The sequence below is a fragment of the Pollachius pollachius genome, assembly GCF_949987615.1.
Source record: "Pollachius pollachius genome assembly, chromosome: 8".
NCBI classification, from domain to species: domain Eukaryota; kingdom Metazoa; phylum Chordata; class Actinopteri; order Gadiformes; family Gadidae; genus Pollachius; species Pollachius pollachius.
Window position 1 is genome coordinate 17,595,226 of NC_136941.1, and position 144,179 is coordinate 17,739,404.

The 144,179-nt window shown below is 43.3% G+C and overlaps 5 protein-coding genes across 6 annotated transcripts; 2 read left to right on the forward strand and 3 right to left on the reverse strand.

The window, feature by feature from the left end:
• Positions 1 to 6,814: 6,814 nt before the first annotated feature.
• On the forward strand, positions 6,815 to 12,396 carry mfsd4ab (major facilitator superfamily domain containing 4Ab; the record flags this gene model as incomplete). Its single annotated transcript, XM_079740895.1, has 10 exons — positions 6,815 to 7,044; positions 7,193 to 7,391; positions 8,850 to 9,098; positions 9,372 to 9,516; positions 10,115 to 10,230; positions 11,024 to 11,197; positions 11,674 to 11,821; positions 11,905 to 11,975; positions 12,100 to 12,220; positions 12,308 to 12,396. 10 exons carry the CDS (start codon positions 6,815 to 6,817, stop codon positions 12,394 to 12,396), a joined length of 1,542 nt encoding a protein of 513 aa, XP_079597021.1.
• Positions 12,397 to 13,481: 1,085 nt separating this feature from the next.
• On the reverse strand, positions 13,482 to 16,809 carry LOC307079910 (acidic mammalian chitinase-like). Its single transcript, XM_079742426.1, has 10 exons — positions 16,645 to 16,809; positions 16,188 to 16,389; positions 16,007 to 16,063; positions 15,750 to 15,915; positions 15,422 to 15,546; positions 15,109 to 15,232; positions 14,754 to 14,939; positions 14,448 to 14,564; positions 14,045 to 14,186; positions 13,482 to 13,919 (listed from the first exon to the last, which is right to left on the reverse strand). The coding sequence occupies exons 2-10, from the start codon at positions 16,319 to 16,321 to the stop codon at positions 13,573 to 13,575; spliced, it is 1,398 nt and encodes a 465-aa protein (XP_079598552.1). The 5' UTR covers positions 16,322 to 16,389; positions 16,645 to 16,809; the 3' UTR covers positions 13,482 to 13,572.
• Positions 16,810 to 18,629: 1,820 nt separating this feature from the next.
• On the forward strand, positions 18,630 to 22,700 carry LOC307079430 (cell division control protein 42 homolog). Its single transcript, XM_079741771.1, has 6 exons — positions 18,630 to 19,119; positions 19,604 to 19,736; positions 19,848 to 19,920; positions 20,013 to 20,122; positions 20,649 to 20,846; positions 21,652 to 22,700. The coding sequence occupies exons 2-6, from the start codon at positions 19,632 to 19,634 to the stop codon at positions 21,739 to 21,741; spliced, it is 576 nt and encodes a 191-aa protein (XP_079597897.1). The 5' UTR covers positions 18,630 to 19,119; positions 19,604 to 19,631; the 3' UTR covers positions 21,742 to 22,700.
• A 142-nt stretch (positions 22,701 to 22,842) lies between these two features.
• On the reverse strand, positions 22,843 to 35,448 carry LOC307079429 (F-box only protein 6-like). Of its 2 annotated transcripts, none has more exons than XM_079741769.1 (6): positions 35,247 to 35,448; positions 26,204 to 26,468; positions 25,889 to 26,003; positions 25,719 to 25,814; positions 25,231 to 25,390; positions 22,843 to 25,138 (listed from the first exon to the last, which is right to left on the reverse strand). In XM_079741769.1, the coding sequence occupies exons 1-6, from the start codon at positions 35,289 to 35,291 to the stop codon at positions 24,992 to 24,994; spliced, it is 828 nt and encodes a 275-aa protein (XP_079597895.1). In that variant the 5' UTR covers positions 35,292 to 35,448; the 3' UTR covers positions 22,843 to 24,991. The 2 variants fall into 2 exon arrangements, with proteins under 2 accessions (XP_079597895.1, XP_079597896.1); XM_079741770.1 differs by having other exon boundaries at positions 25,231 to 25,366; positions 35,247 to 35,446.
• A 3,992-nt stretch (positions 35,449 to 39,440) lies between these two features.
• On the reverse strand, positions 39,441 to 50,446 carry dnajc11a (DnaJ (Hsp40) homolog, subfamily C, member 11a). The gene is made up of 16 exons (XM_079740826.1): positions 50,356 to 50,446; positions 49,006 to 49,135; positions 48,816 to 48,889; positions 48,468 to 48,569; positions 48,251 to 48,379; positions 48,004 to 48,126; positions 47,400 to 47,473; positions 47,123 to 47,312; positions 46,601 to 46,686; positions 46,246 to 46,362; positions 43,873 to 44,028; positions 43,568 to 43,637; positions 43,127 to 43,184; positions 41,810 to 41,952; positions 40,924 to 41,053; positions 39,441 to 40,286 (listed from the first exon to the last, which is right to left on the reverse strand). Exons 1-16 carry the CDS (start codon positions 50,425 to 50,427, stop codon positions 40,261 to 40,263), a joined length of 1,680 nt encoding a protein of 559 aa, XP_079596952.1. The 5' UTR covers positions 50,428 to 50,446; the 3' UTR covers positions 39,441 to 40,260.
• Positions 50,447 to 144,179: the final 93,733 nt, after the last annotated feature.

Genomic DNA, 144,179 nt, shown 5'->3' on the forward strand with positions numbered 1-144,179 from the left:
GTATCTTCCTCTCATCCTTTCATCTACCTGTTTTCAGTTCATGAAACTCAAGGTGGCTGACCACACTTACAAGTTGTAAACGTGTAAGATTGGTTAAGTGTAATGTATAGTATCCAACAAAAGAGGTCTAAAACATGAAGGTAAAGCATTGTCTCATATAATTAGAAAGGAAGGGTAGGCTACTAGTAATACTATGGGTCCTTAAGTTTTGGATTGAAATTGATTCATTGCAAATCCATGTATGGCTGCATTCTTCTCTCGAAGGCATCACGGTATAGAGTGCATAGCTAATGAGTCAAGTGTACCAACCTCTTGCTGGTATGGATGCGGTATATACAGAGCCTTTGGTTGATAAGCCCCTCTGTAGCTGAGCTCAGGGGAGCACAGCTCGCATGCATGTCTCAGCATAAATTAGCAAGGCCCCCAGTGTCAGACGCTGGCCAGACAAGAAGGTGAATCTCAGCCACCGGGAGGATTAACTCTAATCCCAAACATCCTACATGCTCGCCCTGCTCCGCTGGGAGCCTGTTTGACCAATCGACACTCTGCCAGATGTTTCTGTGCTTCTTAGGATTTTAAATATGTCCATTTTTGGTCTGTTTAAACACTAGTTTGTAGTGTCTCTTTTTTTTTCTTTCTGTCTCTCCCTCTCTCTCTCTCAGTCTCTCTATCTCTGTCTTTCTGTATCTGTGGAACCTAGAAACACAGACAATGTGCCTAGAGATTCTGTGGAGTTGAATCTAATGTGTCCTTTATCAGTTGTAGCAACGCATCAAAAGACTAATATCCCACTATTTGACATGCTTGGTTGGCTGAGGAGATTAAACCGTTGTTAGAAAGGAGCATTCTAGTCAATAATTTGTATCGGACAGTGCTTCGTATTCATGCATTAAACCTCCACCCTAATTAACTACCGGTGGCAGACTAGACAAGCCCAGTCCACCATAAAGCACCGCATACCACACATGAATGCAGCAGAAAAGCCTCTTATCAAAAGACAACAACACAAAAACAACACCAAGAGCTATTTCTGGCCTGTGGGCACCCACATAGTTTAGAAATGACCACAGTGGCATGCAGTAAAGGGCAGCAGGGATCCATAACACCTCATCAGCGTGACACTTACCTCTGATGTCTCCCTCCTGTGTCCCTCACCGGAGAGACTGTGGCAACCCCTCAGCCCGATACTGTATGGAGAGAGAGACAATGGGTAGCAGAGGGGGGAGGAGTTACTACGCTGGACGGAGACAGAGGGACTCAAAAGCAGAATGAAAATAGAAAAGAGAGGGAGAGAGCAAGAGAGAGACTGTGAGAGCAGTGAGAACGAGGGGTACCGAGAGAGTGAAAGCGAGAGACAGCGCGAGAGAGGGCTAGAGAGAGAGGGAGAGAGATAGAGACAGAGTGAGTGAGTAAACAGGGAGATGTGTGGCTCACAAGACTCAAACCCTGAATCTGATAAAACAAGGAGCTTGAAGGCATAACCCTCTTAGATGGAACTTCTGAGGAAACCGGGACCAGAGTCCCTCCTTCACGAGGGAAATGTAAAAAAAAAATAAGCACAGGGGGAAAGAATGGGTCCTGATTTTAAGCAAGTTCTTTTCTTTGGCTTTCTTTGAGCGAGTTCTTAAGAACCCGAGTTGGCCGGGTGCCCGTGTGTCCTGGGTGGAGGGGATAAAAGTGGGGCTGAAACAGGGGGGGTCTCTATTGTGTTTGTTCCCGTCCTTTCAAACCTGGCATTTAGGTTGATCTTTGCAGCTAATCACTCAATATTCCAGTTGAGTCACCACTACTACAAGTTTGTAAATGGGACCGTCTAACGCCAGGCTATTCTAGAGATGTACTTCCCAAAATAGCTACAGAAACCCGCTGCTTTTGGTCGTTGAATGGGGATTTTTAGACAAAAGCGAAACAAGAAAAAAACGTGCACGAATTTAAAACGACGGCGAGGGATGGGAGCGGAGCAGGGCTCCCTGGAGGATGCCGGTATCCTCGGAGAGCCCCCTTTACCCCCCTCTCTGCGTTCTTTGTTTAGCCTCCCCTTATTGCTCCGTCTTTGTGCTGTGAGCAGTGCATCACCACACCGCGAGGAAGACAGGTGCTGCTGCCCCTCTCTGAGCTGCATTCACCCACAGCTACTCTGTCCCTCTCCATCCGCTTCCTCGGCTATACCCCCACCCACCACCCCATCTCCTATTCCTGCCACCCCTTCACTCTCCATCCTTCACCCCCCCCCCCCCCCCCCCCCGCTCCATGGCTGCTGTGTAGTTTAAGTGGTGGATGAGTGGGACTGAGCTACTGCTGTATAATAATGAAGCACCACCGTATACCGAGAGAGAGAGAGAGAGAGAGAGAGAGAGAGGGTTTGTTAAAGATTTAATGAATGGTGTCGAGTCATCCCGATCGGAATGACCAATGAGCTCCGGATTAGGGATGCAGACAGACAGAGAGAGGGAGCGAAAGAGAGAGAGATATAGAGAGAGATAGACAGAGAGTGCAAATGAGAGAGAGGGAAGAGTACGGGAGTGTTACAGAGAGATACAGAGAGTGGGTAATGTGGGAGATCAAGAGAAAGAGAAGGAAAGAGAGGGAATAGGAGTGTTACAGAGAGATACAGAGAGTGGGGAATGAGGGAGATCTAGAGAGAGAGAGCAAGAGAGAGTCTGAGCCGGCCATGTGGGGAGTGTAAAAAAAGGGATTAAAATGGACTGCATCTCGTCTCGCCTGTGTGTGTGTGTGTGTGTGTGTGTGTGTGTGTGTGTGTGTGTGTGTGTATTGTGTGTGTGTGTTGTGTGTGTGTGTGTGTGTGTGTGTGTTCTTGTGCGCTTGTACATTCCCGCCACGGTGTACGCTGCATCAGTGCCTTAAAGAAAAACCTTCGCTGCTTTCAAACGCCCCACACGCAACCCCACCCGAACCCATCACCTACCACCACCACCTCCCCCACCACCTCCCCCAGCCCCTCGCCTCTCATAGACACACAGGCTGCTGGCTTCATTGCTATTCACCAGGTCTCACCAAGACACGCATCATCACTCAGCTCTACCCAGCTGTGTCAGAAGGGGGAAGCAGGGGGTGGGGAATGGAAGATGAAGGAAAAGGAGGGGTATATTATGATAGAAACGAATACATTACCATCTATGTATGTTTATTTGTGTGCGTGTGTGTGTGTGTGTGTGTCTTTGTGTGTGGTCAGACATGTTTATTGACAGCAAACATGGAAATACAATCTGACACTGTGTTTATTATCGTTTCGTGATCCATCGAGATCAGAGCCATATTTCATGGTTCTGAGTTAACTCCACCCTCGCTTGTGTCAAGTTGATGGAGGTCTTGTCCTGCAATAACAGGTGAATTATCGGCGGAGATAGCAGGTACACGCAACCATTTTCTCTGTGAAAAGTAGCACAGTGCCTGTCTGATTTATAGTGCAGTCGTTTCTGAGTATAAGTCTCTCTAGTTTACCATTCTTGTGACATTTATTTGGAGCGATTCCTGGTGAGACCATTCATTAACACGTCTTTAAATCAACATTTAAGTGTCATGATTGTTCCTTGCGATCACGCAAAATGATTCAAAACAAATTGGATACACACTAATCGGTTTCACAGGAGATAGTCCCTTTAATTTTTGTTTTTAACTTTTCAATTGAAAAAATAGATCTACTATGTATTATATAATATATGACATTATTGTGAGATCTCCATCATGGCAATGCTACAGACGTTTGGTGGGCATGGATCTGTGGAAAGTATTCAGTCTCCCAATATGCTATTTAAAAGTTTTGTCCTCGGTTCTGCAACCAAATGTAGTCAGAAAAAGATGAGGATGCAAAGGGCAGTGCTAATATTCACTCGACGGCAAAACATAAGGGACCTCAGCTGGCACGGCTCCTTTCATGGGAAAATTGAATGACAGAACGTATTAACTTCAGAAGGTTCCAGATCTTCCTGGGTGCATCTTTGAGGAAACCTCTGTATAGTCATTTTTATCAAAGTCCTCAAGCGGCCAACTTCTCTGATTTTATTATCCCAGATAAAAGGATTCTGAGATAGGTTCTTGAGGATTGAAGTCTCACACTGTGACGTGATGAAAACCAGGTGTCAAAAGATGTCAGAGGGGTTAAATACGAAAGCCTGGTTATACGAAAAAGAAGTTAACAATTCAAAGGGGACAGTCTGTCTCATCAGATAATGTTCGTTTTTTGTGTTTTTAGTTTTTTTGTGTTAACTGGATAGGAACTGGAAAATAAGGTTAAAAGCATTCAGACTAGTGGCTTATGCATCAGACAGACATGAGGATATTGCAGGTATTGTATCATGTAGCCGCAGGTGATGGGATTCTGATTCACATCAGCGGCCTCTGAAGTTTCAAGGAGACGGAAATCATCATAACGTCATGATAAACGCACCAAAAGACAGACAGTCAGACATATAATCTTTCAGACAGACAGAAGGAGATATATTAAGACAGATAGACATGCAGTCAGAAAGATAGGCTAAGATAGACAGATAGGCGGACAGATAGATAGACAGGGACAGACAGACATACAAGACAGATTTCCGGAACCACTCGATATCCATGCAGTTTTCTGAGTGAAACTAAAGTAAAAACACTGACAATTCTGTCCACCAGAAAACAGAAGAATACAGAGACACATTGAGATTCCTATCACATTGTTGGCTGGCACTGAGTCAGTGTTGTGAATTAGCGTTGGCTAAATGTCAGCCGATAGAGAATAAACAGAGGGAGCGTAGAAAAGAGAGACAAAAGGAAATGCAGCTTTTCCTTCCATACGCCCTATCCCTGTCAGGATCCCAGCAGACCAAATGTTAACACACCTCACAGGAGATTGTGTGTGTGTGTGTATTTGTGTCAGGGTGTGTGTGTGTGTGTTTGTGAGTGAGGTTGTGAATGTGTGAGGATGTGTGGGTGTGGGTGTGTGAGGATGTGTGGGTTAAGTTAATATTGATAAGAAAACGATATTCTGCAAAGTTGCATAATCTACTATTGGATTCGCAACATCAATTTTTTTATAGAAATGAATTGTTACAATGAGTAATTTTTTAGCAGACGCTTTTATCCAAAGGTACTAAGAAGGAAGAGGCAGAGAACAATCAAAGCGTACTTTAATAAAATTGGAGTAACTACAGATATCCTATGTGCTACACAATCAGGTTTCTTCCTTCTGGTGTTAGTGATATATTCAAGTGCCTAATGATGTAGTGTCACAACAAAGTTACTGTTTACTCCTAACTTTTTTGTCACCTTCTTGTTTAATACTTTTTCTATGAATGTTGAACACATCTAGTAAACAACAATATCGGTTGGCGCTGGCGAAAGGAGACATTTAAATTAACATTCATTTCACTGCACACTATAAATGTAGCCTTATTCCTGAGTGCCAGAACGCTTCATGTTTCTTTGATGCATTCAGTTTCCCCCTGAAGAGGCTTCCAGAATTTCCTGATTGAAAAACGAAGAACATACTGCACTGTGGATATTTAGGCAAATTCCTTTTGGTCTTCCGGGATAATGTTGGTCGACAAATAGCTGAAAAAATAAATATAAGTAAAAAAATGAAATAAGTGACTTGATGTTGCTTCATCTCAGGGACAGGAAGTGAATGTTAATGAATGCCTTTTGTACAACCACAAGGTATTCATGTTCTCTGGGTTTAGTTTCCTAACCATATCTCTGGCCTAGCAAGAGCAGATGCTGGCAAATCAGTTACACCGCTAAAGCCACTAGTAGCCAATGCCTTTTGGACAACCGTTTGACTTTACCTGTGGTTCCCTTATAGTGCTCCAAACAAAATACCACATTCACAAGCCAAGTTTATGACAATAAGTTAAGAAAATCTCCCACCAACTTTGGAGATCACATCTCTGACATCTAAAATAATGGAGACATCTGGTATAGAATGAAAAGATGATTTCAATAGAAATAAGTAATTGTTGCGTGAGCACGTCCAAAGTTCATCCCGCCGGAAGTGACCACTTGTCACAAAAGTGACCACTTGTTACACAAGTGGCCGAGTTTTACTCATCCCTACAATGATTAAGGAGGCCAGGTAACATATAATCTGATTCATACTTTAATCAACATTGACACACATGTGTAGTTCCATTTAAATATTCATCCCTTAACAGGGATATCCCTGCTGTTGAAATTGTTATTTCACTTTTATTTAAAGAAACAGTTGCTGCTGGTACAGCCACATAAATATTCAGGGATCAATATAAAGAGGGGAAGAGATTAAGAGTTGTGTCTGTTCATTTGAAACATCTTTCTCTTCATGCCCAATTCTGTAAAGGCATATTTCACATATTTATACAACCATATTGATATTTATCCATATGAAACATCTTTGTCCTCATGCCCAATTCTGTATTGGCCTATTTCACATTTATACAACCATATTTGTATTTGACAAACTATGAGCTTAACATGGTGGCAGCACATACATCTATATTGTCTCAGATAACATTGCACACCACAGATGATCTGTCAAAGCAATCATTGAACAAATTGAAGCAGCTTTATTTTTGTAAGGACTCTTCACCTTACCTATTAACCAGGGAGAGGGAGAGAAAACATCCTTTTCAGTTAAGCAAACCAGAGGGGAGGGAACTCAGACTAAACACTTTAAAAGATATCAAACATGCAAAGCAAACCACTGGTCAGTGTGCAGGCATCCTCTGTAGCTAACAGTGTCGGTGTTGAACACATTAAGTGGGGCAAAGAAGTTATTTTATTTCACCTAGACTTACCGAACAAACTCAAACTCAAATACTGTCAAAATAGTTATAGTAAGATGTTCATAGAGGAGCGGATTCTAACGCTTTTTAAAAGTAATGCCCATCACACTTTGACCTACTGGAGTGTGTTCTTCAGTTTCGGACTATGCATTGCCTTCCTGGGACCCACCATATTGGACCTGCAGTGTCAGACCAAATCCACGCTCAGTGAGATCACCTGGGTGTTCTTTGCCCAGCAATTCTGCCTGCTGGTCGGAAGCTCCATCGCGGGTGTGTTCAAGAAAACGTGAGTAAAGCATGAGCCTGAATGACAGGCCACATGGACCCCGACCATACTGAACCTGTTCACTAACTCGTAGTAGCCAATCCACTCTCCCATTGAGACACAGTGGACAAAAACAACACTTTTTATTGTTTTTTTCGTTTGTCTGAAGGTTGTTCAGTGCCTTGTCAACGCTGTTTGTCTCTGCCGTGGTCATCTCGGTGGTATTTGCCATCATCCCCCTGTGCAACAATGTCCTGCTGCTGGCCATCGCCATGGCCGTGTCTGGCCTGGCCATGGGCCTCATCGACACCATCGCCAACATCCAGCTGGTCACCATCTACCAGAAGGACTCGGCCATGTTCCTGCAGGTGCTGTCCCACACATGGATCATCATGAGCTCCCAACCATGCACCAAACGTTTAGATCGGTGTTATCATTCGTTTTTAACCTTGATTTATCCAGGTCAAGCCTGGTTGAGGTTTAAAGCTATTTTTTGAGAGAGACCGACATGCCGTTCATGTGTTTGTTTAATTTTTACTCTCGTCTTTTTAGTAGTGCTGTCAGTTTAACGCGTTATTAACGGCGTTGACGCAAATCAATTTGAACGGCGTTAATTTATCGCGCGGTTAACGCTCTTTTCTCTTTTTTCTCATGGAAAAACACCTTAAAAGTGTTAGTGTGTCACTCTGCTCGAGCCTGCACGAGAGTTCAATGTTGTCATTAGCTGTTACGTCTTTCTGACCAATCGCAGTTCAATGCCCACCTGGGCTGTACCACTTCTGGAGGGGACCTCAGTTACTCCCCTCTAGACAAAATGGACTTGGTTGCGACGTTGACAGATTGTGAGATTTGCGGCTGTTGAGTGAGTGAAAGGTTGCGGGTGCACAGCTCAGGCTGCCGGACGGCGCTGCAAGGAACTTTTATAAACGCAATCTTGTTATCCCGCAGTAATCAGCCCGACAGCCCCGCACGTTAACGGCCCACCGGGAATTCTCCAGACTCTCCCGATTACCACTCCGCCACCGTGTGTGTGTGTGTGTGTGTGTGTGTGTGTAGGCGTTATTCAATAGCCTGGTAATGTGTATAGGCAGTGGCGGACTCAGTGTTTGAAGGGTAGGGGCGAAAAAATAAAAGGGCCACATTCTTGCTCTAGAGGGCACATCGTCATAATTTATTGTATGAAGGGGCACCAGAGGGCACCCATTAATTTTTTTCACATGTAAAGGGCAGCCATTGAGGCACTTTCTCTCGTATTCACCACTCTTCAGGGCACTTTTTCAACCATGGAGGCCCCCCCCCCTGAGTCCGCCACTGTGTATAGGCATACGTACGGTAGGAATATTCATACTGGTTTAAATAATAAATGTTATAGTATTTCCCATCTTTGCTGAGCAAGAGCTTTGTTCGAAAGTTCAGTGATTGAAACAAATAAAAGCCTGGGTTATTGAAGTTCTACGGTAGGCCTACCACTGTCATGGACCTACCCGATGTCAAGTGGACCGGGGTTGAATTCACTGCGGTTCTCTCTTCTTATATCCATCTTACAAAATATATTTTATTACTGTCCTTCTCTGATCTCACTAAAAGGCTAGCAGCACGAAACCAAGGGATATTTAGAATAGAAAAAAATGTGTAACTCGCGATTAATCGTGAGTTAACTATGACATTAATGAGATGAATCGCGATTAAATATTTGAATCGCTTGACAGCACTAGTTTTTAGATCATTTCTACGTTCTTTGAGTAGAAAAGCGCTTTATTATCATCATCATCATCATCATCATCATCAATAACAACCTCCACTGTTTCCTCCGCCTCCTCCTCCAGGCGCTTCACTTCTTCATCGGTTTCGGGGCCCTGGTGAGCCCCCTGATAGCGGACCCCTTCCTCTCGGAAAGCGGCTGTAGAAACCACACGGACAACGCCACCCAGGTGATGATTCACCACCACAGGAACATGCTGAGGAACAGCCCCATGGCCAGGCACAACATCAACGAGAGCATCGGGGCCCCTGAAGGGCCCGCCGGGGAGGAGTCCATCGTGCACTACGCCTTCTGGATCATGGCCATAATTAATGTGAGACATTGCTCAGTATATGACTGCTGGCATTCATGAAATATGACAGTAGAATATGGTTCTGCTAGGATTGTATTTTGTAGTGTTATTACTTTTCGTAGATACCATAATTTAACGCTGGTAGTGGTCAGTAATAATGATTAACAAATCCCTATTCTTCGGTCACATTTAGAAGAGAAGACATTCAATGATTGGATTTAAGTGTGTTTTGCGTACCTGAACGAACCCTACACAGCTGGCTCAACGGTGACGTTGTGCTAACATACCCCCCAGCTGCCCGTACCCCTGGCCGTCCTGTTCCTGATGTACCGAGAGAGGCTGTTCCCCTGCAGCCCGAGCAGCAGCCCTAGCCTGATGGACAAAGATGAACTGGCCATGGAGAACCAGCAGGGGGACACAGAGACACCGGAGGCTGGAGGTGAGGGGCCCAAATAACTGATTGACTACCGAGAAAGACGATAGTCAATGGATCTCCATGCTGGAGTTAATGGTACAGCAGAAGAGCAGATGTGTCAATGAGTACACAACCACAGGTTTTAATGCCCATGTAACAAGGTCCATTGCTACACGCCACCTAGGCCTGGTGCTCTGTGTGGCCATTCAGGAGATCTCAGGAGTGTGTGTGGTGACGGTTGGTTTAACCTGCGCACACTGATTACTCAATGGGCAACAGGTGTGAAGCCTCACCCAGCCCCATAGTCCAATCAGACTGGGCCAGGTGAGGCTTCTTCAACCAGCCCTCATCCACACACCCAAGGCCAAGAAGACACCTGCTCGCTAAATGTGTGCAAATATTGTGATTGTTGTTATCATAATATTCTTATTCTAGAATTCTTAATCAAGGTATTATTTGTATTCTTCATATTGTTTGCATTATTTTTATGTTGTATTTTTACAGAAGTAGTTATCCTGGTATTTGTATTCATAGCAGTTGTCATATTGTTGTTTTCAGGAAAATGCACCATCCATTTTGTGCATTTGGTTATTTGTTCTATAATGTTTGTGTTCTGTTAAAGGTCACGGCAATATCTTTAGTTGCTGTCAGAATGATAACCTACGTGGGCTGCCCGTATCCTTCTTCATGATTCATATCCTGGGGGGGCTGGTGCTCTTCATGACTGATGGCATTGTGGTGAGTTAATGGCACCAGTAATATTTTAACACTGCAGTGTGCAAAGTTCTGTCTGTGCTGATAGTAAATAGGCACTCCAACAGGCCCTCTCAAATGAACCAAGCTTTCCCCCTCCCTGCCTCCCCCTACTGACGTCCCACCCTCTTATTGATGGAATGACACGTTTAATACCGGCCACAGAATGACCAGGGCTGATAGGATTAATACATGTCATGGCAGACAGCAGGGAGGACGAGAATCTTTAAAACCAACACAATAGGAGTGGATCTTGTTGCCATGTTTGTTTTAGAGGGACTTTGAGTACAACGTCTCAGTGTAGAGCTCGGGGCACTCTTCTAAACCACAACAGTAATAGGCCGCGTGAGTTTAGGTGAAACTAAACCCGTTGGCCAACCCAAGAGGCCATTTCAATTTACTAGGCTGTATAAAACCTGAACCTCCGTACGGTGGGTATTGACGGTTGTTTAGTTTTTAACTTGTGTGGAAGGAGTATCAACAAATGAAGACGTCTCCAAATTGCAGAGCATAAAGTGACTGTAACGTTACACTGTGCTGCTGCTGTGACACAACGCTGCACAAATTTACAGCATCAACAAATTCACAGCAGCAACGACTCCAATGTACCTCTAGCATCCATTAGCAATACCATACGTCATAATATCACAATCATACTAAAATCAAATATACTATGACAGTCATAGAACGGCGACGATGCCATGTTAAATCATTTCCATTCAGACATGAACACTAACAGTAGAGAGGGTTGAACAGGGTTCCCGGCTCTGTGTTGCAGGGGGCCTACGCTGGCTTTGTGTACACGTACGCCGTGGAGCCACCCATGTTGCTGCCCCACAAGACGGCTGGCTACCTGGCCAGCATCTTCTGGGCCGCCATCACCGTGGGCCGCCTGGTGTCCATCCCACTCAACTACCGCTTCAAGCCTGTGAGGCTGCTCCTGGCTAACCTGGTAATGACGCCGCCAATACCGGCCCTCTAGGCTACACGCTGTATCTGTGCCGTCACCACCACCACAACAGAGTCTATAGATGATCCTCCACTACAGCCGTTCCCAAACCCTCTTTAGGGGTCCGTCCCCGGACCTCATTTCTTTAGTTCTGCATCTGTGTTCCCCACATATTGTTTAAACCCTGTGGACATATGATAATACCAATGTCCAAGTGAACATAGCGATGCAAATCATGCCACTCTCGTTTGGTGGACTAGACTAGTCTTAACCATTAGCCTGTCTGTTTGTATGTAATTTAAGCTTTTCAAATAGGATTTTTGAAAAGATTCAGACGTGCTCCGTCAAATATCTACAGTGTGAAGTCCCATGACTGACATATGCATACCAGAAGACCCAACCAATGTTGGTAAAACTCACCTTAGAATTCACCTTAGCTTTGTTTCACCAGACCATTCTCTCTGTGTCTCCGATCCCAGGTGGGCGTCATCGTGACCGTCCTGATGCTGTTAATCGTCAACACCAACAACATCTTCCTGTTCGTTGGGACCGGTTTTTGTGGTCTCTTCCTCAGCAGTATATTCCCTTGCATGCTGGCCTACACTGAAGACATTCTGGACTACCAAGGTGGAGCAAAACTGCAGATTTCCTTTGCATCGTTATTTTAAAGAATGACAATCAAGAACTAAGAGTTGTTCTTCTGCTTTCAGGATGTGCAACAACTGTCCTGGTCACGAGCGCTGGGATGGGAGAGATGGTGATGACGCTGTTGGTTGGCACGGTAATGCTGGAGTATTTACTTTATATTTAATAAAAAAGCAGGTCTATATAGATGGGTATATGCATTGAAAGAGGTAGGCTACGTCAGGTGGTTTGAACGTTTCCATGTACCCTACACCCCACAGATTATGGAGTCGAAGGGCAGCTACAGCTTCCTGCTGATTGGGATGGTCGTGGCCTGCCTGGGCTTCATGGCCTTCATGGGCCTGTTGTTCTTCAATCGAATGCACAGAAACTACCTCACAGGTACGTTCTTCCTCACCGCTCACGCCGAATTTGAAATGTGATAACCCTGTTCAAATACTCAATCCGTTTTCACCCTAAACTCAACAGGAACGGCGAAGAAGAGTGCCATGGTGGAGGTGGCGGCGGGGTTGAACGGAGCCGTCGGCGCAGAGCAGAGGGTGGCGGAGAGCAGCTGAGGACCATTGTGGTGTTCCGGCTGGTCATTTTGGGCCGGAAGAGAAAATTACATATTTGTTCTCAGGATGTCAAAGCACTCCCTGCTCTTTAATGATCCTGTTGCAGCATTAACATTATGTGAAGTATAATGTTTTCGTTTGGAAGGGCATGTCTCTCACTATTGTTTGAATGAATGATCGTTAAGATGTTTGTAAAGAATTACTCACAGGATTGCAAACACCAGTGAAAAAAGAACGTTTCCACAGTTCGCACTATAGCATTTTCATATTTTCTTTTCTTAATGTGAGACGTTTGTGTACAAAGATGTGTTTGCCACATTTTATTTTAATCCACTTTTGTAAGGATTATGTACGACTCGGCGTGTACTGAGTCTTAGCCTAGAAAGTACATGTTTTATGTCTAGAATTGAAATGCCTAGGCTACAGCATTACAGAGTGTGTGCTACTGTGAATACGTTTATAACTTTAAATGTATGGAAACATAACAAACCAACCAAAACTAAGAAAATCCTCAGGGCAGTTTTGGTTCATCCAGAGAGAGCAACGCTTTGGGAAATATATGCAGTTTTTCTCTACTGACCCACCAAAACCCTCTTGAATCTGGTTTGTTTTATGTAAAAAGATGTCAAGCACAAAGATAACAGACTGTTTATGTTTCACAGTCAAGTTTTCCAATTAAACTGAAGTAGTTGTTGCTCCTAACTTTCATTAACAAAGGAACTGAATCCCATTTTATTAACATTACAAGTACACAAATGAGTGCATGTCTTATCTTGCTTTCCTATAAAGGTGCAATGTGTTGTCTTGACCCTGTGGTTGCGGCAGCGAGTTAATATAAACTGACCAAGTAGTTAATGGTCATCTAAAATAAGGTTGTTAATATATATGATGGATAAGTGTACTGTTACTATTGAATTGTATTGTGTACACAAATCCATGATGAAAGACCAAAAATGCAACATATGCAGACTTAGGTTTTTATTTGTTTCCGAACTAACGTGTTCAAGGCGAAAGAGTCAGCGTTTTACAAAGTCATCAAACCGATGCGACAGAAACCTGATTAACTTCAGAATCACACACACACACACACACATCAGAGGCCTAACACCCGTAAGACCATGATCCTCTCTGTCTTGGAACAGCTGTAGCTTGTCAACGTTTGACCGCGGTGTTGCTCTAGGCCCAGTTGCAGCAACTGCAGGAGGTGTCAAAGACCAGCCCATTGGTACAGTGCTGGAAGTATGTCTTGCCCATGCTGCACTGGTAGAACTGGTTCTTGTTGGTTGGGTCTGGGAACATTCCGTTGCTCTTGCCCACGCAGAAGGTGGCGCTCATGCCCTTGGTTCCAGGGTCAGAGCCGCCACCGGAGCTGCTTCCACCACCGGAGCTGCTTCCACCGCCGGAGCTGCTTCCACCGCCGGAGCTGCTTCCACCGCCGGAGCTGCTTCCACCGCCGGAGCTGCTTCCACCGTCACTGGTCACACCTTTGATAGGTGGCAGGGGAGTCGCAGGGGCAGTGCAAGCTGCAGACAGATGCATAGAGACATATTACCATGTAGGCCTTAGCTACAGCCCAATACAAAAGTGGTCATTGCTTTGCATTTTATTTTTGAGCGCATAACCACACACAACCTTTACATGCACTCACAGGCGGACTCCAGGCCGAGGCCCTTCTTCAGCACGTTGATGAGGGGGTATTTCCCCTGGTTGCAGAAGGTTCCAGTGTAGTCGTCCATGTCAATGGTCCAGACCATGGCTCCGGCAAAGTTGTTCTTCTTCACCCAGTCAACCTAAAGACAGCCACAAGTAGGTGATGACCAGTTCTTAGACCAATAATCAAAAACATGGCAGTTATGTCTGCACTTCCATGTTGAAAGATGGAGACTTTGCTTCATTTAACACCTATAATTTAAGGAGAACATCCATAAGGAACGTGAGTGTTCACCTATTAGCTATTGTTCCTGTCAGGAATGGACAACATTAAATCTGCAGCACTTACTTTTCATCAAGAAGACACTGTTTATAATTGGATGGAACAGAGTCCTGCCTACCTTAATCTGGAAGCTCTTCATGTTGTCATAGCCCACCCACTGGTTTCCTTTGTAGGCATAGGGCACATCCTGGACCGCGTTCCACACCTCAGTCCCTCCTTTCAGGAATTCACAGATCTGGAAGATAATGAAAGAAAATGGTCAATTCATACATAATCACTCATCCTCGTGTATTCCTGTTTGAAACACATGGTATGTGAAGTATAGCAAGGAAAACAGACACAAAAACAACTGATTGCAAGTCCGCTGGCATGACAGGGCATCAGGATACGTTACAACACTGTTAAATAATGTGTTCAGCAGTACCTCAAAGTAAGCCAGCTCTCCGGCCTCTTGTGTGTACTTTCCAGGGGTTCCAGCTCCGGCACTTGGGGCCCCAACACCGTGGTTGGCAGGGTTACGCAGGGTAAAGGTGTTGCCATAGGTGGGGAATCCGACCATCAGCTTGTCAGCTGGGGCTCCGTTGTCTTTCCAGTAGTTCATGGCGTAGTCCTGGAACAAAAGCAGGGCGAAAGCTCAGTTAAGGAGCAACGCTTTGCAAAACAGATGTTTTGAGGCCTTCTTTTTATTATATTGTGCATGTTCTGCAGGACAGTTCATCCATCCTGTTGGGTCCATGTTAGGATTCACAGGAGTATTTGGTGAGTCTGTCTTCACTTACGACGTTGAAGTAGATGAATCCACCGTGATCCTCGGGGCCCTTGAACAGGGGACTGACCTCTCCGGTCATGGGGTCCCAGGAGCCATGGAAGTCATAGGTCATGACGTTGATCATATCCAGGGCCCTGCTCAGCAAAGAAGTCATGAGGTTTGAGGCAACTGTTCGACCGCCCGACAAAGAGGAATACAATTTGGAATTGTATCTCCCACCAGAGAAAAGGAGGAGATCAAATGGCGTTTACGGCTGAGTTAAAATCGTGTTTTTTGTTACCGCTATCTATGTATCTTACACCTGTTTAATAAGTTGAACTTACTGGCCGAGAGCGGGGATTTCATAAGCAGTTTCGATGTTGCCCTGGCCGGCAGCCACGGCGGCGGAGAGGAGGAGACGGGCCCTGCTGGTCTTCTTGGCCTCGGCCTCAAAGGCAGCTCTCATCTCCTGTGGGAGGAGGACAGGGGCCGTCAGAGGCCCCACGGCCAAACAGGGGGCCATGCTTTTGTGTTCTTCTCACTGCTTTTACCAACAGGGCATTTTGTTTGATTTGCAGTGTCAAAAAATGCGAGGGTCAAATACAGGCGTTGATCAAATGTGTCCCAAGCGCCTTCGAAACACAGGCGACCTGCAAGAGACGGACGACTCACTTGAAGCAGAACCGAATAGTAGTGCTTGTCCTCTGGGGGGCTTCCTCTGAGGGCTGGGTACTCCCAGTCGATGTCAAGCCCGTCAAACTCATACTTCCTCAGGAACACCACGACAGAGTTGATGAAGGTTTGGCGATTGGTTGGACTGGCCACCATGGCTGAGAAGCTTTTTTTGAAAAGGGTTTGCGTTAGCACAAAAAATATTCTAGTATGGAAATAGTAACTTCAAAGGAATTATGAAGGTCAAACAGCTTTACCCTGCAGATCCGAAGTTCCATCCGCCCACAGACAGAAGAGTCTTCAACTCGCCGTTCCTGGAAGAAGAAAGTGGTTTAAAACCTGATGATTTCCCTTCATAATTTTCATCCATTGAAACAAGAAATTAAATCCCACAGGGTTGGAGGAAGAAACCGCTCAGACTCTGTGGTTCTGACTCACTGGTTCTTCAAGGCGTTGAACTGGCTGTACAGCTCCACGTCGTTCCACTCGTAGGTGGCCAGCATGTTGTTCTTCATCGTGGCAAAGGCGTACAGGAGATGGGTGCACAGGCAGGGGTCAATGTTGGTGGGCATGTAGATGGTGGGGGGGGGTCTGTACTGAGCCCAGTTGGTGAAGTAACATGACAGCTTGAAGGCAGATCCTGTGATAGAAGACCAATTTGCAGTTTCAAACAAATTCCCAAGGTCTCATCAAAGGCTCATCGTAGGTTCATATGCATGAAATACAATATTCAAATTATTATAATTAAAAAAAAATGGAATATCAAATGTAATTTAGGTCGGTCTTAGTCTACTGTTAATTGAGTGATATACTGTATATATATATATATATATATATATATATATATATATATATATATATATATATATATATAAAGGTTACTGAGAGTTCTTACCAAGCTGTGCATTAAACAAGAGGGCCAGAGCTGTGAAAGGAGAAGAATTGTTAATCCAAAGAAAGACAGAAAACTTTAATTTATCACATTCATCATTTATGTAATGACTTTAAAATCTATCAAAAACTCTTGACAGTCTTCTTTATTATACTATAATAAAAAGGAGGCTATGCATTATACAGGGAAATTAACTCACCCGCCACAACCAGTAGTTTACCCATGATTGCCTCGTACTGGTCTGGTCCTGGGAGGCCATGCTTTTATACCCTCAAACTTTACATAAACCTACTCCAATGGTTTGTTTTCAAGAAAGAGTTTATTTGCTAAAGATAAGTTCACTACGGACTATCAAGCAAGTTGCATGCACGGAGCATGTGTGATTAGTTATCACTCTCACACATCTTTATGACTCATGTTGGGAATTTTACTCAAATGAATAGATTGATGGATAGGTTGTGGAATGACTTGATTGATGTGGTTTAAGTTATTACAAGGCATCCATATTCTTATCTTCATGACACTTCCCAATTACATATCGCTGTTTTGTATTGATTAGTCCTGCTCAGAATTAAAATATAATATGACCTTTCAGTATTTTTGTAGTATTGGTACTTCATGTGCGTACTTCATTTGTTGGATTGTTGTGTGCGAAGTGGGCTACAGGATGACCTTGTGAAGGGTGTAACAGCGCTCAAAGGTAGATTAGGGATTGACGTTCGTATGTACACCACAATATTGTTTCCTTCAATTATTTGGTTTTCTACAGACTTAGGTAAGTACAGGTCTGTTTTTATTTTACAATAATACTCCAATTTCTAAACATTTCTCAACAGTGTTTTAATTTAACTATAGTTAACACATGACGTAAGGAAAGCATTCCATTAGATTATATTATATTAATATTAAAATTACACACCATAGGCTACTGGTTAACATCAAATAATCTGAATGTGTAAGACAACTGCTGAGCTTGAAACTAAACTTTAATCAAACATGTTTAGTTGACAGAAACCAAAAGGCAAATTTAAAAGACAAAATAATGCAAACTGCTTTCATTGGATGTGTTAAGATTTGAACATACAGCAGAATTGCAAAAACTTATCTAATCGTTTTGCCCCCAGTGAAATACCACAGTACCTTATCTCTATACATTTATGTAATATTTAATAAAGGGAGGTGGCAATGGAAAACATTGGTCAGGGCCAAGATGCAGCACAGCAGAAAAGGTTAAAGAAGTGATTGTTCTGTTTTCTTCTGCTGTTATAATTCTACTCAGGTATACCTATACCCTCTCTACTCTATATTGTTCAAATGGAACTTGATCGTCCTCCTAAACTAAAATAATATGTTATCTATTCCCTAGTCTCCCTTTTAGAAGGTGGAACTTGTATTTCATTCAGATGGCTTGTGAATATGTTTTAGATCAATAGCTGTCAAAGCTAGGTCCATGTGTCAAAATACAAAAATGTTTCCCAACCAAATGCGGCAAATACAAATTATTTGCCGCAAACAGTGCAAGGTGCAAACCAGTTGTGTTGCAGAATTTAGACTTAACACAAAAACATTACACTCCATAGAGTGAAAGATTGTTCAACCGCATATGGTGTTTTAATGGAGATGTAGGCTATTAGAGTATATTAGCAATTATTTATTAATTTATTAATTATTAGCTGAAAGTTGTTTAGAGACACGTGATGACACTTGAGAACAACATACGTCAGAAAATAAAACAACAAATAAAAAAATAATTTATATGTTATAATGCAATACATGCAAATTATATAAAGTGCATATTGAGCGTGATGTATTTGTTCACACAGCACGGACGGACACAGTGGTAAATGTCGCTATCTTGCGCCACCTAGTGTTAAATACAGAAATCCACTCATACACCCTGGATGCGAAATATCCTTTTGTCAGCCATATCCTGTCCCTGCGATCGATAAGACATGTACGATTGTTTAATGTACATGCATTCTGAACATTACAGCATTTCGTAGGTACCAGAGCTCTTATTTTAATAAAAGTGATACACAAGTAACATGAGCGGAGTGCTAGGCCTTTTTCACTATATTCTCTAGTTATATTTCCCATCCAATCATCTCAAATCCTCGCTTTCTGTTTACTTTCCACTATATCTAAAAGTATATTATTAAAGCCAACACTTCCAGCCTACGTGAACTCAGCGAAACACCACAGCTCTCTCAGCAGCAGCGAGAAAGCTAGGAAGGGAAGTGCAGAGTGGAGAAGGTGACGTCACCATTTGGAAGCTGAGCCCAGTGTTGCCAGATTGGGCAATATTTCCTGCTCAATCTGGCAACACTGCCCGAACGCGCTGCAGCCAGGGTTGCCAAATTTGGTCGGAAATATGGACCAATCTGGCAACACTGACTGAGCCCCTCAGTACTGAACCGAGCTGCTCGTGCCAACGCCCGGCTTTACACGGGGCTTTAACAGAGACACAAACGGACTGTGGTAGGACCATCAAACTATTTACATATGTTCTCTAAAACGTTTACTATTTATTTGTCTGGAAACTGTTCATCGTGTTTGTTGTTGGTGTTGTGAATCGGGAAACCACGTAGATTAACCGAGCTGTTAGCTGACTCAGGCGGGGCTTTACCGCTAGCTAGGAAGCTGACCAAAATGATTGCGACGGCTAGCATGGCTTTGACTCTTCGCTAACTCCCCACAACGATGGCATGAAAATGACTGTAACAACGATGTGGAAAGATAGTGTTGCTTAAAAAATCCGCTTTGCAACATCACAAAGCGATTGAGCCACTGCGTGTGTCAGTGGCTAGCTAGTGTCTCAAACTCGGATATATGTGGGGCCATCCTGTCGAGGCACTTCGTAGTCAAACGTCGTCGTCAATACTGAGTCGTTAGTTTCTATTCATTCATGAACGTGACTTGACACTACTATGACTTGGAGCTGAACTGTCTGCTGTCTTGCCAGGTGTCTGAAATCGAGTCGAACAACAGAGATGCAGACCATCAAGTGTGTTGTTGTTGGGGATGGAGCGGTGGGAAAAACATGCCTATTGATCTCATACACCACCAACAAATTCCCCTCTGAATATGTGCCGACAGTAAGTACAATACATACATATTTATCAGTGGCTGATGCTCATCTTTTTGTGTGCAATGTAATGGCATGCAAAGAAGCATTTGCATCAATGTCCTCCTTTCTTGCACCATAGGTTTTTGACAACTATGCAGTAACTGTTATGATTGGGGGTGAACCGTACACCCTGGGTTTATTTGATACAGCAGGTAACCAAGCCTTCTTTCTTGTTATTGTTATGAACTGAACACAAGGATGGGGATTTTTCCTGCTATGAAACGGCTTGTCATTTTGTTCACAGGTCAGGAGGATTACGACAGGTTAAGGCCTTTAAGCTACCCGCAGACTGATGTCTTCCTAGTTTGTTTCTCGGTTGTTTCACCTTCTTCGTTTGAAAACGTAAAAGAAAAAGTGAGTACATCTTACATACGTTTTTTTAATGCCAAAGACATTTTGTTCTCTTACCATCTCTGCAATAACTACTGGATTTACACTTTATTATGACATTAAGAAATGTTTAAGACTATGTCATAGGTCTAAATGATTATCGTCATCATTTAAGCTATGCAATAAATGTTGGAATGCTACACAATGTATTCACCAAAGGGACATGTCAAATTAAATCCCAGTGCTGATGTGTCGTTAAATCGAATAAAATTGTACCCAGACTTTAATTTAATGGTTATCATTTAACTAAATTGCATAATCATTTTATATGAATGAATCGCCCATGATTTATCAGATATTAAGATGTCTTTGGAAAAAAAATGTATGTAGTCATTGGATTTGAAAACTGTGCCCATCATAGATAACATGTTTGTTAGCTGGTGCATAAAATCTGTCAACATTATTCTAAATAATCATTGGAATGGATAATGATGGCACGGGCTACGATTGAAGGCTCTGATGAACAACGTTTTGCCGTTCTGTTTCACAGTGGGTCCCTGAGATAACTCACCACTGTCCCAAGACTCCCTTCCTGCTGGTGGGCACTCAGATCGACCTGAGGGATGACCCGTCCACCGTGGAGAAGCTCGCCAAGAACAAGCAGAAGCCCATCACCCCGGAGACGGCGGAGAAGCTTGCTCGCGACCTCAAGGCCGTCAAATACGTGGAGTGTTCCGCCCTGACGCAGGTAATACATTGCCCTGATTGGTTGTGCTGTGGGGCCACCATGGCAAGCAAGTGCTGTGATCAAATCAACTCTCCTCTTTCTGACCTTTTTGCTAACTAACCTGACTTCCTCTAACCCTGGTGGTGTCCACTCCCCCTCTCTCTTTCTGCCCCTCCTCTTTATCTCTCTGTAGCGGGGACTGAAGAACGTATTTGATGAGGCTATCCTAGCTGCTTTAGAGCCCCCCGAAACTCAAAGAAAGAGAAAGTGCTGTCTTTTCTGATGTCTTCCGCCCTGAGGTTGCCTCTTGATTGTCTGCTGCTAGTTCATTGTATAACAAATGTGTATTTGCCACAAAAAACAACCCAATGCTCTTTCAACCCCCTTGCCCCCGCTGCCTGTTCCTGTCTTGCTTTGGATCGGCTTATTCTGACTTCTATTCTACTCTAGCTCGTGAAAGGTGCCAATCTTTCCTTTTGCGTTATAAACATAATATGCGGTTATTTTGACATTTCGTTATACTGTAACTGTCCTACTGCTACTGTATTACACACTTAAATACAGTTAAGTGAGTATCATCGAGACCATACATATCGTTTTTGAGTTTCATTTTTTATACCTGTCACTTTTCTTTTTGTACTTCATCTGCCCCTCTCTTTACTAATACTATTTATTTGAGGGGAATTATGTGGAATTTAAATAAAGGAACATTTTGATTGCCCTGTTTCAGGTGTAGTCATATGTTTAATAATAAATAACCATGTTGCCAAACTGTCCATTTGATCAGTAGCAATGTTTTTTGAACTTACGTGTTTTACTTCCACAGAAAGGATTAAAGAATGTGTTTGATGAGGCCATACTGGCCGCTCTGGAACCCCCTGAACCTAAGAAAAGACGTAAATGTATACTAATCTGAAATCTCTCCGGGACTCTTCCACCTCCTAGCTTTTAAACCCAAAATGAAAAATGTTGAAAGAAATTCCAGAGCAAAACCCTCATTCCAATATGTTTATAGGTCGAGTTGTAAGTCCTGATATGTTGGGGACTATATTATTCCATGATTGTTTTTATTTGAAGATTCAATACTGCGTTATATATATGATAGACTTAACAGTTTTGTGATCCAAACACTGGATAGTATTTACTGAGCTTAGTGTGTTCAACATGAGGGCCTACGACATGTTAACCGGTGCACATTCACGGAGACTACACAACAGTGGAGACCCACTGTTATGTAAAAATGTGTTTACTCAAGAGCCATCATTACGCAAATACCACACATACAAAAATGTTTGACACAGTTTGCCTGCAGTGTAGGCTCTTGGCTCCTGTCTCACACCTTATTTATAACCATGTTCTGTATCCTCGTCAGGAAAGGCCCTCACCAGTCTAGTGCTCACTGCCACCATTCAGTTATCAAAATTGTCATTATGTGCGTTACATTATTTTTACATTTATGAAATCCAACATTGTATCACTGTTCCATTGTGAGAAATGATCATACTAGAAATACCATAATTTAAAAGATGGCTCAAACTTAAAACTTACAAGAGTAGCACATATCTTGGTAACATCAGAGCTGATTATATTAACATAGCTAAATGTTGTTAAATATGAACTATTTGAAAGTTTACACATGAATGGAATATAGTTAATGTATTATTTGGCATGGTCATCGATGTCAGAGAGATAGCAGCCCTGATATCCAGTCAAAGGTGGCATCAAATCATGGGAAGTGAAGCTTCAAACGAGTGAACAAAAAATGTTTACTTTGCTGTACATATGACTGTTTGATTTTTATATTGTATCTAAATGACTACTGTAATCTGCTTGTGAACAACTGACCACAATAAAACCAGTATTACTTTAAACCCCCTTATGTGTTTGGTGACTGGTGACTCTGACTCATGCATTTTAAAGCCTTAATAATGACCCTTGTCCAAAATGTAATTAATGTGAGGCCTGATCACTGATGATTAACACCAGTTGTAAGGATCACATTTTGCAGAAAGGAATTGTATTTGTTTAAAATTGTTTATTGTGAACAAAAGTGCAAAGCATAGCAGAAACATACACTAAAAAATTGAAGGTAATCAAATTGGAGTGATTTGTTTTTCTTAAATGGCTCTCGCTATCAACAAGTGTACAGTGTTTATTATGTGATGGATCAATGAAACCAGTTACCTTAGGCCAGTGGTTCTCAAACTATTGCACGCGTACCACCGCTATCAAGTGGTACGCAGAGGAATTAGAAAAAAAATAAATCGTTAGATTAAAAACTATCAAAATACTAGTATGAATGCAGTGAGGAGAGGAAGGAAGATCCTCAACATTGTTGAGAATAAAAAATGTAGATTGCCCAGACTACTGAATTAATTCCCTTAAATATGACTACTTTAATGCCTTTGAATATGTAATGTTTGTTTCCCTCGGTAAAGGGACATTAGCACCCCCTATCGTCTATTGACAATTACTTCAGGGAGGACATTCCTCCCTCAGCCTCCATTGACTCCCATTGATTTCCCCGAAAGTGTTGGCGGCCGGTGAATAACATGGGGTTCACTGGGAAGGAGAGGAGGAAAGTCCTCTGAGTGGGTGTGACTAGCTAAGGGCTCTGGATCCCGGCTACGTCTCTTCATAGCGAATGTCTGCGCTATGAACCAATAAGCAGGAGCCCTGGCTGTGGAGCAGCCTGGAGGAAGGGGTTATCCCCTCAAGTCCAGGCTACGAGAACCAACAAACGTATGCCTTGTTTCCACCGAGTGGTGCGCTACTGTTTGTTACGGTACAGTGTGACTTATATTAGCGTTTCCGTAGCCCGCGGCCGGGCTGCGGAGCCTGCGGCCAGGTTGCCCGCGGCCCAGTCCCTCGATCTTAATTGGCTTAACACCATGACCAACATTCTGAAACATCCATTAACATCCACATTTGCCTCAAACAATGTTAGGCTTACAGCCCATGCAAATAGTTGTTAAATAATGTTCTTGTTGTTCTTTTAATTGTTTGTTACTCTGACCACTCTACTCCTGTTTGATATTGTGGAAAGGATGTTAGTGAATGATTCAGAGCATGATGCATTTTAAATGGCATCACTTTTGGACTTGTGTCTTCATTTCTCTTAAAACAATTGTAGCTGAAAATAAACAGCCAAATTACAACCATTAGCTTCAGTCATTGAGGGCAAAAATAGGCCCAATTCTAGGCCCAGATTTTTAAATTTAGTTTTACAAATCAAGAGTAGGCCTGATTTGACTAATTGGCTTTGCATCCTTTTCGTCTGCCCTTGTAGTCATGCTGCCCACCAGCTTTCAAATTACAATGCTGCCACTGGTGGATTAGTATCAATTCACATAATTATCCCTCCCTGCTATTTTGTAGTTCCCTGAAACAACGTGAGTCCACATACTTATGCCAACATACGCCACTAACAGTGCAAGCAGGTCAATGGCATCCAAGCACGCAGTCCTTCCTCCCTCACTTTAAAAACCACCAGCTGCCACTGTACGAATGGAAATACATTTACCATGAGATCATGTTCTTACTTGCTGTGTGTGTATGTGTATGTGTTTCCGTATCTCTGTTCTAGTGCTATTACTTTGTACAGTTGACAACAGGTAACAATAAATATTATTTTTAAGAATATACGTGCCTCCTGCATGACATGTGCGCAGCTGAATGGCCGCAGGCCTATGTTACTGTATGTTATTATATTTTATAACATCTGTGATAATGGTGGTAGTTGGGGAGACACATATTTTCTGTGGTGGTACGCGGTATAGAAAGTATGAGAACCACTGCCTTAGGAAGTCTTTTTATGGCTATATTCAGAGTATGTTCCATCTGATGTAATACCATCTGAGTGGCAGACTGTATCAAGGAACGACAAATGAAATGGCTTGAGATCGTTGAGTTACAATACAATTGACAAAATGATTTTGTCTGCTCCGACCATAGATAACCAATTTTCTAGAAACATTTTATTTTACTTTGACAAAATATGTATGTAATTTGCAGCAATTAAGTGCGAGTGCAAGTGTTAAACGATAGATAAACACTAATTTGTGTTATACATCTGCGCTGAAAATAGACAATATCCCACAATTTTGCATTTAAAGTGCCGCATGCTTACATATTCAATTACATTTATATTCAATGTTGAATCCTTGTTATCTATCCTCCGGTGGACCAATCTCAACGCAGCTGTCTGTTACTCGAATTCCATACCATCCTTTCCAGTACTGCTTGTCATTTCCACCGTGGACAAATTTAACATATCGCACCCCTTGTCCGTACTTTCTAAAGACATGGGTCATCTGAAACATAAGACGTTATTGTTTAAGAATGTAAATGTTCTAGTTTCACATTTTAGATTATTTTATATATGATTCATTCATTCTGTTAATACCTCGTTCCAATTCTCATCGTTCCACTGCTCAAAGCTAACTATCTTGGGAGCGAAGACGTGAAGAGTTTTCTTCTTTTGGTCTAGTAGCTCCACCCGTATCTCGTACTGGCAAGCGCAGTCGAATCGAGGGGCATACCTCGAACACAATTTTGAAGCACAACTATATTTTTAAATCAAAAACTGAATTGTGAGAAAGTGTAATTGCCAAGTATTTGCATAAAGTGCACGAATACATCTAATGTAATTAATAAAGCTTGGTGAGTATCGTTGTGATTTTTTATCAGTTATTTACATATTATATGACACACACACACCACATTTATTAAGAAAGTCTTTACCTGGTTTTGGGTAAATACGGCATGTTTATTAGTGACTTCAAACTGCTATAAATTGACAATGTCATTATGCAGTTTCCACATTTTGAAGTTACTAATAAACGTACTTACCACAATAATAACTATATCCACTATTAAGTAGATCTTTCTCACCAATCCGATATTCTGATATCTGGCTGGAACTTATCCATGATATGGTGGTTGTACCCCTCCTTCCTCAGGTCAATCAGCTGAGACTTAATACATGGACTGAAGAGAAAAGAGAATATGTTCACAAGATGTGCATTGTGAGCATCTTTTAGGTTTGCAGAATGTTCACTCACCCATAAGAGCTAACAAAGTTTCGTGTTGTTCCCTCGTGTGGGTGGGGACTCCTCACTTCCTCTGTCTCCCACCCATCTCCCTTATTGGACAGAATGTCCCAATCATTGAGGCCCTCTGAGGAAAGTAGAGGATTTAACCATATATATTACAGATGAAAATAGGGGTGGTACGGTAGGTTTTTGGTTCAGTCTACACAAAAAATATGATGTATGATGCTTTAGAAAAGCAAGCGTTACTTAATCAAGTGGCTATAGAACCACCTGAGTGCCTTGATAACAGAAAAGCCTTACGGTTATCAAAGGCAGGAGTCTCACCTTCTGCCTTTGTGTTCTTGAGAAGATTCCGTTTGTCTTTCAACAGGAAGTAGAACATTTTCCAGCCTTTGAACACATCCTGCCCCGCTTCATCGCTGGGCATGAAGCCTTCGCGTCGACACCGCTCCTTCCACAGGAACTCACTGTTGACCAATGCTCTCCATTCACGACAAACTAGCGGACAGACTCGCACCACCTGATGGGCAGGGAGGTTCACGAAGATCTCCTGCAGCAGCTCCGGGGGAAGAGTCGGGCCACCTGCAGACTGACAGCATCGACCGTGAGCCTCATTCACCCAGCAACCATCTTGGCTCAAACCGTTTAGAACCAAAATGCCATCTATGTAAATGAGGGCCATAGAACGGTACATATATCATGATATTAGAAAATGCTCTGGTACTATTCCAGTTCCAGAACCGTAGCACTAAACCCTCAGTAACCACTGAATATATTAATATTTTTGTTATATCTTTTGAATATATTTTATTTTTATTTATGGCCTGATACCCAAAAGCCAGGTGACTGCATTAGTTATGTTAGGTCATTTGGATAAAACATATGATAAATGCTATATGAAAAGCAGTTTACTAAATAAGACATTTATCATGCTGCTAACACAGGCTTCATTCATTTATTTACACATAATAAAGCACAAATATACATTTGTTTTCCATTCCCTGTATTTTTCTTTTCTGAAGGTGTTAGTTTCCTTTGGATCTTTACAGCCCTATTCATACTTCTATAATTATTACTATTATTATAAAATATAATAGTGTGTTTGCCATGTAACCACAATAATGACTGCCTTTGCATTAAGCCATTCAGTGTTGATAAAAAAGGAAAAGAGACAAAAAAAGGGTCACACATGAAAGCAAAATGGAGGATTACCATTGGGGTAAACGGCATGAATAAGCTTAATTGAAGCTAGTCTCACAAATCCGACTTAAGATTCATATCTCAAGAAATCTCACGTTTGAAGACAGATGAGATCGAATCTGGGTACAATCTGGTTGTTTAACGTTCTTTCACTGCATTTGTTTTTTGACCAATCATTTGGCAGCAGGCGTGGATATGTACGTGCATAATTAGTGAACACATACTAGGCCAACAGCAGTCAATTGAAAAGAAGTGTCTGGAAAGGTTAAAAATCAAATACACTAAATACATTTGAACGCTTCAGTCATTTTATTCAGAGTTTCCATCGGTGGAATATCTCCGTAAGGAAATCAGAAACAAGGCCCTGGAAGTTCTGCTATAAGCTAATGGAAGCTAAATGGAACTCTACTCTTGGAGTGTGGTGTGTTGTAAATATACTATATGAATAGCAGGCCATGTATTTAAATTTATAGTAGGGGACTATATATTCTTTTATTATTCAACAACTCAATTAAATAAATATAAAAATTAAATTTAATTGAGTTGCATGCCTCAACTAAAGAGTATACAAATTTATCAAACAATGGTCAAACCAGTAGTTTAATTCATGGTAACAGTTCGTTACATTTGGTCGCGCACCAATGGCTTCATATGCCCTTTCTGTAGAGGGAAGTAGGGGTATTTTAGTAGTTTTTTATGTATTCAAAATATTTTACACAATTTTCCTGTTGTTTTAGGATGTTTCTGGAAATGTTTGCAATACTGATATTAAAATGGATTTTAATCTAAATGTAACTTTCCATAACATTCATGGAACGATACACTTCAAACACTTCCCGCTGCGGAGACCTTCTCGAAAGCTAATAGTTAATTCTTAAAGGATCGAATCACAATGGCAAGAATGGCAACAATTTTGTATGTTTCCTCTCATTTATCCTGTTCCTGTTCTGTTGTAAAAGGCATGGCTTGCAGTGTACCCCAATAGAGTAACTTACAACCCTAGTTATCATCTAAATTGATGTCTCCTTACTTATAAAAAAATAATGCATCAGTGGAATCCCCGTGCCAACGTGGGACACTGATAATAAGAAAGCCATGAATAACTAGAAAATGCATTTCCTGCAGAAAATACGGTGAGTGCTGTAGTACAAAGTGAGGTTGAAAATATTTTTGAATAAAGCCACATAGATTAAGACATAAAGAAACGTTAAATTGCTTAAATCAATTGAAGGGATTTGAACAGAGAAAAAATTAATGGTTGGAAACAAATAAATTGAGAGCTGAATGAAAAACGCAGAGCATTGCAAAAAATGCAAAAATGTAAAAGGAATTGAACTTAAGAATCAGAAATAGCCAAAATTGTATGTGCTCGCCTTATGCTAATATTTCCAGCCTAATGTTATTAAAAGATGTCCAATTGGGCAGGAAAACCGCACAATCTGGCAACGCTGCCTGGATGTCGTAAAAAGTAGTCCCAATTTAGCAAGAAAAACGGCCCAATCTGGCAACACTGCCTGCATGTCCACGAGCTCTAACCTCAGTGTAAATCAATGAGGACAACTGAAAACAAGCCGACATGAAACTTAAACTGTGATTTAAAAAAAATTATAAGGGTAATCGAAATTCTGTTTTCAGATTATTAGAGAAGATACAAGTGTGTTGATTTGTTAAACCTTTGAACAAGCGTTAACGATAAAATATTGACCAAGTAACAAATTCTGAATTAGTAAGTGTCAGAAAATGAGCGGACGGCTCTGCCGTCCTCCCATTGACTTACATTGTAAAAAATAGTATTTTAAAAGTAGAATATCTTAAAAAGCATAAAACATTAAAAAAATCTGAAAAGAAGCACGCGATTCCAAGCATTTTAAAATTGGAATGGAGTCTCTAGATGAAAACTCGAGGAAGGAGATAGGTCCTAAAGTTTGTAGAGAATAATAAAGAAAGAATGAAAGAAAGAATGAATAAAACTTAAAGATCCCATAACATGAAAATTTCACTTTCTGAGGTTTTCTAACAATAATATGAGTTCCCCTAGCCTACCTATGCTCCCCCATAAGCTAGAAATTTCGGTAGGTGTAAAACGAGCACTAGGCATTCTGCTCCGCCTTTGAAAAAACGAAGCTTACCCTTTCTCTGCCTTGCCAGCCCAGAGAATTTAGCCCGCCAATGAGACAATGAGCTACGACCGTGCAAGCGCCACGTGTGTGTGTCTGTGTGTGTGTGTGTGTGATTAAACACACTGTAACGCAAGTGTTGTACACTTCTTTGTTATTTGGATAACCGTTCTGCTGTAGCTGTTATGGCGCATAACACATCAGTTCTTTGACGACTCTGGTATTTCCACAACAAGACAGTAGTTGGGGTTGTATCAGCCATGGTTGAGAAGGAATTGGGGGAAGGGAACTTTGGCTTTGACTCCCTGAAGTATATGAACTGCGACATGGAGGAGAAAGGGATTGTTGCCCGCGATTGTCTCCCGCCGGAGCCCCGCTGCCAGCCGCCCGCTGCCGCGAGGCACCACCACCACGAAGCACCATCGCCTGGCAGCGGGCAGCGGACAGCCAGCAGCGGGCAGCCAGCAGTTCAATCTACTTCAGATTGATGTGGAAGTGGAAGAACCAGAGACGTCGGAGAACCCGACGCAGCCGTTGTGATTCATAATATCGTCTGGAGGCGCACACAGCTTTTGGCCGTGATAATATGTTTTATATGATATAGATATCTACGCATTATATGATATTATTTTGTGTTTTAAGTGTTGTACACTTCTTTGTTATTTGGATAACCTTTCTGCTGTTGGTGTTATGGCGCATAACACGTCGGACTCTCGTCTCTGAGATTTCCACAACGAGGAAAAAACAAATGCAGGTAACGTTCTTAGATGACACAAGAAAATAATGAATGGTTCATGTAAAAATTCTAAAGCTCATTCTCTTGCCATTGTGAGTCGATTCGTTGAGAATTAGCTATTAGCTATCGAGAAGGGCTCCGCAGCGGGAAGCATTCGAGATGTATCGTTGCGTGAATGTTAATGAAAATTACATTTAAATTAAAATACATTTAATATCAGTATTGCAATAATTTCCAGAAACATCCTCAAATAACACGAACATTTTGCAAAATATATGAAACGCCCCCCCCCCCCCCCCCCCCTTACATCAAGGGCATAGGACACCATTGACCCGCGCAATTGAATGGTTTGACCATTGTTTAATCAAGCAATAGTCAAACCCGTAGTTGAGTTCACGGTAGCCTACGGGTCGCGAATTTAAGAATCCTACTATGTGGCCATGTCAATAGCCCGAAAAGACACGACCGACTATTTCTGATTGGTCCGTCACATGTCACCCCTATCTTTGATTCTACTAGTCTATGGATTTGACTGCCGCGCTTTTACTGGCTTGATTTTTTTTTTTCTTTAAAGCCTCTCTGCTCCTCCTGCCCGGCGGCGCTTCCAGCAGCACGCCGGCAGAGCCAGGCCTTTCGCTTCGACGGTGCCAGTGAAGAAGGCATCATAGAAGACTTAACATGGTGGAGGAAAACCCCTAAAAGCGGTCTACTGTCCAGACGCCTAATGGCGTCCGAACGTAGAGCCGCTGCCTCCCACCATCCCCAAACAGCTCGCCGCTCTGTGGGATAGTGGGACATCTGTCTGTGCCTCACTGAGCTGCGGATGTTACGAACATACGACAACATTACGAACTCCGCCTGTCTTCCATGACAGTCTCCAGCCAGACGACGTCGAAAACGCCGTCGTCATCGCCACCGACCTGTTATATCTTTCTTTCCTCACATAAAATGAGATATATATTGTATATATAAATTATGGAAAGTCACACTTGGCACAACCATGTGTGACTTCTGTCGTGTTCTTGAAGAAAGTAGTTCAATCCGGATCGATAACTCACTTTATTTGTTAAAGTATTTCGGTATGGTAACTATGAAGCAAAAGGAGGGAATTGTATTTAACACGCGTGGAGAGAAATACCGCAGAGCTATCTTCCAGCCCCGGGGGGCTTTCCCCGGGGCTCTGAACAGGGCTGCCATATGTCTCTGACCTTATCTGACTCCCGCTCCCTGTTTGAATCAAGTAGGCGTGGCCTATGTGACGTATTGGCTCCGGCTTCCTCACCTGTCTAAAGGTGCTGCCATCTGTGGCTGGAGTAGTTATTACAGCTTATATGTTGGTCCTGCTCCCCTTATGGCTATGTATAGTAATTACAGCTTATATGTTTAATCCTGCTTCCTTGTGGCTATGTGGAGGTAATGCAGCTTATGTGTTCGATCCTGCTTCCTTGTGGCTATGTGGGGGAAGCTTATGTGCTTAAAATACATAACACTTCCCTTCAGCCCAGTGGTTGTAGTGTGGCGTAGTATAGCCCGTGTTCGTCCACCTCCAAGCAGCGATCCCGTGTGCTTCATGAGCAGGCTGTGGACTTGTCGCACGTTGCCGCATGTGCGGCCTCGTGTACCAGTCCCCTAGACCCCGACATTTCCCCCTCTTCTCCCTAAAGCCGGTTCGCTGTAAGGAGAAGGCGGAGTTGCTTGGGGTACGTTCCTTTATTGCCCTGTTGCTTCGGCCTGCCCTGCAGCGGTGTTCTCTGCTTGCAGACAAGTCAGACATGACACAGGTCATGAATGTGCGAGGGGCCAGACAGCTTTAATCATCTGTCTGCTCTACCAGTGGCAAGAGCGACGCTTTTATCGGATAACACGCTGAGGTGGGGACCTCAGCATGGTTTTCCATCACACACACAATGTGTGAAGGCGCCCTCCCTTCAGCCTAGTGGTCGTAGTGTGGTGTAGTATAGCCCGGGTTCATCCGCCTTAATGCGGCAACCCTTGTGCTGGTGCAACCCAGGCGTCAAGGGATGAAACTAACCGTGGGCTCTCATGTTGGCATTCCCGCCGATCCATCTTCTTTTGGAGCAGGTCAAACAGGAGGATATGTCCCTCATTCTGGTGGCCCCGGAGAGCAGTCTAGCTCTGTGGTTTCCATTACTAGCAGCGTCATGGCTGGTCTCAGTCTCAGACCGGTTGTGCTTTCACAAGCGCACGGGACGGGCATTGCATCACCCGCCCTATGTGTCGGTGTTGGCTTTGGATTGGTTGATCCTTCAGGGCTGACTCTGCCAGCAGTGCTTATCAACACTATCCAGAGTGCCTAAGCGCCTTCCTCTTCCGCCCTCTGCGCGGTGAAGTGGAACGCTTTCTCTACGTGGTGTGACAACAACAACGTTGACCCATCTCTTTGTGAGGTGGGCAGTGAGCTTGGTTTCCTACAGTGCTTACTGGAGAAAGGCTTGGCTTTCTCCACTATCAAAGTCCTTGCGGCAGCCGTTTCGGCTGGCCCCGCAGGCTGTGAAGGTAACCGGTTTTTCAGTCACCCACTGGTCAAGTCATTCTTGCACGGTAGACGTGTTAAAAACTGTTTTTATCATGGGCTTGCACCACGGTCGGATCTACCCACCGCGTTGTGTGGGTTATCCAGGGACCCTTTTGAGCCTCTGTCTCAAGCCCCTTTGGATGCTCTGTCTTTTAAAACGGCGCTCTTATTGCCATTGGGTTCTGCCAGCACGCCACACAACAGTTGTTTGTGTGTTACAGCGATGCTGCCAAGAGCCTCAACACTCTGCTCTACACAGGGTGTGGCCGCTTCAACGGCTCTATTCTAGGGCCTTTCGGTGGAAGACTTTTGCGCGGATGCGTCATGGTCCGCCCCCGGCGCTTTTATCCGTATTTACATGCTAGACATATCCAGGGGCTCCACTCTGTGTTTGAGTCGGCGACCCCTTCCAAGGCATGGATAAAGGCTTGTCTCTCAGAGCTGTTACGATTCGTAAGTTGCTCTTTGATTAAGTCTTATCTCTATTGTCACCTAGCGGTGTCGCAGCATTACGCTGGGATTTTTGAATTAATTCATTAATTCAAGTTCATTATGAATACGTTATCCATGTCTCTTTTACGCTTTGCGTTTATTGTTGCGTTGTTGCGCCAATTAAGCTGCTCTTTGTCTCTTTATTTCATGTAGGCTATGCCGTCTGGCGCTGCCTCATGTTGATGCCAGGCTTGGCTAGGCTTGTCTCACGGAGCTGTTACGATTCGCAACATTGCTCCTCGATTAAGCCTCTCTGCTGTCACCCAGTGGTGACCTTTCACCCCTCCCATTACACTGGGAGTGACTAGTTATTCTGGCTTTGGTCACAATTTGTAACCAGCGTCTTAATATCCTGTCCTCTAACAATTTATAATTGATCCGCTACCCCTTTCTCTTATACCCTTTGCGTTCATTGAGAAGGTTTTGTGAGCTTGTGTAGACTTTTAGGGACCCATTTTAACGGTCTGAAACGCAAGTGAGAAGCGCAAAACGCAATTAGCTTTGTGGGCGGTTCTATGGCGATGTTGCTATTTTACCGGCGGATAAATTACTCTTTACCTTTTGTGGAAGAGGGAGGGACGTCGGAGAACCCGACGCAGTCTATTCATAATATTGTAATGACCACGGAAGAGGCAGTGAATGAAGTATTGATTAGACAGAGATTTATTAGATAGGCCTACCTAATAAACCGTTGGAACACACAAGACCGGAAACCATAGCAACGCCGGTAAACAAACCCAGAGAAACCTAATCCCTATGAGAGCTCCCCGCGCTACGGCCATCCTGAGGCGCACAGAGCTTTTGGCCGTGATATTATATATACAATTATATTATATTATACACTATTATATATAGAGCTCCGGCAAACGGCAACAATCACTTCTTCTCCATGCTGCGGTTCACCCCGGACTGCACAGCACTGAGTTGGCCGGTTGATTGTGAATGGCTGTTACGTTACACATGTCACTCAGTGGCCATGCTGTTGAAGGCTAATTGGCTGTCATCACGCGAATGTCGCGTCAAAGTTCAAATATTTCAACTCGAGCGAATTTGTCGCGCCACAAATCCTTGTGAACTCGCCTGTGCAGGGCGAAAGTGTGGCGCGACAAATCAAAACTTGTCGCCGGTTTTCTCTAGCGAATAATTCGCCCGATACGCGTCTCTTTGTATAGGATCTTGTCGCCCCATTGCGTTTGGTGTGAACACACAGTAAAGCGTCCAGTTGAGTTGCATGCAACCCGGCCAATCACAGAGTAGGGCGGGTCTTGGCGTGGCTATAGTAGGACTCATACTGTGAATTAAACTACTGGTTTGACCATTGTTTGATTCATTTGTAAACTCTTCGGTATATAAATCAACAGATTTAATAAAAATATAAAATAATATATAGTCCCCTTCCCCTACTATAAATTCAAATACATGGTCTGCTATTCATATATTCTATTTACAACGCTTACTTTGGTACTCCGCAAGCCATGCCTATTTACAGCAGGAAATGTTAGATTAAACGTACAAACCGTACAAACACGGGTAGTAATCAGCCATAATCATAATCAGTCCTACTAGGGTTGAGCATAAGGTTCGGGAACCAGATACCAGAACCATTTAGTTGAGTTCACCTCTGCACATACGAATGTGCGAACCAGATAGCTCAGAAACCATGACTCATAAAGGTGCTTGCACACCGCCGCGCGGCAACCGCCCTTATAACCGCCTCGCTGCCGGAGGGTTCAGCGCGGCGGTGTGAAGGGCCAGGCGTTTTCAAAAGCGGCTGCTGCTGCTGCTACCGCTGCAGCCGCCGAAAGTTTCAACACGGGGAAAGCTCAGCGGTAGGGCAAAATCTGTGCGCGTTCACGTGGGAGGCAACCGCTTCCTGGTTTTCAGCCGCTTTTGTAACCGCCTCCCCTCTGCCGCCCTTCCCTCATTGAAATGAATGGAGGCGGCGAGTTGCCGCGCGGCGGTGCGAAAGGAGCTTGAGGCGAAATCTGTGCGCGTTCACGTGGGCGGCAACCGCTTCCTGGTTTTCAGCCGCTTTTGCAACCGCCTCCCCTCTGCCGCCCTTCCCTCATTGAAATGAATGGAGGCGGCGAGTTGCCGCGCGGCGGTGTGAAAGCAGCTTAACGTCTACTGGTTTCAACTGGTTTCAAAGGAGTCGTTATGAGTCATGTTAAGTTCAACAACGACCGATGTTCGGTTTCGTTTTCAGTTCTTACCATGCTAACATCAAGTTTGACCGATTCTAATACACATGCCTGGTGGTTCCTCGTCTATAGATAGTGTACTTACATTGGTGGTGCTTTGAGATGAACCCATTGCTGTAGAGTCAGACATCTATCAGGGCCATGGTCAGTCTAACCTCTTGCACGGAAATGTTGACGCTTTGAATGTCTTTCGTTTTCTACCGACTCGGACCTCGGATGTGACGTCACGCCCACCCTTCAATCGTTTAATGTGTCGCTCAAGCCCAAATCACAGCGAGATATACCATCCAATGCGGAAGTGAAAAACATTGCAGTAGCAACGGGTGGCCACTACGAGGTGGTACCAAAAGGGAGCAATTCTATGTTGACTCACATGTTAAACAGGCCGTTTTCACAGTCTTATTAAACCTATTTACAGCCTGGTCCAAAAAAACATTCTAGTCAGTATTGTAGCGACCCTGGGACATTTAAATAGTTTGTGTGTTATGTGTTGCATTGTATTTCGTTGTCCGTTATGCCAGTTGTTCTATGTGCATGCATTGCTATGTTCTTCTTGTCAATCAGTGTGGGGGGCGAATCATCAGGTCAGCTGGGGGAGGGCCTTGGGAGAACATGAGGGTGGGGGCTTGCACGTTGAAGGGACCGGGTTGGGGGTTGCCCGGGTAACCGGTTGTTGTTAGTGTGGGATTTTTGCCGTTGGTTACGGGTTTCAGTGACCTGGTTTTTTATGGAGCCAGTATCCTGCCAATATTCAAACCTGGAAAAAAAAGTTTCAAAGGCTTGCAAGTCTGGGTTTGAAAACTCAACACCTTGTAAAGAAGGTTTTGCAACACTGCAAAAAGAGATTATAGCCTGATTTTTTTTTTAAAACGTCTGCAAACATGATTTTGTGTTCTATTTTATCTTCATCATTTTCACCAACACATTTTCAAAGTTTAAAAAATGTCACCAGCGCATTTACAGAGTTTCAAATCTGGCACTGTTCTAACAGTGTATTTCATTGTTTCCCGGTTTTGAAACCTTGTAAATGGGATTCTGCAAACAGGTGTTCATACATTGAGAAATACGTTTTGAAAGGTTGAATATTTATTTTTAAAAACTTGTAAAGGTGTCAATTTACGCCATCGCAATGGTTCCGTACCCAGCCATGGTTCCAGAAAATGAAAAACAAAATCAACCGCGCAGGCTGCTTGTTATTCTTGTCATCGGCAGAGCACTGTCAATCACGCACAGCCCGGTCAACGGCACATGTGATTGGAATGTACGTCAGCAGAGAGCAACCAATAGGTTTAGAGCCAAATGGTGCCGTCCCCAAGAACGTTTTTTTTCTCCTTTTTGCAGCTCAACGATTTCAGACCTTTGACTGTCAGGAGTTTCAAAACGAATGCGCGACAGAACACTGCCAATAATCACGTGACTCAAAGCTTGCGCCTGTGTGGTCAAATCTCTGAAAAGTCAGTTCTGAAAAAATACATTGCAATGGTGTAAATTTACACCTTTACAAGTTTTTAAAAATAAATATTCAATCTTTCAAAACTTATTTCTCAATGTATGAACACCTGTTTGCAGAATCCCATTTACAAGGTTTCAGAGCCGGGAAACAATGAAATACACTGTTAGAACAGTGCCAGATTTGAAACTCTGCAAATGCGCTGGTGACATTTTATAAACTTTGAAATGTGTTGGTGAAAATGATGAAGAAGATAAAATAGAACACAAAATCATGTTTGCAGATGTTTTAATTTTTTTTTCAGGCTATAATCTCTTTTTTCAGTGTTGCAAAACCTTTTTTACAAGGTGTTGAGTTTTCAAACCCAGACTTACAAGCCTTTGAAACCTTTTTTTTCAGGTTTGAATTATGGCAGGATACTGGCTCCATAGTTTTTGTGATTAAAAAGTTACTTCAAATACTTATGACTGGACATCGTTTTGTCACCGGCGAGGTCATTACAGTATGTTTAGTTCATATCTCCATGACAACACTGAGGGGGGTGAATTTTTTTTTAGGAGGCTAGTTTTTATTTTATTGGAGGTTTAAATGTTTGAATAATTAGGGGCGCGGCCTCTTGAGTGACAGCTAGCCGCTGACTCTCACTCTCTGTACGTCACCTAGAGAGTGAGTGAGAGATCAATTCCCTTTTTTGGTTAAAGGAAATGAAGCGGAGTCCAACTATGATGAGTCAAACTAAGATGGCGACGCGCATAAACCAAGAGAATTGGATGCAGTTGGAATAACTGAGGTCTGCCCGGATGCTACATCCATTTTATATACTATCTATGGTTTCGCTCGGTCGTTGGAGGAAAACATGGACGACACCCGGAAAGCTGTTGTCGCGGTAGCATTGGCAGAGTACCAGGCGCTCCAAAATAAGTAGGCTATAGGCCATAGGCAGAGATACGGACGCAGTAAGGTATTGCAGTAATACGAGTGATTGAAATTGCCATTTAAACCACCAAAGCGGTCCAAGCACAATAACAACAGTTCATACTTCAAGTCACACCGGGCGCAGCCACCTTGAATTCTGTCTCGGAATTTTGCTCGGCCTCCTCTGAGTTCATCCGAGCAAGCAAGTCCGAGGAAAATGGGCGTGTTCATGCATGTCGCTAGGCAACGTCCTCGGACCTCCGAGACGGATGGATAATAAAACGCACCATAATTCCCCTTTGCAAAAATAACAAGGCACTTCCTCATTTCAGAGAAAATCTTGAATGCCGGTAAATGTATGCACTTTGAATTTAGCAGAGACTTTCAAAGTGCTTCATTGACAAACCATAACATCGTCACCCTCTTAAAGTAATGGCCTAAGTCACCCTTTTGCCAAAATGATTTTCTTGCCTAAATCCCCAACATCCTCAGTTGAACAGATCATGTCATGATCTGTTCAACTGAGGATGTTGGGGATTTTACCAGAGGTGGCTAGCATCACAAAGAGCTGATTTAGGCAAGAAAATCATTTTGGCAAAAAGGTGACTTAGGCCATTACTTTAAGAGGGTGACGACATGCAAGATGACAGCAAGCCCGTTGGGAGGAGGTCAGGTGCACCTCGATACTCAACTTGGATGCCGGAGTCGGGGATCGAACTAGCAACCTAGCAGTTTCAAGTCTACACACTACCTCCTGATCTAAGCCGACCGAAATCACATACTATTAGTTTTTCGCTTATTTTCATTCATTAATAAATGTCTTTCAATTCAATTATGCTCCAAGGCTAAATCCTCGCTGATGCCTTCAATCAAAACAACTGCTGAACTTAGCCTAAAACCATGGTTCTGTAACCATTCTTACACCTAAAGTTATATTCACCTTTCTTTTGAAAGAAATCGGTACGGAGTTGTTTTCCCTTAGCTTGCTTTTTTGTGACCCCGATTTCCCTTTCTTGGGTAAAGACATGACTATGGTGCTGCCAATCATCGCTCCAGCATCAGCAGTCACTCAACTCGCGATGAGCCGCGTTACTGTTTTGGGGAATCCTGGCGCAGTTGTGGAATAAACCATTTTTCGCCTTCTGTAAGGGATGACAGTGAGGCTGCACAGATGAGAACAGGATGAAGGTGACTCCACATACATGGTCACAACTCCTCAATAGTAATGTGGGGTTAGAGACCGATGATTGGCAGGGAGGGGGATACAAACAGGATGAAGATGAAACATATTTACTGTCTGATCAACTTACAATAGGTCAGGCAGGGAAGGTGATAAGGGCGGGGCAGAGATGTCATATTAACTGTTTGATAAACTAATGGTGGGGGTCAGAGACAGCCAGGGCTCTGGCAGGGAGGAGAATGTAGTCAGAACAAGGCGAAACCATATAAATTGTAAGGGATGAAAACATTCTTCACAGGTAGGGTTTCCCTAAACTCCCCTGGCTTAGGTAAAATTCGGTACTTACCCTATGACGCACGACTCATTATCATGAGTCTCTCTGGATAAAACATACTTTATGTTAACTACCTGCAGGACAGAAACATTGAACATAATATAGAATTCCTTATTAACTAAAACAGCATTAAGTCCATCTTCTATTTACCAAGTCAAGTGTTTTCATTTTTAGTGTAAAGTAAAAATGTAAGCTTCACGTTTGTATAATTTTTGCAACGTAATTACTTAATCGAAGTTCAGAAATGGTTGAATCAAATTCATAGGGAACAATCTACAAATGAGCTTTTCGAAGCTTGTGGCAGGGCTCACACCTTTTAAAAGATTTAAAATAATCTTTCAGGGGCATCTCAGGACAACAACCGCACAACCCCATTAATAGCAGTTTAATTACACCAACATGTAGTCTCTTGAAAACGAAAAAGGTTTTGAGACCCAATTAGAAACAGCATGTACAGGGAAACACAATATATTTTCATCATTATATTATTTGAGTATGGTTCCTATAATAGCACTAAATTAAATGCGTCATTTTTTTTGTATTTTTATTGGATAACAACACTTTAACTTGAGATATAGGCTAGTGTATTTTAAAACATTTACTTTTCAGGTTTTCCAGGAGGGGAAGCCAATATGGAAATATAATATTCATTACAGAAGACATTAACGCTTTTCCAGAACACCTTGTCAAACCTTTAAAGTATACTGTAATATTAAGATCAGACTTATAGATTCATACAGTGAATGGTAAAGGCATTGTTGTAATCCAACCTCTTCTCATCATAGCAGATTGAATAGCACACATGAAGAGGCCAGTATGACTTGAGTAACCAAGACAACATGAAATTCACTTTTTAATATTATGGCAATATACCGATTTTAATTCATGTCTTCAATCACATAGGCACTGCAGTGTTGTTTACAGTACAGTACAATGCAACCTGACTGTACATCACGAGCCCTACCAGAAATACACAAGTACCGAGCAGCTTATTGATTTTGGTGTCGCCTTCGTATTTCCAGCAGGCCACAACTCCTGTCTGTGGAGTTACACTCAAGGCTGGCTGACTCCTCTCTGTATATTTCGAAGACCAGTTGAACAAAAAGGAAAAACGCACAAACTCTTAAGAAGTTCAATCCATGTTGTATCTTAAAAAAGAAAGAAAAAAGAACCAGAAAAAAGTTGTCTGGTTGAATGATGTCTCTTGTATATTTGAGGTCTTATGTGTCATTGTCGATCCTGTGAGCTGAAATTGAAAATAAATAAAAAAATAAATCACTGTTAATATGAAACACAATTAGGGAGCAGAATACCAATCTTATACTGCTGTATGCAACATCTGAGAGATACAATGAGGGAGGGAGCAGAAAGAGAGCAAGACCTTTGAAGAGGTCCTGATTGGTTTAAAATGACCCAGGAGCAGTCAAATTCTAAATAGTCTCAAATACAGAGGCGAGTGAACCAGAACATACATCCTCACAGAGCATTTCATTCACTAATAGCGGACAGATAGTTAAGTTGTTTCTCACAAATTACGTTCAAATTAAAGCTCTAAAATTGAACGGACAGCTCCTCTAACCAATGTGTTTTCAATTAAGGAAAACATTTCCATCACAAGTTAAGAGATTGCCAATTGATATGTATTAATCTATGCTCAATAATGACACTTAGTAAAGTGAGATTTATTTGGGGGGATTTCACAATACTATGAACTACATTACTGTTCAATACTGAAGTGCATTTCCCTCCGTACTGATAAAACACACAAAGAAACCGAGCGGGGTGAGACGCTGTCAGCTCAGCAGAGCTTCCCCAACCGTTGTGTCAGGGAGTGTCATCATGTCATCAGCTCTCTACCATAGGGGTGCAGTAAAGATGCTTACATTGCTTTGGTATCCTGAGTGGTTCAGTGTCCCCAGACAGGACCTGATGCATGACCCCCCGGAACTGGTAGAGCACCTTCAGGCACTTCTCCTCCCCCACGCAGGCGTCGTAGAAGCCGGGCAGCCCTGACTGGAAAAGGCAACGCAAGGTCAACTGCTATTGGCACAGAGAAGCACCCTTTGACCTAATGTTTACCCGACAACCCAATAAGTACTGGAAGATATTTTAGTTTGGGTAGTTTTTTAGCAACTATTTCTGTGAAAACAGAGAAACATTAGGTAAGAATAATAATAATGGGCGATAATTTCACCTTAACCTCTAATATAACACACTCCTTAACACTAGGAAAATATGAATATTTTTCACCATTTTCGCTCAGCAAAATCCCAAAAGATATGCAATATACATATTGACATATTTCCAAGCTGCAATGTGTATACGAATTATTCTCAAAAAAACATGCAGTGAACATGTTCCAACTTATTGTTCAAACATAAATGCATTCTAGCCAGATAGTTCAGTGCATTGTGTCCATAGATAAATCCCAGAGGAATATGTCTCTCAAATGTTACAATCTATATAAAAATATCTAAATGTGTGAGTTATTGTGTCGGACAGACATCGCCATGTGCTGTGGAGTTATCAACTGCTGGATTCCTTACAGCAACATCATAGATAGATTATGTTACAGATCTCCCAAATGCAAGAAAATCAAACTACCGTATGTCTGCCTGCCCGTCTTTCATAAGCTCTCAAATAGGTTGAGCTGGGTTGTGGGTGTCCGGCCAGCCCTCCCGCGCATGTAGCATAGGTAGTGGTGGGCTGACGTAGTGGCACTCGATACGGTTTATCCCACGTGCGGATGGGTGCTCATGGTGGCCCTACCTTTGTGGCCTCAGTGAGGATGAGCTTTGAGTCTTTCACCAGGCACTGAAGAGGTACGGTCACATCGATGACCTTGGCCCTTTCGTGTTTCTTACTGTTGTCCGTGACAAACTTGCCGTACCATGCGTTGAGAATGATTAGACCTAAAAAAACAAAAAAAATAGATGGGTATTACAAAATATCTGTTGTGTATTACCCAACAGATACGAACAACAAAACGTGTTGAAATTATATACAAAATATAATGAAATCAAGGTATTAATAGGCAAGTCTTGAATGACTATGAGCACAGCATGTAAACTGCATTATCTTTATACATTGAACTAATTTAGTTGTACATTGGGAGGGACATTGATACCAGATGATTAGAATGGACGCGATAGAGCCAGGAATCTTTCACAGAAAAATCCTGACCAACTTTGTTCTTGGACTTGGCAAGGGTTTTAAACGATCTAAGAGTACAACAAGAGTTTCAAAGTTCAGAGGTAAAAGTTGAGGATCAAGCACTTGATTAAGGGCAGGAGAAGCTTCATGTCTACTGTGAACAGAACAGGCAGCCATTGAGATGGGGAGCGATGTGTGAGAACATGAAGTAGTATTCAGCACAAAAACCACTGAGTGGGAATTTGCCTGGTTTGCCGTATTACTTGACGCGTTTAGTTGAGGAGTCATTTACCGAGCTCTTGCAAATGCATCAAAACCTGGAGTGCCAGTGATTGAAATCCTCAAGCAATTTGGACAAAGGCTTATTTTTTTACTCACAATTTGCTTCAATTTAATCAGTATGCAGCGAAGAATGAGAAAACACAATTAATGTCTAATTTGAGTACCTTGGGTACTACTTATTTTCATTAGAATAAGAGTACTACATCATCTCTGAGATGTAGGTGTGTGCTTGTCATTAGCTGCGACTTCACCAACTTGCAGGACATGTCCCTACCTAAGGGTACCTGCGGTGACAACAATTACAGCAGTCACTGAAACCACCGCAGTGTATGACCAGTGGTATGCCAATTACCGCTCATTGTAATAGTGGCGGGCACACTGTGTACTCGTAAAATAAATGAAAAGCCATAATTAGCACTTGCCTTAATAGGGTTACAAAGGTCATCTCTAAGACAGAGAGCCAATGTATGAGAATTATTTGTTTAAAGAGGAACGCATCAAACGGAGCCGTGAAAATACATGTACACATAAATAAATATCTGAATCGTCCGAATAGTTGAATCAAATAATAATGAAATACAAACATGCAATCAAATATGTCGACATAAAAACAAGGCAATACTTTCACAGTCAGGCGTACACAGCCCTTACCCATTCTGGACTCCTCAGCTTCAATAATCCTGCGCACAGACTCCTGCATCAGCAAGACCTTCATAGGAAAGCAATGGAGAGAGATGAATGTGAGACTTCACATGAGACAGAATCTATTGCAATTCTACTACCACCACTGTACTCATTACGCAGGCGCTTTTATCAAGTTGTTTTTAAAAAATGTAATTCATTTACAGGTAAGGGGTAGGCCTCATGCTCAAGGATGCCTACAGGTAGACCACAGACATCAGGAAATCTAACACTGAACCTGTCGGCCACCATTATGGCTGGTCATCTACATCTTGCCAAATATAATACGACTGATGCAGCTTAACAAATGTCATGAGACTGACTAGTATTTGAGATGTTCATGCACACCACACTGCGTCTACATGCTGGGAGCCAAAACGACTGCTATTTGCTGGGCTGTAGTGAACTCACAGAAGACTCTGCTTCTTGCCTCTTCCTGGCGATGTCAGTCGCAGAGCTCTCCCGCTGCTTCTCCAAGTCCCTGTTAAGTAGAGAAACAAAAGAATATCCCTCCTCCTTAGATCACAGCTAGATGTTATGCTGCCCTTGAACCTCTATTAAAACAAAAAAAAATACTTTGCATTTGACAGGCTCAAATTACAGCTAATTCAGTCAACAGCAAGAGATGGCTTTGGTTTGACTGGGTTAATCAGTATTTTTATTGCACTGCAAGAGAGGAGGGGGAAGAGCGAGTGAGAGAGAGAGTGCTGCCTTACTGTTCCTTCTGAGAATGCAGGTAGGGTCTGATCACCAGCCGCTGAATGGCGAGGTAGAAGACTAGTGGTCCGACGGTAGCATAAAACACTGCGCTGGGCAGGAGCTGATCGGTCAGGTGGATTGGGAAGAAATAGGTCTGACTGGCTCTGTTCAGCCTGTGGGAAGAGACACACACAATGCATCAAACACAAAATAAATGCATTGGGAAGATATTCTGATTGGAGAGCGTCCCAACTACTAATTAAAGTTTTTCTAGACTTAACAAATTATTGATCCCATTCCTTGAATTCAGCTAAAATAGCTTGAAGGAAGACTGTAAACTAATGCATAGTCAAAGATGGAAAGAGGTTCAAATTGATCAGCATAACGGCATATTTAACACTCCTTTGATTTAAAGCAAATATATACCAATTTACTGCATTCCAACAATTGCTAATCTTCATTAGACAGAACACAGCAATAACTGCCATCTACAGTAATATCTGACATGAAGAGAGCTCATTGTTAAGTTACATGATCCGTAATGAAGAGAGGTCAGTGTTAAGTTTGATCTAAGGTAATTTCTCACATGAAGAGAGCCTAGTGTTAAATTACATCTACGGTAAATTACGACATGAAGTGAGCTCAGATTTAAGTTCAGACCTGCGAACTCTTCAAAGTAAAAAAGGTGACAGTGTCGGGGGGGGGGGGGGGGGGGGGGTTACCCAGCTACCCTGGGGGGATTTAGCGTGAATATTCATTACGGAGGTTGTAGCACACAATACAATGGAAAGATTTCAAATGACAGACTTGGATGCAAAATGTAGCCCTTTATTATACAGAAATTTGCTGTTGGTGTATTGGCCTAGGACAACACCCTTACCAGATTATTTATCTAAATAGCCCTAAGTTGTTAGAATTTACTAACTTTATGCAAGGTCTACGTTCGTGCAGTACTCGGTGTTGACTCGGTCCTAAAAATACGATATTATTGTAAATTATATCACATCGAAAAAGCGGTAGCTACTGTTAGTTGAATCAAGCAAACAAATAGCTGTTGTTTTTGCTCCAAAAAGCTTGACTTACCTCGAATTTAACACAAGATAGTTCCTTCAAATTAGGGCTGTACGTTATGGACTAAAATGTATATCACGGTATGATTTGAGGCATAGACGGTAACGGTATTATATCAAGGTATGTTAATTTTATCTTCTAATTTCGATATAAATGCCTCTGAAGGGGTAAAATACTGGTAAGGCAGCAAAACTGCATAAAAAAGTTAGTTACTTCCATCTCTGAAAAACACTAATGTTTAATAGTATGGATTTGTTTCTCCACTTGCTTGCGGACCTTGCCGTATAGTTTTGGCATCTCAATTTGGCTGAAGTGTGTGCCGGCAGGTAACGCGTACCTGGGATTGAGTGTTTTGACCATCTCTTTATAGCCCTTTCTATCGATATTTTGAAAGGGAACCATGTCCTTACACAGGTATACAGTGACGGCGTTTGTCATCTAGTGCCATTGCTGGCATTTTGTCGTAAGGACTGGCTTTCAAAATGCCTGCGGAAGCAATGTCTGACTGCAGAGACAGCTTCACGCTACCAGCGTCTGTCTCGTACGGTGTGGAATGAGACTATTACGCAAGCAGGCAGGAGCGCTTCCTGCGCGCCTGCCTGCTTGCGCAATAGCATACTGCCTGAGAAGGCAGTATCGCTGTCAAATCTGTCCCTGGGAAAAGTAACGTGGCGCCGAATTGAAAAAGGAACTATGTTTCGTTAACATATTTTCAGTAATTGCGCTTAACTTTACTTTTTACATGAAAAAGTAGTTAGGTAACTGTATTAACGCGTTACTTACTTTGTTACGCGTTACACACAACACTGTCTACCGGTCACACCGGTGTTACGGTAACGTCAAAATCCATACACACTGGTGTACTTTCTATACCGTTTATACCGTAGGCCTACACCCCTACTTCAAGTTGACGTTAAGAGCTCCCATCAGACTTGCGCGTTAGCCAGGCGTCTCATCCAAAGGCGAGCTTGGTTGACGCTTTGTGCTTCAAGATTCTGAAGCAAGTGCTGAGATTCCGATTGGCCCAGAGAAATGTCAATTATAACAATTATCAAATAATGTTTCATATGAAGGACAGCCTCCCCCCCCCCCCCTTAAAAAAACTGATTCTACGCGATTCACGTGAATGACCCAATTGACCAAGAGAACGGCGAATGTCGCCGAAAAGCGACAAGTTTGCAGGTGTGTAATTTAGATCTATGGTAACTTCTGACAGGAGAGCGCAGTGTTAATTTACATCTGACTTGAATAGGGCTTAGTTTGAAGTTTGATCTTTGGTAAAATCCGACAGGAAGAGAGCTCAGTGCGGTTGTGCTCACTTGATCTTGAGGGAGACACCGTGGGGGACTCCAACGCTGACCGTGGCCCCCAGGACGCTGTGTCGGCTGATCTTCCTCTCCGCACCGTACTCCACCATAGTCCCGAAGAAGCCCGATCTGACCCAAAGAAAAGAAGCTCAACCTCCACGCTCCAAATTTGTCCTCTCAAATCATCTCCAACGTACTCAATGAGAACAAAGAATCAGGATGCTTTCCTGAGACTTTCCCAGGAAAGTGAATGAATGATGACTATTTACATTAATTAGGGTTTAATTAGACCCTTTATGTCACACACAGTATTAAAGATGGATGTCAAGAGTGCATAGAGTAGATGTTTCTTGTTGTGAGAACATACTTTATGGAGCCTTTTATTTTGGTCTGGTCTTCATCCTGGAACTTGTACTGATAGCTCGTCATCACAAAGCAGTGAGGGATGCCAAGCTGTAAAAAATAGGTATAATAAATATTCAAAAGGCAGGAAGGCGGATCTAGTATGATCGATCCTCTTAATTCATTTACATTTAGGGCATTTAGCAGACGCTTTTATCCAAAGCGACTTACAATAAGTGCATTTGTTACAATAAGTACATTTGTCATAAGAAGTGAAACAATATATCGCTGTCGGTACAGTAAAGATGTTCATAGAACCAAGTGCAAGTATTACAATCGCTAGGCTAACCCATTCCCTGTGTAAAGCAATGATAGCAGCTACTGTAGATGCTACACAATTAAGTACCTTGAATAAGTGCAATGTACAAGTGCCAGGACGTACAACATTCAATGGTGGCTGTGCATTGGTTTCTATGCGTTCGACTGAACTGCTGCATGACACAATTAGGTGGTTTAATATAGTAAAGGGTGACATCAAAACACTGACCTGCAAGGCAAAGGTGAAATGGCTGGTTTTGGTGTCTCTGACAATGCTGGTGTTCATGGAGGACTGGGTGCCCCAGCGCCACTGTAGGTAGCCCATGGTGTTCTTGTCCAGATGACGGGCCAGAACAGTGGTTGCCCCGGGTCGCACGCCCCGGGACGAGAACTGAAGGCCACATTGAGCGGTCGCGAAGCTGGCAGAGGGAAGACATGAGCTTTCAAAATGTATGCTTGAGTATAACTTTTAGCTAATTGTCCTCTTCTACTGCTTCTGCACGAACCATCGTGGTGTCAGGTTTCTAAAGAGTTTCATCCCAAGGAGAGGTCCATGGGTGTCTCCAGCGCCAAATTCCAGCTGTGTACACATAAACAATCATTAGACCTTTGAGAAGAATCTATCACTTCATGAATGGTGGAAGAACTTAACTATTCAAATTAATCTCACATTATCTCCCAACAGTTACAAGCATTTCCAGTACAGATGTCATTTGATGTGCATAGTTTCGTGAGGAGCACGGTCCTAGTATCATTTATCATAATACAGCTCCAATGACAGTCATTCGTGTTGAACCTTTGTGGATAAACTTGAAGATGGATAGATCGGATTGCTCCCAACAATCAGGAACGACTTTCACTTAATGAAATGCAATGAATGAATGAAATCAAGGGACAGAGCAGAGGAGAGAGCACCCAAATGAATCTTGCAGAGAAGAGGAATAAAGTAATTAAAGTCATAAAACAAGTGTCAAGTCAGAGTTAACATGTACGTCAGGAATAAAAACTTCAGATGTGAGACAACAGCTAAGCACACAAACTTTGTTACAGACAGAAAGGCTCGCCAATAATGGTGATAAGTCAAGTTGACATTCAAGAGCATGTTCTGACCTCTCCCCAGCCCTTGGCTGAAGTGACTCTTCTCAAGGCCAAGTTAATGTTACCCCCTCCAGTTCCATTTTGTGTTGACAAGGAGCCAGACAAAATAGCAGTGTCTGTTGTTGTAAGAGGTGCCTACAAGAAGAACAAAAAGCCACCAGTTATAAATTGCCTTCTAACAAAGTTGTCTCAGACAACTTCTGGGCTACACATGTTTTCTGTACTAATACAATTTGATCTGTTTGCTACAAACCATTACCTCTATAGATTGTGATATGTGCATTTTGTTGATCTCCACTTGTGGGTAACTTCCGCTGACCACATCCTCATAGTCTTCATCGTATCGGTCAAAGAGGTCTGTGGCATCGATGCCTACACTGATCAATCCCTATATGAACAACAAATCAATTAAAACGTTTTTTTAATGTTAATAATATGCATGGAAGTGATGAACCCGCCTCCTGCCCTCATCCCACCTTTGGATTAGTCCTTTGTTGAAGCCTCCTCTCCTCTCGCTCTTTGTGAAGGCGCTCATACTCCTCGCGGATCTCTACCGGTGTTCTTTTCCTCTCCACAACCTGCACATGTGGAAATGTGTTATTGGAGACCTTCAGAGCTCAGTCACAACCATGACAGACAATGTTCTGGGAGTGTCTGATTGTTGATGATGGTACAAAAGTTTGATGTTGTAACACACAGCTGGTGGACATAATTAATGTTTTGCAGTACAAATCAACCCAATGCCTGCTGTTTCTACATAATATTCTATAATGCGTTTCTCATTCTGCAGTGAGAGGCATCTCTTCCTGAGAATAGATGCTTACCTCCCATCCTTCCACATCCAGTCCTCTCTTTCCATAGATATCGTATATTGCCCGCGCCTGAGGGTCGCTGAGTACTACAGAGTAATACAGATAACCGTCAATTATTTAAAAAGGCAGCAGATTTACAAAGAACAATTGCAGATGCGTTGTTGTTATAGGTGGTAACGGGTTACTCATAAACTTGCCTTACCTTCATAAGCTTGGTGTACAAGGTTAAAGAGCTGTTCGGCTTGTAGTTTCAGCTCAGGGTCCCGGTGCTTGTCTGGGTGGTAAATCATACATAGCCTTCTGTATGCTGCCTTCAGCTCATCCTGTGTTGCCTGAAATCATGACATTTAGCAAATTTACAAATTGGTACATGTAAGAGGTAAATAAGAGGAAGTCCTTAAGAACTCATGGCAATATGAACTAATTATAATACAATTAGAGTGGTTGAGGCAAGAATACAGTCTAAACTCCATGATGGTGAATCTGATTGGGTGTACTACAGTGTGTTACATAGGAGATAATGCTGTCAAAGTAAATAAAGTGAAAACCTTAATGGGAACGGTTCAGGAACATGTTCAGGATTGTGTTAAATGTGTTGCTAACTGATAACTGTGTTGATTACTGAACCGTTTGATTGGAACATGGTGAGGTAAACATAATTGACAGACATAATTCATACATTGACATCCTTCACTGCGCTAGGGAAAATAAAACTCTAGCCCAATATGTTACCCACACTTGGTATTGCACTATGTTACTGAGTGATATTAGCAATTCCATTGAAAACAGTGAGATAGAATGACATTATGTTGGGCCCATCTCTTAAACACTGCTCAACAAAAAAACAAAACTACTCTGGTCACCAGGAGTATCAACATTAGAAGGTAGAAGGTAACAGTAGTTGTAACGCAACAGTTAACTTGGGTTAGTATCGTTACAAGGGCGGCAGGTATGTACAGCATATGTTATGTGACCATGAATCGTAGTATCGTACATGAATCAGTAATAGTAAATTAGACATTATAAATCGTACAGAATACGGCATGGCGTTATGAGTGTCTCGTTTTTACTCAAATAAAGTTAATGAACACCAGGCCCCACTTAGTTAATCATTTCGACTGCAAGGGGAAGCAGTGAGCTGGGGGATGGTGGATGTAATGCCCGCGAAGTGTCTCCTTTCTCTGCTGAACATATGCTCTCGGCATACCCCGAGATTGTCTATACGTGTGAAAGACTGCCGGAAAAAACTGAACTTACAGCAAGAGCTTATAAGAGATACGAATACTTATAAAGCAAACGAAACAAAATAAAAATAGTCTACAATTGAATGTATGCGTCTGCCAAGATAGTATATGACATACAGGGAGAACAGAACACAACTCTGAACTGTCACAGGGAAAAAAAAATCAATGTCGAGGGTCACTTGTTAGCACACGGCTAACGATAGCTCAAACTGGACGCATGTGGAGCAAATTCCGGACGCTTAACTCTCCTAAAAGTTTAACATATGCAAGAACAAACATTTTTTGTAACAGACAATCGCATACTCTACCTCTCTCCTGACGTTTAGCAGCGAATAGTAATCATCATTGTCAATCTCATCATCTTCCAAGGCGGACGCCATGTTTACAACCTGTCATGTCTTCCTCGAATAGTCAGGGTCTGGGGGCTCCCCCTTGTGGTCTGGATGACTACCAACATTTATTTTGATAACAAATTTATAAATAGCTGCGATTATGCTGAAAATGTACATTCAAAGTGTCAAATGCAAGAATGCGTTTACATTAATATGTTCTCTTCAGGAGAAGGCCAATGTCATTGGGACTCTTATGGATCTTAAATGTGTAGAAAGTGGATTTCTTATTTCTTATATATGGTTCAATTATAAAGTCCTGAAAATCACTTTTCCTTGAAAATCACTTGATCGCTAAACTACACAGATTAGACTTTGGCACAGGCCATTGACACGCAACAAATATAACCCAGAATATTACATAGTTGCATTAACGAACAACATTCATACAACGAATACCGTGAATATTTAACATAATCAATTCTACAGTTGTAAATTAAAGTACATTTAACCTATTGCATTACGGCCAACGCATAATCACCGTCTTTGTTATTTTAATGAGCCCCTTCACTCGTTGCGCCTGCGTCATACGGTCCTGCCCTCAGAAGGGGAACTGTTCATTCAGCACCACCAAGTATCCAACACAGCCTCCACACCGCAATGAGCGGGAGCCGACGTCTGCCCTCTCTGACATCTTATGGCTTATTGCCCCTTATGATCCGCTCCCCTATGGCTCCAAGCATGGAAATAATAATGCATTTGTAATCCAGACCTTTTTTTGTATTCGTACTTCTACAGCTACGTCTTTTTCATCTCTGGACACAACAATGCAGAGTTGAATTAGGATATTGAGTGCATATATATATTACCTTGAAAAAAAAGCCATTTCATATATATTATACTACAATAGATCGTTTATTAAGCATATATAGGGAGATACCATGTACTATCAGTAGTAGTGTACTGAGGTGTCTTTATGCCGTTGTTTAATAGTTTCATATGAGATGTGATTTTTTTTCACGCTGTCACAAGTCCAGCTTTTCATTGTCACTCATTTACTCCCAGCCAATGGTAAGTGTGCATTTGGTTGGACTCGCCGCTGCTTCTCGAGTCCCTCCTCGTGCTCAACTCGCTGTGCACGCGCGTGGTACCCGCGGTCGTGAGGAGGAGGACGATGTTGCGCGTGAAGGGGAAATGGCTGCCGAAAACAAGCCGGAAGGTAAGAGAAATATAATAGGATTCAATTTAACACATTGACTGTTATATGATGTAGAACAGTTCCAAGTCGTGGGAAATGAACAAACATGTAAAGATAAGTGAAGGTTTTTGTTCAATACCGCTCCGGTATTTTCTTCCGTAAAAAGGCAGCTAAACGTGGAGACGTTACCTAGCCGGCTAATATTAGCTTGCATTCTAGCCAGCTACTATTCCCATCGTAGCCCACACACGGGGACAAATAGTCAGGGTGATCAAAGTACCATGTCGTCACTGAACTGAGCTGAGCCCTCTGCGAGATAACCAACAATTGAACGAGTTAACAACATTACTAAGTAAATGACAACATGTCATCTCCATCGACCCAACTTCTTTCATACCCATGGCTCTCAGAAGCGGGTTGTATTTTTAGTTACCCCGTCAATAGGCTCGATGTCGGCGCGGTTTAATTATAGTTTGTTTTGTTGGCATTAAGTCGCTGGTTATATTCGATAATATTCACTCCGTTTTAAACACAACAATGCATCATGAAATAGAAATGTTGTTATAGACTTGTAAGCATTTATGTGCATTTATTTTTTGGGACAGTTTCCCCAGCGAAGTAGCGCGACAGATTTCAAGGTTTATGTTTTAAAACTATCGGTTAATACCGCGATGTATGCCCTCAAAAACTAGCGTCAAGCGCTTCGATAGCGGGTTGTTTCAAGCTTCTGGTATGGGATGCCTCCACACCAGGAGCGGCGGAGGAGAGGATGGAGTTGGATTTCCAAGCGCGCGCCTTGAGCCCACATTACATTAGACTACTTTACTGGTGGCAAACGTTCATATTTTACCTATTGGATGTGGCGACACGCTAAACAAGATGTATAAATCTAAACCTAAGCAGTGTGGGAAATTAATTATAATAATTTACGTGGAAAAAAATGTAGCGAATAAGGCGAGAGGACGTTAATTAGGAGATTATCATTTTCGACATGTCCATGTTTGATGACAAAACTTTCTGAGTAAATTATGGACTCGAATACAGTAGGCCTAACGGGGTTTGAGATGTTTCCGTCTCATCTTCTCATCTCTGTCTGTAATATATTATTGATACAGCGCCATTAAAGACCATGTTTTCTCAAACCTTTGGACAAAACGGATCTATTGATATAGTCTCCCATTGGACTTTGCTAGGTTTATCTTGGTGTTGCTTAAGATAGTAATAAACTTTATGGGGAGTGACCCTTCATTTGTTAGATTTTAAATGTTTCTAAACGGAATGGTTAAACGTGATATTTGAAGCAGGCTTCATCAAATTCATTTTTTATTTATGTTGGAATGTTTGTCCACTTATTCAAACGTATTCATATTTGTATCCGTCTTGTTTTTGCTAACATACTTGAGGTGAGGCCATACCCTTAGCCCAATGACCATTTATGAAAACACAAGAGTTATGTCGAAAGAAAAACTCCACAAATAAATATGGCGTTATATTAACCCTGTTCTTTTACCATCCAAAAATGTATGTACATCGTTATAAACTGAAAATATTGGTAGATGTGTATTATCTTAATATGTAAGGGAAACAAAATTGATTTATAAAAAATAATGATCGCTGGACATGTTTTTAGGGCGTCAGTGTGCCAGCCTTTGAACAAATCTCCACTAGGGGGTGGTATTGAGCTTTAAAAGTTGTGTTCTTAACACTTATTTGTTTGCAGGATCTGTCTGTATGACAAAACATGAAGACATCTGGTTTTATGAAAGTAATGACTTTGCTGTGGCGTATAAGCCCAATACATTCATCCATTTTGCTGGACTTAACAAATAGGCAGACACTTAATCATTCCTGTGCTTCTCTGTCGAAGCCTTCATTGAAACTACTGACTTGAAACTCCCACTGGTGAACAGGTTAAGTTATTTTTGGTGTTCCTCTGAGGTCGGTCAGTGAGGTGGTGTGGGAGGAGGATGGGAGAAGCTCGTACGTTCACATCCTTGCAATGATGTCACACATAAAACAGGCCTGCGAATATAGAGCGTGCTAGGATGGATCCTTAGTTATGACTCCAATCTGCTTTAGTATTGGTTACAGATAAAATAGTACATTTGTAAGTAAAACTTAATTCCACTGATAATAGTTTAGACAATTTCCCTGTGGGCCGGGACGCCACATATAGATCCGAACAGCCTCTACTTAACCTTTTTGTCCTTGAGCGATGGGAGCCGGTGCGCGGGCTGTACTGTGTACAGCAATCACTCTCGGTTGTTTGGCAGGTCTTATGATGGCCCATAACAAACCTGGGTCACTTCTTGTGTTAAGCCCAGGGGGCATGACCCAGTCTCGCTTAGTGGTATAATGTTTACATCCTGGGGTACTTTTCTCCCGCCTAAATGATTGTCAGGCCTCCAGAGGACTTGTTTTTTTCCCCACACTCATAAAAGCCGGTGTGGAGCTGCTAGTAGAAGAACAAGTCCTGCAGGGCATTGGGATGGCAGGTTTGATCTGTCTTGTACAGAGTCTGCTTTGGGTAGAGCCACTCTACAGGCAAGGGTTTTTATGAAGCATCGGGAGCTTCAACTTTTTTAGGACAAGACCTAAATTGGGAAATATTTAGCTCAGTGTGGGGACTCGGATCATTTGTAAACAAGGCCTGCTAGTGCTTGTGTTATTTCGGGAGCCATTATAAACAGGATTTTGGTTTCAAAATATACTCTCCTTAACTCGATTATTGCTTCTGTGAGCCTTTACAAAACAGCTTTACTTCGAAAGAAGCAGAAATAGAAAGCGAAACTCAGTACAGCTCTCATACATGTGAGTTTAGAAGGTTTGCTGTTACCCACTATATTATAACCGGGCCACAAACAATCAAGAGTTCTGCTGACAGCATAAACCCCCCAAAATATACTTTTGTTTTTCTTGCTCTATCAATTCAGCTAATGCCATTACCTCACAAAGCCTATTTCTTTTATTTACAAGTTAGTGGAGCATAAGAAGTTTTTTAAGATTGTATCATTTCATTCAAAGTTTAAGGTGAAGCAGCAACAAATCATCAAGTAAGCATACAGTCCGCCATTAACTCGCAAAAGTGCTTGTGCAGCAATGTTATAATAATAATAGAAAAACAATAAAAACGCTCTCCACTCTTTAGTCAAGAAGTAAAAATGTAACCTCGCCGTGCTCTCACTCAGATGTCTCACTCCTCCACTTTTATGTGAATCCTGCTACAGATTCTTCTTTTGTCTGCCGCTAATTCAATTAGTGAGGTATGGATAGATGGGCCGCAGGTCCAGCCTGTGGTCGCTGAGACGTATCCTTCCTAATGCCTTGTCTCTAACAGACCCTTACGGGCTGCCTTGCATGGCCTGCTCCCATTGATCCTATCGATTCATCCAGTTTACTACTGATGTGATTTGGAATGTTATTGACCCTAATCAAATGGAGCCACAGCAGCATTTGAGGCTGATTGCGGGCCCTATTGCCTGTCGATAGGGACCCCTTCAGAACTGGTGTGATAAATGCATGCCTTGGAACAAGTGATGAATTAATCACTTGATGACTTGATGACTTAAAGTGACAAAGTGATACATTTATAATTATCATTATTGTTATTGTTGTTACTATTATTAATAATTATGTTGTTGTGTTTGTTTTACACTATTGCTATATTTTCGTGTTTCTGTGTGTTGTGTGTTGATTGCAACTGTAATCTAAATGTGCTGTCCCCACTGTGCAGATATTTTTGCGTGGTGGAGGGCAGCAAAGAATTCATTGGGACAGGAGAAAGTTTATTTTGCTCCATGCTATATACTTCTCTCTTTGCTCCCCTGAAGGATTGAAGAAAGTTCGAAATCCGGATCGAATGTACAGAACAGCAGTGTGTTATGCTGGCCATGGTCCACCTAAGAGTATCAGTGATGACACAGAGATGAACAGTAAGAGCTATTCATACCTGCATCGTTTCTACAAGAGGCGACTAGCTGGCCACCGTGTTATGACTTCATCTGTTTATCCATTAACCTTTTCATTCCATCCTCCTATTCACAAGACCTCGTATCTACCACACACACATCCCATCCCGTGCTCTCCTCCATCTCCTCCTCCTCTCCCCCCCCTCCCTCCAGGTGCTCCTCGTGCAGGAGTGCGTGCTGTTGATTCAAGTGTGTGCTTTACAGGATCATGTCCTCAAAGCTGTTGTGTTGTTGTTAACTAGGAGTGATTGTTTCAGGTTGAGGCCAGGGATCAGGACCCGAGCAAACCCCTCAGAGAGAATGGCAGCATGTTGAGCCATTAATTATTATAGCCATTAATACATGGGCCTCGTCCACACTGCTCCCCAGACCAACATGCCTGGGAAGGTAAACCCACGTTAACAACTTGACTGCTGAAGTTTCACAGAAACAAACGTCAAAGTTACGTCGGTTACACTACGGCAAGATACAATTTGCCACTCGGTTTCTGGGGCTGTGCTTCATGGGAATAATAGGCAGGGTGCAGAGTACAAAGACACCCTGTTGTCCTAGCTGGGATTTCTCTTGACTGCTGAAGCCCAACTTCAATATCAACGGAATTATACACGCTGATAAACCAGGAATATTTACAAGAAGAAAAACAAACAAACCGAAGCCAAAAAATATGGGCTGGAGTCTTGGGTTGACACAAGGTTGATTTATCCTCCCCCTCTTCCTCCTGTCCCCTGTACAACAGAGTGGTGCTCAGTGGACAGTACTGACGGCTGTATGCCTAACGATTACCCCAGGTTCAGTCTCAAAAACCAAGTTGATCTAAGTGTCATGGTAATTGTAGGGTAATAGTCATGTTTCGTGTGTCAGTTCTAAAAGGTGTGAAGTCAGCCACCGCCCCCTTGTTACACCTCTTGCTGGATATCAGTCACGAAAAGCGTCCCAAAGATAATGTTGTGATAGGAGCACGGATTTAGCAGCAGGGGGCCAAGTGCATGTGCAGATCAAGCAGACCAGTATGGAAACGGTGGTGGGGACACTGAAGATAGACTTTTCCATTACTGCTTCATGTGTGACAGCAGTGACTTACAATAGTTTTTGCCCAGTCCTGTTTTTCCCCCCTCTATGTTATTGCATGGTGCTACAAAATGCTATCCTGGTGTCAGGCACCCCATTTAATGTATTGTGCCTCCAGGGTTTTTTTGGCTCACCAGTGTACTCCGCTACTGCGTGCAGCAGCTGAAACAGCCAGGTAAACCATTGATCTGAGTAATCATCTGAGTAATTGTTCGAGTAGTTATGATAAGGATAAAAGGCTCCGGCGAAGCCCCCCGAAGCTGTGTTCTTTCCTCGCTGTTTGTGTGTGTGATTGTGTGTGTGCGTGTGTGTGTGTGTATGTGTGTGTATGCTGTAAGCCAACGCGAGGGAGAAAAGGGAGTCAGACAGAGAGAGACAGAGAGAGAGAGAGAAGGGGGGAGAGAGAGACAGACCTCACCTCTGCTCTCCTTGAGATGGGATTTTCATGGATGGTTGAGCTCGGCAAGGGCTGAGAACACATAAAGAGTCTTTTTCAGTTTGTTGTAGGCAGTTAACCGTGTATGCATGTTTGTTGAACTTCCAGTAATAGGCCCGCGCTTTTATTTTTATTTTTCTTTCAGCTGGGTGACTTGTTGACAGTTTCTCTGTGTCACACTATTGTCCGAGCCTCTAGTGGAATCACGTGCTCTCCATGGCCACTTGGCAAATGTACACATTAATAATATGAAATATTAATAGTGAAAAGTATAACATGAAGGCTATAGTATGCTGTGGAGAATGTATGTATGATAGAGCATTAGTAGGGACATTACCATTGCAGAATTAAACTCGACAAACTACAACCATCGATTGCCTTAACATCCACTGTCTCCTTCTGTGTAGAAAGTCAAACACTCTAGAAGCCTCTGCTGGAAGCAAAGGCATGGTCTCTTTGTAGTTATTCCGTAACATAGCAACGCCATGGTGAACACTTTTTGGCTTGTGGGCGGCTGGAAATTTCACTGTACGTAAGAGTGTTGTGGAGCAGGCTACAGGCCAAATGATAAAGATAATTGGTTTCCCTGTTGTCTAGTAAAACATACTATTTTAAGTCTATACACATTTCTCTCCCTATCTCCATCAAGAACCATAAGACTACATGGCAAGTAGCTTGTGGAGCTTTGACCAATTTCCTAAACTGCCAACAGAATATGACAATGTTTAATTTGCTTTTGAGGCAACGCTTTGGTCTAATCAAAATCTTCTAGGTTCAACAAAATGGGTTTCCCTGCTCTGGTTCGAATGACCACTTACGACTCTTGTACCAATCGAAAAATGCAATTGAGATATTTTAAACACAGACAAAATATAAGTAGTATAATTTTTCAAGTATATTGTTCAAGCTTATTCAGGATATGCATTAGCTGATATTGTGTACATACAGTAGAACAGGCTCAGTCCAAGCTACATTAACTACTGCTTCCACACATTCAGAAGTAGATTGAATGTTTTGATAGCATGCCATTAGTCAACCTTGGCTGATAGAATGCCTCTTTCCCTCACATTGGCTATGGCCCTGTTTTAGTTTTTCATTGGAGACATTGTAATAACCATTCTTCCTTGTCCTGGGTGGCATGCAATACTGTGCATTATCTGGGAGGGTTGATTCTGAAAGCTAGTCATCACTGTTGACTCAATATGATTGAGTCATGTTGATATTTCATGAAAGATATTTCACTAAGCTGATTCTATCAAATGCTGTTCATTGGTCTTATCTGGCTCAGACCTATATATCTGTTTATGTCGTAGAATGTTTATTTACATGATTTAATGGATTCTGTACGACATACTATACACTAATACAGATTTTGCTAAGGCTCGCCTGTCTGCTGGCTACCTGTGTGTGTGTGTGTGCTGTGTTCTGTGTGTGTGTGTGTGTGTGGGTGTGTGTGTGTGCATTTGTGTGTTGTGTGCAGTACAGATGCAGTGCAGTTGCATGGTCTCTCTTTCTTCGATTTGATTCTCTCTCTCTTGCTCAGGCTATACCCATATTTACCACTTTATTTACTAGTCTAGATATCCCCACAATTGAACTGTGGCCCACAACAACAATTTTAAAGTAATGTCTAAATCTGAGTTGTTTAGATGACGTTGTATTCAAACTATACTCCTTGGAATTGATAAAGCTACCAGTCACTTTAACGGGCGATTGCTTAATGTTGGCTTTCAATTTCTGTTCAAAGTGGGCACAGATTAGAAAGAAAAACCGTCACTCCTGGAACACTCAGAGACAGAGACGGAGGAGAGAGGGTTTTGCGTTGAGCGTTGGATTATTGATTAAAGATTTGTTTTTGTCAGCCATTCCAGTCTCATGACCCTGACTCTTGTCTCCTGGGTGGGGCTGGACCAAGCTAGCATGACAGATAACCTTAAATTCCTCCCAAGTGATTACTTCACGACCGGGATCAGTGATAATCTTAACATCGTACACCCACAACACGCACAGACCGACAGGCAGACAAACACACACACAGACACACATATATCTATCTCAGAATCTATTTTTATAAAAATCTTTCTTACTAACTATTGAAGATTGTTTTGGAAACAAAGCTGCTCTGTGTGTGTAGCCTTTTATACGTAGTCCCCTTCATCAAGATGGGGAGCATAATTGGCTGCATTGTGGTCCAGCTCAGCTCAGCACATCCTCTCAGTGTAACAAGCTCTGTTTCAGCCTGTCTTGCACTTTGTTATTTTACAACCAACGAGTCGTTTCCGTTTGTTTGTTTCTTGGATAATGCACAAGTGGTCATTAAATATACTGTTCGGCCCCTAAATATTCTGCCGCGTCGGATTACATGTGAAATCTAAAGAACATGGCACAATGCAGAGTTAAGTTGAGTGAGTTTTAAGCTTTGATCTGCTCCCAGGGTAGGAAAAGAATGTGTTTTTAAGCTCATTGATTAACGAGGAACTGGTTTGCTTAGAAGAAGCTTATCTATATGCTGTAAATCTATTCTGAATCTGGCATCCAAGCGACTCCCATGTGGGTTGATTTTAGCTGACGCATGAACTAAAAGTGGATCTCCATGCCACAGCAGACAAATCTTTTATTAGTAAGCTGCAGTCTGCCTGAAATCCACTGTCAGAGAAACCCTCTTTCTCGCTCACATCTGTGGGAAGGGCTGACAACAGAAAGAAGACAAAATGTGTACTGATGAAATCCAAAGGTAAACAAATAGCAGATCAAAGACAAGACAATTTTCTTTAATATTGTGTAATGCTGTGGACACAAAGCATAATTCAAACAGCAGTTCATGCTGAGTCTTCATGCCTGAGGAGCGTTATTATGAAAAGGCCTTGTTTTGTTGCAGAATAGTTCTGGACTTTCCACTCCATTGTCAAAATGAAAGGACACAGAAGACATCATTTGGTGGATACCTCAGGTTCAGTAGCCATGCTTGGAAGAATCTGTGGATGAAAAATGTCTCAAACAGTTGGCTGATAAGATAAGATATAAATGGCATCCCTTAAGTTCTCTGTGTTCAAATGTAATGACGATTTCTTAGTGACCCATATCCATCAAAGCAGACATAGTGAATTATTATGTAATAGTTCATATAATGATAAATATAAATATAAATGTCATATTTCTTCAATTCACAACACAACACAACCAACAACCTTTTTTCTTGCCAATGCCAATTAATCCACTAACTAGTTTTAACAAAGGAACGTTCAACAAAAATAATTTAATTGATCAGACTAATGCAAATGTACCTTCTTCCTGGTTTTAAATGTCAGTGGCAGATACAAACCAAATAGTAATCAAAGGCTTTCATATCCAAATGGTATTTTGTCATCTATATTTTAAGATATGTAAATGAATAAATGTGTATTAATACCAAACACAATACTTATTAATAATATCAAAAAACATTCAAACACATGGGAAGACGTGTCAGAGGGCTACCATATCTTGTCGGCTCGGCTGTGAGACCTTTTCCGGAGAGCTGGGGCGAATGCGAGAGGATGTGTGAAAAATATCTCTCTTATGTCTCTCCACCTTGGGAAATTAACATGATATCTAGAGCCGTGTGTCTTTCAGAGTATCTCAATAAGAATTAGTTGTGGAATTGAAAACAAGGAAATAACATATTGGTGCTTCCTATTCCAAGGGTTCTAAAGCAAGCCAATTTATCCATGACCGCTTTACATATTTTTCTTGTCCTTCCTTCTTCTTTATTTGGTGAGCCGGCACATTTACCTTCAGATGTTTCCATTACGGTTCAGCTGACTGGAAAATGTGTGATGTGCATAAAGTGCATAGTTCACTCTGGCCTGGCCTTGATGATGTCATCTAAGGGTGTGTCACAGTGCATCATTGATCCCTGGCAGCAGAAGCGTTGGCAGCCATGCCTGCCATTGATCACAGGGAGCAAGTCACCAGAGCACACTTTGTGTGGAGTGAGAAAAGGCCAACGTTTTCTACCCAGTCACTCTGGAATCACTGTAAAACTGTGTGGTGCTTCACTGTAACGCTGCACATCCCCAGTTGACTCTACAGATGAAAAGAAACACACTAGAAGGGACTCTGTATCAACAGTTTGTATGTTTACTACTACTGTTCATTAATACATCAACCTGTACTTCCTGCCACTCCTTTGACAACCATCCTTTTCACGGCACATCTCTGATCGTTCAGCTGCTGTGAGTTTCTCCAGATCTGACAGTGACACCACTTTGGGTGTTCCTCGCAGCAGATGCTGCATGCGATTGTTAATTGGGCGCAGCAAATGATTACAGATACCTGTTCCTGCTCATATAAAAAGGAGTTTACACAAGCAGAATCGCAGGTACAGATGGATACAGCAAACGCTACAGAGCTACAAACCTATTCCTGCATCCCTTGGGGAGCGATACGGTGAGCAGTGCTCTGTAGCAACAGCCCCTGATGTTCCACCTCACACATTACAATCGGAGGCTGCTCGCCAAGCCTTCCTCTAAGGACCGCCTGGATTCCTTTCCATACATTTGCCGATGCGGAGGCAGCCTCAGTGGTGTAGCACCCTCCTGTTGTTGTGATGCACAGTGAGCAATGGTGAATGTGCAATGTCCTCCCAAACAAACTTTCTGGAATTCCTTTCACTTTGTCTTTAGAGGAGTGTTTTGCTTCGGAGGAACACGATAATTTTCTTCGCATCCTCTGCGGAGATTTGTAGCTAGCAGTGATTTACAAACTCATTGCCATTCAACGTCATATTTCTTATTGTGTTAGCTTCAAACCAACACATGGCAGGCAGGAAGGGAGATCAGCGTAATAGATTATTTGTTCAGTGTGTAGTGTGTAATGACTGTCAATGTGCAACACCTAGTTGTTACATAGGAGGCCACAGAGCCGCTCATGTTGCCGTACCGCTGAGTTATATCTCATGTTAAAGGCTGTCTCTCCGTGTACGATCTGGACAGTTCTACTCGTGTTCAATGGCCAGAGGAACCCCAACACATTCTTCTCTTGAGTAGTATAGTTAAATTGTCATCATCTTTGCAAAGGTTCGCCTGTCATGTCATTGAGATTTGCTGGCCAATGCTTCCCCTCCATTTTTACTCCATTGTGTGACTCGCAGACTGGTGTGAATGTCCTCCTCCAGCTTTCATCCACCCAAACAATTCATTCAATTCATGATATCGTAAAACCCACGCAATATGTTTTTTCATCTGATTCTGCATATTTTAATGGGATAAAGATGATAATAAAAAAAGGCGCATGTGCAATTGCTTATAACCATGTATGATGGCAACGGTAGCCTATTTGTTTGCATGTTCTTTGTAAAACAGACAGGTCAGACAGTAATCACTTGTAGATGCTGGTGTGGTAATTTAATAATAACTTGCCAAATAGACAAATTATATCAAGCATGTTCCCAACACTCATGAATGAATGACTAAAGGGTGAGCTGATACAAAAAGAAAAGAGAAACAATGTAGTTGTTGGTGAAATGATTCCCTTTAATTCCCTTTAACTGTGACAGCCAGCACAAGTCAGGCTGGCTGAGCAGACTGATGAAGGCACGCTACGGGCCATGTGCTAAATATGTTTTCTTTCTTCTGTTGTGTGTGTGTGTGTGTGTCTTCTCCTCCTCGTCTAGATGAACATGGACATTTGAAAATATACCTGCCCAAAAAGCTGCTTGAATGTCTACCCAAATGCTCCTCGCTGCCAAAGGAGAGACATCGCTGGAACACTAATGAGGTGAGGCTGCCGTCCCTTATCCCGCGACGTTCCCCTCCATCCATCACGTTACCCACGCAGCCGTCCGCGAGACACATTGATCTTTCCGCTCTGGTTTTTTCTTTTTTTCTGAGACAGACAGATTCCTAAGCAATGACAACATTCTCTTAGGGATATAGGCTCATATTGTTGGGCTTCACGACGCACACCTTATCGGAGATTGCCAAATATCCACTTAGCATTGGCATCAAGGAGCGTATTAGCTCAGTCGCATACAATCCAGCCGTCTCAATAATTCCACGTTGTCGTTGAATGGGCCCTCTGTGTTCTAGTGTAATTGCATGCTATTACTGCCGTATTCATTAATATTTTTTGGGTTGATTTTGTTTTGTTGACATTACTGTCCAGATTTAGAAATGCATATATTAGGCAATCATATTATGTGAATCATTTTAAACCATTAGAAGGATTGTACTTACCAAGCACTTCCTCTGATTTCTCTTTCACTGATAATTGGCTCCACCTGGAAGGTTGACATTTTGCCATATTAAACTGTTCCTGAACACAGACAGAAATGTATAAAGCATCCTTACTTGTTCTCTTGCTGCACACATAAAACGATACAGCTTTGTAACACCTTGGGTCATGTTTTGTAATGTTTATTGTGATATTGTCACCCTCTTGAATTTTCCTTGTTAGAATTACAAATCCCTGATACTCTGAACTTATAATTGTACAGGTGTTTTTGTCATTATTTCTTAATTTATTCAATATATTTTCCTTAGTTGAAAGATCAATGGATCTCATAGCCCATAGGAAATTGAAAAGATATCTCACTGAGTCATGAGAAATTGATAATCACCAAGTGTAATTGGAAGTGATTAGACCCCAATATACTTCAAGTTGATTCAAGTTAGTTTTACTTAACGTTGGGTATAAAAAACAATATGCTAAAACCACCCATCCATTCTTTTGATTAACAAATTGTTACTTATAAATTGCACTAATCTGCATTGATTTAAGTAAGTTGGCTCTGAACTATAGACAAAATGCTTACTTTACTTAGAATAAATTGGTGAAAATGCTTTCATAGTATGCATGTATTGACTGTGAATGTTAGGCAATATTGTTAAGCGCTTTGAGTGGCCACTGGTTAGAGAAGTGCGATATAAATGCTGTCCATTTACCATTTACTTGCCCTAGCTATTTTAGATTATGCTTTCGAAGATTAACACAATAAATAAGAAATTGAGAAATCAGCCCATTGACTATGAATACAGCATGTACACTGTGCGTCTCCATCTGCCTCGTCTGTGCTCCCTCGCCCTAGACTAGTTATTAAAAAATGTAAAACGCCACTGTGTTTTTAATTGGCTGATGTTGTAACTTGTGCCTTGTTTGACCTGCATTGTACGGCTAGCAGTCTAAATTAATTAACACATTTTTGTAATTGATCGAAAAATATATAAGCCTAAGCACTTGTTTGGGATAAATGCTGTCGACTACAGCTGCTGGCACCCCTCGTCATGTATAAAGGAAAATAAATAGTTTCAGCACAAGCGGTGGCACTGGTTGAAGAAGCACTATTTGGTGTGCACATTTCAGGCCTCATATGGAAGTTGGGGATTGATGGGTTGCTTGAATTCCTTTTCAAAAGTGAGCGGAAGCAGCAGTGAAGTATGTTGTTGTTGTTATGCATTCCAAAAGTGATTTCTGGGCAGCAAAGTAACCTTTCCTAAAATTGAGGACATTTCGTCTTATGCGCCCCGTGCATACCAGTGTGTCTGCTCCTCATTGGTGGCAGCCGGGCAGCCGGGGAGGGATCATAACGTCTCTTGTCGCCTCGATTGTGTGACTCTCAGTGAAAGTGACACCTCATCAATTGTGTGCATATTTCGGGCGCTGGTTCGGCATCCTTAATGCAATCTTGTTGTTCTTCCACCCTGTACAAGCAAAAGGATCTCAATAAAGTGAGGGCCGCTGATGACTGGAACAATATCGAAACGGCGTGCCACGTGACACAGGCAATGCTCATTTTGTTCTTGCACCATTCCACTAAAAAACATTCCACCGGCTATAGATATTATAGAAATCCTTCTTTGGCCTTAATGCGAGACATCTATAACATTATGCGTTGAAGAAACCAAGGGTATTTCTCCCCCTCGACTATAGCCTTGTGAAGCTTGAACAATATTTCTGTCAATTCAGGAGGCAGTTTTTGTCAGTCTCATTCATGAAGAGATGCACATTTAATTTCCCTTTAGGTGGAAAAGGTTGAGGCTACAACTTGCCTTTCAGAATCTTTAAGCTGGTGCATAGGGGTTGCAGTTATGCTGGGGCAGTGAGGTGAATCCTATGGCAAACTATTCATTTCGACTCCCCTGTGTACATTTATGAGGAGTAAGTGTACTGGAATACATTTCAAGCATTTACTGTAAAATTAGATGAACCAATCTGATCAAAATGCAGAGGCAGAAGGAAGGAATAGGCATGGCGTAACAGACTCAGGAGCTGTCTGTGAGGTAGGGATATGCTATCAGCCTTTACATTTTCCCTGGAAGATTAACAAGAAGCATGGGACTGCTTGACAATTTGCATGGTAAACACGCCTAAATCTGAGAGAAAATTGGGGATTGTGTCAAGAAATACAGAAGAAAAACCACGTCTCAAATTTGTGTGTTGTTTTTGTCTGTTAGGAATTCATGATATCTTTGGTTTTTGAGACGGTGTTGGAGTAGCAGTTACAAAACACTGCAGTGGAAGATCATGAATACATCTCAGCGTCCCTGCCTGCTGTACCTGGCTTGTGCGGGTTGCTCCTCAGCCCTCAGTGTGCTCCTGGCGTTGGGGGGATGAGCCAACCAGGAACAAATCCTTCCTAGATTCCTTCCAGGTTTGCAACCGACCGCTATTGTCTGGAGGCGTCTCTGGCACCTCTGGTGACCTCTATTTTAGCAGACATTTCTGTTGAGATTTAAATCTTTTTAAGAAGGACACCTCACGCGGGAGGGACTTTAGGCTTACATTCTCTTCGAGATGAAACTCGCCTGATGTTTGGTTACCCTGGCATGAAAGATGCAGAGCTCCAGAGCCAATGTCTCTGCCCAGTACTATTTCTGAGATATGTTTCTGTGCCTATACTTTACCTCAGAGCTCTGCCTTAGGGCCTTCATTAAAATAACATGCAGGCTTTGCTCTTAAATTCCTCCAAGAAAAACAACAACATTGTATATTAGCCACCACATTGCAGACATAAAACCATGAAATTAACCTGCTTACAATGGAAAGGTGTGATTTAAAGTCATTAAAAGTTCCAGGGTACACCACATATGTAAAAGCCGGTTGAGATTCATTGAGTCTTTCAGCCCTAAAAAAGCTGAGACGGGAGTATATCTGGTAGGCCTGGCAAGTGGGGGACAAGAGTCCTAAGCTGAAGTGACACCCTCAGCCCTTAATGAACGGTACAGGACTCTGAGTTCTACCAGCTCCCCTCAGCTTAGAAGGACTCTTTCTGAACTTGCGCCGAACCAAGGGAGACAAGAGAGCATCGGCTAAGGCCTCCATCGGCTTGCTACACATTTAATGCAGCTGTCGTCAGGAATAATCCTCTCTGCTGTGCCGGCGGCACAGCATGGGGCCCCACATACAATATGCTGCCACTCAGGACTAAGCAGGAGTGCCTCGTGAACGCGCTCTCTGGGTTTAGTCAAAACAGAGTCAGGAGTTACATGCAGCAGTGGTCAGAATCCATAGCTAATTAATTGAAATACATAATGGAGAATAATCTAAGCCAATACGAGATGCTACCATGGGGGAGGTGGGGAACATTGAGATGTGCTGGCGTCTTTATCTCGGAACTCAAACAACACTTTTGTTAAATCCTTCGCATTCTGATGTCCCACTATTTTTTCATTGTTGTTTTGATTTGACGTGGGATATTGCTGTGATAAATAATAAATATTTGAGTAAAATAATAAAATACAATATATATTTTTTGACTATGGCAATTATTTGGAACACCATTTTTTTTCATGTATCAAGAGATTTGATACATTAAATACATACTTTAAATGTATTTTTTTACGTTTAAAGTGATATTTAAAGTAGATCTCCTTTTAGAGGAGTATTCTACATGAATGAATAGACGATCTTAAACATCTGTAGATTATGCTGTTAGTAGCCTATTTGTATGACATGCTTGTATTCTTGGATACTGCTATCCCTAGTGCTCTTGAAGATGGCATTTTGGACTTTCTCATTTGAAGGCTGGAGAATCCCCCTCAGAATATCTTGACCTCATTAGAGCACTGGCGGGATTAGGGCTAGCTCCTATGGATTAGGAAATCTCTTATTAGGTTGATTGGGCTGCCCTAGTCAAAGCACTAGGTGTCTGACACATTTTCATACTTGTCTGCAACTGCACAAATACATTTTGTGTCAATGTTATTTCCATGCACGACAGTGCTTTGAGAACTCACCTAATCGAATGCAAGGTCATGCCTGATTAAATGTTTATCTTCATTTGAGCTCTTTGCCTGGCATTGCCTCTCTACGGAGTGTAATTAAAATGACTCCCTGCAATTGCAAATGTTTACAGAAATATTCATTAGATCCTGTGGGGCAATCAGTGGAAATAAAAGGTCATGTTTTTCTGTTGGTCTGTTTGATTGTCGTGGTTATTTAAATGTTTTTAATATTTTATCTTTCACCTTATTAGTTTTCACCTAGGTAGGTGTAATGGTTCTGTGTTAGCAGGGATGCAGGACAGAATGTGCATGGTCCCAGGTAGAACAGGGTTCTGCGTAGTAGGTATTTTTTTCTCAACCAGAGATTAAGAGAAAATAACATTTAAAGCCTATGGGGGTTTCTGTTATTTTAACCAATCTTGGTATTTGATATATATTAGCTTTTTATTAAACTACCCCGTTATGGTTTAGAATAGATGGCTGAAGCCCAGCACAATTTATTCTGGCTACTTAAAAAAACTGTTTTTCATCCATAGCGTTTCAGCAAGACAGTAAACCCTCACTTTCTCTTGTTCTTTTTTTTCAAAATCGTTTAATTGAAGGAGTTTATGTGGGGCAATGTTGTGCAATCACATCATTGCTTCAGCATCATGATATCCACTATGGCACTTTTTTATCATTATATTTGGCTGGGGAAATTAGAAAATAGCAAGATAAAGAATTGGCTGAGTGTCTGTGGTTGGCTGGCCGCATAGTATCTCCCTCCAAGTTTGATAGCTTTGCTGATTGCTAGTGTTGTTGCTCACTGTGAAGAGTCGATTGTATGGCCATGGTGTAGTGAGGCAGTTGTAATAGGAACCCACCAGTTGGGTCATTCAAAGGGTCCTGCACACTACAGGGACCTTTTGCTTTTTTCCTTTGGATGTGCACATCAAGGCAGGGGTCCACGGTATCAGTATGTCGTGAGTATGAAGCCCGCGCTGACCTCTATTGTAGCAGATACAGGTCACTCCACCTCCTGTGGGAAGGCTCTAAATTGAACCCAGCTTGCATCTTCGATTTCCTCCCCAACTCTCGCTCCCTACTCCCGTTTCCCTCCTTTACTCTTATCTCCTGTCCTTTCCTTTTCCCTTATGTGTTCACTGAGCTGCAAAGCTATTCAGGTGTTGACGAATAGATTCCTACTTTTTTTTGCACTAAATTGCTGGTTCAGGATTTCCTGTGCAGAACCGTATGTAATGGGCTTTAAAATTATTTACTAGATAAAAGGGAATAAGTTCTACATTTCTTTCACAGTTCTGTGACGTGTGTGTATTTCTCGATAAACTTGAACTTTGCTCTGTGCTTTCTAAGTCGACATATTTATTTAGAGTTATTTTGTATGACTTTATGTATTATTATTTGTGTGGTTTAAATGTTGTGTGCGCAAGGTCAAACAAATGCGGGCAGGCGGAACCACAACATGTATCAATTTTGTTTTATCAAGAGAACAAGTGAGCATGAGAGGGACTGAGAGGGAGACATTCACTATTCCTCTGGGGATATATCTTTTTTTAGTCTATCAAAGAAACACATTTCCACAGTACAAAATATAACATGAAAAGGCGATGCAGTTGAGGTCGGAAGACACTTCATCTGGTTCCGGATGGAGGAGGAGGCTGGGCTGAGTAAGAGTGGATGCTTTACAGAAGTTACCAGGAAATCCCTTTGACGCTATCCTTCGGCACAGTTGGACGCCTGGCGTCGGGTAATCAGTGGAAGACTGCTTGGGCTCTTTCTCTTCATGGCATCCTTCCTGCGAGCCACACTATTTTTCTATTTCTTTCCATATCACTCTCTGCTTCCATGCCTTTCTTGTTGTGCATCAGCCTTTGATCTCCAAAGGTCCTTGAGAATGAGGACCCAGGAACAACAGCAGGATAGTATTCTCTCTGGGACAGCTTGGATGCCAGCCCATCGTGCTCCTTTTCCTTCTGATGGACAGCTCCAGACATGGCAGTGCCTCTGAAGCAGTGCTACGCCAGGCTTTTGTCTGATTAAACCCTATCTTATTGTCAAAGGGTAGAAACTAGAACTGGAACTAATATTGACCTTTTTGGGGTGGGTTGGAGTGGGTTGGAGTATCTTGCATGTTTCAATTTTTTTTTCCCACATAGTACATTTTTCTCCAAACCAATGAGGTAGTTAGACTGAGGGTTGCCGTTCCCTGAAGGTAGGGGCAGACCCCTGTCGCAATGAAGTTATACTCTAGCCATGATTTTCACAGCATTCTCACAACATGTGTTGAGTGTTTATAAAATGTGCAGACCCAGAACCTCAGCATTTGGCAGGTTGACAAGTCCTTGGACATGAAGCTGACTCTGCTGTCATCTTCTCCTCTAGGAAACCTGGCAATTTTGGTTCACAATGCATCTCCTTTGGCTTTCATGTTCTTTTGTAAAACAAACCCTTGCATTGGTCCGGTGATGGGAAAGACAAGAAGAGCTTTAAAGCTGAGATGTATTCTCTAATTTTAGCAGGCTACCTCTTGCAGGTGCTACAACGATACATTTTTATGTCCCCTGAGGCAATTTTTGCCCAATCCTGGCATAACATTCTCTTCCATATTATTAGAGTTTCCATACAGGCTGTGTGGCAGACACGGACACCCTCCTCAATTGACAACAAAAGTCAAATTGACACTATGATAGATTGCTAATAGGAATTTTGTGCCGCTGAACATGACAAATGGGTCGACATAACTAACATTATTGTTTCATAGAATGTTTATCTTTCAATGGCAGAGGGATTCCTAAACATGGAAATATGCTGTGCATCAGACAAATACACAGTGTTTCCCCCAGCACCGTATGGTTAAGGCGGCTGCCTTAACAACAATAGGGCCCCGCCTTGAACACCAATGTATATATATGCATATATTTTTTTATAAATATTTTTTAATTATTATGCATTAACAAAGTAGAAAACTCTTAGGGAAAGAAAACATAAAGATAAATAATGCATTAGTAACAGTGGTCGTGCCATAAAGCTTTTTGAATGGAATTGAAACGACCCCCCCCCCATCCTTAATTTGGGCGCCCAAACTCGCCCAAATTAAGGATGAGTGCGAGTCGACGTACTGAACATTTATTCCATGTCAAATAAGTCGTTGTTGTGGCAGCATTTAGTGAAAAGGAAGACAAAAAATGTGTTGGCATTCTGTAAACAGTTTTTCATGTTGTAATGAAGCTCTTTGAATTTTTGTGTTTAACAGCCGATGGCTGTGAGTTTGAACGTATCAGACATGGCACCTTGGCACGCATCACACCGTCGCCCATTGGGACCCATTATATTAAACACAGAGCAAAACCTAGAATCTAAACTTCTGACGTGTTGTCAATCTGCTACGTTATACGGCGCTGCGCTCCCTGGCTCGCCTGGTGTGACCTGCTATACATTAAAGCTTGACCATGATTAAAGTTATAGTTATGTTTTCACCGTCAAAGTTATGTTTTTCACTGTCAAAGTAGCCATTTCTAGCAACTCAGATAGATCCTTGTCTAGTAGGGATAACCTGCTCTCTTGGATGCATGTCCTTGAGCCTTTGGGCATTGGGGCTTCGTGTGAAATCCCCCTTTCTTTGAAATGTTTACACATCAATAAAACTGGCTCAATTTAGAGATAAGCTGACAAGGACATAATCACCCATCCCAATGGTCCCACATCTGGGAGCTAAGCGGTTCTTAAAACCTTTTGAGTGCTGGTAAAACTCTCAAGTTCTTTGTAGGCTTGTGTTCTGAAGGTTGTGTTATGGGATGGGTCATTTATTCTGTTATTGTTCAATGATCCTCTCATCTTGAGTAGCTGGTTGGACTGAAATTACAGAGTCCAGGTTGCTTTATTTCTTTGCTTTGTTGTGTTACCTTAGTGGCTAAGGCTGCTTCTTGCCTACAGGCAGAATCTCATACGTGCAACCAATAAATTATGTTCAATATAAGCTGGTAGTATCTTAAATAGTTAAAGGGTTTAATGAATGTACATTGATTTATGATACAGGTAGCAGACATAGAACATGGATATGATGAATGGCATCACAGTGGTGAAAGTAGTTATAATTTAAAGGTTTCATTTCCTTAAAACCTTTCTTTATAACCCCTAAAAAGCCATCTTTTACCTGATCTGTGGGGCCTATTTTGGAGCATTTTCCAGAAGGATGGCTGAGTTTATGGAGATGCTGAAGGAGGGCTGCATGCTAACTGTTTACAAACAGGTATCAAGGAATGGCAGGGATGGAACAATCTGTATTCTGTTTGTTAGTGTGCCATCTGATGGGATGGGAAACTAGGTAGCTATTGGGTGTGTACCATGCCCCCTTGTTAGAGATTTAAAAACATTTAAAATGTTGAGAATGCTCAGAACCTCATTTTGTCAGGTGTAGTGTGGAATATTTAAACCAGTTATATAGTGAGTTAAAGGTTTTCTTATTTTGACATTCTCTGTGTGCTGGCACTGTTTTGCAGGTTTGGAAGCTGTTTGCTTATAATGCTGTTTTGTATGCTTTATAATGGTTTTCAAAATCATTGCATTTATACTTTATCCATATTGAATTTTTTTCCACTGCAGTACTTTAATATATTAAGCTGGTTTTAATCCCCTGTATCCCCTTGCTTGTGAAGCACTGAACCTTAAACTATTTCAAATGCATGTACATTACAGATAACCAATCCGTCTGACACAGCACTCTGATTGCGATGTGCTGAGCTGCGACTTTTGAAACCATGTCTGTACAGTGACATTAGTTCATACTGTATCGTCTCACCAGGAACAATAACAAAGTGTCATTTGCTTTGACGTTATTGTTTTGAAAAAGTGGATTTATTTGTCTTCCATACCTTTCCATTAACAAAACTCCTCAAGTGAAAAACTCTGGCTGTGCAAGACAATGATTGTATACTAATATAATATTAAATAATAATAATCATGCTATACTATCTAATCGTATCCAGTTTTAGAGCACTGGGTTTGTTTTGGTGGCTAACATAAGAAGCCTGCATTGCATGCTTTCTAGCATGAACCAAAAGGTTGGAGTTGTCAACCCAGTGTATTTCAGCAATTCATTGTGGCATTTCCTCAACCATTTCTCCCTCCTAATTCCACACCCTTCCTCCGTGTCTCCCACTCTGTCCTTTAGCAGAACCTTGAAGCACTATTGAAATTCTGCACTGCCTTTTGAAATCACTGTTGATGAGGCAATGTGAACCCACAGTGGCTCTGCTGTGTTCCCTCTCCAGGACATTTTTCAAAGTCATGTTTATATAATTAGCAAGAAGTCAAAGTGCTTTGACGGTATCCAACAATGGATATGCTTAGCAGTCTCGTCTGGAATCAAAGCATGAATGGTTTGGCTGGATGCTAGTTGTCCTTTTTACAAGACTAAATGCTGGTAACCGTTTTCCCTGCTCCCCCATTATTAGTCCTGAGTTTCCATTGGATGCACCTAATGATGCATGACAACCAGATGCACAATGTGAATACATCCAAGTTGCGTGCTCTGAATTCTGAAGTAGGCTATGTTGGTATACGCCTTGGTAATCCATATAGGCTACCCTAAGATGATGAAAACAGCCAGATCTAACAGGAACAATGCCTTTTCTTGATTAAAAATACTGACAAGCTTTCTTTCATCCTGTTGCGGTTATTCCTACGTTATGCCTTCCTCTATATATGCATATACTAAGTCCTCAGTACTTGTACTAAGGAATCAACATTAGCATTAACATTCTACTACAATAAATGTATCACAGCATGTGATTGAAATGGTAATTAATTGGACAAATGTAAAACATATTCATAATCATGAGTAGATATTTTATTATTTTGATGATCCAGTTTTGGGTGAATTCATTATGACATCAGACCCTACATTTTAGTCTGATGTTAGCATAGATAGGGATGTGTTTCTTTTTATTAGTTTTTCGTTTTTTTATTCATGTTTGAGGGGGGATATGTGTGTTTGTTAGGTTGGCGAAGGGGAATTATTGAAAGCAGGCTGACAAACCTCTATTATCCAACTGCCTTGGTTTGAGGCCACGTGACTCAGATGGTAGACTTGTCGATAGAGAGAAGAGCAGCACAAACTTAATTAACTGGGAAATGTGATTAATTTAAAGGCCTTATTTAATGGAACAATGGACATTAAAAGAAAGCATTTGTCATAAATATTTGAGAACAGACGTGTCTTATGTTGTCTTCTGTTGTTCTGTTGTTTTATTTTCTGTGGTTTTATTAGTCCTTTTGGATTTATACTGGGACCATAGACCGTTTAGGGTTTGGACCTTTCTTCAGTTTTTTTTTTTAAAAGAACCAACATTTAGGAAGGAGCAGTTACATCACATTACATTGGATAGATATATCTCTTTTTTTTATAATTTGGACTTTGTTTTGACTCACCATTGTATTATCTGACTATCTTTTATTATGGACAACTGTATAGTTACTAATTGCCCATTAAAATCTTTATCCGATTTATTTAAAAGAATAAGTAGCTAGATTAGTTGTAAGCTAGTTCTAACCCCTGTAGTTAGGTAAATTGATTTAAAACAATCACTTATATTCAAGTAAAAAAAAAATTGAGTTTCATATTCTGCTGTTGACTTCCCTCCCTGGGAAAAAGAGGCAAATGGGATCCTGATTTGAGTCTTTTCCTTCCAACTTTACGGCTATCTTGAGATGATTTTCCTTCACTACAAAGGCAGCCAGACACAAATCTTCATTAAATGTGGGTTGATAAACCATTAATCCATTTGAACACTGTTCTTTTTCCCATTAATTCTTCTCCACCCACATAGTACGTCAAGTAAAGAAAGAGACTCCTCCTGAGTATTTGTTGACCAACAGTATTAATCCACTACCTCGGTTGTTTGGATATATGCTGTGTTCCTAATTTAAGATCAGTCTTTTAATGTCTGTGTCTTTGCCTCCAGACCTCCAGTAACTCTGAAGTAGATCATATAGCCAGATTTAAAGTATAATCTATAAAATGCTATATACATTGATCATGACTGTAAGCGATATATTCCAGTAAGACTTACATTTCACAATCTGTGAATGTGTACATCCATGTGTGCATGTTTGTGTTTGTGTGTGTGTGTGTGTGTGTGTGTGTGTGTGTGTGTGTGTGTGTGTGTGTGTGTGTGTGTGTGTGTGTGTGTGTGTGTGTGTGTGTGTGTGACTACATGTGTGATTTATTTTTGGGTCGGTCGGTGTCTGTGTGTTAAGCTGTTCCATTATTGCCATTCATGTAGTGTTGGGGTTAGGTCAATATTATATTAGCGCTGCCATTGCATTTTCCAGAACCACATGAATAATGTAAAAGTTGGATATTCCCTCCAAAAATCCAGACCATTATCACTCTATACCCTTGCTAGGTGCACAAGACAATTCCACAATTTCCATTCACAGATTTGATTAACCTTATTGCATAGTTCCTCCAAATAGCAGCATAACGATGTTGCCACAAGACACACAAGCCTTTAGGTGAACAAAAGCCCTTATTGTGACCTTGTTGGAAACAATCAATGGCCTTTATCTCCTCCAATGCATAATAAATCCTACCAAAGGGTTGGTCATCTCTATAGTGTATTGACCTGCATCACCAACATTTATCAGCTAGTCTGCCTTGCTAAATTATTTAGCTTTGAGCTTAAACTGTACTTAGTCAGTTGCAGACTTGCTCCAAGTGCAAGATCAGGCCCAAAACCTTGGATTGATAGATACCATGTAAGAGAATATAACTTTATTGCCCCTATGGTAACATTAATTTATCTTTTAGTATCTCTTTGCATAAAACGCACACAAAACACTCTGATACATATTTATGTGCGCACAGGCCTATACACACATCCAAGTTAAGTGGAGATGTTTGAGCACAAGGTCAGGGTCAATGCAGAACAAAGCCGGTATTGACTCTGAAGTTTTAGTTGGAGTTAGTGATGTAATGGCAGTTACCACCCAGTGCTCAGTAGCTCTCAGCTAAAGAAACAGCCCACGGATGGAAGCCAGGACAATCGATTTAGGCTTTTGATTGGCCTTCTCTTATCTGAAGACCAAACTGCCACCCGTCAGACAAACAGTTTTTCTGCTTGAGATAAGGGAGCCTGTTCGGATGACAGCTGTTCCTATATCAGAAAGATTTTTTTTTGTATTCCACATTTACGTTTGTGGTGCTCAATCGCTCACTCTGCGGCTCTTCTTCTGAGCCCGCGGTGTTAACCTCTTGAATCAACATGAGAGTTGAGAGAGGAAAGCATTACGGAGGGAAGGAAAGCGGCGCTCATTTAGAAGAGCAAACTATAGATTTCTGCTTAGAAAGTGCCAAGCAGTATACCTGAAGGCTGTCTGATGTAAAGAAATCAAATAATTAAATAAGGAACAAATTAGTGTTTTAATTTAATATCTTGAGGGGGAATAAATGTATAGTTAATAGTTAGACCTTAAGGTTTTTTATTAAGTCGACCATACTCTGATGATTTTCAGATCCAAGAAATGAATCAAAGCGTGTACATGTACAATGTAGAAGTGGCTTTGTAGAAAAAAATACTATCCAATTCTGGAATCTGGAGTTGGTCTTCCAGCTGAAGTTTGAATTTATTTATACATATTTCTTTCCGTCTACTTCTGTTTTCCCCCTTGCTTCTGTATCTAAGCTGTGAATTTAAATGTGGGAGGGTTATTGATGCTGATGACAGCGGATTGCCATACCCATGGCTGACAAGGGGAAGGGAAGCACCAAGGCTGAACTTATCTCATATCTCTATTTTACTAAAGCATACATGAAAGAAGATTTTTTGATTGGCTCATCAAAGCAGCTTATAGCTTCTTGCGGTTATAAAAAATCCCACCTGGAAACCTAATAGATAATTCTGTCAGCAGAGTGAGCATTGAGCTATCTATGCATAATGTTGTCGTAAATAATGTTTATGTAAACATCTGCTTGTGGTTGTTCTTTTTTTTTATTCTTGATTTGATTTATTTATCCTTCCTTGCTCGCATGGATTATCTTTGGCTATTAATGGGCTGATTCGGGAAACAAAAGATTTATCTCCTTATCTTTGTATATCCTTGAGTATCAAAACCCCAGATTGGCTGCTATTCCCCAAAATAAATATGGAGAGTTTATATTAATTATTGCGGACTCCAATAATAAACCCACAGTTAAATTTCTTCTGACGATTAGACTCTACATGTTCTAACTTGATCAAAATTATGTTCAGAAGAAAAGCATTAAAGAGTTCTTAAGAATTGTAATACTTAAAACGGTGAAATTACTTTTGTTTAATTGACATTTCTACTAGAGTACTTATACTTGTATAGCAAAGCAGATGGTTTCCATTATCTAAGACACCAATTAAGTATAAACTTCAATATCACAAACTCTATTATATCAAACGTAAGACTTTGAGATAATATTGAATCCTACCCCCGGGTTTACCATGTAACTACTGATTCACAAAGCAAATCTCCACCCAGTTCAAATCCACATGAAGGCTTTCATTCTGCAGTGTGATGATATATGTCTCTAGTTGTGTATAATTCCAGACAACCCATCGACAACAAATCCTTTTAAATTAACATTCAAAATGTAGGGCGAGCCATTGACATCGTGTCTTCTGCGCCACTTTGTTATCCTTTCCAAACATTGCATCACACTGTATAAGCCAATTACCACAAGTATATTATTGATTGAAGTTAATACGATACGATTGAAGATGTCACGGTTTTCCACTGAATGTGGTCGGGTGTTTGATGAAAAAATAACTCATTCCTGAATGTAGATTGCGTCGCCGATGTGTCACCGAAGGGACGCATAATCGAGTGTACTAAGAAGTGAACTGCAGAGGGCTCCCTCTGCCTCGACCCACAAACCAGAAGGCCCAACCTGTTTGCGCACAAACCTACTATCCACCGCTGGCGTGCTGCTGCTGACGTGAAGGCTTTTCCAGTGAGTGAGCAGGGCTGCCAATATCATCTGGGCTGATGGCGGAGGAGAGGGGAGGCGGAGGGGGCACACGCTTCTATCAAATGAGCCCGGTGCATTAAAGGGCCGGCATTAGCGCCGGGGGTGTTTTTCACGCACGTCTGCAAAGGTCCAGGGGGTCTGGAAAGGTCAGGGTTGCGCTCAATAGCACATTCATATGAGCGGGTTTGTGTATTGACGTTTATCATGATGGGTGTCGCAGATAAAAAGTATCATTAGAATTAATTATCCAGAGGGTTATTGGATGAGGCTGTGAAATCGCCACTTTCAACCGCTGCTAGATTGATCTTACTCTGCGGCGCCACGGACAACGGAAGGAGGATTTATTTAGACCTAAACAAAACTGTGAAAATATATTGTATGCATATCGACCCAAGCAGAGCCCTAGGTTCCTGCACCTTAGCATAAATACCATATATAGTATTTATTCTCTTTGGTAATCTAATGAATCCATAAGATATTATTTTAAAGGCCACCGGTATTTTGCAACGCATTTTCCAACTTCAATTAGGTGTTTAGTAATCGACTTCAGGAGAAAATATCCTTAAGGGTCTTTGTAATGAATATAGTTTGAGCATTTCTGCATTTGATGTGTTTCACTCTGAGAAACTTGTTTTGGCCGTAAAAAAGAAAGAGGGAAATGCTCCCGGGAGTGTTCAGCATTGGAATTCCCAGATTTAAAAGGAAAAACGTCCTGCCTTGCGCCAGTCCCTGCCACTCCTCCCTCTGCCGCCCCTGATGAAGTTTCCAGGGCAACGATGATAATCCTGACACTGCATCCTCCTAAGTCAGCCAGCCATGCAGTACAGATATGGACGTGTCCCTGGCAGATTGGGAGGTAGATTTTCCATCCACACCCCCTGTGGTGGCGGATGCCTCTGGGGAACAGCCATGTAAATAATGAATGCCTGTGGGTGTGAAACATGCACAGATAACCTTCAAGACAGGCGCGGATCAGTGCCTTCACATTAGCTGATAGGATTAAGGGTAAAGTCTACAGAAACCTCTTCATAAGAAAACACAAATCTAACCACAGCAGATTGGGCGGGTTACATGCTTGCTTAGTGTGCGTCTGTTGGGCTGGTGGAGGTAATCATAAGGTAATAGCTCAGCAATCTGACGTCGGTTGTGACGGGACTTGCCGTCATTATCTATCTTCAGCAAATATCTTTTGATAAGCAGTCTGAAAATTATACAATTTGATCCAAAATAAAAGTCGCAGAAATCTCAAATTGCAGAAATGTATTAAAAATCTACTTATTTTTTCAAAATGCTACATTTTAACCTTTCTGATGATTGATAACACCTTGAGTATTTCCAGAGAGAGCTTGATCACTTGCTTTATTCCACAGTGTGTTATATTTAATCAGCTGGCCAACAAGCTCTTGCTTAAATGCCATTGCAGAGCGGTGGAAGATTGTGATATGTCTCACACGCTTGACGGTTACTGCTCTCAATATCCAAATAAACAAAACCTATTAGTGAGCACAATATGACTCTCATGCCTCCCAGACGCATGAGGAGACCCATTCATCCAGCATATGCTGTTGAGAGGAGAACACGTCGGGAACAAAACCAGTCCCACTTTATAGTCCCATCTGTCAACAGAGGAGCGATGCACAGCCCATAAGAGAGACGCTCTTTTCTTGTGCTCTCTCAAGTCGTCTCTCGCTGTGCCTCAGAACGCAAGTCCCCTGCAAGAAGTCCCCCCTCCGTTCTCTCATCTCCTCCATGCTGGACGCCCTGTTCTCTATCACTCTAGCACCAGAGCCGGCGCAGCTCTGTGGGGCTCTGAGTGAGCGGTGTTAGTACTATGCTGGAAGAAAACCTCCAAGAGACCAAATAAGATGCACCAGAAAATGACCCTCTCCCTGGGAAACAAGGCAGCATTGTTCTGGCTCTGATGAATAGCTTGTGGTAGTAATGATGAATCTGAGCATCAGGCCCTTTTCTCTTTTTATTCTTTGTTTTGTTTACACTAAAGTCATAATTTATAAAACCAGAGCAATTAGCTTGAACAGCTGTAACACAATGACCCCTATTCATCATGGCTATTGGGTCCTGCCTGTTTAAAATGTATATTGGTCACTCTCTGTCCCTCTCACACGCACCCTTTCCTCTCCTCTCTCTAGGTCGCTCTCTCTCACTCTCTCATGCACACCCTATCTCTTTCTTTATGACATTTCTATTTATTTTTCACATTAGGATTTATCTGGGGATCTCTACACAATACAAACACCAGCTATTCTTACAGCGGAAACAGGACAGTGTGTGTTGATACGTGTTGTCCGAGAATGAAGCGTGAAGGTCACAAACGGATGATGTCCATCTGCCTATGCTACTTATTATACCCCCTCAAGTGTTGAGAGAGAGAGAAAGAGAGAGGGAGAGAGAGAGAGAGAGAGAGAGAAAGAGAGAGAGAGAGAGAGAGAGAGAGAGAGACTCCAGGCTAGTCCTGAAGGTTATTCAGACCCAAGATTAGACACAGGGAGAAGTTTAATCCCCGCTCCACAGTGGGGTGTACTAAAGGGCTAAACAGATACACAGGTAGACAAAGCAGGGGAGAGAGTTTAGATAATTGAAGGCTGCTAAGAAATGTGCATTTCTATCCTGAGGGCAAGACAAACCTGCTTTGTAGTATTTCTTCATTGCGTTATGTGAATGTGAGGGGAGGTTTATTGGCACATGTTTTGCTTATTGCTGCCTGGCTTGGAATTTGTAAGTATAACATTGAAAGCCAACAAAATACCAGTGGGTAAATTAGCCTACTTCGATGTATAATGACACGATTTATAAGCTGCTCCAGTTCCATGATTAAGTAATGGTTTGAACTGTTGGCTCTGCCATCATGTTTTCTAATTTAGCCTCTATTAGCTTTCGTTATACCATTTTTCAGGAGAAAATATTATATTTTAGCTTGTTAAGCGAAACTAACAGAGTGCATTGATAAATCGTCTTGCTAAACATAGCAGTGGAAGCTTTCGCAAAGACGCATAGGAAAGGGAAGATGAGTGATTGTTTTCTGTTCATCTAGCCTTAATCGTTCTTGACACCCCCCCCCCCCCGCTGTCTCTACAAGGTGTCGTTGTCTTTGACTGTCCTAGCTGCCCTTAGCAGGAAAACAACCAAAGTCAAATTGAATCCAGAAAGGGGGGATTCTAAAGGGAAAGATAAGGGGGCAGATATGCCTTAATCATCATTTGCTCTTGATTAGAAAATCAATGGCCTTTGATGCCAGAGTGCATGTCTGCCTTTGGAGTTAAGAGTGTGACAATGATGGTGTGGACTGGGAAATTGGCCTTTTAAAGGGCTGCTATCTCTTTGTTGTTCTTTAATGCAGTGAAAAGTCCCCTTCTATCACATAATGTCTGCCTGTCAAAGAAATTACTTTTTCCTTCCCTTCTGTGTGAAACTTTGTTAAAGAAATGCTTGGAAGCTCAGAAAGCTGCAGGAATTTCATAGTTTATAGGGCTGACTTCCGAGTATTTCCTTGATTTACGTAACAGATGAGAAATAAAGTTGTCACTCAAGTCTCAGTGGCAGTTTTTGAGATATGCCGAAGAGAGAGCATCTTTGATGCCTTTCCAGGCACGGCTGTCTGAAACGTTTTAAAGCTGTTTGCCAGGTTATACTGTTGATACAAAGCAGTTGATAAAGAACCTATGCACCTGAGAACTCATGTATATATAATAAATAATGATTTCCACAGCTTGGCTACAGTTACACTGGTGTTTCAGTATATTTGATGAACCTTATCCAGCTCATGTTTCATCATATTAACGGATTCTGTCATTTTTGTTGTATGATCGTTAATATTTACACATTTATTATAAAGTAAAAAGAATACTTCTCCACATGGACTCACTTTATCTCAGACCAGGCTTTAGCCAACAGTGTGTCACATGTGCATGTCATGCTTCCTTTCTCCTGTTTACAGTAGCAGATTAAGGGCACACGTGCTTTCTCTGGCTCATCAATATGCAGACGGTGATGAGTTTTAAGCCAGGTTTACCAGCCATCTTCCTCGCTCGCCTCGCCTCGTTCTTTCTCTGTGTGCCCATTCTGTTGTACTTCCTGTTTTGTTTTTTTAACAGCTCTGCATATCGATCCTGTTTTATCGCCACTGGCACCCCCGCGCAATAAGCCTGCAGGAATATGGATGAGAACTGGGGGATGCTCAGGGGGATGCTCTGCTGATTAATATGCCCTGCATGAGGATATGATTGAAATTCATACTTATGTGCCTCATGTGCACACTGATTTCAGTGCGGGGGCCACTTGTGTAATGTAATGAGGGATATTCCGTAGAATGGAGGTGAAGAAGAGTCCCTAACTACTATGTGAAAACCCAGAAGTCATGGTAGTCGTTTGTCCTTGCCCAGCCCCACCTCAGCAGTGTGCCCCCCCCCCGCCATCCCCATTGCTCAGCTTGAAGCAGTGTGCATAATCTATTGATTGCGATTCAAATGTCGGACTGACAACTCCTAATCATTGTCACGGTATAAGGGATTGCCATCTCCGAATGGAAATGTCAGGCTCCAGCCCCTGACCCCGTGGTTATTCCTGTATGAGCGAACATGTGTACATGTCTACCTGAGACCCGCTGGTTTGACTCCCTGGAGTGACATACGCCAAGAGCAGTGGACCCAAAGAGGGGCTCAACAGATTGGATTTCACTGGACTCTGTCCGCTTGTCCGCTTTCACCTGAACAATTATGTTGATTTATGTGACACTCGTAATAAAATAAAACTGGCAACAAAAAAGGTGCAACGCAATAATTCGAGCCCTATTATATTGTGTCATGCCGTATCAGTGGAGTGGATGCGATTGCTAGTCTACGGACGCACCAGAAGAGAACACTCCTCAGTCAGGAAGTGAAGTGTCCAGCGTTCTGGAAGATTCACAGATTGTTTTTTTTGTTTTGGTTATTGACGGCGGGCTGAAGTGACATTCAGATAATGTCAGCTCTCTGTTGTTTTGTATGTATGATGACCGTCCACGCTCCTCCCACTAATGAGATTCCCTCTCCAGCTGTTCCAGACACGACCAAGTAATAGGCCACCTCCAGTTCTATTTGACTTCCCTGGCTAAACGCAATCAATTCACACTGAAGCCTGGCGCACTCCCCAGTACAGCCGCGGCACACCTTCATCACAACCGCTGCATTATTAAAGAGAAGCCGAGCAGCGAGGTTATAGTTGGCTGCGTCTGCGCAGAGTCACCGTAGCGCCGCTGCCCTTGACATGTTCCCGTTGGTTTTGCCACAGAATAAAAGCATCATTTTAACATAATTAAATAGCCATAGCAACCGACCCCCGCCACCAGTATCTTTCACATGCAGTTGTCGAGAGTGAAGTAGGGGCCCAGCCCATCCCCGGGGAATAGGTCCATCAATCAAGCCCAGGTGATATTTCTTTAATTTCTACCTGTTACAGCCCTGTTTCTTGTTGCCCGGTGGATGAGGTTAGTGATTGAACAGTAAAACACAGCGGGCCGCCCCCATGTTAGCCACTCATTCGCCTAGATGTGAAAACCAGGTGCTCCTCACGAGCGGGCATGTTCCTTCTCTACACCGCCATGTCGAACAAGGAGATACATGCTCATACGTGCGTTCTTGTGTACCGCCTGGTTCAGCCCTGTTTGTGTCAATGCTGTTCTATTTGGATATGAACGCACACAATACGGTCATCAGGTGACACAAAACATTATGAAGATATAAACACTCAAGGTATCTGACCCGTGTAAGTGTTTGCCGTTGAACGTCAACTGGAGTAAGTTATTTCTTACCTCCTTATTATAATAGCCCTATCTGAATATTGTTATGTTCTAGATAATTGTGTCGTGGTTGCATGGTTATGGTGCGATGCTGCATTTGGAGTGTAGATTTTGCCAGGCAGTTATGGCATGGTCGTCTAGAGTAGCCCTATTTGGTGTTTGTTGCTCGTTGCGAGAATACCTATTGGCACTCGTCTCTAATCCATGGAGCACACTGAGCTCACAGCATGGCAGTGTGTTCCACAGTGGCAGTCCTGCTGGGTGCCGGTAATGATTGCAGGTGTGTTTGGAAGCCACTTGTTGGCTTGACGAGACACAAACAATCACACAAACACACACACACACACACACACACACACACACACACACACACACACACACACACACACACACACACACACACACACACACACACACATACACAAACACACAAACGAACAGTGTGCACATACACAAATACTCACACATTCAAACTCATATTTACACAGCAAACATTATTGTTTATTTTCTGAATGATAGGTATGTCACACTACCTGCAGTGCAGGCCTTCAAATTGCATATGTACTGTTTTTTCTCATAATATCATGTGCACACATGTGCACTTTACCATTGAACCATATAAGGATATTGAAAAAGGAAGACACATTGACATGCAGATTGGTTTATTCATATGAGGAAATTCAAACACTAGCAAATGTAGATTGATTCTGTGATTTCTCACACAAGGAGATTACTATTTGTTTAAATATGTGTTCAGATTATTTTCTATTGACAGATCTTTTTTTCAACAGTTCTGCAATTTTTTATTCGAGGCAAAGAAGTGTATGACGGACCTACTACACAGACTTTTTATAACAGTTCCCGGGTCAATATATGAACTGGAAAAATTACCCATAGCTCCAAGTTATCTGGGGTATGACAAAGTTTCACAATCCGATATATAGGATATTTACCACGTAAACATTATGAAACTATTGTAATGCAAAGATAGGCCTTATGAAATCAGACTAGTTTTTTCCAAAGTGTATTCATTGTCCTCGCTGTCTTGGCGAGCGTTTCTGCTCAGCACCTGTGTGGCCGGTGATAAGGCAGTTATGGGCATGACAAGGCCCTGTCTCCATCCAGCCTGATTCCTCTATTGCTCCGTGTGCCTCTTTCCCACTCCCAGGGCCAAAAACAATATGCTGTAAATTGCGCCATGGCGTCTTCGTCGGTTGATACGCCGCCCGTGAACGTGATGTGATTGGGTATCGATTCACGCCACAACACTAAAATTGCCTGCCTCGCGACAGCCACAGCCCACGAGTGACAGCTTGGGTACAGGACAGGAGTGGCGTGGCGTGTGTGTGTGGGCCTCTGTGAGAGGATGCCTTCTCTCTTCCCTCCTCTGATCACCGCCCTCTCACTGGGGCTGGAGAGGACCGGCTCGGAGAGCAGAGACAGGTCCGCCCCTGCTGAGTTGCGGGAGAACATCACAGCTTCATACACAGCAATCTAATACACCACAGGAGCTAGGCTTTCCCCTTTTGTAGGGAATGTTCTATCCATTTACAAAAAGCATGTAAACGTCCTCTTTCCATTAAAATGCCAGTGATATTTGCACATAGACCGTTTTTTTTTTTTTTAATCTGTTGATGTTTTAACATTTGCAGCGTTAAGCAAAGATGGGGGAGGCTTTATGCTGGCTTTTCAATTGAAAGTAGTAGTGACACAGTGCTGTCAATCTGCATATGATTAAAACATGCCCTGGATCCTGTTAGAAGATGAATAATGCAAAATAAATTGCTTGTGTAATGAAGAAATGGAAAATAATCCCACCACAATTAACTTTCCCACATGCAGCCCATAACACAGTCATGCTCCTTCTACTAGGACATGATGTCCAGCTGTGGAAGATCTGAGACTGGGAGACACTGGGGATTAAGTAACATCATCGAGTTACACTAGGCGGGTCCATCTATTTGATGCAGTCTGTAAAGTAAACATTACACTTATTTGCTCTAAAATGAAAAACGATGTGCTTGGGGCACCCTTGTGCTGGGTACGGTATACGGAGACTATATAAATATATGATGGATCATCATAGCTGAGCTATATATAGTAAAGATGAGATGTGATGCTTGCTTTATTGCGTAGACTCTTTTTGTTTAGTCTGCAATTAAGGATGCACGGTAGTGAAACGCCCCTCTCCAACCACCAAGTCGCTCTCTGGCCCTCAGGGTGAAGTGCAAAATGAAATGCAGAACGACACCTGCCTGAGGTTGCTTAATCATGCCCTGATCCTCCCTTAAGTGGTACAGCTTAGTGATTCTTATACGCACACTTTTGATAATGCCCTCGCATTACTTCTGCCATTTTAAGTGAGAGCCAAGCATTGCAAAGAATAAAGAATAAACGTTTGTTTGAGCCCTATATATATATATATAGGGCTCAATATATATATATATATATATATATATATAATCTTTAGAATTATGGACTATGAAAATAATTGTTTGTTTGAGCCCTATATATATATATATATATATATATATTTGTATTAATTTAGAAATGATCCATGACCAAATATTTGAATTTATATATACATATAAATATATTTATATATATATATATATAGGGCTCATCAAATGATTCTTTTCATAGTAGATAATTCAAATGATAATTTATACGAATAATAGATAAATCAGTTAGTCTAGTAAGAGTCATAAATTTGTAAAAATAAAGTTAGCTGAGTCCAATGTGTCTTCCTAAATTTGTTAGCTTTTTCTAACCAAACCAAAAGGTGACTAGAATTTCTGAATCATCGGGCAGTAAATGTATGGGAATCGCAAAACCAGAAGATTATCCGATTCTACATGTAAATCGATATATTTTACAGATATATATATCTATATCTATAGATATATAGATATATATATCTGTAAAATATTTCGATTTACATCGATAATCGGATAATCTTCTGGTTTTGCGATGCCCATATATATATATATATATATATATATATGTGAATGCATGTATTTATATATTTTCAGTAACTATTTTACTTACTTTAGTCAAATTAAGTATCCGCCAGTTGTAGCGCACACGAGACCAGACGCACACATGGTATCTGGCCCTACTCATCCTCACCCTTGGACTCGGTGTGTGTGGTTCCCGGGAGCTGGCACCGTCGCAAGCTTTCCCACCCAATGCAAACAAAGCATGATTTAAAGAAGAGGGAGGGCAGCTTATGGGTGATGTATGTGTATTTTGTTTCAAAGCCTAGAAGTATGATGAATTGTAGGCCAGAGCCAGCCGAACAGTACCCTTGTGTGCCATGGCGGAAAGCAAGGACGACAGTGTGCCTGGGAAATGAAAAAAGCCGGCCTCCTTAATCAGGGGAAGTTAAAAGTGGTCTTGACAATATCTCTGTGGTGTTGCCACATGATAAGCCCTGTCTTGGAGGGATCGGAAATGGGGCACAGGTGAGACATTATTCTGTAGGAAGAATATGAATTTATTGACAAGGCTCCAAATGACAAACATAAAACAAACAAAGTGGGCCACTTTGAGTGACGGGCACAGGGGGGTTCGGTCTCTCAATGTTAATGGAAAAGGTTTCTGTGTTTATTGAACATGTTTTCGCCGTGTGAAGTTTACATGTAACTAGATTACAGTCGTGTGTTATTTGAGTTGGTCTCTCTCTCTCTGTATGTACTTTCTGTGTGTTTCTCTATCTTCAAGTTGTGTGTCTGTGTTTGTGCATATTTGTATTTGTTGGGTGTGTTTGTATTCCACAATAGTCTGGTCATTTGTTGTTGAAGCTATTAATTTCCTCAAGCCGTCTGCTGCAGTCGCGCAATTCATTTGCTGGTACTCTGGTCTTCTCATTAGACTATATGCCTGGTCTGCATGCTGAGGAGAAATATTGACATTGTCAACACACTGCTCATCGCTGCTGAACATGTACCACACACTTTTTACATATCATGTGTCAAATGCAGGGTTGGAATCGTAGGCTCATTCAAACCCTGGTGATGTAGCAATTGCAGCTTGGAATTGAACAGATTGGACCACACTTTGCAGGGAGAGGAGAGAGTGAATGGCCATGGAGCTGCAGCTGACCCAGCCATTTTGATGCGTATGTTGCACAGAATTATTGACTAGCTCTTTAGTCTGTGGCTCCCCGAGGAGCAGGTAATTGTCTCTCTGTGTTTCTGTTTAAACTTACTCCATTTTGGCAGTGCACCACCTCAAATCAACCATGGAAACCTCAATGATGGAGAACATTTGGTATCCATACCGATCCATACTCAACAGAAAATGTCAACAGTGGTACACAGCCCAATAATGGCTATTATCAGACTCGTGTTGATTTCTTTGTGACAAAACAAATCAAAGTGAGAAAACACATATATTTGCTTCGGTGTTTGTTTTGATATTAAAATCATCACGGTTACCCCACTATATTCGTTTTTATTTTTTTCCATTCGAAGCCTATAAGGATGTCATTTATTGAATACACCATTTCCGTGTCTTTGCTAAACCTATCGTATGGTGGTACCTGATGCATTCTAATTAGTAACAAATCACATCCCCCATCCCCGCCTCACCGTATGCACACTCGTTTTTTAAGTTGATATTAAAACTTGATTTGAAAGAAGACATTTTCAATTTGTAGATGCAAAAAAATTCACTGCTTATCTTTTGATGACATGCATCTAATTTGGAATTAGCATATCCCAGTGAAGTGTACAGTAATTTTTCTTTGATGATTGGCTCGTCTGTAATAGATGGGGGATTGCCTGGCCTCCCTTCTGCCCTCTCGCTCTCTCTCTGTGCTCTCCCCTCTGCTGGAGAATCACACAGCATCTTTGAAGTATGCTTTGACCAGCAGAGCATTGAGAAAGCACTAATATTACCCTGACCTGAAATGAAAGGGATTAGGCATCCAAACCCTGCCGCGAAAAGGCTATCTCAATGTACAGGAGACATTTTGTTTTACTTTCTTAGTGTTCGATGTTGGGCGTAATCCTAAAATGTATTCCAAGCGCTCAAACATTTTACCATTTTTTTCAGGGAGAGGTGAGACACAGTGGCAAAGCATCTGTGTTCAGTGGGTTTGTGAAAACCCATCCTCATCCCACGTCCATCCCTCACCTTATGTTCTCCAAAACATCTCTTCTGTACTTTATGGCAAAGATGCACGAGAGAGAGAGAGAGAGAGAGAGAGAGAGAGAGAGAGAGAGAGAGAGAGAGAGAGAATAACAATAGATAGTGTAAGCGAGAGAGGGAAAAGACCATTCTAATTTCACAGCCAAGAGCCACATAGATTGCTTTTGTTTTATTGCGGCTAAAGGTGGCACGAGAACTTTCCAATTATTTGCACAATTAGTTGTAATTATGGTATAAGCATTTATCTTGCCGCCCAAGAAGTTCCAATGTGTATTCTTCAAGGGAGAATCTGAGGAATTAATATAGATTGTTTTCTGCAGAAAGTGCTGCTTGTTTGCTTGACGGCAATTAGCCGCTAATACCTGTGAGAACTCCCGCCTGCTCAACCCCGTGCTGTGTTCAGTTCCACAATGATCAGACAATTAATGATGGGTGGAGAGCACTGGCAGGACCACAGTCTCTGCACGGCACCGTCACAGACGACGACATACTGCAGTTATTGTTGTTTCTCTATGTTTTTATTGTGGTTTATTTGGGCCATTGTGAAACATAAACGATGATGTGAGGTTACATTTGTTTTGCGTGCATTATCTCTGGTATTGGAACTAATGGCACACAGATGCACCGGCCTACGAAACGTAGCATCCTCCCCTGCTCCTTCCCTGAGCTTCTTTGCATATGTCACCACTTTACAAAAAACAGTTGAACGGTTTGTTCTGAAAGGTTTTACAGATAATTACCGAAATGACTGGATTATAATGAAGCCATACATCACTGTGCAAATGTTCATCATATGAATTAAATATGTTTTATAATATCTATATATAATACATCATATCTTACTCTGATGTAATTTGCATCACTAATGTTTTTATCAGGCTTTGAAACTGTAAAAAAATTGAGGATATTTAGTTGTTTTATTGGATAGAAGACGATTGTGTTTCTTAAAGCTGTATGGTAGGCTATTTTATTTACATTAAGGCTATTTTAATCCCCCAATTGACAGCAAGGGAAAGGAGGCAATTGGACGGTTACAATAGTGATTACCATCCAACAACAATTGCATTTAAAATAAAGGTCTGTGAACACAAATGCTCTTGATCTGCGCTATTAAATGTCCATTGCATTGTAATCATCTATTTTCCATGTTGCCATTTACTTAAAGAAACCCGCAATTAATTCATTTACATTTTTATCCAAACCCAAACTACATTAAACCACCACATAAACAAAGTACATATAATGCGTTGGGTTACATGGTCAACAATGATAGCCTAATCATAACCTTTACATAACTTAGAAAACTCACGTTAGGTAAGCTTTTCTTCTATAGTAATTTCTATTTACTTTTTATTCATCACTGATTCTCACAGTTATTTAAAGCAGTTTAACCAACCTTCATTTCTGCATTTATTTAAAGTTGTTGATTGATTTAAAGTCTTGTTGTTGTTCTGTTTTGCTATTACTATTGTTGTTCTTGTTTGAGCCTCCGGGTCTAGTATAGGCTGACGTGCCATATTTTGCTTTAAACCACAAAATAAAAAAGACAAATGGGTTTTTGTCTTGAGACTACCTTGCTCACAATGCTGAGTTTGTATTTAATGTTGCTAAATTGTAATGAAAGCATTAAAAACATAAAACATGAGTAATGTGAGGGAAAGGCTTTGGTGCCTAGCTTAGTGTACCCTCATTTTCTAGAGAGGTTTTGAAATGAGCAAACACTTAATTTACGGTGTCTGTACTGTAAAAGCATACTAGAGAGATAGTGTCCATCGCTCCCCAGCTGTGGTCTAGACGTGTCCTGGAGACAGTACACTGTTAAGGTTGCTTGGTTTGTTTATTCCTGTCAATCACTAATCACTTAAGTGTTATAATGAGCCATTAATATTTGAATGCCACTTATTTTGAATTGAGATTTACAACTTAAGAGTACTTACACATGTTCTTACTTCACCTTCCTTGTTTTATTTTTTTTTCCAGAGACATCCATACAGGCGCCATAATGGTTTATATTGAACTTGACCTCTGACCCATGACCTCCTGCATAAGCTTGGTAATCATTTCACTTTTTATTTAATGCATTATGATTGATTTTTCATATTTTTGCCATTCTGTCATAACCCCTTCCATGAGCTAACACAGCCTTTATTTAGACCTGTGCTTATATTTCTTTACCCCTCTCCGTATTTTTCATTGTTTGCTTGCTTTTACTGTTTTGTGTCCCATTGAAAGTTGGCAGTGCCTCTTGCACAGCATTTATTCATGTATGTTATAATATTTCTGTTATTTCTGTTGGATTACTTCTGCCATCCCATTATCTTTCCGCAGAGTTTTTCCCCCCCTCATGGATAACTGATTCATCATATTTAAACAACATTTAAATAATCCCAATTACTTGGTGAAAGTTCCTTATTACTTGAGGATAAACTCCCTCTCTTGATCTTTTTCTTTCTATTTTTCCTCCTCTTCAAAGTCACCTGAGTGTTTGGGTATTCTCTCCATGGGACAGCCCGAACGGAAACAGAATATAGTGAATCAAAAACTGGGGGAGGAGGGCTGTAAACACACAATACTCTCTCCTCCGAGCTGCACATCCCACACGCTCCACAGCCGATCCTACATAGGTGCTTTCCAAATCTGCGAAAACTCCAATCAGTGTTACTCATGGTGGCCGACACCGTGCCGGATCCCATGCTCTCTCCAGCGGACGATGAGCAGTGAGCCTGGCTGGAGATGATTCCAGTGGGCTTACGAGAATGGCAGTCCAGGGTTAAACTCTGCGAGAGCTGGCAGCGCAAGGGGGAGACGAGTCACAAGGTTGCCACCCAGAGCAGTAGACTTGCTTGTCTCAGCAGAGTAAACATCACCCCTCATCTGCACACAGTAATGACTAACAGAGCAGGACGTGCACAGAAACACTCAGCGCTGCTTCCTCCCCGCCACCGGCCTCCCGCTCGCTGCTCTCCATGTGTCCGCCCGCCTCGACACAAAGATATCCTCCCTTATGCAGAGTCTGTGGACATGGGTATTAACAAAGTCTTGTGTGCCCTGTCACCTCTGTCTTGTGTGTCTGGAGTGACAAGGTCACATTTTCAAGGGGGAAGATCATTTGTTTACGGTCCTCAGTCAATAGGGAACATTTTGAGAGGCAAAATGAGTCTGCACCTTTTTTCCTCTGCCTAACACGTTTAGACACACAAATCTGTCAATTGTACTAGTGCTAGTATATCATAACATAATAGGTAATAGCGAGGGATCCAGCATCCCGTTTGTATGACAGATTTTGTTATAATTGGTTGTCGTCCTTACTTGCAACATTAAGGCTTTTAACTGGAGGGAGAGACCGCAAAAATAGCCCTACATTACCGTAACATGAAGCACATTAGTGAACGTAATAAAAATCAATGCAAGTTAATGCAATAACAAACCTGCAATCCAATTATTGTCATAGTGTTAACAAATATGTTCCTAAACAACATCAGCATTGTTGTTGCACAAAAACAACAATAGATGTGTAATACTAAAACACCAGTCAATCAAAGTAACTGGCCCTTCTATGCTGGCCAATCTGAATTATACCAGAGAACATGATGAATATTACATTTTTATGCAAACCCCGTTGTTGGAGTGGAGCACACACTAGTCGCCAAAACCCCATCCATAGTGTTGGTTCCAATTAGGGGTCCACTATGCAGTGCTGCACATGCTGGTGTATACAAACACAGACAAATTTCACTTTAGTTGCACTTTATATATATGCAGCAATTTTTGGTGAGGCAACATTTTTTCATATGCAGCTTAACAAAAGGATCTTGAACTTTCCATTGTAGCAAGGGCACGGTTGTTTGTTTGGGCAGGGTTGAATTTGACTAGGACGCTAAGAGAAACGCACCCAGAAAAGGTCTCCCGGCTTTATGTCCTTGCGTCCCAACAAGGTAATGGTCTTCACCTCATTCCCATTGGGCCCTGTGTTTTTTCCCTTCAGCCAAAAAACTAATTGATTTAGATTGAGGAAAAGGCAGTGGCTGTTAAGGCAGTTGAGCACCCAGCGCTTTGCACAGGGAGCAGCTGAAGATGGAGATTTGTAGGGCTGAGGAGTAGCTGGGAGTTACTGGAGATGAGTGTTTGCTATGCCGGGTGCTGTGAAAGACAGGGGGAACAGAGGATTATTGTTAGCATACCCAGAAAAGATCATGAATGCCAATGATTCTACAAAGCACAAGGTGGAGATTTACACACTTTTCTGGCCTCCGTTGATGCATGTCAGTACGATCCTGTGCTGCCAGCACGGATGACTTAAGATTGAGAGAAGTTAAGGGTCCCCCCAGAGCAATGATTCAACATTCGATAATGAAGAAATGCTATTTGGGTTAAAGCCACAACCCACATGAGCGGAGCGACGAAGATGGCAGAAACACAACCCTAGCTTCAAGAATACCAAAAGGCCAACGGAAAAAGGGAAATCCAACATGGAATATTCATCCAAATGGTCTATTTAGTAGATTGGCACAGCACTCCTCAATTACAATACAATTACTAATGCGGGTCCATGAGGCCACACAGTTTGCTGAGCTTACCTGTTTCTGTAGAGCAGAGCGTCTTATGAAGGAAGCCTCTAGCCCAGGCCGGTTTGTCCATTAAAACAAGGCTGGTTGTTGTTGGGTTGTACTACATGTTGTCTCATGCATGTGCAGGGCGGATACAGCGATCGCAGCTGGCACTCCTTGTCCCTTGTTGACCTGTTTTGTTAACTCCACCGCTGTATTTCAGTGCCTGATTAGATGTCACTCAATTAAAAGCACATTTCTGTGGAGAGAGCGGTCTCCCTAGTTGCCATGGATGCCGAGCGAGTGGTAGTGGAAGCGCCTAATGTGTCTCCCGGAGCACCATAATGAAATACCTACGCTGCAGCAGCAGAAATACACAGACAGCCCAAACTTTCACACCCAATCAATGAGAGCTGTGTGGCTCGGTTTTTTTCTCCCGTCTTTTCATTGGAAAATTAAAAAGGATGTGTCTCGTAAGCCACAGAGGACTTCCATGTTATAGTCAGCTATGAGAAGCACCAGGATTAATAGATCTTCTCTAATATGCCTCATATTGGTGGTCCCCTAGTACCCTGATCAGGTAAGGCCCAGCGAAGCAAAGATCATTTATAAGTGGTTCATTATTTTACCTTCAGATTCCTCTGTCTGGCATTGATTTAATAAACACTGATGTATCTGCTTGTAGAAAATAAGTGCCATTTTTCATTACCTTCATTCGCTATCTTTGTTACCATAGTTATCGGTCCAGCTCCGGCGTTTCAACAGTTATATACCTCCATTCTCATGCCTGTGTTGGAATAAACACATAGGGAAATAAAGTGTAAATCTTTGCTGGAAGATATTCCTTTCATTGTTTGCTGAATTATTCTTTCAAAGAAAATATTGTCTTTTATCTGTATGCCTCTGTGCCTGCTCATCCGCACACGGGTTTGTAAATGAACACTTTGTTTAATAAAGTTCCGCAAAACAGCTCTTATTATCAATGATAGGATTCAACAACGTGTGACATCAACAGTGAGGTACAATAATTAATGATCTATCAATGTGTTGCGATGATTAATGTATTTGTTTTTGCAATTTGATGGGCCCATAAACTGTGTAAAGTAGACAATGAGCTTTGCAATTTCCCATTCCCTATGGTGAGTAGGAAGCAGCAATGCCAAGGCTGGTTGTAAAAGCAGCCGGAGCAGTGATGAACAGAAGACAGAGATCAGACTCTGTATTATTAAGGTTAACTGCCATTTAAAATGTGTGCCCTTGACCCTACCTTCTCTTTGGCCAGCGAGAGGCTTGTTGTTATTGTTGTTTTCTGCTTTAAAAGATTTTGTTCTGAAGTGTTAAGGCAGTTTGTGGTCAGATTAGGTGTGTGTTGCTGGCACATCAAATCAAGATGAAAATGAAATGGAATGATCAATTTGGGCTGCATTAATCCCGCCTCTTCAGCGGCACCACATCGATTTTCTTGTTTGGCTTCCCTGATAACAAGAATCATTTAAAGGTCACAATTTTATATCTGTCGAAAAGAAAACAGCCATATAGCGAGTAGCCTTTTAGGGTTCGGATTCTCTGAAAAATAGGCTTTCTCTCACACCTCAGATGGAACCTTTAGAAACCATGGACAAATGGCCTTTTTTTCTTTTACTGTTGCACAGCAGAAGATTGTGTTATCAAAAATAATCTTCCGGAGGGTAGTTTGGCAAAAAAATGAAAAAATAGATGTCTCCCTTTAAGGTAATAATTATCACTGGTCTTAATTTTAATATTACCCCATCCAAGCATACATTTTTAATCCAACAGAGGATTGCAGACTTTGCAAAAACCCTGTGGTGATGCATTTACTTAAAAATAGCTTGGCGCATGCTACCCTGACGGACATAGAAAAATATTACTAATGAGAGTGCAACGCCTGCTTTGAGCCCAGCCTTTGCTGACATGACATTCATATCCCAGATCCGTATCGGTGTCAGGATCAACAGTGTGAGGGACACTTCCAATGAATCTGTGATGGAAGGCCTTTTTGCTGTGTAGCTGCTTCCCTTTTGTTGTTTTTCTCTCCCAGATTTTGCCATTTTTCTCTATCTTCCTCTATTTGTCTTTGTTTATTTTCAATGTGTTTTATTAATTTTCCTCCTTTCCTTATTTCTTCTTCTTGTCCTGCTTCATCCCCTGCCCCCAATTCATACTTTCTTTCTTCGTTCCTTTCTGTTATTCGTTTGTAAATGTCAGTGTTGGGCCACGGCGCTAGATGGAACACATATGCTATGAATACAATAACTGTTCAGAGATCACAGTGAGATCAGTGGCTCTCCTGGCTTTCACAAACATCCAGCGCTGACCTTTCCCCGCTGCAGCTCCGGGATGCAGAGGCGTGTGCATCGCGGGCCACCGCCTCCGGCACTTAGGAGTCTAGGAGAGGAGATGTCTTCGGGGAGACGCTGATCAAACGGAGAGCGCACACTGTTATCAAAGCATCTGCACTTCTGTTTGTACAGTTTTGTATGAAAGCCAACAATTATGGTCAGACTTATTCTGTCTTTACTCAGTTTGAGAGTGCTTACGAAACATTGACAAGTACACAGTAAATGAAAGAGAAAACACGATTGACAAGACGAACACGAGTTTATTTGGAAGCATTTAGGTCATTTTTTTTTGCTCTATAGATTTTACATTCACATAACATCCTAAGCACAATAACATTCAGTCTTGCACCACTCAAAAAAATGAAGAGGAAACTTTCTCTAAGAGTTCAAGGAAATCCTAGGTTTATATTGTTCGTTAGCAGCTGACAAAAGAACTGTATCCCCTGTGTCCATTACAGCGGCCGTATATTGGAGCCTTATGAATACTATATGAGGGGAGTTGAGTGATGAGTGTTGTGCTCTGTCCGCTGACTGAGACAAGGCCTCACTAGTGAGGGAATGGAGCCCCAAATAGAGTGCGAGGGGAGCCCACAGAGTCACAGGGACAAGAGGAGGAGCGGCTGGCTCCTCCACTTTGCCTCGCCGGGGTCAATATAAAACCTCATTACTGGGGTGTCATAGAACATTTGTGCACTTTCTGCTCCATCTAGCAGCAATTTTGCTGGATAAGCACTGCTTTCGTTTGGCCCGTTTAAAGCATTTTCGCTAAAGTAAGGCCTGCAAACAGGAAGCCTGGCAGCCCTCGTCCTTCTCACACCGCTCCGTATATGTGCCACGTCATGGCGCAGTTGGTTGAGAGTGTGTTTTTGTGAAGTCTGTTTGTCTGGTATTAGCATGACGCGAAGGCAGGGGGGTACTTTCTCCACATATAGACATCGGCTTGACACCGAGTGTGAACCTGGCATTCATCTTCTAATAACCTAGTTACCATGCTGCAGTGCCAGCTCCCCTATATCAGTCTCACCTCCAGCAGCCTGACAACATGCCGCAACCTCCAACCCGCCACAGTTTAATATACTCCCTTTCTTTTGTATGTCCTCCTCAACATGATAGACCTTCTCAGGGGGGAAAACAAGATTGTTTCTGCCGGTTCGTCTGGAAAGTGCCAGGGACGGGAGGGCGGGCATCGCACATGATGTAAGAATGTGTGCTTTTATTTTGTCATTGTTATTTTCTCTCCTGCTGGGAGGGAGGGAAAATAACTCTTTATAAAGGCAGAGGGACATGCTTATACATAGGCCTCCTTGCAAAAGTCGCCCACCCAATTGGCCAATCCACTTGGAGAGGGGGGGGGGTAAGCAAAATAATCTGGAAGAATTGTATTATCAAAGTTGTTCATTACATGACAAATGACTCTAATCTAACATATATACTGTATAAATATCTATATATAGATATCTATATCTATATATATATGTATATATATATATTTGTTACTTACACACACTGAACATAACATCTTGAATACTCAGATCGTGAATAAAACATGATCGGATAAAAGCGATACATGCAGAAAATACTGGAAAGGTCAGTAAAAATCCCAACCATAATTACTGGTGGCGAATTTGCCAGGAACGCACTAATTAAACCACAGACAAATCTCCGCACCCCCCGCCCCACCACCACCTCCACCACCGTCCCCCTTGCTCCACCATAAGCCTGCATATTAATCATTGGGAAACGGGGAGAGGGCTAGCTTATCTGTTGCCCTTTTTTATTTTCTCAATCCACTGTAAACACAAACACATACGCACATGCACTCACTCTTTCCCTATCTCTTTCTCCCACACACACACACACACACACACACACACAGACACACACACACACACACACACCTAGACACGCAAACGTACTGAGTAATTGCAAATACAAGCAAACGGCTCAATGAAGGAACGAAGGAAAGACCACCAAGTATTCTTGGAGGTCTGAAGTAAGGTGCCAGTGGCTCCTGGGTCACCACCACTGAGCTTCTGTCTAATTGAGGCTGCTGTGAGGGAGGTCTTTTCAACATGGGGACTCACAGGGACAAGTGTTGTTGAGTTGAGTTCAGCTGTTTGATACAGCCCCACATGCACTGTAGGTAAGTCTGGATCTCACTGTTACTCGCCTGCTGTGCCCCTGTGTGTGTGTGTGTGTGTGTGTGTGTAGGTGAGGGTGTGTGTGTGTGTGTGTGTGTGTGTGATTGGCTCAGATCATGCTGTTCACCACCAGTTGAGTGGCTGTGGGTGTCCATCTTGTCAGCGCTGAGCGTTGGCCCTTCATGACATTCAGTTGACAGAGCAGTGCCTGTGCTCACCAGAGGTGGGGTGGGGTGGAATCCAATATTAAAAAAATAAACATTAACCTGCAGATCCTAGGATCAACATGGAGCGGGCTGGACGTTGGTTTACCTTTAGACACGATGGCCTTAAAGATATCTGGAGGCCGTTTTCATCTAAAAGATGAAAATAATGTTGTGGAAAAGTCCTTGTGACCTTGAGTACAAAGAGTGATTGTTGATATGATTCGATAAGAGGCGCATCGTCAGATTGCATTGTGTGTCTGTGTCCACGCGTTGACTCCTTTCATTTTATTGCTCGGCTGCTCCTGACAACCAGGCTTTGGAAAATGAGTTGATCCCCGGCAGCTAAACAGCTAACTGTACACAACCCCAGGCGCTGAATGATAAATGGCGAACGTGCCGGATCCATAGCCCCGGCTACTTTTCAGCCGCTTGTTCACATTCCCGCTAAAAGTGTTTTCCGCTAAGAGTGAGGCAAAAAGCACTGTTGGATATATCAATACTCTTGCTGAAAGAGTCCCTGCAGTTTTTTTCCCAATGCTGTATACGATTTATATTTCTTTTTTTGCCAAAGACTATAGTGAACTGCACAGTTGAATGTATTGATCCTTTCAGGCTGGTTAGAGCTATTAAGGCACACATTTACACCTTTTAATATTCATGCACAGATCAGGGTTCACTTCACAGATTGCCCAACTGATGGGACAAACACTGTCAACAAAGATTTCCCTGTTTTACATTTATCTCATTAAGTCCAAGGATACCTATCGGAGGATGTGTTTGTCTTTGCCCTTTTAGATACAGAACGCAGCATTTTCTTTTAAAACTAGCCAACCTTACGTCAGACAAAAAGTAATGAAAGCAGGTGGGACTTTTATTGTTTGTTTTTTTGCCGCAAGCTTTGTTTAAGGAATTCCTGGTGCAAATGGTGTGTTATACTGCACCCAATGGCGTGGCCCATAAACTCGAGCCACCCAGTAAATTAGTTTACACACAGCAGTGTCTGGATGCGTTGTCTGAGGCACAGGGCTGAGCGTGGTGTTGAAGTTGTTTTTATATCGTGCTGTGCTGTGTCACAGGGCCCTCCGCTTCCGCGGCCTGCTCTCGGACCGCAGCCCTTGAGATTCGGTGCGCCTCATAACTGCCCCTGTTGGTGGAGGCCTCCTGGCTGTGCTGCAGAAGCTAAAGAGAACATGGCCTTGCCTCCACAGTTAATCATAACGCCAACTCACTCTTGCCTGATTGTATTGGCGGCTCCAGGGATCTGCCATAATTGGATCCTTGTAAGTGGGCTGCAGGAGCTAAACAACCAGATTGCTGTTTGTTTATACCTTTTCATATATTAGTAACGTGCCGAGACTTCTCAAGCAGTCTGGGACTTGTCTCACCATGCACCGCTCTAATTAGTAATTCATTCTTAACATATGCCTCGATTGTGGCCCTATTCAGTTATTTGTGATTAACTCCACTTTAATTAGAGTCACTGATGCAGACTTGGGCTCTGCATGGACGTGTAGTGGGCACTTTAAAAATACCAGTGGACTGTGTGTGGCACCGCGACACAGCGGTACCCTTGATAGATAGGCAACTTTTTTTGCCAAGTATTTGTCTGGGATTACAAATTACCTGCGTGCTCAAGGAACAAAAGAACAAAAGAAAATGAGAAACAATCAAGATATGTAATTTTATTACAACCAAATAAACACAAGAATAAGTGAACAATCACACCAAGTCAAGGTAAATTGTTGTGTCATGTTGCCTATGGACCATGCTTTGTTCCCTATAGACCTTAATATTAGCTTTAAGACCTTGGCACTTATTGGCTTACACACCGTGCAAGTTATCATCAGCTCTCCCCTCTCTGCGACGCGGCCCAAGTCTCTGCCAGCACAACTTAATCAACTGGGACGCCATATTTCTTTTATCAGTTCCGTTGCTGTAATTATTCCCCCTTGGATGGTGGACAGCCCACATGTCACCTTGCGGACTGTGTGTGTGTGTGTGTGTGTGTGTGTGTGTGTGTGTGTGTGTGTGTGTGTGTGTGTGTGTGTGTGTGGGGGGGGGGGGGGGGGGGTTGTTAACGCGAACAAGTCTTTGAATACACTTGTGCATTTTTGTCATATTCAAATGTGCCTCAGAACGCAAGATGTCCAATTGGTATCGTGACGTGGCACTGGAAACTTCTCAAAGGGATCCAAAGATTTTTGTGTGTTAGGACCCCTTATACCATAAGGTAGTAATTAAAAAGCGACAGCTTTGCCGATTAACTTTCCAAAAGGGTTTTCAGGGAAACACAGGCAAGGATGAGGGCATTAGTCACACGGCCCAGAGTTCCCCTGCAGATAAAGCTCATTTTCTCTAGCAGTAGGGTAGAGGAAGCGGAAAGCACAGCCCATTTGATTTTGGCCTCAGATGGGGCCCACAGGGGTAGCCAGCGTTTTATTTAAGGTCACTGGGAATAAATGGGATTGGGGGTGGTTCTGGCAGGTTGCAGTGGCCAGGGCCCAGACTGAGCCCTTCCACCCCACCTGCCCCAAGGCACCCTCTCCATCTCTTCCCACTGGAGAGCACTGCTCTTTCCCTGCCTTCCATCCCCCCCCACCTCCTGGTCTAGAGCCCAGGCTAAATATCTCACCACTCTCCCTTCGCCAATACAGTGTCAAAGAGCACGTGTCAAAGGCTAATAGCATGTTAAAATCCCCCTCAGGTGTTCAAAAGGGCAAGTGCAGAAAAACAGATCCTGTAAAAAAAGCTAAGTAATTCCATTTAGCTCATTAATGGAAAAAAAAACGGGGAGGTGATGTCAGGAATGTCACTCTCATGCTACATGACACACAGGCTATCCACAAACCCAGGGGTGCATTGCTTCCGATGGTCCTCACAGGTAGGGACACTGTCATAAAGCCCGCTGTAGCCTTTCAGGGGAATGAGTTGCCTTCACAGTTTAAGGGATTCTCCCAGGTGCAGGCAACATTACGCTGCAAAGATGGATATGGCTGCCATTTAAGCTTATATCAGTTGCTCTGCTTTTGAGGAAACATGGGAGGATGGACTGCCGTCCCGTCACAGCTTGATTCAAAGTGAGAGGGATTGGCGCTCACGGTCTCCAGCCAAGATGCTGTGCAGAGCTGTGAATATGTGAGCGAGTGGGCCGTGTGTTGGTGCTGTGGCTGTTGGTGGTGGGGATAGTGGCAGAGAAACAGGCCCCTCCCCTCGCTACCTTCACACCAACACTCATAAGTGCTAAATGGGGGGCTAACTGGCTAACTGTGTCCCCTTGTATCTGCCAAGTGTTCTGCCTAATCACCTCTCACCATCCCCAACTTGTTAGCTCCAATTAAACGGCTAATTGAAAAAATGGGCAGCTTAGTCATCACTGGATACCCGTTTATTGTGATACTGGACATGGTGTGTGGATTGTACTTCTATTTCTTTAAGATTAACATTAACAGTGCTAAAAGCTGAGCATAATCCAGTGTTATTGTAGACATGCTTTACATATTTAATTGCTTATTAAAGCCTTTACCGGCAAAGTGAATAGACTTTTCCCTGGATGCAATGCACTAATAGCAAGTCCTTGAGTGTTGCGTCTGACTTTTCCTACTAAGCCCAAACCACAATACAGGGAATTCAACATTGTTATTTTCTTCAAACATATGCATGAAACCGAAGTTGAAATGTGATTATGCAGATTGAGAGAGGAGCCATGGGTACCAACATGTCAGATGTCAGGTATGCATTTGGAGACCCTCGTGGGATGAAGATGATTATCATGGTAATTATTCAGCTTTTTGAACATTCGGTATGCTGCCCAGGGACTTTGTGTTGGTGTTGGTGCTATAGTCTGCCGCCACAGCCACAGTGAGCGGGGAAGAGAGAATATTCAGAGGCAGGAGGACGGGGGCTGGGTCTGGTGGGTGAGGCAGAGAGCCGGTTGTGTCTGCATTTCAACCGCGCTGAACTCAGTTCAGGGAGTGAGCGCCTCGGTTCATGCTAAATCCCCTTGCCGTACTCTTAACTCTTGCACTTGCCTCCTCTCCAGCACTAAAGAGATTGGACTTGAAGTGGAGCAGGAATCAGTCATCTTTATCTCCCAACTGGGGTGGGTGGGGGGAGGGCTGGGAAGAGGAGTAGGCGGATGACGGGGGGAGGGGTTGGCTTGTGCATTGGGCTTTCCTCCTTTTATAGCATCCTCCCCTCCTTTTGTTTTCCCCACCCCGTTCTTCACACACTTTTATGTGTTCTGTATTTTCTGAAGTCAGGCATGGGGTTTAATATGCATGATAAATTGTGTTCCTGTATTCGTGCCCATTATGCGTTGAACTGAGCACCCTCTCCTTCCTGTCCGGTCCCTGTTCTGATCTCAGGGAGACCCCGTGCAACGGACACAGCAGTTGGGATAGTAAAAGTCTTATGGCAGACGTCATTAACCTTATGACCAGGGAGGGGTGCCCGATGGTGCGCCACCCTCTCCTCCTCCTGTACCCTCACACCCGTCAAAGTCCCTCGTCTTTGGTCCTCCAGATCTCCTCAGCTCCTCACTTGCTCCCCAAGAGCTCACCCCTAGCTCCAATAGACACACACATACACACACACACACATGGAATCAAACACACACTAAAACACGTATGCACACACAATGCACCTCTTTCATTGCTAAGGACTTTTATCTATTATCTCCACTGATAATAGATAAAAGCTCTTTCTATTAAGTGATCTATCATGCCACAATAACCAGCTTACAGGGAGAGGTCATTTAAAACTCCTCATTTTTTATTTCGATTGCTGCTCTTAACTCAACCATAACAACATTCAGGTAGTGCCCAAATGCTCCTTTATATATACTCCGACTCTGACTTCAAAGTCGTTGATGTTGGACCACTTGACCTGTTTTGATGCTGGGGGGTGAATTCTGGCCTGAATGCTCAGTGTTCCACATCCGTAGCACGGGGACCTTGACCTGCGGAGCTGAAGGAATAGAGAGAGGAAGAGGGCTGGGACGCGGAAAACAGACAGTCTAAAAGGGGCTGAGTGAGTCTGCCCAGACTCACTCAGAGAGTTCACCTAATGGCTCCACATGCGAAGGAGAGAATGTTCCACCATGAATGGTTAACTAGGTTCGACCTAGGACACGTCAGCCATGTAAACAGACCAACTGGCCTTATAAGTAGCAGGAGTCCTCCGTTTACATTCCACCACGCTGCCCTTGGCTTCCATTATACCTAACGCTGCTTATGGAAATAAAGCCATACATGCAAAGATTGTATCTAGGAACACTGCAGATTAACTACACACAATCTTGTATCTATTTACACCTCTCTGCACCAATGCATAGGGCCATATAGTAATTTGTTCTTTAATACAAAGTACTTATTATTGTGGCTGCGACATCACAGCAAATTGCTGATTGATGACTATATAGCCTACGATACTCTGTTCTCAATGTGTACTATAGTATGCTATAGTATAGTATACCATATACTATAGCGGTCCTCTGCCCAATGTAATCGGAGGCTGTCCTTTATTTACCATCATCCATCAGTGATAATGGTAACGTAACCTCTTTCAGGGTATCCTGTATCTCTGTGTGTCGGACACAGCTGCTTCCTGTTGCCTCACCTCTGTGTTAACCTACTGTCTTGGTCAGCAGATTCTCAGAAGCTGATCAGATAATAATAATGATAACGGGACCATCTATCGATTACAATAGGAACCTCATGCTTTCTCTCACACGCACCGCTCCGGGAAGGTCATAGACCAGGCTTATCTGGACAGAACGCTCTGGCAAGGTTGTGGTGCCTTGCTCAAGGACATGGAGAGGGCCACATCACAGGGGCCTGCCATTGGCGTCAGGGCTTCGGACTACAAACAGCCCCTTCAAGGGCCATCCGGCGTCACCGTTCCTTCCCTCTCCTTCGTCTTGTGTGCTGTATTTTGTCTTCTGGGGTACTTGGTTTATTTTTCCCATATATATATTTATAAAATAAATATATATTGATTTGTTCAAATTAAATAGAAAGAAACAAGGCTCGATGTTGCCTACATTTATTTGTGACTTCTTGTCGCAGGCTGTAAATCAGAAATGTGCAAACACATTTCTAATATAGTTATTTACTTTGAGGAGCGTTGCATTGAGGCTTTTTCAGTGACAGCTTTCTATTTTTATTTCCACTGCGTCCCTGTGCTTCATCTAATTTCCCTTTGTTTTGGTGTAAACATTTCTTCCCTTTTTTTGGGGGTTGAAAACTCAATTACTCAGGCCTTCGGAGGGCTCCGTAAAGACGGAGCAACTCGGTATCTGTACTTTTCCCGCCCTCTCCGGAGCAGATAGCCGGCCGGGCCCCTAATGTATTCCGGCCCGGCGTCGCTCCCTCTGTTAATCACGCAGAGTGGAGCTAAACGGCCCACATCAGCAGAGCCTGGAGTGGCCTAAAACACATGGGCTTTATTTATCGAGGTGTGTTTTTGTTTTCAGAGGCTCACTAATGCATTCAAATGAGGGCGCATCAAGCCAAAGTCACCGCTAGTTGCGTTGGGAACGCGGCCGGAGGCGGCCGCTCTTTGTGCCCGGTCTCCCATGGCTTCTTACGCGCTCACGCCGCCGTCAATTGATCTCATTCAGAGCCGGCTTTTCTTTCAGGCATTGTGGCGGCGCCAGCCCGCTTTTGACTGAGGGAAAAGAATGGCTTGTCAAGGTCAGAGCCTTTGCGCTAATTAGCCCTCAGTGCTAAAGCCGCGGCGGCTGACGCCGATGCCCTTCACCCTGGAGGCCCGGTGCCATTATGTCCATGCATGTGGGTTGTGTTTCTATCATGTTCACCTTGCCCTTTCTCTCCCCAGCACCGTCATCAGATCCCCTCTCTATCACGCCACAGCCCTGAATCAACCGGATCGGGGCAGTCGTTTGTGACAAGCACACAGTTAAAAAGATATAAAAGAGAAGAGGGGGAGGCAATGGTGATGGAGAGAGTGGGAGATAGAGACAGAGAGAGGGGTAAAGATAGATACAAAGAGAGGGAGGACAGACAGAGGGATAGACGTAGATGCAAGGAGAGAGAGAGCGAGAGAGAGAGAGATAAAGGTATATACAGAGAGAGAGAGATGAGACAGAGAGAGGGGTAAAGATAAATACAAAGAGAGAGAGAGAGGGATAAAGGTAGATGCAAGGAGAGAGAGAGAGCGAGGTAGAGGTAGCTACAGAGAGAGAGAGAGAGAGAGAGAGAGAGATGGGAGGTGGCGGTGAGCGTTAGCATCCCAGTGGGCCTGGTGTGCTTGTTATAGCATGAGATCAGACGTAGCGAGTATAGGGAGACAAAGACAAGGTGAAAGGGAGCCGGAGTGAGTTGGCAGATAAGAGCTTGAAACAAGACATTTGACTGACTAATTACTGTTACACAAAACGCAAAAGGCAAAAGTTCAGTTATATCTTGGGGGGTAATTTTAGGCCCTTCATTTAGGAACAGCAATTTCCTCTAGCTCTTCCTCTGAACTGTATTGCCGCGGAATCATTACACTAATTCATCATCCTTGACTTCTTCATGTTTTCTGCGGCACTAGTAGTGGAAATGGCCCTTTTAATTGCTAGCCATAGAATTACGGAAAAAAGAAAGTACTTTTAATTTAAAAGTCCTGTTTGTTGATCCTCCAACTTTGCTTACAATTACGCTCAAAGAGTGGTGTTAATTTTACGAGGCTAACTACACGAATTCACAGTCTGAATTTAATCCTTTGCAGGCATTCTGTTGATCATTTGGTTTATTTGTAACTATCTCTGTTGCAACGTTTCTGCATGAATGATTAATATCATCACACAGGGCATCCACGCATATTGCCCGTGTGAACATTACAGTCAGTGAAGCCCCAGCTCTACATGCTATTCTTATCCCTAGGTATTGACCCTATAGGCTTCTACATCATACTTGGCTAGGAATAATTCCGGTGAATCATATTTAACTGCGCTCCCATGCCCACTAGCATAGTCCCCTATTGTTGTTATTAAACATGGCTCATATGTATTCCACCTCTGTAACACTTTGCTGGTAGCTGTGAAGGAGATATGTTAACAAGTGTGCTCTCCAAGCAGCATCCATATGGATGCCTTCACCCCGTTCCAGCTGCGTATTGGTAACCCACAGACAGCCATGACGCTCGCCCCTATTATTTTTGTGTTTATTATGTATTTATGCTCTAAGCCCAAGATTTGTAGAGATCACATGCAACTGTTTTGGCATGGATCAGCGCTTAACTTTGGAACACCAACGCCTCTATCACACCCGGATACTTGGTCTCATCACGCTGTTCTGTTCTCCTCATCGGCAATACATCCCCCTCTCCTAACCCCCCGCCCCCTCCTTTTTCTCCTGATCTTTTATCTTTTTACTTCCTCTCACGTCTCCCCCCTTTAAATCCCCTTCTGCATGCTGTGATGAGCTGCAGTCTTTTTCTGAAAATTTGATCGGTTCACTCATTGGTCAAAGGGCATTTTCAGCTTTATTAGCCAAATCCACTGGCTTAAGGAAATCGGCCTCATCAGATGCACGGCACCTTCCTCCCTTAACCCATTTTACTCAGCCACATTTATGTCTTACATTGAGAAAGTCGGTCTCTTTGAACTTGTGATGACTTTTTGTGGGTATTTGTATTTACTTCTAATTGCTTTTAGTAAGGGGTAATAGATGAGTGTTACCGAGCCTTTACATTAGATGAGATGATGGGAGCCCCTTTCCCCTAACTGGACCTGATGAAGTCTCATGCGTTGGATAGCACCGCGGAGGGAAATGATAATGTTCAGCTAATGCAGTGGGGCAGGTTTCCATATTAAACCTATTACAAGAGAGCTCCATCGTAGCAGCGGAGACTGTAGTTACACTACTTTAATATTTCAAACTTTAGAATGGGTCAAAAGGTCAAAAGTGAATCCAACAGTGTGTTTTCAGTGCCACAGTTCACCCATAGAAAGAGTTTGAGCATGAAAGCAATTCACATGGCAATTGTAGACAAACTAAGATCATGATTAAGTGAAGTACCAAATTATCCGAAGTAACTTTTAACTCAGGCAAAGTAATTAAGGCTCTTAATATCGGCTAATTACTTTCATTCAGCTAATTCAAAGGCTCTTCATTATGTGGCGAACCTAGCCTCATCTTGCTCAAATCAACGTATCAGGTATTATTTAAGGAGAGCTCCCTACCACCACACGCATCAGGATTGGAACGGGCTGAAAGGAGCAGCGCGGTGGGGTACAGACAGTCGATTGTGATGCAGCTGCTCAGAATACCGACAGGTCAGAGTTACAGATTTGCGCTTACATAAACATTAACAACAGCAGCCGTGGCGGAGGCTATCATAGCCAAGTATCTATAACAGTCAAGTACTACTAGGCACATCCTACGTGCAACCAATACTATGTCACACGCACAAGCACTACTCGGCATCGCCGTATCGGCGGACAGCTGAATGTTCCATCAATCTCAGCTGCAAATGAGTGGTGTATTTAAAAGGCTCCACTCACATCTATTGTGCACTTAAGCAACTGCTACCACTGCACTCTTACCCTCCTCCAAACCGCCTTCACCTGTATAGATCTCTATATACGGGGCACTAAGGACTCCCTGCTTGGAGTTAGCACACAGACATTACACTGAAAATAATATTCAAATTTCAAAGTTATGTTTTGTAAAAAGGATATTTCATTTATTTACATTTATTAACTTTTAGTCTGAATTTGTGGACATCTTTTGTACACATGAATCTGGTATTCGGTGTCATACTGAATTGACAGCACAGACCCAAAGTCCAAATGTAATTGCTATCTTCTCTCTTGGAAGCAAGATCTACATTTACAGAATTGCCTTGCTCTAGAGCAGTTTCTGTGCAGATTAGGTGAAGCATGCAAATCTGTTAATGCCAATGGCAAATATAAGGGAGACAACAGTTAAAAAATAAATAAATGATTGGTATGCCATTTTAACTCTATAAAACCCGAAACACCGTCCAGTAAATACAGCCCGTGTGTTCCTCCAGCAGCGGTGCGGTGGCAGGGCAGCCCACAGAAGACCACTGCAGGTGCTTCTAGGGAGACTCTAATGAGAGAGCCACTTGACGTGGACTGCAGGAGGGAGAGCCCAAGAGGCCCAACATGACCCATGGTGCCACACTGGTACTGCGGTGTGGCAGAACCTTTCAATTATTTATTTGTTTCATAACAACATTATTTTAGTTTAGAGGTCCAGTGAACCCACTGTTTATGCTGGAGTTTGAACCCTGTGAGTTTTAAGAAAATTGGTGAGGGAGTTCTAGGATAGAGGGGGGCGTGTGACCACTTTATGATATTTCTTTAGTACCGTCATTGTAAATGAGCGTTGTCTATATGAAATTCGCCACACACCCTGGCGCTATACCGAGAAGCTTAACCCTGACTCTGGAAATAAACCACTGCTCGCACGGAGCTCCACACATACACACACACCTTATTATTATAAGGTGTGTTCAACTATAGTTGTCCGGGAAGCCTAACCCTGGCACGGACAGGATCATCAAATCAACGGCTTTCCAGAACAAACTCCACACACCCGCAATCACCAACAGCGTGGCTTCATACTATAAGTGTTTAAGAAGCTTAACACTCTCCACCACTGCCCAGACAGAGCTCCTGACACCTGGCCGCCGTCAAACCTTCACATGACGTTCATGAGGATACTTTCAGGCACCTCAGCGTCATGAAAAGACCTTTACCGGCATTAGATTCAGAGTGGAACGTTCACATAGTGTTTTGAAGAGACTGACAAAAACATTGGATTTTATCTGTTTTCTCTCAGAAACTGTCTTATTTTAGTAACAGGGATAATAATGGCATAGATAGACACTATGTTCCCGATCATATAAGAAATATTACCACGTTGACAGCGAAAAAAAAATGGTTTTGGGTGTTCAGCTCCATGCTGAGAAATTAATTTGGTAGCTAAAATGAAAAGGAAATGGAAGGCTTTATGCTTATTGGTTATTCACAGTACCTTATGCTGAGAATATATATTGGGGGAATTGAATTGCCCCTACAGGTATAGTGGAAAGCAGGTATTAGTATTACATTATTAAAAAAAAGTAGGATCATAATTGGGAAAAAAAGACCATCCCAGCACCCTTGTTTGAGATTATGTATTTAAAAATAAGTTAAATTGCAGTTTTAACTAAAACTTTTCATTGCAGATGCAATCATTTAAGGTTAATAGCAAACCATAACATTTGTGATTTTAATCTAGAGAGGTTTATCTGCCCATTTTAACTGTTGTCTGTGATTGAAGAAGTCTTGAGTTTCTGAAGTACAATTTAATCTCCCTTTATTATGTTCTGAAGATGGATATAATTGATACCCTTATCCCGATGTGTGTATCATGATATATTATCACATGATGTGTGTATCATACACACAATTATTACTCCATAATGCAAGGCTGTTTGTTTTATGTTGATAGCTGTATGGCATCATTAATTGATTGAGGTGGCCCAATATGATAGGTGAGGAAATTTAACCCACAGAGGAAAAGGCATTTGTTTTGGATGAACACAGACTGTCTGGCTCGCTGTTTAAACCCTCTCAGAGGCTTTGGGCAGGTGGGGGAAGAAAGCGCTTATCCTTCTTCATCGTAATATCAAGGTCATGGATGGGTAGCTGAGCTAATCTCCTTCTCCTCATATCTCTTATGGAGCGGGAGAGCTGGCAGGCTTTGCACGCATTAAGCCCTCTCCAGCCAAATACAGAATATGACGTCTGCTCACCACACAAGACAATATGGGGACTGGAGACACCGAAAATAATATTCCCTCCCATTTGGATACAATGACAAATCTGTGTCTATTGCTGCACACATCCACACCCGGACAACATCTGCTAACTCCGAAAAGAGATAATCTGTGCATATTGGGGTTCTGCGCCCAGTCTATATTATGTGCAGCATCTGCCTCATTATGCATGGAAGAAACCGTTTTAAGGACATATCTTATTTCCAAGCGGCGGATCCTTATCACCCTATTAAATATCATGCCAGATGATGTGATGTCCAAGATCAAAACACAAAAGGTATATAGGAAGGGTGATGGCCACAAATGGTTGGAACAGGCACAAGGTCTTGTCCTCATTGTTCATTAGTGTCCTGAAATAGTAATTAACAAGGCTTTAAAACACAGCTTTTATAGATCACCTGCTGTCCCCCAATATCATTTTTGTGATGGCTCAGCGGAATACAAAGAGAAGCATTGATGCTAAAGTCTGGCACCCAAACGCCTTGCAGGATCAGTAACTCTCCAATTAGAGTCGTATCTCTCAGTCCAGCGCTCGGCACCAGAGGCCTGAGTGCAGAACCCAAAGCTTGTATTGTCTCTTTGAAAAAAAGAACATTTCTTTATAATAAGGCTGTGGCCTAAAGATAAACAGCCTGATTGCACTCGTGTCACTCATAGCTCAGACCCGGGCGTGTAGATGAACACTGTGGTATGGAGGGAGGCCTGAAGTCCTGGTACAACAATGAAAAGTCTGGATAGTTTTCATCATAATGTGGGAAAATGAAAGGGCCAGAATATTCTTGTAAAGCTTGAAGACGCCCAGGCCTTTATCGCACACTCCCGTTACAGGGCACGGCGGCTCCTTTCATCATTGGCCCCTGCTGCGCCACGAGCCTACGCCTTCTCAAAATTCACAAATATATTTGTCATGTCTGGGCCAGGTAAATATTATCATCCAACAAGCAAACAAACAGTCTTTGTGTGGCAGATAAAGGCAAAGCGTGTGCTGAGGTTAATGGGACCGGGCTATTAGCATTGTCACTCAGTCTGCCAGGTCTTGACAGTGGAGCTCAGTCTGAGGGCCTCTCCTTCCCTCGTCCACCTGCTTATCACCCAGATAAATTAACTCTGGCAGGAGGGTGGAAAGGTGGGGTGCAGATTCACACCTATCAGAAGACAGGAGCACCGGGCACAGATCATTGCTCTGTTGACTCTAGTTAATAGCATGGGGCCACAGTGTAGTCCCTGACAAGTCTGTCAGATTTCTGTCACAGGTGAGGTCCACCGGATTGACGCGTGGGGCTAAAGAGTAAACTCTTGATAATTAAAAAAACATGCTCATGTTTGTTACCAGTGAGGATGACCTCAACGTACAAGCCTTTCCTTTTCAACCACCTGTAAACGCCAGTGTGTCTGTTTCAAAGATAGAGCATGTTTTTGATGTACAATGTCATATAACGTGAGCTGTAAAGGAACTGTGACATATAATAGAGTTCCCCTTTGATCAGAGTGCATCATTGTACACTATGCTATCTCAGAGCTATGTTGCTAAATAGCAAGTTCAGCAATATAATGCTGCTGGGTTGGATGTACATTTATTTATTTGTGGATTCCGAGGGCATGTCATAAAATTTCTTTGCTAACCTACATTATTTTGAACCAATTAGCTTGAAGGTCCTTTATTAAATATAACTTCAAAATGCAACCAGGGATGTGTTCTGGTAATGGTTCATGGGGGGGATTGTATACTTTGTTTTTGTTGTGTTTATTTATTTATTTTCCATCCATTGCACTTTAAACAAGGAATATGTTAAACAGAACATTCAGTTGGGCTTAATGGACCCGGTTCGCCTTGTGGAGGCTCTCTGTTGAACTGGATGCTCATTAAAGAGTACAATGCTTTACTTCTAAAGTTGATTAAAACATTTCTTCAAATGTAATGCGATTAGGGTGGGGCTAAATGGTGGATTGAATAGAGGGACATTCCACAGCCTCACTGTGTACTCTTGGCAAGTTTAGCAATAAAATGATCTTGGGTAAAGTGTGACGTTGGCCGGCACCCAGAGCACATGACTGGAACGGCAAAGATTAGGGGCATGGCTAAAAGGGAAGGGTAATTGAATTCCAGGCATCCTGACGTATATTACATTGCACCGAGAGACAAGAGAAAGCTTTTCGGCCCGATGAGAGAACGACGAGGGTAGAGAGAGGTGAGTCTTTTCACCACCGCCCCCTCCCACTTTGCTAGTGCCACTCTCAGCAAATGCGGGACCCACTGCTGTGTTAACAGTTTCTGTTCTCACGGGACGGGAGAGCCCAAACTGTCACCCACCTCCAGTTGGCTGAGGTTGGTGAAACCACTCTGCTGTGTCTTTACTTTATATTAGCAGTTTTGAGACGCCACCCTGCCAGGAACTCTCTGCTCCACGGTGGAACACACAGCTGAACCGACTTATCCACCGCGGGCAGGCTCTGCAAAAGTCACTATCAAAATGGCTTGCTAATTTCCAGAGAAATAAATACCAACCCCGAAAACTCTGAAGGCTAACCTCCAAAGCACGAGGGTTGAGCAAAGTTCACAGAGTCAAGTCAAAGGACTATTCCATTTGGTGAAAGTGAAAATGTCCTTGTTTGTTTAAATAAACCAGTAACAAGGCAGCATAGAACATGCTGTGAAATGGGTTTTTTAAAAAGTATGGGTTCTAAATGTGCTTTGCAGATTGCCAACTCCAGGGAGCTGCCCTTTATACCCTTTAAAAAGCCTTGTACTGCCAGGCGCTCTCACAGTAGGAAGAGGATACGGTTTGGCCCCTTTGTATTTTGATGAGTCCTATGCTTGTTTCTATGAACAACCTCGGCCCTCTGTGAGACTCTGACTCGTAACATAGTTTACAAACACAAAGTAAAGTGGAAAAAGGTTATGCAGCCTTCAAATGACTGTATGATTCACCAAATGCCAAATGAAGGCAGATTGACTGACCCATTGCTGTGTTAATGTTCATGCTGTAAATGCGGTGTCCTTCTGATTTTGCTTATCTCAGGTGGTTTTTACAAGGAACTTAACTTCCTATTTTTTGGCAGAAAGAAAAAAATCTGTCAACCATACAAATGAAATATGCACCACGAGTCCTATTTGTTTGTGTAGCCGTTGACGGGCTGCATTTACATAATTACCTTGTACACATAAGTAGGTCGAAACTTTGGACACTTTACTGCTACCCAACCCCTTTGCACAGTGTTTTGGACAATTTAAGATGATCCCTAGTACATTGTTTGTCTGAAGATGTTTGAGTGTGAAAGAACCCAGAATACAGATTTGTGTTCATCATGGATATATGCAAATCTGTGGAGTGTTTGGACACTCTGGGACTCAGTCAACCCTGCCTCCAGTTTAGCCTTCTGCTAATGCATCTACATCCCTGTGAATTGGCGTTGGCCAAACATCTGACATTGACAGACCTGGAGAAACGTCCGGGATCAATATCTACTAGTAAATGGCAGAGAGGCATCAAGCCCGGCCGCTAAGACCGCTCCTCCACACGGCTGAGCTACTACTGTGGCATCTCACAACCTTCAGTCTCATAACATAAGAAGTAAAGATTGCTATCTGCTGCCTTGGCAAAAGTTTCTCTGCCCTCTTTCTAAAGTTTCCTAGGAGTGAGACAGTGGATTGAGCAGAGTGGATTTTGAGGTGGGTGAGTGAAGCACAGTGGATGAGGGGAGGATATTGAACTCTCTGTGGTGCGTGGTAACAGTCTTTACATTGAAGAGAGCGGAGAGGATCAAAGGGGGGAGGTTTAAAGGGAGGCGGGCGGAGCGCGGGCTGGTGTTCCACAGCCTCCTGTTTTGAGGCATCCAGGTATCTGCAGCGTGTATTGATGTGGCACGCCATTGTGAGTCTCTTTCCCAGCCTTATTTTCTCATGTCCTGTTGAAGCTAAACGAGGCACGCTTCAAATACACTGATTTATCAAAGACGCCCCTTAAATTGTCTCCTCTCCCCCTCTTCTTTTTCCCCCACACATCTCTTCTGTTCTTCTGATAAATATTGTGTCTTTCTGGCTGAAGCGCGGTAGAGGTACTTTCAGAGAGCGGCTGGTTAGAAGTAATCCCAGGAAGAGGTCGACACAGGGAAGGCGCTGGTTAGCATTTCTTCATAGGCTCCGCAGAGAATCCGGGAAGTGAAGTCGGATGCTATTTTAGCTGCCATTGTGCGCCTTCTCCCACCACGCTGCTTTGTGTGACCATAGGGTCTATTAAGGCGCTCAAAGGAGCCTCTTTCAAGGTGCACTACAAATGACTTTGCTCCAGAGTTCCACCTGTGTCCTCCTCTGGCCTGCCAGATAATAAAACCAAGGGCCGACTTGTCACTCAGACCAACCAAATGTGAACCTACTGTCAGTAAGTAAAAAAGAGCCGACTGCTCCCTGACACTTAACAAATGCCTGCTGACACACAGTTCGGTGTCTCCAGTCACCTTAGGGAATTTGATATCCTGACCGCGTTTAAGAGTTGAACTCCTCTCGTAGATATTGCTGATCCTGTCCAGTTTTCCTCAAACAAATTATCACATCCGTCAGGCAGAAATCCATACTGTATACCAGCAAATGGCCATGAGTGAACCCCAATTAAGGCCTTCAGTTGTAGGGATTAGCAACTGTATTCTATACACATTGGCACTGTGTCAAAGAAGGATACCAAAATAGCGCTCGGGGTAAACAGGGCCAGTTGAAGATTATAACGCTGGATATAATAAGGCCAGTTTCCGCTCTAATTGTGACACAGAGCCAAAGCCTTGCAATTACACTACAACACGCAGTACTGTAAGCCTGCAGACCAGCGGGGGGAATCAGACAACCTCTACAACTTAAAGCTATAGTATCAGATTATGTCACTATTAATTAGCCTCTCTATGACAACAGCCTTATACTGTGTTTCCGCTCCCCGCATGTAGCCAAGTAGGCAAGTAAACCTAGATCAATAATTACACAAGAACTGTCCAAGCGCCTCTACAATTCTGTCACCCAATCTCACACTAATTGGCCCCACCAGCTGAGAGCCCCAAGAAAAATGCTTTCATTGCGTCAGGGTGTAACTGTGTGTTGTGGGGGGGGGGGGCTTCCATTACCTTCGGCAGCCATACTGGAGACTAAAGGCACATATGTATTGACGCAGATGCAAGTTCAGTTCACACCGTATATTTGTGTTAAATTGGGTCAGACTGCACCAGACATGCATAGTAAGCATTGATCTCCTCCATGCTGACATGCATAAACTCAGCAAACACTCATATGGAATACATACAGTAATGTGTAAGTCCCTGTCTGAGTTTATTACACATAACTAACATCGAGGCTGCTGAGACCTTTGCCAGATAGGCTGTGTGTGTGTGTGTTAGTTGGGGACCGTGCGTGAGCGTTTCTGTGTGTTCTAAGTGCTGCCACTGTGGCGCTGTAAGGGGATGTCTCTGTTTATTTGTATGTCTGTGACCTGAGTCTCATTTGCTTCTTAATGCTGGCTGGTATTACCACGACTATTGATTGAATAGAGCGAGAAGCCCAGGAGCCCTCTGGTTTGATCTGTAACATCCTTTCATTAATTCTCCACTGCGAGTGCATTGAATACCTGGCCCCTTTTTGCAAAAGCCAGATCAAGTAGAACACAGAGCTGCCTCCTGCCAGAGCTGGCCCTGGCTGGAAGGACAGGTTATCAACCACTGCGCCTGCAAACAAAGGACCACTGAGGCAGCGATTGGAAGACGTGTCTTTCAGCTGTCAAGTATTGACCAGAGATGACCATCTGTACCATCAGTGCCTAACCCCACCATCAAACAAAAAGATATTCACTGAAGTTTGTGTGTGTGTGTGTGTGCAGGCATGCGTGAGTGTGTGTATGTCTGCGTGCATGTCCAAGTGTGCACATCCAGATTTTATGGTTCTATCTCAATGTCTTGAGAAACAGCAGGGATCCAGACGACAGAAGCCTTTCTTCGATCATTTGCTAGCCATGGCGGGGGGGGGGGGGGGTTGGGGGTTGTTTGGCTGCTGTCGAATGAAGGTTGGTTTTGCATTGCTGACAGGTTCACTTTTTGGGGATGTTTTTTCAGGCGGGTCTAGTCAAGGTAAATGAAGAGATCAAGAGCGAGGACTGGAGCCTGTGTTACTGGGTCTGTGATAGGAGGCCTGCTGCTCTTAGATCTTGGGCGTTTTCCTCTGGCACCCTCATAGTGCCATGTCTGTGATAGAATTTTAATGACAAGCTCACTAAGCCTGGATTGTGATCTAGAATACGCTACCCGCTACACCACAAACATCTCGTACTCACATCACATACCACAGCAATCCCTGACTGACTGCATCCCCTGAAAAAAAGTTTTCATTCGGGTAGTTATCTTTCTTGACAGTTGTATTCTCCACAAACTTTGTATTTCCTGTTTGCAGGCAGAGTTTTTTGAGCAGTGGTGGCTATGACGCCTTTAACAGTGGGGGGAATCAACTGTGGTCTCTGGTGCTAAGTGTTTTTTAAGGTTGAGTGAAGTGCTGTACAAAGCACCATCTTCCCCCTGGAGGGGACACACCCACCCCACCGGGGTCGTCAGGGCGAGGGACGGAGCGCTTGACGAGATGGTCAGAGGAGCAGGCATCTCCCGTGTTGAAATTGAATCCGGTCCCAAGTTTGTGGCGGATGGGAGAAGTGACAGAACAGTAGATAATAGGTTTGCTGGAGCGGCGTCACGCCTGAGAGTGCGTCCACACCCGGGCATCTCTGGAACGGTCCGGTTCCTGACGTCCTTATGACAGGCCTCTCCCCCCCCCCTTCCTTTCCCATTACGCTGGTGTGCAGGAATAGCACATTTGCCTTCCCCACTTTCAGCATGCTTCATGGACCGCTCCTGCGCCTATTACCCTGAGTGCTTAGCTATCAAAAAAAAAGGCCTTGATTTGTTATTGATAAAGTAATGTTAAAACGGCCGTAAAAATGAGGCATGGCCGGCCACTGTGTGTTTCCGCCAACACTTTGAGGATGTTCCTACATTCATTCTCCTTGGTTGCATTGTTTTACTGTCATGTAATCCTCTGCACTCCTCAGGATTAGTGTGCAGGGAGACTGTTCTTGAACATTGAAGTCATATTAGAAGAACTATTGTATTTTTAATTTCGACTCGCCGCCCGGCAGTATTTTACCTTGTAGTGGTGATAAAACCAACAAATAGCTGCACAGTAAACAAAACAGAAAGGGCTTTGCTTTCCTTTTGTGTTCCTACACTCCTGATGTCATCGTCTCCACGGCCATACCGCTCTCTCTTGTTCTCTCTCTTCTCCCCGCTTTCTGTTTCTCAATCACTCCCTCCATCTCCCCCACGCTTCCTTCACTTGTCTTTTTTCCCCTTGCCAGTGACCTTGAAGGGTTCCCTCCTCTGTTTGCTCAGACACACAGCGCTCTCTGCTCCCCCTCCCCCCTCTCTTTCTCTTTCTCGTTCTCTCTCTCTCTCTCTCTCTCTCTCTCTGTTCCTCACTCTTTTCAATAGCAGGCTTAGTCAGCCTGCCGGTGGACGGTGGAAGGCCGTGCTCATGTTACCAGCCTATTGACTTGGCTGGGGAGAGAAAACACAGTAGACCTGATTCACCACGCGTCAACTCCATGATACCAGCGTTATCTGCTACCTCCTTTCAAAGGAGCGAGAGGGAGCAGATAAAAGCACACAGCGTCTTTATCACGCTCATTTCAGGCATGTCAGTAATCAGATACACGCACAGGGCTAATTATTATTTGGAGATACTGCGGTGCGCAGTTGTATGCCGCCACCTTGGTAACGAGACGTTGAAGTGACTTTAATGCTCACACACGCACACACGCATCCCCGCTATGAATGCCCCCCCACCAAGCTGAGGGCATTTTTATAGCTGTTCCCTATGTTGTCCATTACTTGATTTCTGCTCAATTGTAATTTATACTAGGATAATCAATGTTGATGTAAAACACAACGTGAAACGGTTGACCACGTATTACCATTTGCATTGGAAGGGGTTGCAAAACGTACCCGAGTGACAGCCATCGACATCACCGGTCCAGTTTTTTCCTTTTGTGTTTTGCATCTGTCATTACAGATTCTACTTTCTTAATGATAAATGGCACTTGTAGAATGAGATAGTGTGGGAACAGCCTGTAGTTGCTTCTGGACGCAGATCTGCCAGCATATTGCACATTAACCTTCAGTAACCATTGAGTTAGTACATTGTATCAGGTGGTGGTGGATGCTGCTGTGTATCCTAATGAGCGGAGGAGACGCAAAGCAAAATCCTTGGCGAAAATAAACAAATAAGCTGAATCTGCTTGTCATAAAGTAATGGACTGTGGGGCTAGAATGATACTTTATCACACCGCTAACACCGGTAGTTAGGGGAGACGTGATTTGCCCCTATCCTCCTCCTTGAAAGCTCCCGTCTTCCTTCTCACTCTTCACTATTTCTTGGGCGGCTGATCTCACTCTTTATCTCTCAGCTGTAACAAACCAAGCTGTAAACTTTGCCGCTATGGAATTATGGTAATCAAAAACGGGATACGTTTTGAAGAGTTGGGTAATACCACAGATAGGGTCGATTCTGGTTCCACACATAAAGCATCTCCCCTTCTGACCTGATGTGTGACTGTACGTACAGGGGGAGGGGGGTTGTGGAAAGGGGTTTGGGGGCAAGGGGGGTTGTGTAAAGGGGTTTGTGGGGGTGTTGGGGGGGGGGGGGGGGGGGTTGTTCCAGCCAACATAGCAGTGATGATGCACCTGATAGGTTGGCAGCCCCATAGCAATCAGTAAAACGACAGACAGTCTCTGAGCACAGCTGCACAGCACAAGCTAAGCCAATTGTGCGACAATCAGAGGCTGCTATTCTGGGTTTCTTCCCCCCCTTCAGAGGACAGATTCCAGTGAATCAGATGGCCCTCGGGCATCATAATTATGCAAAAGACTCGGTGCACAAAAGTTGTTTGTTCCCCCATTGTTCTGACTTTCCCTCTCACTGCATAATCACCTAAGAGTAATGGGGGTGTACGTATAGGAAGAGAGGCGCTATCAACTTATCCCAACTATCTGTGATAACTATTTCTGCACTCAGAATCAATTGCTTGTGTTAAGTCATACATTATTAACGTTTTCAGTGCAAAGGCAAGCCCTTGGTTATGTGTGCTAGTGCGGGTTCTTGGGGTTACCGCGGCAACGATTGCAGATTGTTTCGGCTGAAGCGAGCGTAGCATTTCAACGGACAAGGTAACATACAGCTGGGAGCCACATCACTTACCTGTGGCTTCTACCTGGGCGTCGGTTTGAAGGGCAGCTTGGCTCGCTTGAAACAGACCCCTAAAGAAAAGGGCACAGGCTGCCACTCCTTTGACCAGCTCTAGCCTGCGGTAGAAAGCCAGCGCTGTAGCAATTCCAGGCCTCTATGGGGTCTTTTTCTTTTTGTACCGAGTGCCGCCTGAAACCCTGAGCTACACACACTGACTCACAAGGTGAAAACTAAAGTTATTTAAATTAATTAACTTAAATTTACATTTTTAAATGAAAAAAAGTTCTTCATGCCCTTTTGTGTAAGTTTACATTCCCTTCTGTAAATAGCAAAAAACCTGTGTATATGTGTGCGTGCGTGCGTGCGTGCGTGCGTGCGTGCGTGCGTGCGTGTGTGTGTGTTTGAGCCCCTGGCCAGTTCATCAATGCAAAATGAAATGAAAAGTCATTTTGCTCCCTGGACAGCTGCACGAAGCCTTCCCAAGCCTCTCTGCGAGCGTGCAGGTGGAAGACTCGCATCCTAATCCTCAAGCCCAAACCTGTGTAATAAAGCACATTCTCAATCAGGACCCATCCCATTTCCTCTAGGCAACACTCAGCACACAGTCCTCCACAATCACGGGTGGTGGGTGAGCGGCGAGAAAGCTAATGAGGACCTTGTCTAGACGTGCAGCACCTGCATGCGTAGCCAGGGGCCGCTGGCAGCTCTCGCCGGGCCCCGACTCACACAGACCGCAGCCTGAGTCGATGGAGGCCTGCGCCCAGCCAGCCCTGAGCTCCACCAGGAGACCGTCCGGTGGCCAGCAGTGGGTTTGGGTCTGAATACTTAGTTGTCGGTCTCCGTGCAGGAGGAGCAGCCTCGTCCTCTCTGTAGGCCCTGGGCAATATCGCCCTGACCTCAAGTCAAGTATCCTAGATTAATTAGGGACAGCGAGCGTTTAATGAAACAGACCGGCCAAGGAGCTGACTGGCTGTGACTAAGTGTGAGTTTGACAACCTCTCGTTCCTCGTGAACTTGGGGATTTTACATTTGCCCATTACGAAACATTAACTGTAATGGATTTGCATACTGAGTGCATCATTTTTTTATTTCTGAATTAAGATAATCCACTGTTTAGTCATGAATCAGCCGCACACCGCTTTTCAGTATGTTAACTTTCTCTTGTGCAAATGCTCTGTAATCCCACATGCTTACTACATATGCATATGCAGAATAGTCTTGTTAATGTCTTGTTAATAAGCCGAAGACCTCTTGTCACATCCATTAAGTCACATTAACTTGCAAGTAATTTTACAGTTTCATGCTTTACTTAATGGAGTTCCTTAAGAGTTAAAGAGCAATGAAGTAAAAAAAAAAAAAATGCAGATGTTTTTTCAATATTATTTTTTATCCAAGTTGGGTCCAATTGCCAAAACCCCGGGCAAAGTCTTTAGTGTCCTCAAATCCAGCCGTGGCTAAATAGGTCCTCATTTTATGTCCGCCATAATTGCTCGGGCTCCAATTATGTTCTCACCACCGTAACAAAGGTGCTCTGATTGAGGGACAGACTGAGAGAGCAGTGAACTGGTGTCCTGGATGTTTTCAGAATCCTGTTCAGGAGACTAGGCCACTTGTGTAAGTGTTTGTTATTCAGGTTTAATTATGTCCACGGGGCCCGGGAAGTATAGGCCAGTCTACCCCGTGCCTCTTTAGCCAAAGCCCCAGCGAACTGGCTTGATGGCTTCCTCTCCTCTCCTCTGCTCTGAATGAGCAATTAAAGGTCATATCAATTAGAGCATGTTGTGGTCTCCGGACTCATTTAAACAGCTTGCTATAGAAGCAATATCGGGAGAAATAAGTTCACAAATGATCCGGTTTTGTGTATGTACTATGTGCTTGTCCCGTTTCCCCCATAATGTATAAGCTGGATATGTTTCCATTTAGGCTCTGAGCTAAATTATAAAATGAATGAATGTGAATACTGTTATAATGTGTTATAATATTACATTAACATAAAAAAAAGCAACTGAAACCGTAGAACAACTTAGCTCATACATTTCTGATTGATGCTTAACATTAACAGTATTACTCGAGACCATTACGCTTCAGATTGATGATACATTTTTTTTATAGCGTGTGATTTAGTGTTAATTGTACATGGTACCTATTGGATATTTGGGATTTGTATTATTCATATTCACGCAACCCTTATTATGATAATGCAGAAAAAGGCTTCACACACCAACAACAAAAGCCATGTACCTCATCAACATAGCCGTACAAGCATAATCATATTTTTTACAGTTGGTTTTTATAGTCAGGCCACCCTGCTACAGCCTTGATTTCAGGCGGGGAACAAAATTCCACCCAGTGAAAATAGGCTCTCCATTTTCTATTAAATTCTCCCTCCCTCTTCGTACGTGCAAACAACCATTCACACTTTGCCAGAGGAGAGACAAAGCACAGTTCTCATTGATGATCTGTGGATCCTAATGAAGAAGCATGCACACAAAGACGTATCGGAGAAGGTGATGCGTGCCGTTGCCATAGCGAGCGCCCCCCCTCCGCGTGCACGCTGAGATTATATTTGTTTGTTTGCAAATGGCACCGCTGACAGAGATTCCTCGGCAGTACAGAGTAGTGAGCGGTGGGATCCTGAAGTATGATTAGATGAATTTTAATTCATTCATTTATTCATGGGATTGAATGGGTCTCCTGTCTTCTAAGAGACAACAGACCAAACGCCCTTGCTGGTTTCATCATCACTCGCTCTGTAATTTTTTTTTTCTGCAAAGAAGCGAAACATTTTTTTCATCTCATACAAATAGAAAACAAACAAAGGAAGGCAATATGAGGGGGGGTGAGGTGCGCAAACACAATCGGGTTTGAGACCGGGGTTTTGCATCAGTAGCCAACATTAATGGTCTGACACAGTTTATAGTTTGTTTACGTTGAAGGCAGAATGTTTGTGCTGACGGCAGGTGGTGTTGGGGCCTCATTTGGTGAAGAATGCTACAATCACAGCAGCTGTAACATGGATGTATATAGTGGTTTGTATAGTAGGGGTAGCAGAGGGACTGGGGGTAGCTTCTGTGGCGGGATAAGCAGTGTGCGGCAGCGTGTTTTGATATAAACAAATCAAAAGGCATGAAGGAATAAATCCAACAGCATGAGATGGTGCTCCATACACCGGTGGCTTTTTATTGCCTATTCATAAACAATGTCATTACGGACACTGGATCACGGGTGCCTCTGCTTAGTATTATTATAATCAAAATGTCTCTTACTGATGTCAGAAGCAGACCACAGCTTTAAAACCCTATATTGACCCTGATAGGTCAATATACATCTGTCATTTATCTCTCCCCTGGGTCATTTTTTCGTGTGTGTGTTTGTGTGTACGTGTAACGCAGGGCTTTTATTTATCTTGTTTTGCTTAGAAAGTGTCAGTTCAATCCTGGACAAAACGCTGCTCTGCCCTTTTGATTTATGCCCTGTATGTGACTGGGAGGGTGCTGGTGTGAGGAGTGCATGCATATATATATTTTTACATGTAAGCAGTCTCATACAGCAAATTGGCTGGCCAGGCCGACCCCTCTCATTGTGCTCGCCATAGTGCCCTTGGGTTAGTGAACCCAAGGTCAACATTAAGGCACTAAAGTCACTTTGCTGTGTGCTTTTTTGCATATTATTTATATGCACATAATCAGGAGATGTAGAATAATGGCTGTGAGAGACCCAATGTCCCCCGTTCGTTTTTTTTTTACATAAGTGTAGGCGTCAGTCATCTATCTGTGTTAAGGTCCAGCTTGTTCGTTGACAAAATTACACACTCCAGCACTCCAGTGCCGGACGAATGGTCAATCACTCACATAAATTAAGGAAAGTCCGGTGCGGGGACAACACGCCCCCAAACGCCCCCGCGCCAAATCTGCAACGCATCGACTGCATAAAGCAGCCCAAATCAAAACAGAACTTTATCACACGTCCTATTGTACAGCACTGCATAATGCTGGATCCAAACTGCTGACTAACCCTCCTTTCCTTTCTCTCCCATGGGGCGGACCCTCCTCGGTGCTCGTCTTCATCAACAGGTAATTACTGCGTTCTCACTCGTGTCTTGTGTAGGATACCATCCTGCCTTCTTCACTCCGACATACACTGATCCCCTTACCAAAAATCACAGTGATTCACTCAACCAATAAAAACCTTTTTTGAATGGGTCGCAACGTTTGTGCCCCCCCCCCCCCCCCCCCAACTGACCAATCATATTGGTTCGGAGCACGAAGCCCCCTGTCTGGTGACTGCAGCTGGGAGCTCTTCTAGCGCGTTGCCCTTCACCCCTGTGCACTGCGCCCCTTTTCTGGGAACTGTAGTGGAGGGAGAGAAGGGCAAGAGAGCGGTGCTCCAGCAAAACAGTGGCACCGTGAAGAGGTGTCAGGCCCAGAGAGCTGTGAGGTGGATGATGATATGAGCCCATTGGCGCTGTTGTTTCGCTCTCTGCTGAATACTAACAACCGGGCGCCGCCTCGCTCTGTGGTCAGGACCCTGGCAGCCCGATTTGTGTGTGGAGTGGTGGGATAGGGATATTGTATAATAGGAACTGCTCTTAAGCAAGTCGTCGGTGTATGTGAGTGTGTGTTTGTGTGTGTGTGTGTGTCCATGTGTGTTTTTGTGTATGTGTGCGTGTGCATCTGTGTGTGTGTGGGTGTGCATGTGTGTGACTGTGTTTGTGTGCATGTGCATCTATGTGTGGGTGTGCTCATGTGTGTGTGTGTTTGTGGGAGGGTTGTTTGGGTGTCCGTGTGTGTGTGTGTGCGTGTGTGCATGTACGTGAGTGTGTGTATGTGTGTGTGTACGTGTGTGTGTGTGGTGCGTGTACGTGTGTGTGTGTGTGTGTGTGTGTGTGTGTGTGTCCTGTTGGCGTGTGTATGTGTGTGTGCTTGGGCATGCGTGACAGAGCAAGCCTTGCTTGCTTTGCTGTACCCTCTTGAAAGTCCTACCATCGCTGTACTGTTTGTTAGCAAGAGTGCAGTCCTGCTTCTGTGAATTCTGCCTTACAATGATTAATATCACCAGCACTGGTTCACAGAAAAGTATTAAAGATGTTTTCCAACATGCTCGATATGGGGTTTAGGATTGTTGTGGTGCTAATACCAACAATTTCATTGTTGGCTTGATTACAAATGTGTCTATCAAGAAATATGATGGTGGGGATGCCTGCGACCCGATATGAGCTCAATGAATGATCCCCTCTTTGTCTCACTATGTGCTACAAGATGAACACGTCAGATCATTAGATGCCGCCCACTTATTTGGTTCCCCTCATGGTCACACCCCTCCTTCTGTTGTGAACAACATGCAATCTTTACTGGCACTCATAACTCAATAGGTTTCCTCAACTGCTATAATGAAACGCCATTATAATAAACAACCCCACAATCGGTGTAGTCGTTGCCCTCGACCAGGAAAGGGTTTGTCGAGTTTCCCTTGGGTTATTTCTGTCCTGACAAACAACCTGTTTGACGTTTGACAGCAGCATTTGTTTACGAAGTTTGGTACTCTTGGCAAAGAGCAGTGTAAACAAGAACTGGACCAAATAAAGAATGCTACAAAACAGAAATACGGTCCATGAATAACACAGAATCTACCAAAATGGAGGCGTGGAAACTCTAACCACATCATAATCATAAATAATTGACTGATACGCTTACTGTTGCCTTGACCCATGAAATCTTCTCCACCAGGTGTGATGCTCCGTTTAAGCCGCTCTGTGTCCAAAGAGTTTGGGTGCTTGTCTTTCTGCATCACATTATATTTCAAGTGTACGGCTATAAACAATGATTCTGAGAATTTCCATGAGAGTCAATGTCCCTCTCTCGCTCTCTCTCTCTCTCTCTCTCTCTCTCTCTCTCTCTCTAGTTCCTACTAGTTTCAAAGTGAGTGGGACCTCGAGAGGCTGCTCCTGGCGAGGGTGTAGCAAAAGGTTTTCTCTTGCAGTGCACGAGTGAGGGAGACAGATGGAGCATGCCAGACACCAGTTTGTGGATTTATCCAGATTTATGATGGGAGGGTCCAATGGAGGGGAGGGGGGAGGGAAGGTGAAGCAGGGAGTCAGGGAGGAGGCAAGACCGTGGGAGAGCAAAGGGCCAACTTTTACTGCAGTTTTCTAAAGAGCAGTGGAAAGGGGTCCCAGAGCAGCAGAGTAGTTGAATTGATGGTGTGTTGTTTTATTTGTTTTTGTTTTTTAGCACGTTGCTCTGTGTGTTATTGTTTTGTCGTCTAGCGAGAAGCGCGTCCTTGTCTTCACATTGAACTCCACTTCATCCCTCCTAGGACCCAGAGCTGTCTTTCACATTGCCTGATTGGCATCTGCTGAGTCGTCCTCAACACAAAGGCATCTTTTCTTCCCTTTCTCACTTTCATTTGGGTTCTGTGGTCCCTGTATTAATATTCAACACTCCTTTTTTAGTTTTTGTCTGTTTATAGTTGCTGAAACATGAGAATAAACACAGCAAATCTGAGAAACATCAATGGCTGTCAAGATAAGAAATGCCTGTATTTATATTACACAACAGTTGAAAAAAGATAAAGATAAATGAATAAAATAAAAGGGCACAGTCGGGGAGATGGAAGGAAGTTAATGAGGAGATAAAGGATCGGGGCAGATGTAATATTTCATAAGTCATACGCCTTTGATAATGTGCTTTCATTCAAAAAGGTATAGATGTTTGCAAAGCTTTAAGGTATCATCCTGGGGAGAGGAGAAGGTTCATATCCCATTGTTAAGGCATGGCTATTATACTAGACTAAGACTGCATTTCCGATAATAATAGGGTAAAAAAAAAAGGGATAAAACGTATACAATTTGCAGGCCTAGACAGTATTTGCGCTAATGGACACAAACTTGCAATGACAAGGAAGACGTGGATGAGACGTAACTATGGCATGTGGATAATTGATTTTTATTTATGTTCAACAGTTTCCTCATTGGTCGTCTGGACCAATGAGTTTCTGACAAATGATACCGTTCATTCTTCCACCCATCAGTTGAGAATACATGTGGTTTGTTGGATTGGTGCGAATAAATCAATTTTCAATTGGCTTAAAAAACACTGGCCAAGAGCCAGAGCTATCAGCCTGCCATTATTTCACTTGCCTGCTTCACTATCTATATTAACCCTTTACTCTCATTCATGCCCCATTCCCCTTCATATACACTACCACAAACACTGAAGACCGCTAACACAGAGACGGATGTGGATGATATACACCAATATAATATGGTATTTAGCAGGTTGTCTGTCCACACATATCCCATTCATTTGTTTGTGAACATTACGATGCTGCTCCATTGAGAAGCTATGCAGATGGATAGTGGAGGGACAAACACATTATATACACAATTAGTAATAGCAATAGCCAAATGTCATGCAGAAAGTAGTAAAAAGCATTGGAAATGTCACTGAAACTAGAATGATTCAAAAATATTTTTGTCCAGGAAGCAAGAGAGGGAATTGAGGGGGAGGGAAAAGAGAGAAGAGCGCGAGAGATAGACGGACAGAAGGGAAGAGGGCCTAAAGGGAGACCCGGTGTGAGTCTCTTGTGCTGCATTAGGAAAGAGCATTTTATCACTTAGCAAAAAAGAGCAATGCCTGAGCCTCCTCTAGAGACTAATATGTGTCCCTTTCAGGGCCTGACCCCTGGTTCAGCCGGTCTCACCAACTCATTTAATAGGCCTTGCCTGACAAGTGCCGTCCGCCATAGTAGCAGTGGGAGGAAACGGGCCGTGGTTGTTTCAAGGTCAAATTCAAGTGCACTGGTATCCAGAAGGACGATAAGTGCGACTAGGAGGTGGCTTGAGCCCCGCGATCACAACAGCAAGTAGCATCTCCACAGGGAATGATGCGAAATGCGCATCCCCCCCCACACACACACCTCCTCAGTTAAAAAAAACAAAGGGAACAAAAAGTAAAGTGAATTGTGAGGAAGGTTGAGATGCAGAGCAATGGGACCTGGCAGCTTCTCAGGGTTGTGGGATGCCTCTCCTTCCTCAAAAGCATGATTAATATACTGACTGCCATCCCGCTGTCACGGCGTGGACCAAACCATCAGGGACGGGGTATACGGTGCGCCTTGAACGAGAGCGAGAGGAAACAAATCACCTCATCCTCAATTATAGCATGTGGATACCCAAGAGTATGGCAGCTAAATAAATTAACCGGCAAACAAATAAATGACACACTCATCAGAGGGTGCAAAGGGAGAGAGAAGACGGCGTGAACGAGAAAGTGTAGATAGTTCCTCATTTGGCTCGCATCAAAAGTTTTGCGCGACATTGTTCCACGCCGCTTCTTGTGTTTGTTTTTGTTTAGTTTGAGTTTTTTCCCTCCCTTCAATGTGTGCCTCCATCCTTTTGATTCCGTTGGTGCAATGCAATTATGACAATCACAATCTGGATGATCGCAAACAAGAGAGTGAGAGGAGGCTACTGTAGAAGGGGAAACAAAGAATTAATGAGAGGAAAGGAATGTTAATTACAAATCTCGTTTGAGGATAGTCAGATCCTTAACAACCTTTGGTGACAACATGCAGCTAAAGGTGATTAAAGGGCTTGTTTAATCGCGGCTTGCGCCGTACATCCTCGTTACATGAGGAGGAGGATTCTGGAGCTCGGCTGAGGAGCTGCGGTTCTCTCTAGAGGCCCACTGAGCAGGGCTGCTGCACAGAGCAACTTGATGACCAGATCCCTCTCTGTCACAGCACCCCCCTGTGGCCACAGCGGGCCTCATGGAGCTCCACCAGGTCCCTCCTATCCAAGTCCATCAGGCCACCTCCTCCCACTTCTAATTTCCCTTGGCCTCCTTCTCCTCTTCTCCCCCTCCTCTCCCCCACCCCCATCTCTTCCATATCCACTCTTCCCCTCTTTAGTTCTTCCACTCCTCTCTGCTCTTATTACAGGGAGATTGGCTTTCTCTGTGTTGTCTCCTTCACAACACTGGCCTTTTTCAATCCTGCTGCCTCCAAAAAGAAACCTTGCACAACGGCTCCTATCTATTTCCCACCCTCGGTTTCCCTCTCTTTTCGCTCTCGCTCTCTCTGGGGACTTTGTAAAAGAGAAGAGAGCAGCCATAAAACATAAAGATGAAAGGAGACTGAAGAAACAAACGTGCAAACAAATAAGACCTTTCTCAGTAAAGTCGTTTTTTCCATCTGCGTCGCGGCGGGGGGATCGCTGGGAGGTAGACTGCCCTGACACGGGTGCAGTATCAAAGCTAGCCAGGGGGAGGTGGGTCTGTGGGTGTGCTTGTTTGAGGGCGTGTGTCTGTGTGCTCATATGTTAGTCAAAGGGGACTTTTCTTAGGCTGTTATACATAGCAGAGCAAAGGGATGTTTCCTACCCAACGTGTCCTACTACACCTGCTTGGTTTTGTTAATCGCTGGCATGCCATGTTAAAGGCCTGAGATGGTGTGTTGGATCTATGACGCCCCCCCCTGCCTCTTGTCATTGGCTTTAGCTCCCCCCTAGCCCATTACGGCCTGCTGATGGTTGTGACTGTGTGTCTGTAGTCCAGGGGAACCTGTCAGGTCTAATGAGGGGACGCTCCTGGCCATCTCAGTAGCCCAGCCTTACTTACAGAAAAGCACTGGCTGAAGGCAGCAGAGATGAAGGCAGGGCTGGAGCATGGAGGTAATTAGGCACGGAGAGGTGGTCAATGACGGGCCACCCCACGCCCCGGGCCTCCAGCCTCCAGCTGTTCTACGGTGTGGCCAGCCCTCACAAAGGAGCTGATGAGGAGGAGAGCTGACCTTCAGGACTGGCACGCTCTTCCTGGGCTGTCCACAAAACCTGCAGGGCCGTGGGGGGGTTTCACCCTACCCAGTTCCATACATGCACACACACACACTGATAGGCACACACACACACAGGCACACAGCCTATTCAAACCACAACAGCCCCCCATCTACACAGCTCCTTCTCCCAAAACTCTCCAAGCCGCCGAGTCCCAGAGCTGCCGGTGGTGAACTTGTAGCGTGAGGCTTGAATACAAATCAGCCGCGGTCGTTTTGTCTCAACCACTGGTGGAGTGCTCCTGCCCAGCTCTCTCATTCCTCTTCTCTATTACCTCCCTTCAGTCTCCAAACTTTCATCCAACCAATATATTCCCCCTTTTTCCCCCTGTTAGCAAATAGCTACGTCAACTTTCTGCCCCTGAATGCGTGTATAGTCCAATACCACGCAGACAGAGAGTAATCACCACCCCGAGTAGCACCAAGATTTATGGCGGCACCATTGGTATTGTTGTTGCTAAAAAGTAAATTCTAATGCACAATCGTGGAATGAATCATTTGATCTTTAGCATGAGATAAGCCGTTGTCAGCTCTGGCTGTGACATGGGGAAATTTATTCCTTGTCTGGTCATAAAACGGGCCACGGGCGGACAACCGCCTCTCCTAGATGGGCTACATAAAGGCCCAGGACCCAGTAAAAGGAATGTCACAGGAAGTGCACTGAATGTCATTAATAATAAATCAGAATTGTCTGAAACTGACCCGGCGCTGAGGATGGACAAAGTAGGAAGACCTCGTGGTGTTGCGAGGGCAGTCTCCATTTATGTCAATCACAGGCTCGATTGTGGCCTTTTATTACTTGGAGAAGCAATTAACCTTTCAGGGAGCTGTGTCACTCAAGCAGAGACAAAATAGCATTTTGGAGATTTTCAACAAGTCCTGGGACAGATGAAATAGATAAGCAAGGTGTTAATGTTTTACCGAGAGTTCAGTTCATCATGCTCCCTGGGCTGCACTACAAATAGTCTACATATCCACTTCAATGTAGCTTGTTAGTTTCGTCTTAAACATTTATACTTTCCCACCGTGCGCTGCCTTGCAGCTGAAAGGGAAGGATAACGCAATAAGATTGGAAGATGGAACTGTGCACTTATTTCATCGAGTGGATTTAGATATTTCCAGTAATGGTAATTATCTGAATTATGCAGACTGGGTCATTCTATTTTTTAACAGTTCTCTTCTTCACAATTTCAGTTGCAAGGAATGCGTTTAATATAGCATTGCGATAGAGATCTGTCGCGGTAAAGCTTCACACACTGCCGGATGCTTAGCTAAATAGTTTAAACGTGTTCAACTTTCCAAGGAATACATTTCAGAGGGCAGTGTGATCCTCAGGAGCCAGGGTCCGGGGACTCCAGCAGGGGTTCTTGAGGGGGGGTGATACGAAGAGACATATTGGGATTCATTGGTGTAATCTGAGGCGTTCTCCATTCAGCCAGCTGAAGATGAATTTCATGTGTGAGAGCCCTCTGATCTGTCTCTATCAATAACACCTCCATAAACACACGCACGCACGAGACCCGCACGGACAGCAGTCAGACAAAACATGCGTATCTGATAGTGTGATGAAACTGCTAACAGTGAGCCTTGTATTTATCGTCAATGGGAGGCGGATAGGGATGAAGCCTGGTCCTTACTCTGCTCATGAAAATAGATTCAAAACTAAGCCTTGTGTGACTGTGTGTGTTTGTGTGTGTGTCTGTGTGCAAAGTGTGTCCGTGCATGGCTCTGTGTGCATGTGGCGGGGGTGGTGGGTAAAACTGAGTAAAATCAGTACCTGTACAATGCTGCCCGGGTGAATGCTTTACAAATGGTCCAGAGAGGTCAGTGTGGAGCAGTGTTCCGGGCGCTATGTGTCTTAATTGGACGGGTTCCAGAACCTGCGGTTAGCACACCTGCTCCTCTATCTGTTGCTGCACCGGGAGCCACCTCTCCCTAAACCAAAAGAATCCTGCAGGGTGCAAAAGCTTGTGTGTGTGTGTGTGTGTGTGTGTGTGTGTGTGTGTGTGTGTGTGTGTGTGTTTTGCTGGTTGGTGCAAACTTAAAACTGATAGCCAAAGGCCATTTAATGTACAAAGCATAAAATAAAAACGGATTATGGCATGATTGCTGTATACTCCTTCTGTCATTTTCTGCTAATCTTGTTTTGAACTGACTCAGTCTTTAAAAAAAGAAAAAGATAGAAAAGTGGAAAGCATTTAAATATTGATTTCTTTACACATGGGAAGAAAGCAATATTTTAGCCCTGGCCCCCATGCCCTAAGTCTCCATGCCTCTCCCTGGGCGCTTCTGGATGTTTTGGCTCCGTCATCAGCACCCCTCAAACCAGGCTCCACTCTGAGAGATGAACACAGCCAAACCTGGTCCTCCCCCCTCTCCTTTTGGACTAATTATGCAATCCTGCCTCTCTGCTAAAATGGGGAAAATAAAGATTTGTTGAGTTCTAAATTCATGCAGGAAATTCAAACACAATCGTCTCTCCACATTGTCTTCCCAAAAAGGGGACGGTAGTCAAAGAACAGACAGACAAAGGATGTGGCTGTACTCAAAGTGCCAAGTGGTCTGCAGAAACAAACAACAACGGAGGAATATATAGATTATAGGGAAGGTCTTTGAGATCATGGAGAGATTTCAAGCCATGACGTCTCCTCCTATTCTCCCCTCTTCATAATAGATGAGAGCCAGAGTAAGAGAGAGCGAGTAGGAGAGAGAGAATGATTGAGTAAAAGAGAAAGGGAGCACACACTGTGCAGCCTGGTGAGTTCAGGCCCATATTTTGGCATCTGGATGCTCAATATTTTAGGGGCTAGGAGGTTGATGATGTATACTATACAGAAGTATCTATCTTTGTATATACTGGATATACAGATATAGATAGAGACGGAGACGTATTTACTAATTTTACCTCTGCACGGCTCGGTCATAAGACAGTTAAGACACCCCTTTTTAAGATGCGTAGAGGGGCAAACTGAGCTAGTGGGCTGACTGAGGCAATTAGGTCTATTATTAGTACGACAGTGGAAGGATTGATGCGCACAATAGTCAGTGTGTAAGCAGAAAGCCCGGTACGTGAAGCAAATTCTAATAGTGAGAATCTCCTAGATTATATGAGCCTTCATTAACATTTTCACACATGGCTGCCTAACAAATGAGAAAAGAGCTCTGGCGCACTGGCAGATTTATCACACACACACACGCGCACAGACACACACACATCCATGCATGCACACACACACACACACACGCACACACACACGCACCCACACATAGACACACAGACACACACACACCCCCCCCACACACACACATACAGCCGGCCAGACCAGCTAGCCCCTCCCTCTGTTGAACACGGCGGCGCCTCCACCGGTCGCCATGGCGCCCGCACCGTTACCTCAGACGGTTGAACAATGTGAGCATGTGCAGCAGTGTTATTTACCATTATATTTGTAGTTGCATTAGGCATGTTAGATATACTATACACCTGCCGGTTGTCTCCGTTGCGTCGTCCCTCCAGACCGACCAAGGCGAGGCCGCTGAATGACTTGAGGCTGTGTGTCCTCCAACCAGAGATCCCCTCTACCACCCGTCGACGGGGACAAGCGGTCTCCATTACGGGATTACCGGAGCGGGTTCTAAATGTGTTGTTCCCTCACAGCCTATAGTTTGGCGAGCGATCGCACCGGTTAAGTACTGCTACGCAGGCGGGCCCCTTACCTGCGGGCCAGGCCTGCTTCAATTAGCCGTGCTGCACAGCCCTGATGTCTAACCAGCCGCTGACTTCTGGAGGAATGCTCCCTGGGATTTTTTTTTCCCACAGAGGAGTTCATTAGAATGACAAATAGCACCCTGCCATAAAGTGGGAAACATCAACACGGCAACAACAGAGAGTGCGAGCCTGAATGAAGTGACACGCAGGGAGGGAAATGGATTACACTCCGTTTGATAGTGTGATATCAGCGGTTACAACCCCACCGCCATCCTGCTTCTCCCCGCATTCTGCTGACTCACTCCTCGTTTTCACCCCCGGTTCCTCCCTCCTCGCACCCACCGCCGTACCTAGCCACCGCTTTTATTTGTCTTTAGCTTTAGAACTACCGTGTTTGAGTTGGCTGATTGGTCAGGAAGATATTCAGAGGTTCTATTTGAAGAGCTCTCTCTCGCTCTCTCTCCCTCTCTCTCTCCCTCTCTCTCTCGCTCTCCCTCTCTCTCTCTCTCTCGCTCTCTCTCTCTCTCTCTCCGTCCATCTCTCCCTCGGTCTAATCTCCTCAACCTCAAGAAGAAGATGCAGCGTCGGCAGCGTCTCACTTTGGAAGCGGAGTGGGGAGAGGTCAAACCCACTCCCACTCTCCCCCCTTTCCCCCCTCTCCCCCCTCGTCCCCCCAGGAGGGCCACAGCTCCTGTGGGGCCCCTGGTCCTCGTGATGGGCTCCCTGGCCCCTCGCCAGCGCCACGCAGCGTATCAGTAATGAACGTTTTAGAGAACAGCTTAGGTTAGTGCAAGCATGCCTAATGTCCTTAAGACAAAAGGAGATATTGCCGTGGACAGGGCAGATAGAAATCAATTTCCCATTTGCTGCTTTAATTTCGCCGAGATGGGGGCAGAGATTAGGGGCCGGGGCTACCTGTAAGCCCCATCACTGATGAGCCCTACCTGGGGCGGCTGCACCGGCCGGCCTGACCCCTGCGGCTAATTAAAGTTCTTGGATTGATCCACAAACAACGTGATAAAGATCTGTCCTCCAGCACCCTCAGACACACACTGCGATGGTGGCGGCGACTAGCCCATAATGGCCTCATAAAGCTACAGCTGCAGTTTGCTCCTGACAGCTTCCTATCTCCACCGCAGTCCAGTACATTGCCTTGAGTTTTGACTGCAATTATAGCCGCTCAGGGGTTAATTACGGAGCACGGCCGGCACTCACACTTTTGTTCTTGTTATGTGTTTCTGTAAGAGTCTGTGTTTATATACATGAGCACTTGGGTCTTCTATCTGGGAAGCTATTGTATGTTATTTGGATAGGGTTGATGTTTGGGGTGAGTAACAGCAAAGGGCTCCCATCTTTAGTGAGGAGCTGTGTGTTCGCTCAGCTTTGGATCCAGCCGCAGCCGTTTACCCCCGGTCCCCTGGACAGCTACCGGCTATAATCAGATAAAACTAAACTGCAAACTTGCCAGGTTTTCAAAGTACACTTTAAAAGCCAGGCACTTTACGAACGTATACACATAGCCTACCTCTCTCGCTTCCCCTCCCTCACACACAAGCACAGACACACATGGACGCGCACACACAGGAACACACATCCCTACAACACATTCCCACACATCTATCTACAAAAATGCACCCACACAACCCCACTGTGTGCTTAACTGTCCCCTCCACCCCCCTACCCATGTCCCATGATAAGCCCCAATGTGGAGCATCTGTGCTAAGGTTAAAGCAGCATGCTTGCCATCGTTCGCGCATAGAGCCCATGTTCGCTCTCCACTAATTTCTTCAATTTGGGGACGAACAAAGAATGTTTAATTACATGGCGGTACATTTTGGTGGGAGACGTCAATGCAAACATGTATAAGTCTGCGTGAAATGCACTTGGTGTCATTGGCGAGCCGGTGAAATGACATAATGGCCTGTCTTGTGTGCTTTGCTTGGTAGACAGGCACAGCACTGGGGTATTTTTAGAAGCATGCATGTTGCCCTTCCCTTCTCGTACAATGGTTGCCTGCTCCATTGTGGTCCATTTTTAACAAGGGCCTTCTCCCCAGCCCCTCAGAGGAGTTAATTAAAGTGATAGAGGTTGGAGCTGATGAGCCATACCACCCTGACCTTGAGGCTTCGCTTCCCCCGCAACCCCACAATTATACCTGCATAATCAACACACACACCCACACACACACACACACACACACCCCCCCCACACACACACACACACAAAAACAATCAAAGCCACAGCCATATCCCTCTAAGGAACCGTTACCAGGGTCCCAGCCACAGTCCCATAGCTAGCTCCTCTTTCTCTCCAGCCTTGGTAACTGATCATTCAGCAGCAGCCATACAAGCTACATATGTATGTAGAAATACATACATATAATATGTAATAAATACATACTTACATACATAGATACATACATTCATTCATACAAAGATGCATGCATATATACATACGTACATACATACCTCCATACATACATACATAAATACATATTTATTGGTGTTTCCCACAGGGTTCTGTGAGAATAAGGTTGGTGGTCCTTAGTCCCTCTCAGGGATCCAGGGGCATCATCCCCCGTAAGAAAAATGTGCACTTTTTAAAGTTAAATGCATCGATGTTGTGCATTTTAAGAGCAAAATTAAGAGGCAAGATTTATGAAGAACTGCTATTATTTGACTTTAATCATAAACACATTGTATAGATATTATGCTGATGACATGGCAAAAAATATATCGCAATCCTAACAACAACTTGAACTAGCAACCGTTGGTGGAACTCCGGAACCAGGGTCTAAACCGGACCCATGTTCTGGGGACAATGTCCCTGGAACCAGGGTCCTGGTGAGGGTGATGTGTCCCAGTGCTGGAGGTTTACAAAAATACAAGAACTTAGAGGGATTGGTCGAGTACTCTGAGCATTTTATTTCTGTTATTTCAGCACAGACCGTTGGTTCCAACCAAAATGCAGTATATCCCACTGTATGCTTTTTTTGTATCGATAGAGTTAAACTACATTCAAAGACCTATCATTATCGCCATCTCTTGCATGTATTTATCATTCATCTCAATAGCAGTAGGCCCTGCAAGCCAATTGTTCTTGCTCTGCAGTACGTGAATAAATGTTGCTTTTGATAACATGACAATACGTAGTTCTATCGCAAAAGTCTCTTTTGGATAAAAACTTCCTCAGAAAGAGCGATATCCTACTTTAAGTTATCGAACAGGGAAACAACATAAAAAATGACTTTCTCAAAAGCATGTATGTATTAGAGAATTCACACTCCCTTATCATAATCCCCCTCATCCGTGGACAGCCCTTCGCTACACTATTTTACACTTGGATTAAAACTCAAAACTCCATCATAATTTAATCCTCGAAAAAACAATGGCTATTTTGATGAAAGTATGGAGCATACGTTGGTGTTCACTTTGATGATGTTGAGGGTTGAATCAATCTGTATTTTTCACTGCTGCGATTGAAATAAAATATGACGCATATTTGCTGGTAACTGATGTGAATACTTTACAAGATATTGTTGGTTAGATTTTTCTCAGTATTTCTCACTTTTTGTGTTATATGCCTGATGTAAAAGGACTTTGATCAGCCTAACCGTCGCAAGTCTGTAGACCGCATTGGGAACGCAGACAAGAGGCTGAAGGAACATTTTACTTCCTTTAAATGTAGTCTATGAAACTTTGGCAGGCTGCCATAGACTATTTAATGAATGGGAAACACTGATAGATAAATACATACATACAGACAGACAGACAGACAGACAGACAGACAGACAGACAGACAGACAGACAGACAGACAGACAGACAGACAGACAGACAGACAGACAGACAGACAGACAGACAGACAGACAGACAGACAGACAGACAGACAGACAGACAGACAGACAGACAGACAGACAGACAGACAGACAGACAGAGCTCTTGATATGCTCTTCTCCAGTATATCATCACATTTGGTTTCTGTATGCTGGTTTTGTGTACGTTATTTTTTTTTAGTTTTTGTCTATGTCCCTCGCCAGCTCTCTCTCTCTCTCTCTCTCTCTCTCTCTCTCTCTCTCTCTCTCTCTCTCTCTTTCTGTCTCTGTCTCTGTCTCTTTCTCTCTTGTTTCCACCTCTGTCTTTCTCTCTTTCATTCATTCTCTCTCTGTCTGTCTCTATCTCTCCATGTCTGTCCTTCCGTCCCTCCCTCTCTCTCTCCATGGCTGTCGTTGACTCTGTCTCTCTCTCCGTCTGTCTGCAGTCTGCTGGCAAGCTCCCTGTGCAAAGCAGCAGTTGACTTGGTATTTGGTGATGTGATGCATGCAAATGATCAGACTGTCATGGCTGCTTATTCTAATATGACAGGGTAGGCTGTTATCTGGTTGACTCTGTATTGGCAATGGGATCTACAGCGGCCACGGGAAGACAGGTAGATGGTAGAAGGCCTCTCTATGTGTCTGTGAGTGTAGTGTGTGTGTGCGTGAGAGTGAAGGAGAAGGGGTGTGTGTTTGCATCTGCATCGCGCATGTGTGTGTGTGTGCTTAGGTGTGCGTTTGCGTGTGTGTATCTGGGAGGGGTGTGTGTTTGCATGTGCGTGTGTGTGTGTGTGTTTGTTTGTGTGTGTGTTTGCATATGTGTGTGTGCGTCATCATGCCAGTCTGGGTGTGTGTGTTTGTGTGTGTGTGAGAGAGAGATCAAGCTAGACAGTTCAGGACAGAGAATAGATAGAGACATGCGAGAGAGTGAACAGCCAGGACAAGCAGGAGATGGGATCCAGCCTTTGAGAGAGCAATAGTGAAAGAGTGAGAAACAGACTCACCCTGTCCCTTGCCCCAACACACACACACACACACACACATACACACACACACACACACACTCATAGTCGTACACACCTCAAATTCTGCTTTAACAGTGTTAGTACTGTTTAGTAGAGCTGTCAATTTAAAGAACGCCATGCACATATGAATAAAGAGAAAAGGGAAGAAAAAATGTTTTGCTGAGAATGGGATGTCATAGCAGATAACCATCACGAGCTGCTCCATATTTATTATGTGCAACATTTTGACTAACCAGAGAATTTAGATTAATAACATTGGGCCCCGGGAAGTAATTTCCTTTTGCGAAAGTGATTTACATGGTGCATCGCAAAGAGAACCGCTCTCACTGGCCCTTTTGTGGCGTCAGCTGAAAATAATGACATTTAAAGAACCCACCAAGGTTAATAGTCTCCCTCTTTGCGTATGAACTTTTATTTTTTGTGTTCACGCCCCTGTTCCTCAAGAATCCATCTGTTGTCTTCCTCGTCCTTACACTGAAACTCATGACCTGCTCATCGCTCCCCCAAACCCGGCCTATATAACTGGGCCAAGGTACATTTCTTTTAAACACTTTGGCCGCTGCTACAGTTTCCCTCCGCCAGCGCCACAACGGAAATTTGTGCGATTTTTGGATCATTACCTGAGATATTGGTATAATCACTGCACCATGGTCCAGTTAAGCATGTAATTACATATTCTTTTGGGAAAGAGAATCTCAAAACAAATGTTCCCATGGGGTGCTGCCAACACTATTTATTTAGTTTTTTTTCTGTGGTAAAAAGCAGACCACGTGAGTTTTACGATGCCAGAATGCATGAGCCCTGCAGTACTCTTTGCTTGTCTGTTTAATATCTTCCACCAGCCCGCCCTATTCAGGTTGAGGCGGTGTGCTTCTGTAGATGCTGTTCATTTAGTGCTTAGGGCGGTGTTTGATATCAGCTCTGCCCCGAAGGGTAGTGGTCGATGGTGGAGGCCTGCAGTGAGGGGTGGGAGGAGTATGGGGGGCTGGGTGGTTGTGGTGGAAGGGTGGAGGGGCTAAAGCTCTCCATCTCCGTCTGCAGAACCTCTGCCCGGGCCCACCCCCAGCGTTCTGGATAAATCTATTTTTGATGCTGGGGTTCCTCCCCGTGTCGGCTGGGTGTTTTTAACTAGGAGTGCCTCGCTTCCTGGGCCTGTCGACGGGATGGGAAAGGTATTGATAAATGATTAACGCTTCAGAAGGTGCACAGAGTTGTAGCCTGCTCTCCTCCGGTGAGCTTCCTTGCTGCTGAATATTTCATTGGCACACAGATGTGCTGCTGTCTGCTGAGCGGCTCACGGCTCCTCAGCTCTCTGTCATTACTGAGTTAGTGGATAGTGATCTACACACACACACAGTCTTGACTCCGTCCAATAGAATAGTCGATAGACGAAAAAGAAAGGCACTGTTGTGAACTTATTCCCCTCTACAAACACACACACACACACACCGTCGGTTCAGGCTCCAGCCCTTGTGTGACTCGTCTCGGTTCCTGCTCTGTGCCGCTCGCTACGCCTCCCTCTTTTACCTGAAGAGCAGGTAAGCAGGGCCGCAGCCTGGGGCACATGACCCTCCGTAGGCAGTGGGCGCAAAACAGAACTGTGTCATAACAGGGAGAGGCGGACGCTGTGTGCGTCCCACCAACCCTTCGCTGGCTGAGTGATGCTGAAACCCCTATGGCTCTGGTAGACCGAGTGGCGAGGCAGGTGATTCAGTCTGGCTGGCCAAGAGACTGCTCCTTCCTCCTCCTCCTCCTCCTCCTCCTCCTCCTCTTCCTCCTCCTCCTCTGCTGAAGGCCTCCAGTCTTGCGTGCTGTTTCTATTCCCCAGGAAGTGTACTGCTGGCCCTGCCCATCTGCAAGTCTGTTTGTGTAACACTGCCACCTCCTGTCTGGGAGCCCGGAGGGGTCGGTAGGCGCACGGCCAGAGCATGGGCGAAGCAGGACAGAAAATGAGAGAGTTAGAAGATGGAGTGGGCGAGAGGACGAATGGTTACAGGGGGAGGAGGACGGCCAACGTGACGGATATACTGTAGAACTAGGGATGTTCGGAGGGAAGGAACGAGAGGTAAAACTAAAGAAGCAAAAGGGGGGAGGGATGAATGGGGGAGAGGAGGGAGGAGGAGAGGAAGGGAGGGAGATCCTCCAGCCCTGATCAAAGTGCCTCCTCCCTAATCCTCCACATTCAGCAGTCAGTCTGTCTCTTAGCATTTCCAGCCCCCCCCCCCCTCCCCGCCCAAAAAGAGTAAAAGAAAAACACTTGCGGCTAAACTGCCCGAAGTGTTGCTATTTTTACTGTTTGACGGTGGTGAACAGAGGGACCCCCCGCTGAGGACTGGGGGAATTAGGAGAACAAAGAGCTGGAGAATTGGCGGAGAGAAGTGTCCGGGTGAAGTCCCACAGACGCCCCACAACACAACCCCGCTTCACATCGCCTCCCGGATTAACCCAGACCCACATCCACGGCTCCACAGAAGTGTTCCCAATACCCCCAGATGTGGAATGGATGGGCCGATAATTAAAGAATTTAAACGTGCTTGAATGTCAAAATATTCTTCTTAATTTTCGGTGATGTTATTTGGCGCTGGTCTCCGTTAGAGCTGCTTGGTGGTCTGATTGATCCTTTAAGCAGAGGTACCTGCATTAAATGAGCTGCAATAAACAGCATTTAATATGGTAATTTCACAAAATGAGAGAATGGGTTAAAGGCCTCTTTGGAGTTGGGCTTGATTAGATCTTCATTTCATACCACACAGTAGGTGTGAAACAATGAACAGCTTCTTCAATCACCCAGATAACACACACTGAAAGAGTAGCATCATTAACCCAAGCGGCCACAGTCGTTTGACCTGTTTTGATTGGAGGGAAAATGGTCAATGTGTTTTGCTGTAGCGATAATCGCAATTTATAATCCATAATCCAGCATGCCCTAAAATGGCGTGGCCCCTCCAACTCCAGGCACTGTGTTCGGTTGAGGAAACGCCCCCCTATCACCATGCACCGAATCCCCTCAAAGAAGCATTCAGAATGGGGTTTCCAGACTGCTGAAGACAATCAGTCCCCCTGGCATATAGTGGAGACAATTATAATGCCGAAGAGTCAATGGGGGAAAAAAAGACGTGGGATGAATGTATTTTCAGATGGGGGGATGGAGATACGAAGGAAGGAAAGGACGGAAGTGGGGGTGATGAACGAAGGGAAGGAGCGAAGCGGATCGGGGCGCGGTGGGGGGGATTGTAAATCAGTAAAGGGAGAGAGAGGGAGAGGTGAGGTCAGACGGTAGTAGAGAGCGAGATAGGACAGACTGGGGGAGGGAGGCTGGCCAAGCCATGGTATAGTAAAAGAAAGGGGAGGAGGGTGAAGGAGCAGGGTGAGGTAATGGCATTGATGAATAGCCCCTGGCTGATCAGTGGAAGCCAGGTTGGTGTTTGAAGATTAGATTTTAATACAGCATTTTGACTCCCTCTGCTTGCAAAATAATCACTGGGGGAAAAAAAACAAATTAGGAATTATTTCACAGAATATGAAGTGATTATCTAGTTTTGCCCTTGACAGGGTATAGGCCCAGTTTGCCCTGCCATGTTAAGTTAATACAGGACCATACTATGAATTTATAGTGCCATTTCAACATGTTTGAGTGCTCTGATATAGCAGTTTGTTAGCTATTTTAAGTGCCACTGATACGGCGAGCATGTCAAGTAAATAAGGCACATATTGCCTTCCAGTAAGCCAGGCGTCACAGAAATATTGAAAAAATGTCTGACTGTAATGGTTTGCTCATCTCAGCAAATTACCAAGTTTTTATTAGTACCCCTTCGAAACATTTTGATAGCTTTAATGTGAACTGTGGACTGACACAAACTGCTAAGATATACTTAAGTGGCTGGGAAGTTTGAACTCATCGCCAGTTTATGTTTCACTCTGTATGTAGTGGCACCACTGCTGTGTGCTATGACGCTGCCGTCACATGGTGCGGCTAATGGCAGAGGATGCTGTGTGCTGGAGTATTGGGAAATGATTTCACATGAATGGATACCACTTTGTGTTCACTTTAGAACTACCTATTATCAGCTATTTTACCCCTGTCTGTTCTCTGCTGACAGGCCTAGAATGTATAGGTACTAAAGTATTGATTAAAGGCCGGATCATTTAAGGTACGTGACATGCCTGATTCCGTGCCTCTTAGCTACTTCTGTGTTCATTTATAAGCGTATGTGTGAACAATGCTATCCAAAGGCAGAGATTCCACTCGCACTCACCATCACAACCACCCCGGCGGCCAGTTGGGGACTAAAATAGTACTCTGTCTGTTGCCAAGGTTACAGCATTGACAACATGACATGGCCATTCATTCTCAATACTGTATCTCGCTGGCCTTCTGTGAGAAAGTGGCTGCTAATCTTAGCCCTCAATCTGCCCGCCTGTCAATGTGAAGAGGGAGGCAGCCGAGGTATGAGATGAAGAGTGCCGTGCTCCTTCCCCGGGCATCCAGCCCCGCCCCCTTACCCTCCCAACACCACCCTTCCACCGTCGTCGTCATCCTCCTCGCGGCCCCCCTCCCCCCACCGTCTCTATCCAAATGTTCACCTTCTCTCTTGGCGACGACTTGTTCCCCGAGCCGGCTGATAAGAGCCGTTGCCCTCCCTGCTCCTGCCAATGTGTGCTGGGTGAAATCAGGGCTGTTTCTATGCACCCCCATGTGTCACTTTTCCATTTTGCAGGTATGAGGCGGTTTGAAGTGGAGAGTGGGGTTGAATGGCAACCGGATGGCAGTCACAATAAAACTGTAATTGAAAGATATGTTATCGTGGCCGACTCCTCTCCGGGTTTCATGCTGGGGAACACGGTATCGGGGAGACACTTCTGCTGAAAAAAAAGAAGAAAGGGGACCTCTTTTAATTAAAAAAATAGTGCTCAAAGGGGGCAAGCAGAAGTTGAAACTGGAGGCATGTTTGGCATGAATAAAACGCCCCTCCTCTTTGTGCCGTGACACTGACAAATAGAGAGCCGCGCATGAGAAAAGGGAGACTTATCTTTAGTGGCTAATGAATTCAGAGTCATGGAGATGAACATGCTCTTTGAGGTTTAGAGGGCTGTAGCTGAAGTCATATTATCTCCCCAACACAAGGTACCCCTGTCCCACGGTGTCTTCTCCGGCGCCTGATTTGCTGAGAGAGGAGGGCGTCACGTCTATCCAGGAAAAACATACAGCCATTAGTTGGAAGGAAGTGTTTTTGTGATGGCATTACATTTGTACCTGCTGGTCAACCTAGCTCACTCCCATTTGGGTCAGCCGGTGTAATAGCCGTTAAAGCACATGGAACAGCTCCTGATAGACGGAGCATTGATTTTTTTGTAATACACACATTGCTAAGGCAAAGCTCTAGTGGCGGTGCTGCCCTAATGTTTTTTCACAGTCAACAGTAGCCCTGGCTCTGAGGACACCTGGAGGCTATCAACTGGCCAACACATGGCTATTTAACCAGTTACTTTGTGCTGAACCTTTGTGTTTTTATGACAGACACAGTTTTCAAGATGTGCACAAACCCATTCCTGCTCAATTGCTCCCAGCGGCAGTCCCAAATAGATTTAGCAATGATACTGTGAGAAGGGAGATTGGGAGCAAGAGTGAGAGGGGAGAGAGAGACCTAAAGAGGAAAACAGGAAGGGAGAGTGAAAAGGCATGAACAGAGTGCAAAAAATAGACTGAAAATAAGGCAGAGTGGGATTTCTGCAGTTGAGTTAAGAAAGGCTTTGAATGCAATGGAATCACAGACCTGATCTACCACCAGTTTTAGTTTTATGAGCTGCTTGACAGTGCAGTATAGTGTTAGGGTTACAACCAGTGGCTGTTTTATTCAGCGTTCCTCACAGCTACATTTCTATTTGATCAGTCGTAGCAAGCCTCCTCCGAGCTCACACTCTAATGCGCTTCAAAGTTTTGCGCTTGTTTTCAAACTTGACACTTTTATTGTCACTTGCAACGTATCATGAAACAAACATGGTCACAATTAGTGATGATTATCTTGCTCCTTTTTTCCTTGCTCACTTTAACGAGGGATTCCTCCGCCTAACATCTTCAGAGAATGAGGAAGATATTCAAATTGCTTTCCATATTATGCTCAATATTAAAGACAAGCTTCCACTTTGCTCCGACTCCTAATTGAAAGTAAATGTATTGTATCCTCCTGGGCAGTGTACATCATATGCCTACCTCCTCCCCTGTGTGCTCGTTTATGTTATCTGTGTCTAATTTATGCCACACTTAATTTAGCCTTGATTGTTAATGTCCAGGGTGAGACGGGGAAGTCTGGTCGTCATTGTGCCTGCACGCGGTCTCACAGGACTAGACGTTTTTGAATATCAACTGTAGGTCTTGAACAAGCAGCGTTTCCACGTCAGCTTTTCACCTCTTTAACGTTGTGAAGATCCCCTCCCTCTGCTCGCTCCGCTTCAATAAGGAATTGAAGACAACATATTCAGCGGCGTTAACCAGCGGAGTGATACCGGACGACTTTATGGAGAGACAAGGGGTGGCTGTCTGAGGACGCTGTTGACAGGAGATGCTTGAAGCAACAACGGTGCAGCACCCTTCATTATTGGCTAACATGGAAACCACATGGCCTGGATTTGTCACAATTAAACCGGGGCTCGGATGGGAGTCCAACAAGCGATGCAATAAAGACAATGGCTTATTTAGGATAAACTCCAGAGCTTATGGGTGCTTCGCAGGGGAAACCTCCACACTCCAAATCAAGTTGCCAGAACATATGTGGGGATAAAGTGGCTCTATTAAATTTGTTGACTCCAAAGATCCTCTCCGAGGCATCAACGTATTGCATTTGTTGGCTCTTCCATCCCTGCTAGCCCTCTCCACCGCTGCAGGGATTGAATCAGACAGGGCCTAGATCCTTACCCTTGCATGGGATGAACACTATTGAATTGCTCGGCTTGTAGAGCCACAGTTCTAACTTCTTTAGACTATATTGAATTTACCATCCTGACCGATCAATAATACTAAGTTTTGCAGGCGGTATTGAACTCTAGCCCCACACATCTACTTGCTGGTTGGTGTTTCTCCGATTGCTTTGGAATCTGCCTCACAAATATACAGGTTCTATGTATACCTTTTTTTTTTTTTTCAACTGAAGACTGTGAAGCAATTGTGAAGAGCGGGCAATGAAACACTGCGTTTGCCTGCATAGTCTAGATAAAAAAAAAAATGGAATAGAAATCTATTCCAGGGTGGGATAGGTGAGGAGATAGAATCAAATTCAGTATATATGGTTCTATTGAACTGCAAATA

Bases quoted from the DNA above. Each gene is read 5' to 3' on its own strand.
- LOC307079910 (XM_079742426.1), bottom strand. From the start codon at position 16,321: ATGCCCACCAACATTGACCCCTGCCTGTGCACCCATCTCCTGTACGCC. The intron at 16,064-16,187 runs GTGAGTCAGAAC...TTCTTCTTCCAG, and splicing joins TTCAACGCCTTGAAGAACCA to GAACGGCGAGTTGAAGACTC. The intron at 15,233-15,421 runs GTAAGTTCAACT...TTTGCTGAGCAG, and splicing joins GAAATCCCCGCTCTCGGCCA to GGCCCTGGATATGATCAACG.
- LOC307079430 (XM_079741771.1), top strand. From the start codon at position 19,632: ATGCAGACCATCAAGTGTGTTGTTGTTGGGGATGGAGCGGTGGGAAAA. The intron at 19,921-20,012 runs GTAACCAAGCCT...TTTTGTTCACAG, and splicing joins GGGTTTATTTGATACAGCAG to GTCAGGAGGATTACGACAGG. The intron at 20,847-21,651 runs GTAATACATTGC...TTACTTCCACAG, and splicing joins AGTGTTCCGCCCTGACGCAG to AAAGGATTAAAGAATGTGTT.
- LOC307079429 (XM_079741769.1), bottom strand. From the start codon at position 35,291: ATGTCTGACTCTACAGCAATGGGTTCATCTCAAAGCACCACCAAT. The intron at 26,469-35,246 runs GTAAGTACACTA...CGATGCTGTCAG, and splicing joins CATCTCAAAGCACCACCAAT to TCTGCAGGTGGCCCGACTCT. The intron at 25,391-25,718 runs GTGAGAAAGATC...TTAAAAATATAG, and splicing joins GATATCAGAATATCGGATTG to TTGTGCTTCAAAATTGTGTT.
- dnajc11a (XM_079740826.1), bottom strand. From the start codon at position 50,427: ATGGCGTCCGCCTTGGAAGATGATGAGATTGACAATGATGATTACTAT. The intron at 48,890-49,005 runs GTAAGGCAAGTT...ATTACTCTGTAG, and splicing joins TGTACACCAAGCTTATGAAG to TACTCAGCGACCCTCAGGCG. The intron at 46,687-47,122 runs GTCAGTGTTTTG...TATTTTTTACAG, and splicing joins ATTTCACCTTTGCCTTGCAG to CTTGGCATCCCTCACTGCTT.